This window comes from Oncorhynchus masou, chromosome 19, assembly GCF_036934945.1.
Source record: "Oncorhynchus masou masou isolate Uvic2021 chromosome 19, UVic_Omas_1.1, whole genome shotgun sequence".
NCBI lineage: Eukaryota > Metazoa > Chordata > Actinopteri > Salmoniformes > Salmonidae > Oncorhynchus > Oncorhynchus masou.
Window position 1 is genome coordinate 40,159,144 of NC_088230.1, and position 144,179 is coordinate 40,303,322.

The 144,179-nt window shown below is 44.7% G+C and overlaps 2 protein-coding genes across 3 annotated transcripts; one reads left to right on the plus strand and one right to left on the minus strand.

Moving 5' to 3' along the window:
* Nucleotides 1-38,459: 38,459 nt before the first annotated feature.
* Nucleotides 38,460-56,114, minus strand: LOC135506267 (kinesin-like protein KIF3B). Of its 2 annotated transcripts, XM_064925806.1 has the most exons (5): nucleotides 54,509-56,114; nucleotides 48,162-48,263; nucleotides 42,082-42,204; nucleotides 39,550-39,672; nucleotides 38,460-38,795 (listed from the first exon to the last, which is right to left on the minus strand). In XM_064925806.1, the coding sequence occupies exons 1-5, from the start codon at nucleotides 55,934-55,936 to the stop codon at nucleotides 38,673-38,675; spliced, it is 1,899 nt and encodes a 632-aa protein (XP_064781878.1). In that variant the 5' UTR covers nucleotides 55,937-56,114; the 3' UTR covers nucleotides 38,460-38,672. The 2 variants fall into 2 exon arrangements, with proteins under 2 accessions (XP_064781878.1, XP_064781879.1); XM_064925807.1 differs by lacking the exon at nucleotides 38,460-38,795 and having other exon boundaries at nucleotides 39,564-39,664.
* Nucleotides 56,115-65,777: 9,663 nt separating this feature from the next.
* LOC135506268 (ras-related protein Rab-10) lies at nucleotides 65,778-100,834 on the plus strand. Its single transcript, XM_064925808.1, has 6 exons — nucleotides 65,778-66,435; nucleotides 80,198-80,258; nucleotides 93,735-93,873; nucleotides 94,338-94,427; nucleotides 99,711-99,812; nucleotides 99,915-100,834. Exons 1-6 carry the CDS (start codon nucleotides 66,309-66,311, stop codon nucleotides 99,999-100,001), a joined length of 606 nt encoding a protein of 201 aa, XP_064781880.1. The 5' UTR covers nucleotides 65,778-66,308; the 3' UTR covers nucleotides 100,002-100,834.
* The last annotated feature ends 43,345 nt before the right edge of the window (nucleotides 100,835-144,179 follow it).

A 144,179-nucleotide genomic window follows, 5' to 3' on the forward strand; every position in this document is an offset into this window, starting at 1 on the left:
CCAGCTACATAGCTTGTTCAGTCAGTTGAGCCTGTCCCAGGTAGCTAGTTCAGCCAGTTGAGCACACCTCAACTAGCTAGTTCAGCCAGTTGATCCCTTCCCAGCTAGCTAGTTCAGTCAGTTGAGCCCTTCCCAGCTAGTTAGTTCAGTCAGTTCAGTCAGCTGAGCCCTTCCCAGCTACATAGCTGGTTCAGTCAGATGAGCCCGTCCCATCTAGCTTGTTCAGTCTGTTCAGTCAGATGATCCATTATCAGGTAGCAAGCTCAGTCAGTTGAAACATTCCCAGCTACATAGCTGGTTCAGTCAGTAAAGTCAATTGAGCACATCCCAGGTAGCTAGTTCAGGCTTTTGAATCCTTCGCAGTTTTCTAGTTCAGCCAGTTCAGTCAAATAAGCCCTCCCCTGCTATCTGGTCAAGTCATTTGAGCCCGTCCCAGCTATCTAGTTCAGTCAGTTGATCCCTTCCCAGCTATTGTTTGAATGTTAAATGACGAGATAGAGGCATTGATGCGAGTAACCAGTCTTGTTCAGTACATCACAACACATCCGGGTATCTCAAGCACCTCGGTAAAACACAAGAGTTGCAGTAATGAACATTTACCAACAGATGGCATCACTGTGCCATCTTACATCCATAACATCTTCCATTTAATAAAATAGGACAGGAGGTGTCAATTCACTAAAAAAAAAACCTAATAACAATTTCCTACATGAACAGTTTAGTATTTTTTTCAGGTAACAACAACACATTTTGATATTCTCTTCACTTTTATCTCTGTCTGTCAACAATCCCTGATGGGAAACCTACAGATTAGGTATTTTTGGTGGCTGGGACAGACGCCCGCAGCATGAAAAGACAGGGGGCTTGTCTGCTAGGACTGCGGGTTCCCGCACAGGCGTGCCACCTGAATTTCTAAGGGGAGAATTGAGGGGCGAGGGAGCGGCCGACCTGTGATCCCCTGGCTCCTCGCCCAATGCCTCAGGCCCCATGTGACTTGCTGGGGTTCTGTCTTTTGTCATGCGACCCCTTTGGTCATCAGGGTTCTGAGTAGGTGCTGGCTCAGAAATCCGAAGGTCAACCCTGTTATGACGGTACAGTGATCCATTCACTTCGACCAAGTAGGAGCGTGGTGCCATTTTCTGTACACAGGATCCGAGTCTTCAGAGGCCTGTCCGGTCCCCTGGCAGTGGCTTCATTCGCACCATTTCACCCACCCTGAGCTCAGGTAAGTCTTTTGCTGATTTGTCGTAGATGAACTTGGAGACCTGTCTTCTGTGACGTTGCTTCACCAGCACGTCTGTCACCACACATGGCTCCAGGAGAGTGCTGGCTACTGGCAGAGCTGCTTTTAACCGCCGTGCCATGAGGCGCTGTGCAGGACTGCTATCCATGCCTTCTGTCGGGGTATAGCGCCACTGCAGGATTGCTTTCCAGGCATCTTTGCCCTCTCGCAGAGCCTTTTTGCAGAGGTTCTTTGCGATTTTTACTGCGGACTCCGCCTTCCCATTAGCTTTTGGGTGTCGTGGTGATGAAGTGACATGCTCGAATTCCCACCCTGCAGCAAATTTTCTGAACTCAACTCCGGAGAATTGGGGACCATTGTCTGAAATTACCTGGCTGGGCCTTGCTCAGTTTGATTGTTGTCTCTGCTGAGAGGACGGGGAGGAGGTCAATCTCCCAAAAGTCTGAGTAATGATCGACTACCAGCAGAAAGTCTTTGCCACTGTGCTGGAAGAGATCTAGACTTACTATCTGCCAGGGGCGCATCGGTAGCTCGTGGGACATCATTGTCTCTCTCTGTTGCTCAATGGCATATTAATTGCAGATTGTGCATTTACTGACATAGTCTTTGATTTCACTCTGCATTCCTGGCCAATACAGTGTGTCACGTGCTTGTCTGTAACAGGCCTCACGTCCTATGTAAATTGAGTGCACACGTGCCAACATCTCAGGGCGCAGAGACCGGGGAATAATGACTCTCTGACACTTGAATATTACTCCGTTTTGAACACTGAGCTCCTCTTTGACTGGCCAATATTCTCTGACGGCTAAAGCAGTTTCTTCCCTGCAGTCGGGCCAGCCCATCAGAATCACAGACCTCAATGCCTGGAGTTGCTCGTCCCTGTCTGTGTGCTGTGTGATTTGTATAAGGCGCTGGTCCGTAACATTGAGGTAATCAGCCTGGTTGATGTGTTCAACATTCACTTGCTCTGTTTGTAAGCTGCACACTGCGTGTTGTTCATGCATGGAGCGTGTGTGAGTGCCTGATGCAGTAGCCCTGCTGAGCGTGTCACTCACATACATCTCTGGCCCTGGCTTATACACCACCTTGAGGTTGTAGTTTTGTAGGGCCAGTAGCATGCTCTGCAGTTGTTTTGGGGCATTCAGGAGAGGCTTGCTGAATATAGCAATAAGGGGCTTGTGATCTGTCTCTGCGGTAATATTGTCGCGCCTGTACAGGTAGTTGTGGAAGCGTTGGCATGCAAACACAATGCTGAGGCACTCCTTCTCTATCTGGGCATAGTTCTGCTCTGTTGGGGTGAGTGCCCTAGAGGTGAATGCCACAGGCTGGCCATCCTGCATGAGGCAATAGCCAAGTCCATACTGGCTTGAGTCACTCTGAATCGTGACAGGTTTTGACACATTGTTGTATCGCAGTACAGGTGTCTGGGTGACCAGTTGTTTTATTTCCCTCACCGCTGCGTCATGTTTTGGGAGCCAATGCCAGATGGTGTCCTTGTCCATGAGCCTCCTCAGTGGCTCACACACTTCAGAGAGCCGCGGTAGGAATTTGGCCAGGTAGGTGACGAATCCGACGAAGCGCTGCACTCCCTTCACGTCAGATGGGTGGGGCATTTCCAAGACAGCCTTCACTTTTTCAGGATCCACCTTCAATCCGGTGGAGGACAAGATGTGCCCATGAAAGTGGACCTCTGGCACTTTAAACTGAAGCTTTTTATGCTTAGCCTTAGCTTGACCTGTCTGCATCTGACCATCAGGGCCAGCAGCTTGGCGTCATGGTCACATTCTGCCTCCTCATCACTGTCCCCACAGCCCACTACGAGGATGCCATCTGCTATGGGTTCCACGCCACTGAGCCCCATTAACAGCTCATGCTGTTTCCGCTGATACACCTCTGGAGCCACAGAGACACCAAACGGAAGCTTTAACCACCTCTTCCTGCCCCAGGGTGTCCAAAAGGTGGTCATGTAGCTGCTGGGCTCGTCGAGCTTGCACTGCAGGAAGGCATCTCTGGCATCCACGAGCGTGAAGACTCTGGCCTTTGGGAGCTTGTAAAGAACATCCTCCAACGTGGGCATAATGTAATGTGAACGTCGCAGAGCCCGGTTGAGGTGTTTATGATCAATGCATATCCGTAGGTTGTCTGGTTTCTTGACGATAACCATATTACTTATCCAGTCTATAGGCTCGGTGACGGATATGATGTGGCCATCTGCTTCATATTTGTCAAGCTGAGCCTTCGTAGCTGCTTTCATGGCCACTGGTACATTGCGGGGTGCACACTGGACAGGCTGGATTGCTGCGTCCAACTCAAAGTGGACTTCCCCGGGAACTGACTCGACCGGTGCGTTGAAGACATCATGGTACTTGCTTAGGAGTGTCTCCTTGCTCAGGGGCCCAGCCTGGACTTTATCTATAATGTTAAGATCAGCTGGTATGGTGAAGTTAATAAGTCCAAGGCGCTCGCATGTAGAACCTGACATTAATGGCTGTTGACTAGCCTCAACTATTTCAAACTCAAGGGTGTGAACTGGCCTGAATACAGTTATAGCTTGGTGCTACTCTGTGTGAGTTTGTCTCTGGGCGCGAGCCTCCTTTTGTCTTTAAGGCTCATACGTGTGGCCCCTGAATCTTGCTGGCATTGCTGTGGTTTATTATTAAGTAGCAGAGTGACAAACCACTTTTGTCCTTTTGCCCTCACTGCCCCTATGCACTCGCTAGCATGTACATCCTCTGTGCTGCCGTTCCCTTCATCTGTGTTTGTTTCCATGGAGTGCACTTTGCCCTCCTTTCTCTTGCTTTTCATGCAGACCCTTGCGAAGTGATTAGCTGTACCACAGGATTTGCATATTTTTCCATAGGCTGGGCAGTGTTCTTTTCCTCGTCCATGACAAATGCTACAATATCGGCATGTATTGGGGTTGTCTACTGCAAGGTTAGCTGTAGTATTAGCATTAGCTGTGGCAAAGGGGAATTTCTTTACTGGCTGCCTGAATGTAGCATTGGCATTGTCCATATGTTGCCTTTCTAGCTCCATGGACCTTATCCGTATATCAGTAAGCTCTGCTGCACGGCATGTCTCCACTGCCAAGGCCAGCGTCAGGTCACCCTCTCTCAGCAAACGTCTGCAGGTGCCCTCATCAGTTATGCCAAGCACAATCTTATCTCTGGTCAGTTCATCTCTTAAAGCACCATAGTCACATGTAGCTGCCTTTTCCCTTAACCTAGTGACAAAGCTGTCAATGGACTCCCCGTCCTCCTGTTTGCAACGACCGAAAACATAACGCTCGTAGATGACGTTCTTTGCTGGCGTGAAGTAATGTTCAAGAGCATCAAGAATAGCTATAGCGTTACCTTGCTGAGCTGCTGTTAGGTTCAGGTTGTGTTTGTATACGTGTCGGCATTCAGTTCCCATTATAGTCCTCAAAGTGGCAGCCACTACCTCATCTTCCTAGCGCATAGTCCTCCCATTCACCTCTAAACGTATCCCAGTTCGTGCTCCAATCCCCGCTGAGCTTCATAACAGCGAGAGGGGGAATGTTCGCTGCCATGTCTAACCGGTGCTAACAACACTGAAGCTAACTAGCAAACTCACTCTAGCTAAGGCCAATTCCGGTTGAAATTTTACACAAATAAGCATTTGTTTGGTAAACCAGAGCAGGTGACTCTAATTTGCGGAAAGCATGGTTAGTTATCTGACTCTGACACCATGTTTGAATGTTAAATGATGAGACAGAGGCATTGATGCGAGTAACCAGTCTTTTTCAGTACATCACAACACATCCGGGTATCTCAAGCACCCCGGTAAAACACAAGAGTTGCAGTAATGAACATTTGCCAACAGATGGCATCACTGTGCCATCTTACACCCATAACAGCTATAGTTAGTTAAGCCCTAACCAGTTAGCTAGAATAGTCAATTGAGCCCTCAGCAGGAAGCTTGTTAAGTTAGTTCAGTCAGCTGAGCCCTTCCCAGCTATCTAGTTCAGTCAGTTCAGTCAGTTGAGTCCTTCCCAGCTAGCTAGTTCAGTCAGTTGAGACATTCCATGCTAGCTAGTTCAGACAGTTGAGCACTTCCCAGCCAGCTAGTTCAGTCAGTTTAGTCCTTCCCAGCTAGCTAGTATAGTCAATTCAGTCAGTGGAGCCCAGCTAGCTATTTCAGTCAGTTCAGTCAATTGAATCCTTCCCATCTAGCTAGTTCAGTCAGTTGTGCCCGTCCCAGCTAGCTAGCTCGATCAGTTCACTCAGTTGATCCCTTCCCAGCTAGCTTGTTCAGTCAGTTCAGTCAGTTGTTACTGCCACAGCTAGCTAGTTCAGTCAGATCAGTCAGTGTGGAGCCCAGCTAGCTATTTCAGTCATTTGAATCCTTCCCAGCTTGCTAGTTCAGTCTGTTCAGCCCTTCCCAGCTTGCTAGTTCAGTCAGTTGAGCCCTTCCCAGAAAGCTAGTTCAGTCAGTTTAGTTAGTTAATCCCTAACCAGTGAGCTAGAATAGTCAGTTGAGCCCTCAGCAGGAAGCTTGTTAAGTTAGTTCAGTCCGTTGAGCCCATCCCAGATAGCTAGATCAGTCAGTTCAATCAGTTGATCCTGTCCCAGCTAACTAGTTCATTCAGTTTAGTTTGTTCAGCCCTTCCCAGCTAGCTAGTTCATTCAATTCAGTCAGTTGAATACTTCCCAGCTAGCTAGTTCAGTCATTTGAATCCTTCCCAGCTAGCTAGTTCAGTCATTTGAATCCTTCCCAGCTAGCCAGAACAGTAATTTGAGCCTTTCCCAGCTAGCTAGTTGAGCCCTTCCCAGCCAGCTAGTTTAGCCAGTTGAACTCTTCCCAGCCAGCTAGTTTAGCCAGTTGAACTCTTCCCAGCCATCTAGTTCTGCATGTAGAGCCCTCCCCTGCTAGCTAGTCCGGTCATTTGAGCCCTTCCCAGCTAGTTAGTTCAGTCCGTTGAACCACTCCCAGATAGCTAGTTTAGTCAGTTGAGTCTTTCCCAGCTAGCTAGTTTAGTCAGTTGAGCCCTTCCCAGCTAGTTAGTTTAGTCAGTTGTATCTTACCCAGCTAGCTAGTTTAGTCAGTTGAGCCCTTCATATATAGCTAGTTCAGCTAGTTCAGTCTGTTGCGCCCATCCCAGGTAGCTAGTTCAGTCAGTTCAGTCATTTGAGCCCTTCCCAGGTAGCTAGTTCAGTCAGTTCAGTCAGTTGAGCCCTTCCAAGCTTTCGAGTTCAGTCAATTCAGTCAGTTGAACCTAGCTAGTTAGTTCAGTCAATTCAGTCAGTTGAGCCCTTCCCAGCTAGTTAGTTCAGTCAATTCAGTCAGTTGAACCCAGCTAGCTAGTTCAGTGTGTTCAGTCAGTTGAGTCATTCCCAGCTAGCTCGTTCATTCAGTTGGCTGTACTAATGACACCTTTTGTCATCGTGGGAAAGACTTATTGTTATCTTTTCGTAAAACAACTTGTTGCAGTATAGAGCCAATCTGGATTCCTAGGCGATCCTGAGGGAAATCGATGAGTACCAACAGCTTTACACTATGGAGGACCAACATACTCCATCATGGAAAGATCCGACAACCTCACAAGTTAACTTTATTTTTTTTTATTTTAATTTTACCTTTATTTTACTAGGCAAGTCAGTTAAGAACAAATTCTTATTTTCAATGACGGCCTAGGAACAGTGGGTTAACTGCCTGTTCAGGGGCAGAACGACAGATTTGTACCTTGTCAGCTCGGGGATTCGAACTTGCAACCTTTCGGTTACTAGTCCAACGCTCTAACCACTAGGCTACCCAACAGAAAATAAAAAAAGGTTCATCTACAGACACGGACGATTTACTTACCATTGAGGTAGAGGCTCGTGCTCTGGCTGGAATCCATGCAACAATGGAAAAGCTGTGTGAGGATGTAGCAGGGCTGAGAGGGAGTTTGGAGTTCAACCAGAGTGAAATTCTCAAGCTCCATAGAGAGAACAAGACACTCACAGCCATGGTAAAAATACACGGTTCCAACATGGATTGTCTACTCAGGGAAAACAGGGTGATGAAGGAGACGCTACTAGACATACAGAGTCGTAGCATGAAAATCTATTTTTTTCTGGTATTCCTGAGGACGCATCCAATAATCAGAGAATTCATGCAATCCACCTTGAAACTTCCTATAGAGACTGTGAACAAGATGGCTTTCCACCAAGTACACAGATTTGGAGCTCGGAGCGACAAGACCAAGGGTCCCCGACCGATCATCGCAAAATTTGAACACTACCAACAAAAGGAGCTGATCAAAAGCAGGGGAAGGGAGCTTAAAGGGACCAAATTCAGGCTCAATGACCAATTTCCAAGGGAGATAAACGAACATCGTAAGAGACTGTATCCGGTACAAAGACAACAAAGGGAGAATGGTAGGCGTGCCTTTATCAATGTGGACAAACTCTTTATAGATGGACAGCTATTCCCAGACAGCTCCATAACACCGTGGCTGTACTAAATTATACAGGGACTTCAGGTTACGAAAAAAAAGGTACGGGAACTGTTTAAAATATCTGAACATTATGAAGTGGATATGAACACACACATACTCAACTACATGATTGCTTTCAAATACAGACTTATACATACACCTGATCTCGCTCTCTTCTCTCACTCAATCTTTCATTCTCTTCTCTTCACTCCCTCTCTCTCTGTTGTCGAGTACTGTTTTATAATATGTGTTTATGGTTTGTCTCTGTTTTATGTATTTGTCTACAAGTTTATATATGTTTACAACAAGCAAGGGGAAGATATCAGAATAGGGGCATTGGGGAATAATAACATATTGTACGGAGTACATGTCATGTCTTGTTATGTCTGTTCCTGTCCTTTCTCTTCATTCTCTCTCTCTGCTGGTCTTTTTAGGTTACCTTCTCTGTCTCTCATCCCTCAGCTGTTCTACATTTCCCCTAACTAGCTCATTCTCTCTTTCCCCACCTGTTCTCTCTTCCCCCTCTGATTAGGTCTCTATTTCTTTCTCTGTTCCTGCTACTTTCAGTGTCTGATTCTTGTTTGTGTTTTTTGATGCCAGAAGCAAGCTGTCGTCTCGTTTGCTTCCACCTTGTCCTGTCCTGTCGGAGTCTGCATGGCAGGTGCATCCTGCATTATACTACGTTCTTTTGTTCCATTGACTACGTTGGAAGAGGATTTATGCCATTCCTGTTTTTTATTAAAGAACTCTGTTTTCTGTTAAAACCGCGTTTGGGTCTTCACTCAAGTTCATAACAGAAGAATCAGACCAAGAATGGACCCAGCGGCTCCGGAACCTTTTCACTCCGCCGTCGAGATCCAGGGAGCGATGCTAGGCAGACACGAGGAGGAATTGTCTGCTGCTCAACATGCCGTTGAGACCCTGGCCGTCCAAGTCTCCGACCTCACAAGACGGGTTCACCAACTCCACCTCGATCCACCGCCCACTTCCAGGGTTTCCGAGTCTCCGGAGCCCAGGATCAACAACCCGCCGTGTTACTCTGAGGAGCCCACTGAGTGCCGCTCATTCCTCACTCAGTGTGATGTGGTGTTCTCTCTCCAGCCCAACACTTACTCCAGGAGCGCAGCCCGCATCGCCTACGTCATTTCTCTCCTTACCGGACGGGCGCGTGAGTGGGGCACGGCAGTCTGGGAGGCGAGGGCTGAGTGTATTAACCAGTATCAGGACTTTAAGGAGGAGATGATACGGGTTTTTGACCGTTCTGTTTTTGGCGAGGAGGCTTCCAGGGCCCTGTCTTCCCTATGTCAGGGGAATAGATCCATAACGGATTATTCTATTGAGTTTCGCACTCTCGCTGCCTCTAGTGACTGGAACGAGCCGGCTTTGCTCGCTCGTTTTCTGGAGGGTCTCCACGTCGAGGTTAAGGATGAGATCCTCTCCCGGGAGGTTCCTTCCAGTCTGGACTCCTTAATAGCTCTCGCTATTCGCATAGAGCGACGGTTTGATCTTCGTCGCCGAGCTCGTGGAAAGGAGCTCACGTTCTCCGTTGCTCCCCTCTCCGCATCACTGCCACCCTCCCCGCCGGCTCGGATGCTGAGCCTATGCAGCTGGGGGGTATTCGCATCTCGGCCAAGGAGAGGGAACGGAGAATCACCAATCGCCTCTGTCTCTACTGCGGCTCCGCTGGTCATTTTGTCACCTCATGTCCAGTAAAAGCCAGAGATCATCAGTAAGAGGAGGGCTACTGGTGAGCGCAACTACTCAGGCCTCTCCTTCTGGATCACGCACTACCTTTCCGGTCCATCTCCGCTGGCCCGGTTCATCTGCTTCCTGCAGTGCCTTGATAGACTCTGGGGCGGAGGGCTGTTTTATGGACGAGACCTGGGCTCGGGAACATGACATTCCTCTCAGACAGTTAGGGGAGCCCAGGGCCTTGTTCGCTTTAGATGGTAGTTCTCTCCCCAAGATTCAGCGTGAGACGCTGCCTTTAACCCTCACTGTCTCTGGTAATCATAGCGAAACCATTTCTTTTTAAATTTTTCGTTCACCTTTTACACCTGTTGTTTTGGGTCATCCCTGGCTAGTGCGCCATAACCCTTCTATTAATTGGTCTAGTAATACTATCCTATCCTGGAATGTTTCTTGTCATGTAACCTGTTTAATGTCTGCTATCACTCCTGTTTCCTCTGTCTCTTCTTCACAGGAGGAGCCTGGCGATTTGACAGGGGTGCCGGAGGAGTATCACGATCTGCGCACGGTGTTCAGTCGTTCCAAGGCCACTTCTCTCCCTCCACACCGGTCGTATGACTGTAGTATTGATCTCCTTCCGGGAACTACTCCCCCGGGGTAGATTATACTCTCTGTCGGCTCCCGAACGTAAGGCTCTCGAGGATTATTTGTCGGTTTCGCTCGACGCCGGTACCATAGTCTCCTCCTCCTCCCCGCCGGCGCGGGGTTCTTTTTTGTTCAGAAGAAGGACGGGTCCCTGCGCCCATGCGTGGATTATCGAGGGCTGAATGACATAACAGTTAAGAATCGTTATCCGCTTCCTCTTATGTCTTCAGCCTTCGAGATCCTGCAGGGAGCCAGGTTTTTCACCAAATTGGACCTTCGTAACGCCTACCATCTCGTGCGCATCAGGGAGGGGGACGAGTGGAAGACGGCGTTTAACACTCCGTTAGGGCACTTTGAATACCGGGTTCTTCCTTTCGGCCTCGTTAACGCTCCAGCTGTCTTTCAGGCACTAGTTAACGACGTCCTGAGAGACATGCTGAACATTTTTGTTTTCGTTTACATGGATGATATCCTGATTTTTTCACCGTCTCTCTCGATTCATGTTCAGCACGTGCGACGCGTCCTCCAGCGCCTTTTGGAGAACTGTCTTTATGTGAAGGCTGAGAAGTGCACTTTTCATGCCGCCTCTGTCCCTTTTCTCGGTTCCGTTATTTCCGCTGAGGGCATTAAGATGGATCCCGCTAAGGTCCAGGCTGTCATTGATTGGCCCGTTCCTAAGTCACGCGTCGAGCTGCAGCGCTTTCTGGGCTTCGCTAATTTCTACCGTCGTTTCATCCGTAATTTCGGTCAGGTGGCAGCTTCTCTCACAGCCCTTACTTCTGTTAAGACGTGCTTTAAGTGGTCCGTTTCCGCCCAGGGAGCTTTTGATCTTCTTAAGAATCGTTTACATCCGCACCTATTCTTGTTACACCTGACATCTCTAGACAGTTTGTTGTTGAGGTTGACGCGTCAGAGGTGGGCGTGGGAGCCATTCTTTCTCAGCGCTCTCTCTGACGGCAAGGTCCATCCTTGCGCGTTTTTCTCTCATCGCTTATCGCCGTCAGAACGTAACTATGATGTTGGTAATCGCGAACTGCTCGCCATCCGCTTAGCCCTAGGCGAATGGCGACAGTGGTTGGAGGGGGCGACCGTTCCTTTTGTCGTTTGGACTGACCATAGGAACCTTGAGTACATCCGTTCAGCCAAACGACTTAATGCGCGTCAGGCTCGTTGGGCTCTGTTTTTCGCTCGTTTCGAGTTTGTTATTTCTTATCGTCCGGGCTCAAAAACACCAAACCTGATGCTTTATCTCGTCTCTTCAGTTCTTCTGAGGTCTCCACCGACCCCGATGGGATTCTCCCTGAGGGGCGTGTTGTCGGGTTGACTGTCTGGGGAATTGAGAGGCAGGTAAAGCAAGCACTCGCTCACACTCCGTCGCCGCGAGCTTGCCCTAGGAACCTTCTGTTCGTTCCCGTTCCTACTCGTCCGGCCGTTCTTCAGTGGGCCCACTCTGCCAAGTTAGCCGGCCACCCCGGCGTTCGGGGTACGCTTCGCTTCCATTCGCCAGCGTTTCTGGTGGCCCACTCGGGAACGTGACGCGCGTCGATTTGTCGCCGCTTGTTCGGTCTGCGCGCAGACTAAATCTGGGAACTCTCCTCCTGCCGGCCGTCTCAGACCGCTTCCCATTCCCTCTCGACCGTGGTCTCACATCGCTTTAGATTTTATCACCGGACTGCCTTCATCAGCGGGGAAGACAGTTATTCTTACGGTTGTCGATAGATTCTCTAAGGCGGCTCATTTCATTCCTCTCGATAAGCTCCCTTCTGCTAAGGAGACGGCTCAGATCATTATCGAGAATGTTTTCCGAATTCATGGCCTTCCGTCTGACGTCGTTTCCGACAGAGGCCCGCAGTTCACTTCTCAATTTTGGAGGGAGTTTTGCCGTTTGATTGGGGCTTCCGTCAGTCTCTCGTCCGGCTTTCATCCCCAGTCTAACGGTCAAGCCGAACGGGCCAATCAGACTGTTGGTCGCATTTTACGCAGTCTTTCTTTCGTAACCCTGCGTCTTGGTCAGAACAGCTCCCTGGGCAGAGTACGCCCACAACTCGCTTCCCTCGTCTGCTACCGGTCTATCCCCTTTCAGTGTAGCCTCGGGTACCAGCCTCCGCTGTTCTCTTCTCAGCTCGCCGAGTCCTGCGTCCCCTCCGCTCAGGCTTTTGTCCAGCGTTGCGAGCGCACCTGGAAGGGGGTCAGGTCGGCACTTTGCCGTAATAGGGCGCAGACTGTGAGGGCCGCTAATAAGCGTAGGACCAAGAGTCCTAGATATTGTTGCGGTCAGAGAGTATGGCTCTCCACTCAGAACCTTCCCCTTAAGACAGCTTCTCGCAAGTTGGCCCCGCGGTTCATTGGTCCGTTCCGTATTTCCCAGGTCATTAATCCTGTCGCAGTGCGACTTCTTCTCCCGCGCTATCTTCGTCGCGTTCACCCGGTCTTCCATGTCTCCTGTGTTAAGCCCGTTCTTCGCGCCCCCGCTCGTCCCTCCCCCCATCCTTGTCGAGGGCGCACCCATCTACAGGGTTCGTAAGATTTTGGACATGCGCCCTCGGGGGCCGTGGTCATCAGTACCTAGTGGATTGGGAGGGGTACGGTCCTGAGGAGAGGAGTTGGGTTCCCTCTCGGGACGTGCTGGACCGTTCGCTGATCGATGATTTCCTCCGTTGCCGCCAGGTTTCCTCTCGAGTGCGCCAGGAGGCGCTCGGTGAGTGGGGGGTACTGTCATGTCTTGTTATGTCTGTTCCTGTCCTTTCTCTTCATTCTCTCTCTCTGCTGGTCTTTTTAGGTTACCTTCTCTGTCTCTCATCCCTCAGCTGTTCTACATTTCCCCTAACTAGCTCATTCTCTCTTTCCCCACCTGTTCTCTCTTCCCCCTCTGATTAGGTCTCTATTTCTTTCTCTGTTCCTGCTACTTTCAGTGTCTGATTCTTGTTTGTGTTTTTTGATGCCAGAAGCAAGCTGTCGTCTCGTTTGCTTCCACCTTGTCCTGTCCTGTCGGAGTCTGCATGGCAGGTGCATCCTGCATTATACTACGTTCTTTTGTTCCATTGACTACGTTGGAAGAGGATTTATGCCATTCCTGTTTTTTATTAAAGAACTCTGTTTTCTGTTAAAACCGCGTTTGGGTCTTCACTCAAGTTCATAACAGTACATTTGTACTGTAGTGAAGCCGTCTCTAGAGGCCGTCTCTAGAAGCCGTCTCTAATGCCGTCTCTAATGCAAGGTCTCTTTCATGATCTTATGAAACGTCAATTGCTATGGAAATGCTGGGATGTGTTTTTCAATTATGTTAAAGGTAATTATGATGCAACTATGATGGTGATACGATATGGATTAATTAGGAATATTAAGGCTATATGCACTACATAGACACTCAAACATGCAAATTGGAGGTTATTATTTATTTGGATCACACATTATAGTCTTACTCTTATACAGACATCATACACACTCATTATATCATATCCAATATCATACACATCAACCTACTCAGATTTGTTACACATAATTTGTCTAAATTTTCTAACATCTGTGGCATTGGCTCACAGGCAAACAGGAAAGGGATTTTTTTTTTTTGCTAGAGCCTATTTCTTGAATTCTAAATATCAGACATTTGAAAGCTCTAGTTTTGACCTTCATAATACCTCTGATGGCAGTAACCTAACAAGCACTAATTATGGTCAATTTAGCCTAAGAATAGTATCTAATTATGGTAAGGGGTGAAATAAGTATAGCTAGTTATAATTGTAACGGTTTGGCAGATTATAAGAAAAGATCAGTCTTTACATGAGGAATATAACATATACTGTTTACAGGAAACTCACTCTACATTCTTAGATGAAGTTGCGTGGAACAAGGAATGGGGTGGTGAAATAATTTTCTGTCATGGTCAGAGGAACTCAAAGGGGGTGATGATATTAATTAACAAACATTTCGATCTGAATGCGCAAATAATCAGGAATGATTCACAAGGAAGTTGGATCCTTTCGAACATGAAAGTGGACGAAAATTATATTTGGCTCATTAATCTATATGGTCCAAATCAGGATGATCCACATTTCTTCGAAAACATTTATACCAATTTATTGAACTTACAGGCAACAAATTATCTAATCATTATGGTAGGAGACTATAACACAGTGTTAAGTACCTCAATGGACCGTAAAGGTCCCGTAAACCCTACAAATTATCATCACCGTGCTCTTAAGGAAATCACAAATATTATGGACACATTAGAAATAGTGGATATTTGGAGACTAAAAAAACCCGACCTAGTGAGATATACATGGAGGAGACTTAATCAAGCTAGTCATCTTGACTACTTTCTTGTCTCTCTCTTGCATCAAAGGTTAAAGAAGTTTTAATTGGAGACAGAATGCGATCGGATCATCTAATTGGCATTCACATAACTCATGGATTTTCCACGTGGACGGAGATATTGGAAATGTTATCAAAGTTTACTGGAGGACAACTTATTTTTAACTAAGACAAAATAATTTACAACTGAATTTTCCAGTATAATATAGGTTCAGCAAATCTCCTTATTGCCTGGGATACCTTTAAATGTACCTTCAGGGGTCATTCAATATTCATCCATAATAAAAAAGAAAACAGTTTCTGGCTAAAGAAACAAGACTAACAAGGGAAATCCATGAACTAATAGTACAGGTAGATAGCAAAAAAACAACACTACAGTGATACAAAATAAGTTAGAGGAAAAACAAAAAGAACTTGAGGAACTTATTCCAGAACGATCTAATGTAATCTATTACAAAAATAAAGCAAACTGAAAGGAATATGGAGAAAAATGCACAAAATTCTTCCTGAATCTCCAATACAGGAACACTAACAAAAAATAATTTGCAGAAACTCGTTAACCTCTCTGGGCAACCCGACGCGCTTGCGTCCCACCTTGCCAACAATAAATGCAAATGCGCTACACCAAATGCTAATAGCACTCGTTAAAACTCAAACGTTCATTAAAATTCACATATAGGGTACTCAATTCAAGCTACACTCGTTGTGAATCTAGCCAACGAGTCAGATTTGTAAAATGCTTTTCGGCAAAAGCATGAGTAGCTATTATCTGATAGCAGGCAACACGCCGAAATACCAGAAGGGGACGTAAACAAAGGAATTAGCGTAGCCGGCGCTACACAAAACGCAGAAATAAAATATAAAACATTCATTACCTTTGACGAGATTCTTTGTTGGCACTCCTATATGTCCCATAAACATAACTATTGGGTCTTTTTTTCGATTAAATCGGTCCATATATACCCTAAATATCGATCTATGAAAAGTGTGTGATCCAGGAAAAAACAGCGTTTTAAAACGCAACGTCATTTTTTTAAATTAAAAAAGTTGACGATAAACTTTCACAAAACACTTCGAAATACTTTTGTAATCCAACTTTAGGCATTAGTAAACGTTAATAATCTATCAAATTGATCACGGGGCGATGTGTATTCAATAGCTCCACGTCTTGAACTCATGGTCGAAAATTTCTCCCCCAAAACATCCTGTCGGAGACCGGAAGGAATGGGCTCTCACTCGTTTGACCAAGAAACAAAGCCCAGGCAATTGACAAGACTGGCGACATCGTGTGGAAGCTGTAGGACTTGCAATCTCAGCCCTATGTAATTTGGTTTCCCATAAACAATACATGCAAGTGGCGCATTGATACTTTTTCCAGTTTTCAGTGATCAGTTTTTCTTGCGCTTTTCAATGAAACACAGGCTCTGTTATAGTCACAGCCGTGATTTAACCAGTTTTAGAAACGTCAGAGTGTTTTATATCCACACATACTAATCATATGCATATACTATATTCCTGGCATGAGTAGCAGGACGCTGAAATGTTGCACGATTTTTAACAGAATGTTCAAAAAAGTAGGGGGTAGGCTTAACAGGTTTTAATGCAGACAGAGACATCTATGATCCGTGCGAAAGCCAAATTACAGAGGAATAACTTTTTGAGGCTATTAAATCATTTCAGTCTGGAAAAACCCCAGGGCTTGATGGCAAACTGGTAGAGGTATATCAAGTATTTTTTGATATACTAAAAGCTCCATTGTTAGATTATTTTAACTACTCTTATAGATATGGTAGTCTGTCAGGTACTCAGCAGGAAGGTCTGATTTCTCTATTATTAAAACAAGACCCAGATGTCAAATATAAAGACCCAGTCTATCTAAAAAACTGGAGGCCCCTTAACCTTCAATGTTGTGATGCAAAAATAGTAGTGAAATGCATAGCACTCAGAATTAAAAGGGTTTTACCAGGTATTGTTCATCCTGATCAGACAGGTTTTTTACATGGACGATACATTGGAGATAATATACGACAACTACTAGAAATAATAGAACATCATGGAACATATAAGAAGTCAGGAATGGTATTTATAGGGGATTTTGAAAAGGCATTTGATAAAGTAAGGGAATTCCCCCCTCAAATGGACAAAAATGAATGGGAAACCATTGGCATAGTACAAACCATGTACACGATGGACAATACCACCCAAATCGGCGTTGATTCATGCAAAATGTTTTGCAAATGCCATATGGCAATTGCCAGTTGTAACACTTCAAAAATCCAACAGGTGGCGTGTGCGCTCCACCTTGGTTTTTCATATAGGAAATGGACCCCAAGTCAACATCCAAAAGCCAAATTTGAAAAAATGAATTTTTTGTCAAAAACGTATCACCCCTTAAAAAAGTGCTTTCTGGACCGTTTTTCGAAATTCTTTCGCTTTTTTTGTCAATTACACATGTGTAAGAACTGTATGAATATACTTTTGTCCAATTTTATTATCATTTTTTTTTTTTTTTTACTTGCGCATTATTGCATGTGTTTTCTCCATTTGCAATATGATTTCATAGGAAGTCAGAAGTCAAAAGTCAATAATTGCAAAATTTCATAAAAAACTTCACACACCCCTAAAAAAGTGCTTTCTGGACCGTTTTCGAAATTCTTTAGAATTTTGTGTCAATTACACACGTATAAGAACTGTATCAACATACTTTAGTCATATTTTATTATCATAATTTTTTATTTTTTTTTTTACTTGTGCATAAGGCATATGTTTTGTGGGGGCCAAATGTCATAAGAAATTTGGCATGCTCAAAAATCCTGCAGAAATGCAAAATTGACTGGCCTGATGAACTCGGGATGGCCGGGCAGTGATTGTTGTTCCTTTCAATCACTCGTGGTGTTGATTTCATCATGTCCATTTGTTGATGTTTTCTCACTCTTGCAAAGTCACTGTGCATTTGCAATATGGTTAACTGGGCATTCACCATCCCGAATTTGTCATGCTATAAAAATCGTGCAGGAATGCCAAATTGACTGGCCCGATGAACTCGAGATGGCTGGGCAGTGATTCTGGTACCTCTCCATCGCTCGTTAGGGTTGATTTCAGAATGTCCATTTGTTGATGTTTTCTCACTCTTGCAAAGTCACTGTGCATTTGCAATATGGTTAACTGGGCATTCACCATCACCAATTTGTCATGCTATAAAAATCGTGCAGGAATGCCAAATTGACTGGCCCGATGAACTCGGGATGGCTGGGCAGTGATTCTGGTACCTCTCCATCGCTCGTTAGGGTTGATTTCAGAATGTCACTTTTGGTGATGGTACCTCACCGCTTAACCTCTTGAAACTCCCCATCCCGGATCCGGGATTGTGACTAAGCCTCAGGCTCATTAGCATAACGCAACGTTAACGATTTCTGAAAATCGCAAATAAAATTAAAATAATGCGTTTGCTCTCAAGCTTAGCCTTTTCTTAACAACACTGTCATCTCAGATTTTCAAAATATGCTTTTGAACCATAGAAATTGACTAATTTGTGTAAGAGTATGCAAAGCTAGCATAGCATTTTGTGTAGCATGTAGCACGCAACATTTTCACAAAAGCCAGATAACCAAATAAATAAAATCATTTACCTTTGAAGAGCTTCTGATGTTTTCAATGAGGAGACTCCCAGCCACATACCAAATGCGCAGTGTTTCCTGAAAGCGTCTGTGTGTAGGAGAAATCGTTCTGTTTTCTACATTGCGCCTGGCTACCGAAACGAACCGAAAATGCAGTCACCTACAACGTGAAACTTTTTCCGGATTAACTACATAATATCGACCGAAACATGGCAAACGTTGTTTGGAATCAATCCTCAAGGTGTTTTTTCACATATCTCTTCATTGACATGCAGTTCATGGAAGCTTGCTTCTCTCTCTGTGCCCCATGGAAAAATACTGGCAGGTGACTTTTGCGCACCAATTTCGGCGCAGGACACCGGGCGGACACGTGGTAAATGTGGTCTCTTATGGTCAATCTTCCAACGATCTGCCTACAAATACGTCACAATGCTGCAGACACCTTGGGGAAACGACAGAAAGGGCAGACTCATTCCTCTTGCGTTCACAGCCATATAAGGAGATCATGAAAGACAGAGCCTCAAAAATCCTTGTCATTTCCTGGATGCCAAGTCATCTTGGTTTTGCCTGAAGCTCACGTTCTAGGGCACGCACAGAGAAGATATTTGTATTTCTGGACACGTCAGAGTGTTTTCTTTCGAACAGTAGCAATTATATGCATAGTCGAGCATCTTTTTGTGACAAAATATCTTGTTTAAAACGGGAACGTTTTTCTTCCAAAAATGAAATAGCGCCACCATAAGTGTAAGAGGTTAAACATATTGCAAATGGAAAAGAGTCACCAGCAAGTCACCGTCCATCAGTCAATTTGATATCATTCTGACACCAAACTGATACAAACTGACACCAAACCCACTTTTCCCAACTCGTTTAGGAGCCAAGTATCACGTACTTCAGAGCTGGCCCAAAATTCACAACGCCTTCGGTTCAAACCATAAAAAAAACATAAAACAAGTAGTTACGTTCTAGCTGCGGGTCCATTTCTTGTGTTATGTGTAGGCCTAGATGAGGCGACCCCGAATCCCAAGTTTCGGATCGATAGGTCATTTGGTGTCCGAGTAAAACCCTAATTGGTGCTGAAAATCCACTTTTTTCAATTACTTGCTACGGGGTCCTTGAATGAGCTATCGGACAGAAACGTTGGGTTCTGTCTCTATGGGCCGAGACGGTCACAATGCACCTAGTCTTGTGACTCTGGGACATTTCTAAATGTCGCCATTTTCGTAATGGTCAAAATGAATTGAAGTCATTGCAAATGTACGAGGCTGTTTCTCGGTCCGAGAACCTTCTAGAGCGCCGTAACTCACCACGCACTATCGACCTGAGGTCTAGAACAGGATTCTAAAGTTTCAGAACTCTAGGTCTGACGGTTCTTTAAAAGTTCCAACAAGGTTAACTAATGCAGGGAGTGTTTGTCTCTACGCACCCCAATGGGTCCCTACTTCCAAGCTGTGTGTGTGTGTGATTTAGTTTTCCTTTGAATTTTTATGGGAAAAATGACTGATTTACAGTTCATGGGGGTTGCCTAATCACATATATGAAGTTTTGGAAAGATCTGATTTTTTTAACCCCTCGAAACAGCCCATGAGACACCAATTATGGCACTTCCGGTTGGCACAGGAAGCTATAACTCAACACATATCATCCTTGGGGTATGCTTTTACAGAATCCTGAGTTTTAAGTCTTTACCATAAAAACTAACTGATTTACACAGGGTTGAATGCACTATGTCTATCAAATTGCAGGCAGGTTATGGGTATACACTTTTAGGGCGATTTTAACCACTTCCGGTTGGTCCAGGAAGCTTAGAATCGACACAGGTAGACCTTATAGGGCCCCGATGGACTGGTACCAAAGACAGGTTCATAAGGCATTCATAACCCATTTAGGCTCCAGGTTGAATTTAGGTGAGCAGGCAATGTATTCCTATGGGGAGAGAAGTCAATGCACACTGTTTTTATGTAAACACCTTCTTTTAACTGTGAAGGGTTAATGCCACACGGTCAAGGTTAGGCTTGCACAGATCGGGAGGACCTTAGGAACAGTCCTGTGTTTGAATTGTCCTTATAAACCTAACGGTTCCGCCGCTGTCACCCAAAATCAAATGACGTTCTGGTGCAGGCTTCATTTTGGGCCTATTTTTCTCATGGTCGCTGCGCTCAGACCGAGCGAGCTACGGTCAAGCGGGGTGCCTCGTTGGACTCGGCACAGTCTGGACACTATGGTAATGCCATTTTTTGTGTTGATTTCAGAATGCCATTTTGGTGATGGTCCCTCTCCGCTTAAACATATTGCAAATTAACAAAAGTCAACTAGCAAGTCAGTGTCCATCAGTCAATTAGATGTCATTCTGACACCAAACTGATACCAATTGACACCAAACCCACTTTTTCCAACTCATTTAGAAGCCAACTATCACATATGTCAGAGCAGGCCCATAATTCACAGCGCCTTTAGTTTAAAACATAATAAAAACGTAAAACGCATAGTTACGTTCTAGCTGCGGGTCCAGTTCGGACATTATGTGTAGTCCTATGTGAGGCGACCCCGAATCCCGAGTTTCGGCTCGATAGGTCATTTGGTGTCCGAGTAAAACCCTAATTGGTGCTGAAAATCCACTTTATTCCATGCCTTGCTATGGGGTCCTTGAATGAGCTATCGGACAGAAACGTTGGGGTCCGTGTCTATGGGCCGAGCCGGTTTCAATGCACCTAGTCTTGTGTCTCTGAGACTTTTCTAAATGTCGCCATTTTAGTAATGGTCAAAATGAATTGAAGTCATTGCAAATGTACGAGGCTGTTTCTCGGTCCGAGAACCTTCTAGAGCCACCTAACTCACCACGCACTATCGACCTGAGGTCTAGAACAGGTTTCTAAAGTTTCGGAACTCTAGGTCTGACGGTTCTTTTTTAGCTCGAACAAAGCTAACTATTGGAGGCACTGTCAGTCTCTACACACCCCAATACGTCCCTCCATCCAAGTTGTGTATCTGTGTGATTTAGTTTTCCTTTGAATTTTTATGGGAAAAATGACTGATTTACAGTTCATGGGGGTTGCCTAATCACACATATGAAGTTGTGGACAGATTTGATTTTTTTAACCCTTCCAAACAGCCCCTGAGACACCAATTATGGCACTTCCGGTTGGCACAGGAAGCTATAAGTACACACATGTCTTGATTGACATAGACACTTACAGAATCCTGAGTTTTAAGTCTTTAAGTTGAGAATTGACTGATCTACACAGGGTTGAATGCAGAGTCATTTTCACCTTTGCTGGTGATGTACATCCAAATACCTTTTGGTTGAATTTAACCACTTCCGGTTGCTCCAGGAAGCTTAGAATCGACACAGGTAGACCTCATAGTGGTCTGATGGACTGTCATAGAAGACAGGTTCATAAGGCATTCATAGCCCACATAGGCTTCAGGTTGAATTTAGAGGTGAAGCCAATGTATTCCTATGGGGAGAGTAGTCAATGCAAACTGTTTGATGTAAACACCTTCTTTTAACTGTGAAGGGTTAATGCCACACGGTCAAGGTTAGGCTTGCACAGATCGGGAGGACCTTAGCAACAGTCCTGTGTTTGAATTGTCCCTCTAAACCTAACGGTTCCGCCGCTGTCACCCAAAATCAAATGACGTTCTGGTGCAGGCTTCATATTGGGCCTACTTTTCTCATGGTCGCTGCGCTTAGACCGAGCGAGCTACGGTCAAGCGGGATATCTCGTTGAACTCAGCACGGCCTTGGGATTATGTTTATGCCATTGCCTGCTGTCTGTGTCTTTAAACACCACGCTTTGTCACTCCATCCTTGCTGTGTGTGTGTGTGAGAGATTTTCTTTGACATCTGTTGGGAGAAATGACTGATTTTACAGTTCAGGAGGGTTGCCTAATCACACATAAGAAGTTTTGAAAAGATCTGACCTTTTTAACCCTTGGATACAGCCACTATGACACCATTTAAGGCACTTTCTGTTGGCACAGGAAGCTATAAATAAACTCATATCCTCATTGGGGTATGCCTTTACAGAATCCTGAGTTTTAAGTCTTTACGTTAAGAACTGAGTTATTTACGGAGGGTTTAGTGAGTGTGTGTTATTTCAGAAAATCATAGAAAATCACAGAAATCTCGCAGAGCTCCGCAGCACACTTTAAAAATATTCGTATGAACACCCTGCAACTGGATCTGTAACTGTTGAAAAAAAAAAAAACTATATTTGAACTTCACAAATCTGTCATTGTACGATTTCTCTTAAATGACGATAGATAAATGACAGATTTTTTTGTTATTGACACCGGAGGCTCCTTGACTTTGACGTGAAGTGAAAAAATAATTTCTCTATTTTCATTTTCGACCTTTAATCCCAGAAAAATGGCCATAACTCAAAAACCATTGGGCCTAGACGCCATCTTGTTCGGGGCCAACTGCCCATTATGCCAAACCTATGCTCACCAAGTTTCGGCTTCGAAATATTTTCAGTTTTCGAGATAAGGCCTGTCGTGATTCGTGATGTTTTGTCAAATTGCAGTAATTTGGAAAAAAGTTTGGCGTTTTGGTGACTGAATTTTCTTTTTTTTTTTGGTAGCCAAAAGTGATGTACAAAACGGAGCGATTTCTACTACACAAATAATCTTTCAGGAAAAACTGAACATTTGCTATCTAACTGAGAGTCTCCTCATTGAAAACATCCAAAGACTTCAAAGGTAAATTATTTTATTTGAATGCTTTTCTGTTTTTTGTGAAAATGTTGCCCGCTAAATGCTACGCTAAATGCTACGCTAGCTATCAATACTCTTACACAAATGCTTGTTTAGCTATGGTTGAAAAGCATATTTTGAAAATCTGAGATGACAGTGTTGTTAACAAAAGTCTAAGCTTGAGAGCAAATATATTTATTTAATTTCATTTGCGATTTTCATGAATAGTTAACGTTGCGTTATGCTAATGAGCTTGAGGCTATAAATAGGATCCCGGATCCGGGATTGCTCGTCGCATGAAGTTAATTATGTATACATTTCTATTTGAACCATTAAGTTTTAATACTATTATGTTATGGTATGAAATGTATGGGTTTTTGGTTAAACTAGGACTGAAAATGTAGATAAAACGCTGTACCTTGCGGGTTTAAGGGTGAAGGAGGGTATATCTCTTTAGACAGATAAGAATGTTCTTTGATGTTCCATTAGTGGAAGAGAGTAGGTCTTTTAGACAGATTGGAATGTTTGCTTTATGAGGGGAGTAGGAGACAATCTCCAGACCTGAAGACACTGCGCTATTGTATGGATCGGAGAGAGTGTGAGAACTGATGATGTCATTTTTATCTTCTCTTTAAAATGTAATGTTCTTTGTATTTTGGATCAGTACTCATCAAGAATAAATGCTGAACTTGTTTTTAAGACTGGTCTCTTGCTATTTCATGCAAAATGATAAACTTACAACTTATTATGAAATAGATAGAGTGTGAATTTGGTTTTGGCTACAAAACATATAGGAATTTAGAATTCCTCTAACAGTTACCCAGGCATAGCTGTCTAGATACTGTATGTTACCCAGGCATAGCTGTCTAGATACTGTATGTTATCCAGGCATAGCTGTCTAGATACTGTATGTTATCCAGGCACAGCTGTCTAGATACTGTATGTTATCCAGGCATAGCTGTCTAGATACTGTATGTTATCCAGGCATAGCTGTCTAGATACTGTATGTTACCCAGGCATAGCTGTCTAGATACTGTATGTTACCCATGCATAGCTGTCTATATACTGTATGTTACCCAGGCATAGCTGTCTAGATACTGTATGTTACCCATGCATAGCTGTCTATATACTGTATGTTACCCAGGCATAGCTGTCTAGATACTGTATGTTCCCCAGGCATAGCTGTCTAGATAACTGCAAACTTCCCTTTGATCTACTTACGTGGGTGGAGAGGGATTTGAAGCTGCAGACACCGTTTGGAGCCATGATATCCTCACTAGTCCCACTATCATTAACAAGGGGGTGATAGCAATGTTTGTCTTATGTAAGTTAATTTTGTAAACGCAAGGAAGAGACACCTTCCCTTGCTAGTAGTTGCTAGCTGGCAGCATGGCTAGCTGGCTTTAGTGTGGTTAGCCTTTTTAGCTTCCCCCATTTCCAGGTAAAATAATCTGATTTATAATTAAAAGAAGAAGCCTGGCAAATATTGTTTTACTTGCCGGTGCAACCTAAAGCATTTTAATATGATGCTTGTGTATTAAAGGTGCACTATGCAGAAATCGATCCGCTATTTCCTGGTCGTTAAAAATCAAATAGTTTACCTAATTTTAGTTTGTGACAAAATAAGTAAGTATTGTGGAGAGAAGGCAAAGCGTCAATACAGGGCTACACCGGCTCTGACGCTCGTCTTATGTGGCAGGGCTTGCAAACTATTACAGACTACAAAGGGAAGCACAGCCGCGAGCTGCCCAGTAACACGAGCCTACCAGGCGAGCTAAATCACTTATATGCTCACTTCGAGGCAAGCAACACTGAGGCATGCATGAGAGCATCAGCTGTTCTGGGCGACTGTGTGATCATGCTCTCCTTAGCCGACTTGAGTAAGACCTTTAAACAGGTCAACATTCACAAGGCTGCGGGGCCAGATGGATTACCAGGACGTGTCCTCCGGGCATGTGCTGACCAACTGGCAGGTGTCGTCACTGACATTTTCAACATGTCCCTGATTGAGTCTGTAATACCAACATGTTTCAAGCAGACCACCATTGTCCCTGTGCCCAAGAACACAAAGGCAACCTGCCTAAATGACTACAGACCTGTAGCACTCACGTCTGTAGCTATGAAGTGATTTGAAAGGTTGGTAATGGCTCACATCAACACCATTATCCCAGAAACCTTCGGGGCACTCCAATTTGCATACCGCACAAACAGATCCACAGATGATGCAATCTCTATTGTACTCCACACTGCCCTTTCCCACCTGGACAAAAGGAACACCTATGTGAGAATGCTATTCATTGACTACAGCTCATCACCAAGCTAAGGATCCTGAGACTAAACACCTCCCTCTGCAACTGGATCCTGGACTTCCTGACGGGCCGCACCCAGGTGGTGAGAGTAGGTAGCAACACATCTGCCATGCTGATCCTCAACACTGGAGCTCCCCAGGGGTGCGTGCTCAGTCCCGTCCTGTAGTCCCTGGGGCTGGTTGATGGGGCTGGTTGAGAGCTTCAAGTTCCTTGTTGTCCACATCAACAACAAAAAGGAATGGTCCAAACACACCAAGACAGTCGTGAAGAGGGCACAACAAAGCCTATTCCCCCCTCAGGAGACTGAAAAGATTTGGCATGGGTCCTGAGATCCCCAAAAGGTTCTACAGCTGCAACATCGAGAGCATCCTGACTGGTTGCATCATTGCCTGGTACGGCAATTGTTCGGCCTCTGACCGCAAGGCACTACAGAGGGTAGTGTGAACGGCCCAGTACATCACTGAGGCTACGCTGCTTGCCATCCAGGACCTCTACACCAGGCCGTGTCAGAGGAAGGCCCTAAAAATTGTCAAAGATCCCAGCCACAGACTGTTCGCTCTACTACCACATGGCAAGCGGTACCGGAGTGCCAAGTCTAGGACAAAAAGGCTTCTCAACAGTTTTTACGCCAAGCCATAAGGCTCCTGAACAGGTAATCAAATGGCTACCCGGACTATTTGCATTGTGTTCCCCCCCAACCCCTCTTTTACGCTGCTGCTACTCTCTCATCATATATGCATAGTCACTTTAACCATATCTACATGTACATACTACATACTACCTCAATCAGCCTGACTAACCGGTGTCTGTATGGAGCCTCGCTACTGTATCTGGCCTCGCTGCTGTTATAGCTTTGCTACTGTTATTTTTACTGTTGTTTTCATTTCTTTACTTACCTATTGTTCACCTAATACCTTTTTTGCACTATTGGTTAGAGCCTGTAAGTGAGCATTTCACTGTAAAGTCTACACCTGTCAACACCGGCGCACGTGACAAATAAACTTTGATTTGATTTGAATCATTGTACCATCTAAACCGCTGTGAAATATATTTTCCATAACCATAAATATAGTATTTTCAGCTGTTTGAAGCTGGTGTACACAACCGAAAGTAAAAGACAAAAACAAAACTAAAGAACAGGAAGCAAAGAAATAGCAAACATAGAACAGATCTACAACTTCTTGGATTTGCATTCAATGAGAGAGAATGTGAGTTGTAGATTTGTCAACGTTAGTTTGGTCAGGTTACATATTGCCGCTTTCATTCCCAAAGGAACTAAAAATAGAAAGCCATCATGTTTTAGTCTGGCTGGCTGGTTTGCTGGCTACAGTAGGTTCTACCATGTCACAATAGCCTGTAATCATCACTAGTTACTACCTCTAAGCAAAATACATTTTTTGGGGGTGGATTCTTGTTGGGTTACTGTTTGAACAGTTTCTTAGATTACATTTGGTTAATAATGCAAAATAGGCTACTTTGATGAATAATCTATAGATCAGATCAATGAACCAAGCCGCAACACTGCCACATGGCTGTGGAAGGAATGATACAGCATGGCTACAGGTAGTACCAAAGTATGTGGAATGCCGGAGCATCTGACAAGAAGCCGCCTCTTTTGTGATAAAAAATGACATTGCAACACTCCAAATCTTACATCTGCATAGAGCTTGTAGTTAAATTAAAAGCCGATTTATGGTCATTCGGGAGTCAGTATTTGCCCTACAGCATTTAATGCAACTTGGCCTCAGGCCTCAGCAGAAGGAAAGGCATTGAAGGAAGTTGTCAAGGAAGTGAGTTTGTGTTTATTTCAGGGTGTACCACCCCCACCTACCGTCAACCAATCATGTCAATGCGAAGCTATAGGAGCCTTCAGCATTGTTAAAGCCAAATCATGTTTGCGATCTGGAGGCTTATTAAGAGGATGGAACACAATTGTGGAGCCTCTGGAGGCTTGCGAAGGCCAAATCGAGCTCCGTACCGCATCGCAGTGCGCCTCCCAAATTGATAAATCATAAATCAGATTTTACACTAGTCTGTAATGTTAGGAGTTGTTCTGTATTGGGCCACTAGGTGGCAGCAGATAGGTGCTCTCGAGCGGCTAAGATGTTCTTTACCGTTAGGCCATCAGATTTGCCACCAATGCTCCTTATAGGACACTGCACTCAATACTCCTCTGTAAACTGGTCATCTCTGTATACCTGTAGCAAGACCCACTGCTGGATGTTTATTTATTAAACCTTGTTAGGCCTCGCTCCCCCCTATCTGAGATATCTACTGCAGCCCTCATCCTCCACATACATCGTGTTGTGTTGCTACCATGTTGTGTCATGTATTGCTGCCTTGCTATGTTGTCTTCGGTCTCTCTTTTTATAGTATTGTTTTGTCTCTCTTGTTGTGATGTGTTTTGTTCTATATTTATATAGTATTTTATTGATGTTTTAAATCCCAGGAGGCCTTTTGGTAGGCTATCAATGTAAATAGGAATGTGTTCTTAACTGACTTGTCTAGTTAAATAAAATTCAATATCAACTCTCCTGTAAGGGTGTGTTCATCAGGACACAATGTTAGAATGAGTTATTCTCTATTGGGCCACTGAGGGGCAGCAGCAGCAGAACATTGCCTTTAAACTTCAATCACCTAACACTGATCTTCATCCTGTAAGGCTGTATGTTACTGACCTGGATCAGCTGATTCACCAACCTGACCTGTATCGCATTAGACAGACTGAATCATCTACATGACACACTGATGAGCTAGCCCCCCCACACACACACACTTATACACAAACACCCCTTGACTTTTTCCACATTTTGTAACGTTACAGCCTTATTCTAACATTTATTCAATTGTTTTTCCCCCGCATCAATCTACACACAATACCCCATAATGACAAAGCAAAACTGTTTTTTACACATTTTTGCAAATGTATTAAAAATAAAAAACTTAAATATCACATTTACATTAGTATTCAGACCTTTTACTCAGTACTTTGTTGAAGCACCTTTGGCAGCGATTACAGCCTGGAGTCTTCTTGGGTAAGACCCTACAAGCTTGGCACACCTGTATTTGGGGAGTTCCTCCCATTCTTCTCTGCAGATCCTCTCAAGCTCTGCCAGGTTGGATGGGGAGCGTCGCTGCACACCTATTTTCAGGTCTCTTGAGAGATGTTCGATCGGGTTAAAGTCCGGGCTGTGGCTGGGCCACTCAAGGACAGGCACATGCACCCACGCACACACACACACACACACACTCCATCCATGATGACTGAGTCTGTAGTATCTTTATTTCGTCGGAGCTCAGAACACAAGCACCCTCTCAAATCATGTTACCATGGAAACAGGACTCATTTCCTCGTCAGACAGCATCACTCCTGATTCTTTGTATTCCCCCTCCCTCCCCCAACCCGACACACAGGTAGCAATATTGCACAGAGCTGAGCCAGGAGCTCTAAGGCTTCCTTCAGACAGATTCACCCAGAGTAAATGGACACAACAACAGAGTCTGAGCCATCTATAACGCAGCAGCAAAAGATTAGTCTGCCAAGCTCTATCAGTGATAGATTAGTCTGCCAAGCTCTATCAGTGATAGATTAGTCTGCCAAGCTCTATCAGTGATAGATTAGTCTGCCAAGCTCTATCAGTGATAGATTAGTCTGCCAAGCTCTATCAGTGATAGCTTAGTCTGCCAAGCTCTATCAGATTGATATCAGTGATAGATTAGTCTGCCAAGCTCTATCAGTGATAGAAGCTCTATCAGTGATAGATTAGTCTTAGCTCTATCAGTGATAGATTAGTCTCTCTATCAGTGATAGATTAGCTCTATCAGTGATAGATTAGTCTGCCAAGCTCTATCAGTGATAGATTAGTCTGCCAAGCTCTATCAGTGATAGATTAGTCTTCCTGCCCCGGCTCTTAACCAGTGTGTCTGTAATGATCCTTGGGTTGTTCAACCAATTCGGTGCCTTTTCAGAAAGTGTAACTTTCTGGGCAATAAAAACGTTTTATTTCACCTAATTTGAACATTGTCTAAAAGAGCACATATTCAATTTACATAAAAAAAAGGGTTTTCCCATCGCAAGGGTGAAATCAAATAGCGACTATAGCCTATTAAAGTAACAGGGTTGACAATGTACTCTTAAATAAGCTATAAATCCCCTTGTGTAGAAAACTTTATGAACACCTGCTCTTTCAATGACATTGTCTGACCAGGTGAATCCAGGTGAAAACTGTGATCCCTTATGGATCCCGCTCAACAGTTTCCTGTGTGTATCAAGAATGGTCCACCACCCAAAGACATCCAGCCAACTTGACAGAACTGTGGGAAGCATTGGAGTCAACATGGGCCAGCGTCCCTTCGTCCATGCCCCAACGAATTCAGACTGTTCTGAGGGCAAAACGGGGTGCCACTCAATATTAGGAAGGTGTTCCTAATGTTTTGTACACTCAATGTATATTAACGGGCACTTCATTTAATATAACAAGCTTTGGAAATGCAATATTGGTGCACGATTTCTACTTAAAGGTCTGCAAAAGGCCCTCTTTAGGGAACGACCTGCTTAGCTCTTATTTCTGGTGCTAGACTAAACACCTCCTTCCTGTGTTTAAATCCTCTGATAACGAAACAGCACTCGGACCCCTGATAAATACACAAACCCAATGTGATACATACAGTACAATATTTACATTGTTCTTCTTAAAGTAGATTAATTCAGTTCTTGATTTCGACCAGTTTTGCCAGTAGTTGGTGAGAGCTCTAGGTCACAAACACGCTGTGGCAATCCGAGGGCCAGCAGGGAGCTACAAAAGCAGGAGAAAGACAGCTCCAGAGGCCAAGGTGAGTCAGCACCATGGACAGCTCTCCAGAGCTAGAGAGGCCAAGGTGAGTCAGCACCATGGAGAGCTCTACAGGCACCAACAGGGGCTGGTGATTCATCACCAATAATACCCAGCCCAGGTGCTGCAACCAATCGGCACCTGGAATTGGTCCCACCTGTCCCTCATTGCCCCAAATGGGTATAAGTAGAGGTGCAACCATGCGGGCGGTTGGGCAGACAGTCAGAGCAGGGGCGGAGCCAGAGTGGTGTCCGGGGTGGCACAGGACACCCCTGACATCTGATTGGCCACCCGGGTGCCACCCTAAAAGGTCATTCTCTACTGGCAGTTTGATGCTGATTGACATCTCATTTCACCTCTTGTTGAAAGAAGCATTTATTTTGACGTTCGGCGGCGCATTTTTCAAATCGAGTACGAGGAAGAGAGAATATTACCGTTGGTTGCGAGACACAGAAGAAGAACGACATACAGAAGAAGTAGAGAGAGAATATTTCCACAGCTCCACGAGCTCTTTTCGCGATTGGCGAAAGCATCATATTTGAAGTAAGTTTTAAGGTTTAGCATCGGGTTCAGGTTTCCTGAACAACTTTTATGAAAGTTGAGTCACTGTGTAAGTTAAAGTTAGACCTTTGGCTCCAAAAACAGACAGTTAATCAGATAAGAGAGATCAGTTCCCAATTTAGCAATTTTGATTATAAAAAATGTTTGACATTTTTCTGTGGACATTATGGACATAATTTGGAATTTTTGTCTGCGTTGTCGTGACCGCTCTTTCCGGTGGATTCCTGGGCATAACGCACCAAACTAACGGAGGTATTTGGATATAAAAAATATCTTTATGGAACAAAAGGAACATTTGCTGTCTAACTGGGAGTCTCGTGAGTGAAAACATCCGAAGACCATCAAAGGTAAACAATTAATTTGATTGCTTTTCTGATTTTCGTGACCAAGTTACCTGATGTTAAGTGTACTTACTGTTTTGTCGAGCGATCGATAAACTTACACAAACGCTTGGATTGCTTTCGCTGTAAAGCATAATTTCAAAATCTGAGACGACAGGTGGATTAACAAAAGGCTAAGTGTGTTTCGCTATATTGCACTTGTGATTTCATGAATATGAATATTTTCTAGTAATATTATTTGGCTGTGGCGCTATGCTATTCAGCGTTGCTGATGACAATTATCCGGGATCGGGTATGGGTGGTTCAGAGAGGTTAACTCAGTTAATGCTTCTACACCTGCATTGCTTGCTGTTTGGTGTTTTAGGCTGGGTTTCTGTACAGCACTTTGCGATATCAGCTGATGTAAGAAGGGCTTTATCAATACATTTGATTGATTTGATTGAGTTAGAATTTCATACTTGAACTCAAAACAAACAATTGTTATTATCAATCTGTTAAAGTTACTCAAAAGATTACCACATATTGCAGATAGCCTGTTTGCTTCCGTAAAAGGTGAAAGAAATTATAGCTAGCTAAGTTACTGCAGAGTAGGGCTAGCCATGATCTAACTAGCAACTTAGACTGGTAGTTGATTTGAACAGTTATGATGATGGGGATTTGTAATTAAGATTGGACTAAAATGTGAGTAATTGGATGCTTAGATATAACCATAGACTGTCTTATTGTTGCATAGGGTCAATTAAACATGACAAGAAAGGGAGAGATATCAGACTTCTGTTCCAAAAGGACCCAATGGTCGGCCAGGCCTATACTTTAAACTACACATTTTAGTTAGCAGCTGTTAGTATCTAATCTTGTGGATCCCTTAATTATACATTTCCATAGAGAGATGACACATTATTCAACGTGTATTTCAGACATTTCAAGACCCAGAGAAAAGGGTCCTGTACAGCCGTGTTTGAAAACATTTCCCAGAACTCAGCATGGTACGAGGGAAAAGGGCTTTCATCAGCTCCTGGTATAAAGGACAATTCATGGCTTGAATATTCTGTAAATCAAGATTCCACTTATTGTTTCGCCTGTAGGCATTTTTCTCTGCCCAATACACCTGAATCTGCCTTCACATCACAGTCAGGTTTTTGTAACTGGGAAATGGTGCTGTTTAAAAATGGGTTTAAGCTCCATTCGAAGGCAGAGCATCATATCAATGCTATAAATGCTTGGAATCAGCATCAAAGGGCTATTGACAGCAACTCATCCATGTTTGATGTCATAAATGAAGATGGAAAAAGTGGAGGAAAACTGTACTTAGATTAAAACAATTGCAGATGTTCTCTTATTAACTGCCACTCAAAATATAGCGCAGAGAGGTCATCGAGAGGCTGACGACTCTCACAACAAGGGTTATTTTTTACAATCTTAGAAGAAATAGCAACGCCTGACCCTCTCATAGAGAAAAGGATGAATGTATGTGGCAATGCCGAGATGATACAAAGTGAAATAATAAGAGAAGTAAAAGAAAGGGACGTTTTTAGTATAATTTCAGATGAAACCAAAGATTTAAAGAAAAAATAACAATGTCTTTAGTTGTGAGGTACTATTACAACGGGACCATCCACGACAGCCTTTTACACTTTCAGCTGAAAGCTTAGATGCAACAGGTCTTTCTTATTTATTTTTAATTTCACCTTTATTTAACCAGGTAGGCCAGTTGAGAACAAGTTCTCATTTACAACTGCCACCTGGCCAAGATAGAGCAAAGCAGTGCGACATAAACACCACAGTTACACATGGAATAAACAAACGTACAGTTAATTACACAATAGAAGGTCTCACAAAAATGATAATTGATTGTCTTGAAAAACAAGGTCTGGACTACAGAAATAATCTGGTGGGGCAAGGCTGTGACGGTGCATCCGTCATGAGCGGAAAGCATTCTGGTGTGTCTGCACGGATTAAAAACAGTGCAAGATTTACATTGTATGTGCACTGCAATGCACATTGTTTGAATTTGGTTCTTGTCGATGCTGTAAAAATCAGTGCCTCCTGCAGAAGCTTTATAACTTATTATCTGGCTCGTACATTCATCTCAAGTGGCTTGCAGTTCAGAAAGAGCTGAATCCGCAGCAGCAGCCCGGGGAACTACGGAGACTTACGGATGGAAGGTGGGCCTGCAGATACATGGCATGCCGGAATCTGAGGGACAGGATTCCAGCAGTTCTGAGAGTGCTACAGGATACCACACTTGACAATAGTGGTGATAGATCAGTGGAGGCAAGGGGCCTTCTTTCTCAGATAGATTTACATTTCATAGGGCTTTTTGGTTACCTTTTTGTAAATTCCTTGGTGATGCCAAATGTCTTTCTGACATGCTCCAATCAAGCTCTCTTGACCTAGTAAGGGCTGTGGACCTAGTAGGTGCCCTAACAGACACATTACAGGAAGGGCTGTGGATCAAGTAGGTGCCCTTACAGGGACATTACAGGAAGGGCTGTGGACCTAGTAGGTTCCCTTACAGACACATTACAGGACTACAGAAGGTAGGGTTACTATGGAGAACTATGGAAAGAGGTTGAAGAGATTGCAGAGCTCTGTGAAATAAGTGTGCAAACAGTATGTTAAAGACAGTCTAAAACAAGCTTGTGATTCCACAAATCATTGATGATGAGCACTGTAGGACAGAAACATAGTGACCAAAGTGATTGTGAGAGCTTCCAAAGAGCTGTCTTTTACCAGCTGCTCGAAAGTCTCACAGCTGAGCTGCAGAGGCGTTTTTCAAAGAAGGATTATGAGATAATGCAAAGGGCCCAGTCTCTCAACCCAAAGAGGACAACATTCTTCAATGTGGAACCTCTGTTTGTCTTTGCTCAGACCTTTGAGTCAGATTTAGAGGACCTCATCAAGGTTCATCAAACCAAGCGGCTTCTTGATAGGAGAGAGCAAAGTGGAAGGGACTACTCTCCTTGAGTCAGCTCAGAATTTTCAGTGTTGAGTCAAGCAGGGCACGCTCCCTCAACATGGAAGAGTTTGTGAAACACTTTGCCAGATCTCACCAGAACTGCAGAATTATGCTGTTTTAAATCTACCAGGGATAATTTGGCCCTTAGGTGGTCCCTCTGGTCGTGATTAAAACCTGCACTATGTACTAGCTAGTACACTGACATAAAATGATCCATCCAAAAGGTATCATGACACATTTCATTTGGTCTTGATTAGGACAATTCCAAAATGTTTCTTTATTAGTTAACATCATTTATATGAGCATAAATATGATACAGTAAGTTTGTAGTAATGACCAAAATTAAGTCAATTTCTGCTTGATAACTGGTATGTCAAATTGCAAATATTTTGTTGTTGTAAATGTACTTTTTTGTAAATAAACTGTGCAATTTATGTAACACTGTCACACCCTGACCTTAGTATTCTTTGTTTTCTTTATTATTTTGGCTAGGTCAGGGTGTGACATGGGTGATGTATGTGTTTTTGTACTGTCTAGGGGTTTTGTAGGTTTATGGGGTTGTTTACCATCTAGGTGTTTATGTATGTCTACGGTTGCCTAGATTGGTTCTCAATTAGAGGCAGCTGTTTATCGTTGTCTCTGATTGGGAACCATATTTAGGCAGCCATCTTCTTTGGGTATTTCGTGGGTTATTGTCTCTGTGTTAATTTCCTGAGTCAGCACTATATTTAGCTTCACGTTGTTTTTGTATAGTTTGTTTAGTGGTCTTCGTCTTCATTAAAGTAACATGTATTCACATCACGCTGCGCCTTGGTCTCCTCCATTCAACGAATGTGACAAACACACAAATCTTATTTTATCTCCTTGGTGCTTGAGCTTAATTTTCTTATAGACCCAGATGATATATTCATGAAAACAGAGTGACCCAAGTCTCTCCAGTATGTGAGTACAGTGTGAGAGAGAGAGAGAGAGAGAAATTGAGCTGCAGTTCCGAGGTAGACACACTGACTATTCATATTATAGAATTCTAGTGAAGTAACCCTTATGGACCCTACTATCTGCCACATTGAAGAACTCCGGGTTCAGTGAATTATCACTTCTACCTCTAATCAGCAATCATAGGACTCATTCATGCTCCTTAGATGCCAGGTTAGGGTTAAACACTAATTTACTGATATGTTCTATGGACCCCCTGAAGTAGCCTTGGCCATCCCCTGGCCACCCCATGTATAAAACTCTAGTTCTGCCACTGAGGCAGCGGGTACGTCTAGCCCACGCGGGCGGTTGAGCAGACAGGCAGAGGGTACGACATCTAGTTATTGGAGTGAGTATGATAAGCACCTCGATCCAATGACAAAGGAGATACTAGGCAATGTTTGACTCACCTGTTTCTCTGTCTTCCTGTTCTTTGCCCCAAAGGAAGGGGACCTATTCCCGGGCAGCAAGTTGAGAGCAAGGGGTGAATCTGCGGACTCATCGCTCTCTCTCTCTCTCTCTCTCTCTCGTTTTGTTCATTAACACAGGCTGTCGGAGGAGCCGCCACGCCGGACACAGAGTGACCCACCAGTTACCTGAGAGGCCTTTCAGTTGAACCTTTCCCCCTCACCTCTTAGATAACTACCTTGTTTTGAGCACCACATATCAGTCTCCTGCTGTCTTCATTTATTGTGAGTTTCACTTCTGACTCCCCTGGGCTGCCAAAACGCACAGACAGACAGGCAGAGCTCCTGCAGGAATGAGGAGAGAGAGAATGATGGATGGTTTCTCCTTCATTCCCCCAGGGTAGTCTGGGTAGTGGAGTCCTTGAGGCAGTAGATCTGTTTCTGTCAATCAGGTTTTGGCTCCTCCCATGGCAGTGATCAACCAATCACGAGGCAGCATAGGCAAAGACTGTTGAGTGGTTTCCCACTCCTGAGAGCTGATTGGTCAAGAGAGGAAAGGGGAGGAGTTAGCAGGCTGCTGTAAAGAGTACACCAGAGAGAGAGAGAGAGTCGAGGTAGGTAGGGAGATGCCGGTATTCACTGGGCAGTACTGGGCGTGGCAGTAGAATGGGTTGCCAGGGAAACCGTGGAGGAGGAGGAAGTGATGGCTCGTGGGGCCTGACACCTGGAACAGGAAGATATGACATCACACACAGGGACAGAATATGACATCACACAGGGACAGGATATGGCATCACACAGGGACAGGATATGGAATCACACAGGGACAGGATATGACATATAGCAGGGTCGGTATACCTGCTAATCTCCTTCCCAGACACTTCAGCGCAAATTTTGCTAAGAGCGTGGTGGACCAATACGCTGAACTTGGCCTTCATTAGCCAATGAAGAAGATGAGAAAAAACTCACATCGGCTTAATCTAGCAACCAATCATCTCCTACAAAACAGTCGTGCAGTCGTGTGATTCGCCAAAATTAAATGATGACAAATACTTTACTCAGTAGGTCACTTCCATAGAATTGTATGGTCACGCCCACACTGTACATCACATTCAGGACTTTACCATTATCACGTCACATTGTGCGATGTTACCAAATTAAAATCTTCATATCAACCTGGCTAGATTGTTTCAGTTCTGCTTGCAAGGATACATCAGCCGACGTCAAGGCTGCATCAACTACAGCCGTGTTTGGATCTACATCCAAGATTATTTGTTATTCTGCCACAGCATGTAAACATTCCACAATAATGGTATTATACTCAGTGTCAGCCGTGTTTCTATTGGTCAGTCACCTGGATCGGCTCGTAACACAACCACACTACACAAAAAAGGCAGATCTGACCGAACTAATAGTTAAATCAGCAGACTCATTGGACGAGGAGCCAAGACATAGTTAAATCAGCAGCCTCATTGAACGAGGAGCCAAGACATAGTTAAATCAGCAGACTCACTGGATGAGGAGCCAAGACATAGTTAAATCAGCAGACTCATTGGACGAGGAGCCAAGACATAGTTAAATCAGCAGCCTCATTGAACGAGGAGCCAAGACATAGTTAAATCAGCAGACTCACTGGATGAGGAGCCAAGACATAGTTAAATCAGCAGACTCATTGGACGAGGAGCCAAGACATAGTTAAATCAGCAGCCTCATTGAACGAGGAGCCAAGACATAGTTAAATCAGCAGACTCATTGGACGAGGAGCCAAGACATAGTTAAATCAGCAGACTCATTGGACGAGGAGCCAAGACATAGTTAAATCAGCAGACTCACTGGACGAGGAGCCAAGACATCCCAAAATTTTTTACGACCTAATAATTTGACATCAACGTGTACATTTGGTTTGGGACAACTTTGAATTGTTGATATCCCAGGTGTATATGTGCTGTGCCTGGGGAAGAAGTTATACACCTACTGACATTTACATTTACATTTAAGTCATTTGGCAGACGCTCTTATCCAGAGCGACTTACAAATTGGTGAATTCACCTTATGACATCCAGTGGAACAGCCACTTTACAATAGTGCATCTAAATCATTTAAGGGGGGGGGTGAGAAGGATTACTTTATCCTATCCTAGGTATTCCTTGAAGAGGTGGGGTTTCAGGTGTCTCCGGAAGGTGGTGATTGACTCCGCTGTCCTGGCGTTGTGAGGGAGTTTGTTCCACCATTGGGGGGCCAGAGCAGCGAACAGTTTTGACTGGGCTGAGCGGGAACTGTACTTCCTCAGTGGTAGGGAGGCGAGCAGGCCAGAGGTGGATGAACGCAGTGCCCTTGTTTGGGTGTAGGGCCTGATCAGAGCCTGGAGGTACTACACACACACACATTAATATATACACACACACACACACACACACACATATACACAAACACACCTCACACACACATCAATATACACACACACACGTCAATATACACACACATTAATATACACACACCCACACACACATTAATATACACACACCCACACACACATGAACATACACACACACACACATACTAATATACACACACACACACACACACACACACACACACACACACACACACACACACACACACACACACACACACACACACACACACACACACACACACACACACACACACACACACACACACACATTAATATACACTCACACACCCATTAATATACACACACATTAATACACACACACATTGATACACACACACATTGATACACAACCACACAAACATGAATATACACACATACACCTCACACACACACACACATCAATATACACACACACATTAATACACACACACACACACATTAATACACACACACACACACACACTAATATACACACACACCCACACACACACTGATATACACACACACACACACACACACTAATATACACACACACACACATTAATATACACACACACACATTAATATACACACACACACTCACACACTAATATACACACACACACACACACACACACACACACACATGAATATACACACATGCATATACACACATGCATATACACACACACACACCTCACACACACACATCAATATACTCACACACATCAATATACTCACACACATCAATACACACACACACATTAATATACACACACACACACACATTAATACACACACACATTAATACACACACACACACACACACACACACACACACACACACACACACACACACACACACACACACACACACACACACACACACACACACACACGTACACTAATATACACACACATACACACACACATACTAATATACACACACACACATTAATATACACACACACACTAATATACACACACCTCACACACACACACACATTAATACACACACACACACACACACACACACACACTTATATACACACACACAAATACACACACACACAAATACACACACACACCGGAAAGAGAATATATACTTTTGAACAATAGCTGACTGTAATCACATCATATGTGTGTGCTTGTGTTTGTGTGTGGGGGTGTTTTTGTGTGTGTGTGTGTGTGTGTGTGTGTGTGTGCGTGCGTGTGTTTTTGTGTGTGTTTTTGTGTGCGTGTGTGTTGGACTTACTTGAACTTGAGTTCTCTGGTGAGTTGGTTCTGCGTCTGCTCCAGCTCCTGTCGACTCCTGACGTGCTCATCATTAACATCCTGGATCTCAGCCTTCACACACTGCAGCTTAGCATAGAGCTACAACATAGTAGAACAGACACACTGCAGCTTAGCATAGAGCTACAACACAGTAGAACAGACACACTGCAGCTTAGCATAGAGCTACAACACAGTAGAACAGACACACTGCATCTTAGCATAGAGCTACAACACAGAAGAAGAGACACTGCAGCTTAGCATAGAGCTACAACACAGCAGAACAGACACACTGCAGCTTAGCATAGAGCTACACAGTAGAACAGACACACTGCAGCGTAAAATAGAGCTACAACACAGTAGAACAGAGACACTGCATTTTAGCATAGAGCTACAACAGAAGGAACAGACACACTGCATCTTAGCATAGAGCTACAACACAGAAGAACAGACACACTGCATCTTAGCATAGAGCTACAACACAGCAGAAGAGACACACTGCAGCTTAGCATAGAGCTACAACACAGCAGAACAGACACACTGCAGCTTAGCATAGAACTACACAGTAGAACAGACACACTGCAGCTTAAAATAGAGCTACAACACAGTAGAACAGACACACTGCATTTTAGCATAGAGCTACAACAGAAGGAACAGACACGCTGCAGCTTAGCATAGAGCTACAACAGACGGAACAGACACGCTGCAGCTTAGCATGAGCTGCAACAGACAGAGCAGACACACTTCAGCGTTGCTTAGAGCTACAGCAGATAGATACAGCTACAACAGATAACTTTTTTTGTCACTTCAACAACAATACAATCAATGAGAAACAATACAGTGTTTTAAGTCTCACCTTCTTGAGCTTCTTGGTCTTGGCCTCCACCTCCTGTTGCAGGGAGGAGAATGTTTCTCTGAGTTCTAGAGTCTCTTCATCCTGAACCATCAGCTGCTGCAGAATCTCCCTCTCTCTACGACTCTACAATACAAGCACAACTTTATTAACATCTCCCTCTCTCTACGACTCTACAATACAAGCACAACTTTATTAACATCTCCATCTCCCTCTCTCTACGACTCTACAATACAAGCACAACTTTATTAACATCTCCCTCTCTCTACGACTCTACAATACAAACACAACTTTATTAACATCTCCCTCTCTCTACGACTCTACAATACAAACACAACTTTATTAACATCTCCCTCTCTCTACAATACAAACACAACTTTATTAACATCTCCCTCTTTCTACAACTCTAAAATACAACCACAACTTTATTAGCATCTCCCTCTCACTACAACACAAACACAACTTTAGTAACGTCTCCCTCTCTCTACGACTCTACAATACAAACACAACTTTATTAACATCTCCATCTCTCTACGACTCTACAATACAAGCACAACTTTATTAACATCTCCATCTCTCTACGACTCTACAATACAAACACAACTTTATTAACATCTCCCTCTCTCTACGACTCTACAATACAAACACAACTTTATTAACATCTCCCTCTTTCTACGACTCTACAATACAAACACAACTTTATTAACATCTCCCTCTTTCTACAACTCTAAAATACAACCACAACTTTATTAACATCTCCCTCTCACTACAACACAAACACAACTTTAGTAACGTCTCCCTCTCTCTACGACTCTACAATACAAACACAACTTTATTAACATCTCCCTCTCTCTACGACTCTATAATACAAACACAACTTTATTAACATATCCCTCTCTCTACAACACAAACACAACTTTATTAACATCTCCCTCTTTCTACAACACAAATACAACTTTATTAACATCTCCCTCTCTCTACGACTCTATAATACAAACACAACTTTATTAACATTTCCATCTCTCTACGACTCTACAATACAAACACAACTTTATTAACCTCTTACACTTATGGTGGCGCTATTTCATTTTTGGAAGAAAAACGTTCCCGTTTTAAACAAGATATTTTGTCACAAAAAGATGCTCGACTATGCATATAATTGCTACTGTTCGAAAGAAAACACTCTGACGTGTCCAGAAATACAAATATCTTCTCTGTGCGTGCCCTTTAACGTGAGCTTCAGGCAAAACCAAGATGACTTGGCATCCAGGAAATGACAAGGATTTTTGAGGCTCTGTCTTTCATGATCTCCTTATATGGCTGTGAACGCAAGAGGAATGAGTCTGCCCTTTCTGTCGTTTCCCCAAGGTGTCTGCAGCATTGTGACGTATTTGTAGGCAGATCGTTGGAAGATTGACCATAAGAGACCACATTTACCACGTGTCCGCCCGGTGTCCTGCGCGGAAATTGGTGCGCAAAAGTCACCTGCCAGTATTTTTCCATGGGGCACAGAGAGAGAAGCAAGCTTCCACGAACTGCATGTCAATGAAGAGATATGTGAAAAAACACCTTGAGGATTGATTCCAAACAACGTTTGCCATGTTTCGGTCGATATTATGTAGTTAATCCGGAAAAAGTTTCACGTTGTAGGTGACTGCATTTTCGGTTCGTTTCGGTAGCCAGGCGCAATGTAGAAAACGGAACGATTTCTCCTACACACAGACGCTTTCAGGAAACACTGCGCATTTGGTATGTGGCTGGGAGTCTCCTCATTGAAAACATCAGAAGCTCTTCAAAGGTAAATGATTTTATTTATTTGGTTATCTGGCTTTTGTGAAAATGTTGCGTGCTACATGCTACACAAAATGCTATGCTAGCTTTGCATACTCTTACACAAATTAGTCAATTTCTATGGTTCAAAAGCATATTTTGAAAATCTGAGATGACAGTGTTGTTAAGAAAAGGCTAAGCTTGAGAGCAAACGCATTATTTTAATTTTATTTGCGATTTTCAGAAATCGTTAACGTTGCGTTATGCTAATGAGCCTGAGGCTTAGTCACAATCCCGGATCCGGGATGGGGAGTTTCAAGAGGTTAAATTAACATCTCCCTCTCTCTACAACACAAACGCAACTTAATTAACATCTCCCTCTTTCTACAACACAAATACAACTTTATTAACATCTCCCTCTCTCTACGACTCTACAATACAAACACAACTTTATTAACATCTCCCTTCTACACAGTAGAACAGACACACTGCAGCTTAAAATAGAGCTACAACACAGTAGAACAGACACACTGCATTTTAGCATAGAGCTACAACAGAAGGAACAGACACGCTGCAGCTTAGCATAGAGCTACAACAGACGGAACAGACACGCTGCAGCTTAGCATGAGCTGCAACAGACAGAGCAGACACACTTCAGCGTTGCTTAGAGCTACAGCAGATAGATACAGCTACAACAGATAACTTTTTTTGTCACTTCAACAACAATACAATCAATGAGAAACAATACAGTGTTTTAAGTCTCACCTTCTTGAGCTTCTTGGTCTTGGCCTCCACCTCCTGTTGCAGGGAGGAGAATGTTTCTCTGAGTTCTAGAGTCTCTTCATCCTGAACCATCAGCTGCTGCAGAATCTCCCTCTCTCTACGACTCTACAATACAAGCACAACTTTATTAACATCTCCCTCTCTCTACGACTCTACAATACAAGCACAACTTTATTAACATCTCCCTCTCTCTACGACTCTACAATACAAACACAACTTTATTAACATCTCCCTCTCTCTAGACTCTATAATACAACCACAACTTTATTAACATCTACAACACAAACACAACTTTAGTAACTCCCTCTCTCTACGACTCTACAATACAAGCACAACTTTATTAACATCTCCCTCTCTCTACGACTCTACAATACAAACACAACTTTATTAACATCTCCCTCTCTCTACGACTCTACAATACAAGCACAACTTTATTAACATCTCCCTCTCTCTACGACTCTACAATACAAACACAACTTTATTAACATCTCCCTCTCTCTACGACTCTACAATACAAGCACAACTTTATTAACATCTCCCTCTCTCTACGACTCTATAATACAACCACAACTTTATTAACATCTCCCTCTCACTACAACACAAACACAACTTTAGTAACGTCTCCCTCTCTCTACGACTCTACAATACAAACACAACTTTATTAACATCTCCCTCTCTCTACGACTCTACAATACAAGCACAACTTTATTAACATCTCCCTCTCTCTACGACTCTACAATACAAGCACAACTTTATTAACATCTCCCTCTCTCTACGACTCTACAACACAAACACAACTTTATTAACATCTCCCTCTCTCTACGACTCTACAATACAAGCACAACTTTATTAACATCTCCCTCTCTCTACGACTCTACAATACAAACACAACTTTATTAACATCTCCCTCTTTCTACAACTCTATAATACAAACACAACTTTATTAACATCTCCCTCTCTCTACGACTCTATAATACAACCACAACTTTATTAACATCTCCCTCTTTCTACAACACAAATACAACTTTAGTAACGTCTCTCTCTCTCTACGACTCTACAATACAAACACAACTTTATTAACATCTCCCTCTTTCTACAACTCTATAATACAAACACAACTTTATTAACATCTCCCTCTCTCTACGACTCTATAATACAACCACAACTTTATTAACATCTCCCTCTTTCTACAACACAAATACAACTTTATTAACATCTCCCTCTCTCTACGACTCTATAATACAAACACAACTTTATTAACATTTCCCTCTCTCTACGACTCTACAATACAAACACAACTTTATTAACATCTCCCTCTCTCTACAACACAAACGCAACTTAATTAACATCTCCCTCTTTCTACAACACAAATACAACTTTATTAACATCTCCCTCTCTCTACGACTCTACAATACAAACACAACTTTATTAACATCTCCCTCTCTCTACAACACAAACACAACTTTATTAACATCTCCCTCTTTCTACAACACAAACACAACTTTATTAACATCTCCCTCTCTCTACGACTCTACAATACAAACACAACTTTATTAACATCTCCCTCTCTCTATGACTCTACAATACAAACACAACTTTATTAACATCTCCCTCTCTCTACAACACAAACACAACTTTATTAACATCTCCCTCTTTCTACAACACAAACACAACTTTATTAACATCTCCCTCTCTCTACGACTCTACAATACAAACACAACTTTATTAACATCTCCCTCTCTCTACGACTCTACAATACAAACACAACTTTATTAACATCTCCCTCTTTCTACAACACAAACACAACTTTATTATCATCTCCATCTCTCTACAACTCTACAAAACAAACACAACTTTATTAACATCTCCCTCTCTCTATGACTCTACAATACAAACACAACTTTATTAATATCTCCCTCTCTCTACGACTCTACAATATAAACACAACTTTATTAACATCTACAACACAAACACAACTTTATTAACATCTCCCTCTTTCTACAACACAAACACAACTTTATTAACATCTCCCTCTCTCTAACTCTACAATACAAACACAACTTTATTAACATCTCCCTCTCTCTACGACTCTACAATACAAACACAACTTTATTAACATCTCCCTCTTTCTACAACACAAACACAACTTTATTATCATCTCCATCTCTCTACAACTCTACAAAACAAACACAACTTTATTAACATCTCCCTCTTTCTACAACTCTACAATACAAGCACAACTTTATTAACATCTCCCTCTCTCTACGACTCTACAACACAAACACAACTTTATTAACATCTCCCTCTCTCTACGACTCTACAATACAAGCACAACTTTATTAACATCTCCCTCTCTCTACGACTCTACAATACAAACACAACTTTATTAACATCTCCCTCTTTCTACAACTCTATAATACAAACACAACTTTATTAACATCTCCCTCTCTCTACGACTCTATAATACAACCACAACTTTATTAACATCTCCCTCTCACTACAACACAAACACAACTTTAGTAACGTCTCTCTCTCTCTACGACTCTACAATACAAACACAACTTTATTAACATCTCCCTCTCTCCACAACTCTATAATACAAACACAACTTTATTAATATCTCCCTCTCTACAACACAAACACAACTTTATTAACATCTCCCTCTTTCTACAACACAAATACAACTTTATTAACATCTCCCTCTCTCTACGACTCTATAATACAAACACAACTTTATTAACATTTCCCTCTCTCTACGACTCTACAATACAAACACAACTTTATTAACATCTCCTCTCTCTACAACACAAACGCAACTTAATTAACATCTCCCTCTTTCTACAACACAAATACAACTTTATTAACATCTCCCTCTCTCTACGACTCTACAATACAAACACAACTTTATTAACATCTCCCTCTCTCTACAACACAAACACAACTTTATTAACATCTCCCTCTTTCTACAACACAAACACAACTTTATTAACATCTCCCTCTCTCTACGACTCTACAATACAAACACAACTTTATTAACATCTCCCTCTCTCTATGACTCTACAATACAAACACAACTTTATTAACATCTCCCTCTCTCTACAACACAAACACAACTTTATTAACATCTCCCTCTTTCTACAACACAAACACAACTTTATTAACATCTCCCTCTCTCTACGACTCTACAATACAAACACAACTTTATTAACATCTCCCTCTCTCTACGACTCTACAATACAAACACAACTTTATTAACATCTCCCTCTTTCTACAACACAAACACAACTTTATTATCATCTCCATCTCTCTACAACTCTACAAAACAAACACAACTTTATTAACATCTCCCTCTCTCTATGACTCTACAATACAAACACAACTTTATTAATATCTCCCTCTCTCTACGACTCTACAATATAAACACAACTTTATTAACATCTCCATCTCTCTACAACACAAACACAACTTTATTAACATCTCCTCTTTCTACAACACAAACACAACTTTATTAACATCTCCCTCTCTCACTCTACAATACAAACACAACTTTATTAACATCTCCCTCTCTCTACGACTCTACAATACAAACACAACTTTATTAACATCTCCCTCTTTCTACAACACAAACACAACTTTATTATCATCTCCATCTCTCTACAACTCTACAAAACAAACACAACTTTATTAACATCTCCCTCTCTCTATGACTCTACAATACAAACACAACTTTATTAATATCTCCCTCTCTCTACGACTCTACAATATAAACACAACTTTATTAACATCTCCCTCTTTCTACAACTCTACAATGCAAACACAACTTTATTAACATCTCCCTCTCTCTACAACTCTACAATATAAACAAAACTTTAGTGACATCAATTTGTAAGTCGCTCTGGATAAGAGCGTCTGCTAAATGACTTAAATGTAAATGTAAATCTCCTCTCTATGACTCTATAATACAAACACAATTTTATTAAAATCTCCTTCTCTCAATACACTACAAAGACAAGACAAGTTTTTTTTAGAACACATTCCTTTTTCTGCGACTCTACAAAATAAACAACTTTAACAACATCCCTTTCTCTCTACAACTCAAACAAGTTTATTAACACCTCTGTAACAATCGTTGTTGAAAGGATGGTCGGACCAAGATGCAGCAAGAAACAAGAAAGAGTAACAAACGAAATGTCCTGCTTTGTAGGACTAAAAAGCAACCACACAAAATGAAGATCCCACAAACAACAGGTGGGAAAGGCTGCCTAAATATGATCCCCAATCAGAGACGATGATAGACAGCTATCTCTGATTGGGAACCATACCAGACCAACATAGAAAAGAAAAAACCTGTCTACCCACCCTAGTCACACCCTGACCTAACCAAAATAGAGAAATAAAATGTTCTCTAAGGTCAGGGCGTGACACTACCCCAACAAAGGTGCGGACTCCGGCCGCAAAACCTGACTCTATGGGGGAGGGTCCTGGTGGGCATCTGGCCTCGGTGGCGCCTCGGATCGACAACATGTACCAGAGAGGGAACACTCCCTATATAACACAACATGTACCAGAGGGAACACTCCCTATATAACACACCATGTACCAGAGAGGGAACACTCCCTATATAACACACCATGTACCAGAGGGAACACTCCCTATATAACACACCATGTACCAGAGGGAACACTCCCTATATAACACAACATGTACCAGAGAGGGAACACTCCCTATATAACACAACATGTACCAGAGAGGGAACACTCCCTATATAACATGTACCAGAGAGGGAACAATCCCTATATAACACAACATGCACCAGAGGGAACACTCCCTATATAACACAACATGTACCAGAGGGAACACTCCCTATATAACACAACATGTACCAGAGAGGGAACACTCCCTATATAACACAACATGTACCAGAGGGAACACTCCCTATATAACACAACATGTACCAGAGAGGGAACACTCCCTATATAACACAACATGTACCAGAGAGGGAACACTCCCTATATAACACAACATGTACCAGAGGGAACACTCCCTATATAACACAACATGTACCAGAGAGGGAACACTCCCTATATAACACAACATGTACCAGAGGGAACACTCCCTATATAACACAACATGCACCAGAGAGGGAACACTCCCTATATAACACAACATGTACCAGAGGGAACACTCCCTATATAACACAACATGTACCAGAGGGAACACTCCCTATATAACACAACATGTACCAGAGGGAACACTCCCTATATAACACAACATGTACCAGAGGGAACACTCCCTATATAACACAACATGCACCAGAGAGGGAACACTCCCTATATAACACAACATGTACCAGAGGGAACACTCCCTATATAACACAACATGTACCAGAGGGAACACTCCCTATATAACACAACATGTACCAGAGGGAACACTCCCTATATAACACAACATGTACCAGAGGGAACACTCCCTATATAACATGTACCAGAGAGGAACACTCCCTATATAACACACCATGCACCAGAGAGGGAACACTCCCTATATAACACAACATGTACCAGAGGGAACACTCCCTATATAACACAACATGTACCAGAGAGGGAACACTCCCTATATAACACACCATGTACCAGAGGGAACACTCCCTATATAACACAACATGTACTAGAGGGAACACTCCCTATATAACATGTACCAGAGAGGGAACACTCCCTATATAACACAACATGTACCAGAGAGGGAACACTCCCTATATAACATGTACCAGAGAGGGAACACTCCCTATACAACACAACATTCTTAGTGACATAACCATCAGTAGAGGTGAAAATGTGATGGATATTGCTACTAGGTCTTCACAGCATTTTATTCACAACAAGTCAATATGATGGAAACATCTTTGGTGTGAAAATGCTCATATTGTTTATATACAGATTTTAAAATATTTGCATGAAAATTTGTAGCCATTTGGATGGAAAACCAGCTAATCAGATGAAAACAGTACGGTTGTGTTGATGTTAAATAAAAAGCGTTGTCTTTACTATCATGTCCATAGGAGGTACCTGCTCAGCGATCTCCTGTCTGCGTGTCTCCAGGGTCTTCTGCTGTTTGCTGGTGTGATCCATGATGTTCCTCCCTCCAACCAGCAGCTTGCTCTCCATTGCCTAGCAACCACAAAACACACACACACGCATACACACGCACACACACATCGTCAGCCTCCGACATACACACACACACACACACACACACAAACACACACACACACACACATCGTCAGCCTGCAACACACACACACAAACACACACACACACACACATCGTCAGCCTGCGACACACACACAGCGTCAGCCTCCAACAAACACACACTGTTGTAGTTCAGCCCTGACTATGACATACTGAACCCTAAATACTACATACTGACCCCTAAATACTACATACTGAGCACTACATTCTACATAATGACCCCTACATTCTACATACTGACCCCTAAATATTACATAATGACCCCTACTGACCCCTACATTCAACATACTGACCCCTATACTCAACATACTGACCTCTACATTCCATATACTGACCGCTACATTCAACATACTGACCCCTACATTCAACATACTGACCCCTACATTTTACATTATGACCTCTACATTCAACATACTGACCCCTACATTCAACATACTGACCACTACATTATACACACTGACCACTACATTCAACATACTGACCCCTACATTATACACACTGACCACTACATTATACACACTGACCACTACATTCAACATACTGACCCCTACATTCAACATACTGACCACTACATTATACACACTGACCACTACATTCAACATACTGACCCCTACATTATACACACTGACCACTACATTATACATACTGACCCTACATTCAACATACTGACCCCTACATTATACATACTGACCTCTACATTCAACATACTGACCCCTACATTATACATACTGACCCCTACATTCTACATACTGACCCCTACATTATACATACTGACCCCTACATTCAACATATTGACCCCTACATAATACTCACTGATGTGTGTATAATGAACCCTACATTCAACTATATACTGACCCTACATTATACATATTGACCTCTACATTCAACATACTGACCCCTAGATTCTACACACTGACCCCATACTTCATACTGATCCTTACATATTATATACTGACCCATACATACGAGATTACGACAGCTACATTCTACATACTAACCCCTACATACTACATACTGACCCCTACATACTACATAATGACCCCTACATACTACATACTGACCCCTACATACTACATAATGAACACTACATACTGCCCACTATATACCGACCCTTACATACTACATATTGACCCCTACATAATACATATTGACCCCTAGATTCTACATAATGACCCCTATATTCTACATAATGACCCCTACATTCTACACACGGACCCCTACATACTACATACTGACCCCTACATTCTACATATTGACACCTACATTCTATATACTGACCCCTACATACTACATACTGACCCCTACATTCTACATTCTGACCCCTACTTTCTACATTCTGACCCATACATTCTACATACTGACCCATACATACTGACCCTTACATTCTACATACTGACAACTACATTGTACATACTGACCCCTACATTCTACATACTGACCCCTACATTCTACATACTGACCCCTATATTCTAAATACTGACCCCTACAATCTATATACTGACCCCTACATTCTACATACTGACCCCTAACTACTGACCCCTACATACTACATATTGACACCTACATTCTACATTCTGACCCCTACTTTCTACATTCTGACCCCTACATTCTACATTCTGACCCATACATACTGACCCTTACATTCTACATACTGACAACTACATACATTCTACATTCTATTTACTGACCCCTACATTATACATACTGACCCTTACATTCTACATACTGACAACTACATTGTACATACTGACCCCTACATTCTACATACTGACCCCTATATTCTAAATACTGACCCATACATACTGAACCATATATTCTATATACTGACACCTACATTCTACATACTGACCTCTACATTCTACATTCTGACCCCTACATTCTTCATTCTGACCCGTACATTCTACATACTGACCCATACATACTGAACCATATATTCTATATACTGACACCTACATTCTACATACTGACCTCTACATTCTACATACTGACCCCTACATTCTACATACTGACACCTACATTGTACATACTGACCCCTACAATCTATATACTGACCCCTACATTCTACATACTGACCCCTAACTACTGACCCCTACATACTACATACTGACCCCTACATTCTACACACGGACCCCTACATACTACATACTGACCCCTACATTCTAAATACTGACCCCTACATTCTAAATACTGATCCCTACATTCTAAATACTGACCCCTACATTCTACATACTGACCCCTACATTCCATATACTGACCGCTACATTCTACATACTGACCCCTACATTCTATGTACTGACCCCTACATACTGACCCCTACAATCTATATACTGACCCCTACATTCTACATACTGACCCCTACTTACTGACCCCTACATACTGACCCCTACATTCTACATACTGACCCCTACATTCTACATACTGACCCCTACATTCTACACACGGACCACTACATACTACATACTGACCCCTACATTTTATATACTGACCCCTATGTTCTAAATACTGACCCCTACATTCCATATACTGACCGATACATTCTACATACTGACCCCAACATACTGAACCCTACATTCTACATATTGACCCCTAAATACTATATACTGACCCCTACATTCTACATACTGACCCCTACATTCCATATACTGATCCCTACATTCTACATTCTGACCCCTACATTCTACATACTGACCCCTACATTCTACATACTGACCCCTACATTCCATATACTGACACCTACATTCTACTTACTTACCCCTACAGTCTATATACTGACCCCTACATTCTATAAACTGACCCCTAAGTTCTATATACTGACCCCTACATTCTATATACTGAACCCTATATTCTAAATATTGACCCCTACATACTGACCATTACATTAAAGAAACAGAGAAACAGGGTCACATTCCCCACATAACACACTGCATGTGTGAGTGAGTGAGTGAGTGAGTGAGTGAGTGAGTGAGTGAAGAGAGGTACTGTATAACATACTAATGAAGAGAGAAGAGGTACTGTATAATATACTAATGAAGAGAGAAGAGGTGCTGTATAATATACTAATGAAGAGAGGAGAGGTACTGTATAATTTACTAATGAAGAGAGGAGAGGTACTGTATAATATACTAATGAAGAGAGGAGAGGTGCTGTATAATATTCTAATGAAGAGAGGAGAGGTACTGTATAATATACTAATGAAGAGAGGAGAGGTACTGTATAATATACTAATGAAGAGAGGAGAGGTACTGTATAAATATACTAATAATGAAGAGAAGAGACTGTATAATATACTAATGAAGAGAGGAGAGGTACTGTATAATATACTAATGAGAGAGGAGAGGTACTGTATAATATACTAATGAAGAGAGGAGAGGTACTGTATAATATACTAATGAGGTACTGTATAATATACTAAGAGAGGAGAGGTACTGTATAATATACTAATGAAGAGAGGAGAGTACTGTATAATATACTGTATAATATACTAATGTATAATATACTAAAGAGAGGAGAGGTACTGTATAATATACTAATGAAGAGAGGAGAGGTACTGTATAATATACTAATGAAGAGAGGAGAGGTACTGTATAATACTAATGAAGAGAGGAGAGGTACTGTATAATATACTAATATAATATACTAATGAAGAGAGGAGAGGTACTGTATAATATACTAATGAAGAGAGGAGAGGTACTGTATAATATACTAATGAAGAGAGGAGAGGTACTGTATAATATACTAATGAAGAGAGGAGAGGTACTGTATAATATACTAATGAAGAGAGGAGAGGTACTGTATAATATACTAATGAAGAGAGGAGGTACTGTATAATATACTAATGAAGAGAGGAGAGGTACTGTATAATATACTAATGAAGAGAGGAGAGGTACTGTATAATATACTAATGAAGAGAGGAGAGGTACTGTATAATATACTAATAGGTAATAATACTAATGAGGAGAGGTACTGTATAATATACTAATGAAGAGAGGAGAGGTACTGTATAATATACTAATGAAGAGAGGAGAGGTACTGTATAATATACTAATGAAGAGAGGAGAGGTACTGTATAATATACTAATGAAGAGAGGAGAGACTGTATAATATACTAATATAATATACTAATGAAGAGAGGAGAGGTACTGTATAATATACTAATGAAGAGAGGAGAGGTACTGTATAATATACTAATGAAGAGAGGAGAGGTACTGTATAATATACTAATGAAGAGAGGAGAGGTACTGTATAATATACTAATGAAGAGAGGAGAGGTACTGTATAATATACTAATGAAGAGAGAAGAGGTACTGTATAATATACTAATGAAGTACTGTATAATATACTAATGAAGAGAGGAGAGGTACTGTATAATATACTAATGAGGAGAGGTACTGTATAATATACTAATGAAGAGAGGAGAGGTACTGTATAATATTCTAATGAAGAGAGGAGAGGTACTGTATAATATACTAATGAAGAGAGGAGAGGTACTGTATAATATACTAATGAAGAGAGGAGAGGTACTGTATAATATACTAATGAAGAGAGGAGAGGTACTGTATAATATACTAATGAAGAGAGAAGAGGTACTGTATAATATACTAATGAAGAGTGAGGTATTGTATAATATACTAATGATGAGAGGAGAGGTACTGTATAATATACTAATGAAGCGAGGTACTGTATAATATACTAATGAAGAGGAGAGGTACTGTATAATATACTAATGAAGAGAGAAGAGGTACTGTATAATATACTAATGAAGAGAGGTTGTAAATAACTACTGTAGCTGGAAACGGCTGAATTTTAATGGAATATCTACATAGGCGTACAGAGGCCCATTATCAGCAACCGTCACTCCTGTGTTCCAATGGCACGTTGTGTTAGCTAATCAAAGTTTATCATTTTAAAAGTCTAATTGATCATTAGAAAACCCTTTTACAATTATGTTAGCACAGCTGAAAACTTGTTCTGATTAAAAAAGCAATAAAACTGGCCTTCATTAAACTAGTTGAGTATCTGGAGCATCAGCGTTTGTGAGTTCGATTACAGGCTCAAATTTGCCAGCAACAAAGAACTTTTCTAAAACACATCAATCTATCCTTGTTCTAAGAAAGAAATGCGAGAAATTGCCAAGAAACTGAAGATTTCGTACAACGCTGTGTACCACTCCCTTCACAGAACAGCGCAAACTGGCTCTAACCAGAATAGAAAGAGGAGTGGGAGGCCCCGGTGCACAACTGAGCAAGAGGACAAGCACATTAGAGTGTCTAGTTTGAGAAACAGACACCTCACAAGTCCTCAACTGGCAGCTTCATTAAATAATACCCACAAAACACCAGTCTCAACATCAACCGCAAAGAGGCGACTCCGGGATGCTGGCCTTCTAGGCAGAGTTCCTCTGTCCAGTCTCAACATCAACCGCAAAGAGGCGACTCCGGGATGCTGGCCTTCTAGGCAGAGTTCCTCTGTCCAGTCTCAACGTCAACAGTGAAGAGGAGACTCCGGGATGCTGGCCTTCTAGGCAGAGTTCCTCTGTCCAGTCTCAACATCAACCGCAAAGAGGCGACTCCGGGATGCTGGCCTTCTAGGCAGAGTTCCTCTGTCCAGTGTCCGTGTTCTTTTGCCCCTCTTAACTTTTCATTTTTATTGGCCAGGCTGAGATATGGCTTTTTCTTTGCAACTCAACACACACAGCCACACACACCCAGCTGATTGTGTAGAGCATGATTGCTGTAGAGCATGCTGAGAGATGAGTCTATTACTCTCACATCCCCTCTCCTTCTCTCCTCTCTCTCTCTCTCTCTCTTTCTCTCAATTCAACTCAAAGGGCTTTATTGGCAAAAATATGTTTACATTTACAAAGCAAGGGAAATAATAAACAAAAGTGAAATAGACAATCACATACTAAAGGGTTGGTTGGGGCTGAGGGAAGGGGGTAATGTTTCAGTTCTGCGATATGATAGGCTAAAATCCAGCTGGCAGGAAGGAAGCATCATCCCCCACAGGAAACAGCAGGAAGGGAGGAGGGTGGGGGTAGAGGATGAGGGGAGGAGGGGGAGAGAGGAAGGGGAGAGAGTAGGGGGGAGACGAGCAGGGCAGGAGGGGAGGAGGGAGGGATAAATACTCCTAAAGATTCCTCTCTATATATGTGTGTGTGTATGTACCTTGTACTTGGCAGTCAACTGCTCGGTGCTGTCTCGCTCCTTCCTCAGATCTCCCATCATTATCTCCTTCTCTCCCAGAAGCCTCTGCTTCTCCACAGCCAATAGTGATCCATCTTCTCTGATGGCCTTATTCTCCTCCTCCAGCCTCTTCTTCTGCAGCTTCCTCTCCTTCTCCACCTCCTCTTCTCCCTCCTCATCCCCTTCTCCGTCCCAGCCCTCCTCCCCTTCCTCCTTCCTGTGTTTGCCCCTCCCTTCCCTGTGGCTGAGCTGTGCGCGGAGCCGTGCAATCTCCTTCTGGAACTGTCTGAGCAGGGCGTCTTTAGGGTCTTCGTTAACTCTTGGCTGGTTCTTGATGTTCTTAGCTCTGTCAGCATAGCGGAGAGTGGTGAGGGTCTCCTCGTAGTGTTGGGGGGCGGGTCCTAGTGTAGCCACCATCACCGTCTTGGCGTTCCCTCCCAGAGAGTCCTGTAATAACCGGGTCAGTTTCGAGTCCCGATAGGGAACATGGCCGCTACGCCCGTCTGCCAGGCCTGAGATCACGTTGCCTAGCGCTGACAGAGACAGGTTGATCTTAGCGGCTTCCTTCAGGCGTTCTCCATGGACGCCCGTCTTAGCCTGCCGCTCGCTGCCCGCCAGGTCAACCAGGTTGAGCCGGCCCACCCTGATGTGCTGCCGTCCATCCGGCCCCGTCTGGGAACACTCCACCGTGATGAGGAACAGGGTGTGGGAACGGGAGGAGTGTTCGTTCATATCTGTCGCTCCCACCGAGCGCACCTGGTTCCCTAAGTTCATCAGCTCCTCTATCTCCTTCACGCTCCTACACACGCACGACGTCAGGTCACGCACATACACCCCGCTCTCCGGGCTCTCTCTCAGCTCCAGGGTGTGGGGGGGCTGGGTGTGCACGTTGGGGACATGAGGGGCGTGCACGTTAGGATCCAGTAGATCCCTGATCTCCTCTCGGTAGATCTCCAGGTAAGAGGCTCTGACCAGGTACTGGCGGTCGGCGGCGGAGCGGGAGATCTGGGTGAAGACGTCTTCGAAGGCGTTGGGGATGACGCCCCGCCTCTCTGGCTCTAGCCACGCTCCCTGCATGGTGTAGGTCTTTCCGGTGCCCGTCTGGCCGTAGGCAAAGATGGTTCCATTAAACCCATCCAGGACTGAGTGGATCAGCGGGCGTACTGTCTCATCATACAGGTCACGTTGTCTAGACGATGCGTCATACACAGAGTCGAACGTAAATTTCTTCTGCGGCTCGCCGGGCAGAGCGCGAGGGTTCCGTAAGACCACTTGACCCCGATGTACATCCATCTCTACGATCCCGCCCCTTCCTCCTGGTGTCCCGGTAACACCAGCTGCCTCTTTCCGGTTTAACGGGCGACAGCGAACCACAACCTTCACAGTCTCACTACTCTTTACCTTAGACATCTGAAGTGGCTATCAGGTAACTATTATTAGAGATTTATAGAAATTAACATTTGTTATTATCAGTTGATCTCTTTCTCCTTACTGGACACTGTTCTTGCAAGTATTTACCAGGTAATGATCCAACTGGGAAATTGTAGCTTAGTATATCTCTTGGTGGCCTAGTACTGAATTTAACACAATGGTGCTAAATAAACATATTCATAGGCCTACCATGTGTAGTCAAACAGTAAAATATAGAGTAAGTTAACAGAGTAATACATGAGTCCTATCTGACTGGATGATAACAGCGTCACACTGAACACCAGGCCTCTCTAGTCCTTCCATGCTAATGACAAATTAACTTGTTAACAAATAACATTAAATTTGCCTATTTACCAATAATAATAATAATCATAATCATTATCTATTTTCATCTACAATCTCTCTTTCAGAATCCCCACCAGGCCATCTCATATAGATTATTATGCAATCATTTTGTAGATATTATATTCATTCCAATCCATCCGTGTGTTTCTCACCGTCAACAATATGATTTAATCCGCGTTAACTAGCGGTATTAAACACACTTCACGGTGTGCTCAGTGATCACGACGGTTCCGTTGAGGTCCCGGTGCATTCTGTCCGTTTGTCTGTCTGTCCGTTAACAGGGGTTCATTCGATAATAAAGCCAGCTCCGCCTTCACAAGTCCCGGTCAATCAAAATATTTACCAACGGTTTTTCATCCTGCCTTGGTGCCCGGAGATATACCCCAATGCTCTCGTGTAGCAGAGGAGATATACCCCAATGCTCTCGTGCAGCAGAGGAGATATACCCCAATGCTCTCGTGCAGCAGAGGAGATATACCCCAATGCTCTCGTGCAGCAGAGGAGATATACCCCAATGCTCTCGTGCAGCAGAGGAGATATACCCCAATGCTCTCGTGCAGCAGAGGAGATATACCCCAATGCTCTCGTGCAGCAGAGGAGATGCTGCGGCTCCATTAAAGTACTGAGAGTTTCAGGATGAACAGAGAGGAGATATATACACACACACACACACACACACACACACACACACACACACACACACACACACACACACACACACACACACACACACACACACACACACACACACACATTACCTCATTCAGCCACACCCACTGCAGAACGCAATGACGGGACCATGGGAAATTGAGTTATACACTATTATTAAGTCAAATTTACTTAACATTTACTGATTTGCATACATTATCGCAGAAGCAGCAAAATGCTTATGTTTCCAGATCAAACAGTTCGGTAATAATACCTCGTAATATAAAACAATAAACACATAATTCAAACAAACAATGTCAAGAAATAAATTAAGAAATATCAGGAGCAATTTCAGAACCCTTGACTTTTTACGCATTTTGTTACGTTACAGCCTTATTCTAAAATTGATTAAATAGTTGTTTTCCCTCATCAATCTACACACAATACCCCATAATGACAAAGCAAAAAAATGGTTTTATAAATGTTAGCTAATTTATTAAAAATAAACTGACATATAACATTTACATAAGTATTTAGACCCTTTACTTTGTTGAAGCACCAGCGATTACAGCCTTGAGTCTTCTTGGGTAAGACGCTACAAGCTTGGCACACCTGTATTTGGGGAGTTTCTCCCATTCTTCTCTGCATATCCTCTCACGCTCTGTCAGGTTGAATGGGGAGCGTTGCTGCACAGCTCTCCATAGATGTTTGATCGGGTTCAATTCCGGGCTCTGGCTTGGCCACACAATAGCATTCAGAGACTTGTCCAGAAGCCACTCCTGCATTGTCTTGGCTGTGTGCTTAGGGTCATTGTCCTGTTGGAAGGTGAACCTTCGCCCAGTCTGAGGTCCTGAGCGGTTTGGAGCAGGTTTTCATCAAGGATCTCTGTACTTTGCTCTATTCATCTTTGCCTTGATCTCGACGAGTCTCCTAGTGCCTGCCGCCAAAAAACTCCACAGCATGATGCTGCCACCACCATGCTTCACCGTAGGGACGGTGCCAGTGTCACACCCTGACCATAGTTTGCTTTGTATGTTCTATGTTTTGTTTGGTCAGGGTGTGATCTGAGTGGGCATTCTATGTTGGATGTCTTGTTTGTCTGTTTCTGTGTTTGGGCCTGAAATGGTTCTCAATCAGAGGCAGGTGTTAGTCATTGTCTCTGATTGGGAGCCATATTTAGGTAGCCTGTTTTGTGTTGGGTTTTGTGGGTGATTGTTCCTGTCTTTGTGTTTGTTACACCAGATAGGGCAGTTTTCGGTTTTTCACGTTTTCTTGTTTTTTTTGTATATTGTTCTTTTTTCATCTATATTAAAGATGTATCACAATAATCACGCTGCGTTTTGGTCCGCCTCTCCTTCAACAGAAGAATCCCGTTACAGCCAGGTTTCCTCCACTTGGCATTTAGGCCATAAAGTTCAATCTTGGTTTCATCAGACCAGAGAATCTTGTTTCTCATGGTCTGAGAGTATTTAGGTGCCTCTTGGCAAACTCCAAGCGGAATGTCATGTGCCTCTCAATTTTGAGTCTCATAGCAAAGGGTTTGAATACTAATGTAAATAAGGTATTTCTTGCTTTTAATACATTTGCAAACATTTCTAAAAACCTGTTCACTTTGTCGTTATGGGGTTTTGTGTGTAGATTACTGACAATTGTTTTATTTAATCCACTTTAGTTTAAGGCTGTAACATAACAAAATGTGGAAAAAGTCAAAGGGTCTGAATACTATAGATAATTGTGTACAGACGGTATGGACAGTAGGGTACTAGGGGGTAACTAGCCCCCCTCTGTAATTCACATCAAAACCACAAGATTAAAAAAAAATGTGAAGATATATTCCAATTAAGTAATATCTATATTTATATGTTTAAATATACAAGTAGGAAAGCAGCCTTAAGATAAATAATCCACTTGTTTAGAGAAGTAAATTAGACAATAGCTGTGTTTGAATACCAATACAACATACTGTATACTACATTCTATATACTATTAGTTCATTTAATTAAGTATTAGTACTAGCGCTAGCCCTGTCTACCGGAAGTTGATGCTGTTGCTATGCAACCTCTTGCTAGCTAATTAGCATAACAAATTACTATCTAGACATCTTGCTGTTTGTAATTTCAATCCGGAGTGCCAGAGTTTGCAAGAGTGCGCTCTGGGAGTTCGTAAATTCAGAGCGTTGTCAGATTGTAAGTGAGGATGCGGTTTGGGATGCTGACTGGGCTGGCAGCCGAGCAATGGTTAACATGCTTACATGACTTACTGACGTTGGCCACAGAGAACGAGAGCATATAGTCCTTGTGAGCGGAGAGGGCCAGGCATTGACTTCACAATGTTATCTTCTTTGAAGCGGGCGAAGATGTTTAGCTTATCCGGGAGCGAGGCGTCTGCTATGTGGCTGTCTGTGTCTTATCCGGGAGGGAGGGGTCTGCTATATGGCTGGCTGTGTCTTATCCGGGAGGGCTATGTGGCGCTCTGCTTATATGGCTGTCTGTGTCTTATCCGGGAGGGAGGCGTCTGCTATATGGCTGGCTGTGTCTTATCCGGGAGGGAGGCGTCTGCTATATGGCTGGCTGTGTCTTATCCGGGAGGGAGGCGTCTGCTATATGGCTGGCTGTGTCTTATCCGGGAGGGAGGCGTCTGCTATATGGCTGGCTGTGTCTTATCCGGGAGGGAGGCGTCTGCTATATGGCTGTCTGTGTCTTATCTGGGAGGCGTCTGCTATATGGCTGGCTGTGTCTTATCCGGGAGGGAGGCGTCTGCTATATGGCTGTCTGTGTCTTATCTGGGAGGGAGGCTTCTGCTATGTGGTGGCTGTCTGTGTCTTATGGCTGGCTGTGTCTTATCCGGGAGGGAGGCGTCTGCTATGTGGCTGTCTGTGTCTTATCTGGGAGCGAGGCGTCTGCTATGTGGCTGTCTGTGTCTTATCTGGGAGCGAGGCGTACATTAGCGAGAAAAATACTCAGAAGCGATGGATGGTATGCACATCACCTGAGTCTGACTAGGGCAACACTCATACTTCCTCTTCTCCTGCCTTGGTGTTTTGGTGCAGCCCCCGGGATGAATAGAGCTGCCTTGGGAAGTTCAAACAATGGATCCAGGTCAGGGAAGATGAATTTAAGCTCTGATTTGTGGTGAGTCTCCGCCGATCGAATGTCCAAAATTTATTTTCGGCTCTAGGTAATGATACAAGAAACATTCTGAGTAAATAATGAAATATATAAATCAATAAACTAAAAAAATGACTGCAAAGGTTGGCTAGGAGCTAGAAACAGGGTTACCGTGTCTGTCAGCGCCATCTTGTTCAAACATTATTATCCTGCATCCCTATTGGCCCCAGCCAGCAGCATACCACCCTGCATCTCTATTGGCCCCAGCCAGCAGCATACCACCCTGCATCTCTATTGGCCCCAGCCAGCAGCATACCACCCTGCATCCCTATTGGACCCATTTGCCCCAGCCAGCAGCATACCACCCTGCATTCCTATTGGCCCCAGCCAGCAACATACCACCCTGCATCCCTATTTGCCCCATTGGCCTCAGCCAGCAGCATACCACCCTGCATCCCGATTGGCCCCAGCCAGCAGAATACCACCCGGCATCCCTATTGGCCCCATTGGCCCCAGTCAGCAGCATACCAACCTGCATCCCCATTGGCCCCAACCAGCAGCATACCACCCTGCATCCCTATTGGCCCCAGCCAGCAGCATACCACCCTGCATCCCTATTGGCCCCAGCCAGCAGCATAGCACCCTGCATCCCTATTGGACCCATTGGCCCCAGCCAGCAGCATACCACCCTGCATCTCTATTGGCCCCAGCCAGCAGCATACCACCCTGCATCCCCATTGGCCCCAGCCAGCAGCATACCACCCTGCATCCCGATTGGCCCCAGCCAGCAGAATACCACCCTGCATCCCTATTGGCCCCAGCCAGCAGCATACCAACCTGCATCCCCATTGGCCCCAGCCAGGAGCATACCACCCTGCATCCCTATTGGCCCCATTGTCCCCAGCCAGCAGCATACCACCCTGCATCCCTATTGGCCCCATTGGCCCCAGCCAGCAGCATACCACCCTGCATCCCTATTGGCCCCAGCCAGCAGCATACCACCCTGCATTCCTATTGGCCCCAGCCAGCAGCATACCACCCTGCATCCCTATTGGCCCCAGCTAGCAGCATACCACCCTGCATTCCTATTGGCCCCAGCCAGCAGCATACCAACCTGCATCCCCATTGGCCCCAGCCAGCAGCATACCACCCTGCATCCCTATTGGCCCCATTGGCCCCAGCCAGCAGCATACCACCCTGCATCCCTATTGGCCCCAGCCAGCAGCATACCACCCTGCATTCCTATTGGCCCCAGCCAGCAGCATACCACCCTGCATCCCTATTGGCCCCAGCTAGCAGCATACCATCCTGCATCCCCATTGGCCCCATTGGCTCCAGCCAGCAGCATACCACCCTGCATCCCCATTGGCCCCAGCCAGCAGCATACCACCCTGCATACCCATTGGCCCCAGCCAGCAGCATACCACACTGCATCCCTATTGGCTCCTTTGGCCCCAGCCAGGGGTGGATCCCAAAATAAACGACGTTTACAGGGGTGGATCCCAAAATAATTGACATTTAAAGGGGTTGATCCCAAAATAAATGACATGTACAGGGGTGGATCCCAAAATAAACTACATTTACAAGGGTGGATCCCATAATAAATTCTAAATTGATAAAAACCAATGAAGTTAAGACATTTTATCGATAAAATAATAAGTATCATATTGTTTTTAAATGTGTGCATGTTTTTTCCTGATTTAAAGGCGGTGTGGAAGATCTCAAAACTCTTCAGCTGTAAAGTACACAGGATGCACATATTCTCCATGAAAATCATTTTCAGCAGATGTTATTGGTCACATACACATTTTCAGCAGATGTTATTGGTCACATACACATTTTCAGCAGATGTTATTGCGGTGTAGCAAAATGCTTGTGTTCCTAGCTCCAACGGTGCAGTAATATCTAACAATTCATAACAAGACACACAAATCTAAAAGTAAAATAATGCAATTAAGACATATATAAATATTAGATTGAGAAATGTAGGAGTGGCATTGACTAAAATAGTCTAATAGAATACAGTATATACATATGAAATGAGTAAAGCAGTATGTAAACATTATTAAAGTGACCAGTGATTCCAAGTCGAAGTATACAGGACAGCAGCCTCTAAGTTGCAGGGTTGAGTAACCGGGTGGTAGCTGGCTAGTGATGGCTATTTAACAGTCTGATGGCCTTGAGATAGAAGCTTTTTTTTAGTCTCTTGGTCCCAGCTTTGGTGCACCTGTACTGATTTTGCCTTGTGGATGACAGTGAGGTGAACAGGTCGTGGCTCAGGTGATTGATGTCCTTGATGATCTTTTGGCCTTCCGGTGACATTGTGCATCTGTAAAAGTATGTGAGGGTTTTAGGGGCTAGGCCAAATTTCTTCAGCCTCCTGGGGTTGAAGAGGCACTGTTGTGCCTTCTTCACCACACCGTCTGTGTGGGTGGACCATTTCAGATCGTCAGTGATGTGTACACCGAGGAACTTGAAGCTTTCCACCTTCTCCACTGCGTTCCCATCAATATGGATTGGGGGATGCTCCCTCTGCTAATTCCTGACGTCCACGATCAGCTCCTTTGTTTTGTTGATTTGTTGATTTGTTTTGTTGATGGTGAGGGAAAGGTTATTTTCCTGGCACCACTCTCCCAGGGCCCTCACCTCCTCCCTGTAGGCTGTCTCGTCATTGTTGGTAATCAGGCCTAGTTGGAGACGTGCATGGCCACGCAGTCATGAGTGAACAGGGAGTACAGGAGAGGGCTGAGCACGCACCCTTGTGGGGCCCCAGTGTTGAGGATCAGTGAAGTGGAGGTGATGTTTCCTACCTTCACCACCTGGGGCGGGCTGTCAGGAAGTCCAGGAACCAGTTGCACAGGGTGGGTTTCAGACCCAGGGCCCCGAGCTTAATGATGAGCTTGGAGGGTACTATGGTGTTGTATGCTGAGCTATAGACAATGAACAGCATTCTTACATGCTGACCAGACTTCACGCATGTTAATTTTGTCCCCTCACACCAGATGACTCCTGTCTGAGCCGTTGAATTGCGACTATACTTTGTCCCTGTACTGATGTTTTGCCTGTTTGATTGCCTTACAGATGGAATAACTACACTTTTTGTATTCAACGATATTCCCAGTCACCTTTCCATGGTTAAAAGCAGTGGTTCACGCTTTCAGAAAAGTGGCTATCGAGAGGGGAGGACAGTCTTCCATTTGCCTACTAACGAATTGACACACTACTCGACCACTTATCGGTTTCCGGCACAAAGGAGAGAGGATGGAGGATGGTCTTTTTCACAAACGAGAAAACCCCAATGTCGACTATTGAGATGGAGCTAGGTGATGAACTATGAAGCAACAGTACCACCTGCTGGTTCTTAGTGATCATGCAGAGCCTGCAGTTCACCATCTCACCAGCAGTGGCAGCAGAGGGTCTGGTGGGAGACAAGATCAGAACATGTAGAGGGATGTCCTGTTTTTACTGCGTGTGTCTGTGTGTACATGGCTGAAGGGCTTGAGAGCATATCCTGGTTGATTGATTAATTCCCTTCAGAAACACTGGTTTAGCAGTAGTGTATACATATCTGGATAGGTTGTAGTTAGATACTAGACACACACACACACACACACACTGCTGGTCAGTAAAGGTGATGTACAGTTCACAAAAAATTGAGTATTTTCAAAGGACTCTTTTTTACCGACTTGAGAGTCATGATTCATTTTTCTGAGTGACTCGTTCATTTTAATAGTTTGTTTGACCTGCTAATGCTGTCCGCAATGAGTCCTACAGCAGGATTAATACCAGCTCCTTGGCTCAGCGGATCCAAAGATATCATCCGACCACCTGTCTGTCTGTCAAACGCACACAAGGAAATAGATCATGAGCATAGACAAGAACAATACATGTTTAGAACTAATCATTGATCACATGGTGCAAAAATGAATGCAATGAATTCATTATTGAATGTTATGATGGACACAGTTTTGTGGAACCAAGACATACACAGCCTCTGCTCAACAAACTCCAACCAGTAAAAATGGTTTGGGGGGGCTGCAGTTCGTGAATGACATTGTAGCTTATCACCCTCACGGCAGTCAAGCAATGCTTTCTGTCAAGAGTCATTCACAATCTAGTCCGGTTGCGGCCACAACTAGAACTCAATTCAAATGCATCTAGAAATAATCTTATTTGGATGCCTAGCAATCAACAAATTGAACTTCCCATCACTAGTCAGTAAGTGAAGTCTGAACTTTCCATCACTAGTCAGTAAGTGAAGTCTGAACTTTCCATCACTAGTCAGTAAGTGAAGACTGAACTTTCCATCACTAGTCAGTAAGTGAAGACTGAACTTCCCATCACTAGTCAGTAAGTGAAGACTGAACTTTCCATCACTAGTCAGTAAGTGAAGACTGAACTTCCCATCACTAGTCAGTAAGTGAAGACTGAACTTTCCATCACTAGTCAGTAAGTGAAGACTGAACTTCCCATCACTAGTCAGTAATTGAAGACCCGATGGTGTATTTGATCAAATATAAGTTTCATTGTGCTTAGGTTGTTTCGAGTGAATTGATACGTAGCACACATGACATCCTGGCAACTTTGAGAAAAAACACTTTACATTGGAGTTGTGCCTGTTGTTCACACGCATATCTGCCCTCTCATTGGCTAGAGTGGCCCCACCTGATCTTTCCTCCTCCCATTTATTTTATTTGTTAGAGTGGCTACTTGAGTATCTGGTCAATATAATGGATCTGCTGAAATTAAGTCTACTTCCTGTGGTCAGAGTGATGAGTTGGTCAGGATGGAACAAACCAAAAGAGACAGTTCTGTTTTTTTTATATGGCATTCTTGTGTTGAAACAAGGCACCCCAGACACTGTCAGTTTAGAAGAGGGAAATTACTAAATATTATTGTTATGTTTGATGTGTTAATAATAATAAAAGTCACTACACCCCATGGAAAGTACTGAAACGGTACTAAAGTAGCAGAATTTAGAGTGATTGGTAAACACCCACTACATGAACATGAGAATTTATGACATCATTCAGCTTGACTCATCGCTGGGATCGTCAAACCTCTGGCCAGACACCAACCAGCAAACACACCCCGACCAGCACGGACGGGAACCGGTGGCCATTTTGGATTTTAAAAAAAGTTACATTTCCACCAGTGGAAACAAAGATTTTTTATAAATAACCCAAGATAGATAGACCGGTTGTTTCCAACGGGAGCAAATTAATCATAGTGGGCAGAGCCAATTTTTAAGAAACTTTGGAAAATAATAAAGTCTAGAAAACTCTGTCCACTCTGTGCGTAACAAATGTTAATTTTAGAAACAGAAAACGTTATTGAGATCAAATGTTCCATCGATGAGAAAATGAGCAGAATCTCGGCCAAAATCCATCTCGCCCCATCTTCTCCAACTGCCGGTCACTAGGCTTCCTCTCACCACCATATTTGGTAGAGGGGAAACACTAACCGGATGCTTCACATTCATACATCCGGGAAAATATATGTTTCATTGTTCTATCTGTAGTGGAACGGAGAGTCCGAGCCTGGGATTGTTCCGGAATGGTCATGCAGAAAAACATTTGCCCTTTCTACAAGTCAACCGAAATTACGCCTTTTTACTCCTTGACAATCTGACCAATCGGGTTCAGCTGTATATTTGGAAAGCAGTGATGTGAGCCAATCACCGAGCGAGATTTTGACAGAAGGGGCGGAAAACAGACGTAATGCTAGGGTGTCGCGGTGGTGCCTGCATTTGAAGGCGACGTCACGGCTGTCGTTTGTTTCGGGGTCTAATCATCGACAAAACAAATAATTGTAACAAGATCGTTAATTTACACACTTTTTAACCTACGAAAATTTATAATTCTTCTCGATCGCAAGTCCCGAGGCGGTTGTAATGACGGGGAATGCCAATAATTTTAATGAGCTCGCTGGTAGTTTGAAGAAAGAGTAAGTCGGGGAGGGGAGCCATTTTGTCCCGACAGTGCGAGAGAAAGAGAGTGGAAAAGGGGGAATCACACGGGATACCATTTTTTTTTAGTGGTTTTTAATTCAAATGCAGTAAGAAAACCCGTCTTGGTTACTCTTCGGTTACTGTTGCGACACGCTACCCCTGGTGGTATATAGCTAACTAGCCAACTAGATATCAACATAACTCAAATATTACAGACCGTTCCTCTGCTTGTAACTCAGGCTGGCTCGAGACCTGCGGGAGATAGTTTCTGCTCTGTCCGGCGAACACAACTTGTCTATCGATGGCGAAGAAGACCTACGACCTGCTCTTCAAGCTCCTGCTGATCGGGGACTCGGGCGTGGGGAAGACGTGCGTGCTGTTCCGCTTCTCAGACGACGCCTTCAACACCACCTTCATCTCCACCATAGGTGAGTTACCGGGACAGGGGTGTCAACACTACTGGGGGGACCACAGCTGTATGGATTCTGCGGGGGCAAATTCTCGCTAATAAATCGCCACCAGTAGCTTCGTTGACGTAGATATTTCAACTGTCACGATGACTGACGGTGCCTAAATAGCAGCTAACAAAAAGGCCCATGGCGCAAGTTTGCTGAACTCTCCAAACTAGCTAGTTAGTGTACTAAATGGTTCGTTTTTTAAAAACGTTTTAAAATGACCTGTCAGTCACAAACTAACCAGTTTGTTCTGGTACACTATGCCTGTCTTATTTCTAAATTTCACTTATTTGTTCGCTAACATTAGCTAGCTGACTAGCTGGTTGGGTAACATACATGTACAATGTGTAGACTTAACTTATGTTACCTAGCTATCTGGTGGCCCTCAGTTGTCAACTAACTAGTCTAGTTTCAGAGAAACCAAGTAGTATAACCGGTTATGTATTTTGAAATGCTGGCCTGCCAGGCCACCAGCCTGTGCCAGCTTTCATGTAGAATGGGCCGTTAGCTGGCTAATGATATACATTCGTACACTATATAAACATTTTTAGTCATAGTTGTCAGTCAAGGGGCTTTGATAGCTAGCTTTCACGGATCTCTGTATGTCTTGGTATGTGAGGAAGATTCTAAAAACATCTGCTAAGTTTTACTCTTCTGAAATCATAAACAATTCATGATGATGGCGTCACTGTCTTTTGTGGCTTTTGCTGCCACTGGGAAATTGGGGTGGAAAACGAGCTCCGACTGAGGAAAAATAGGTTTGAAAGGTCAACCAACTCGAAATTTCAAATTGAACTCAGACCTCTTGCTAGCGCTCTGACCTGAAGATCACTGATATCATGATTTGACCTAATATTTTTCAATGTTTCCAGTTGTCTTCAAAGCACCATAAAACTCATGGTAGACCCTTTGCTAGGCCGTATCTGTATGATGCTGGATTCAGTGCTCTCATCTGCATTAAAACCAAATATCAATTTAGGTTGGATGTGATAGCAGCTATGAGAACACTGAACCCAGCTTCACACAGATATGAGCTGGAAAATGGTTTTATGTTCCTTTCAAGACAACTGGTAACCTGTCAGTGATCTTCAGGTTGGAGCGCTAGAAGATGCCAGAGTTCTCAACTTCGAGTACTGAGTTGGATGACCATTCAAAACAATTTTTCCCTGTCGGAGCTCGTTTTTTCTTGAGTTCCCAGGTGGAGGCTGGGTCTAGGATGGCTGTGTCTACACTTGAAACTTATATGCAACTTTTGCTATCAGAATACGAAGAGTGCGTTGACAAGACTGGTCTAGCTGCACAGAGTTCAGATTGTGTTGAGATCTGTCTGACCACTGCAGGAGGTGGTCAGGGGCGTATTGTGAGGTTTCCTCCTCAGTCTGGAGGAATTCAGGCTACTGAAAGCACATACAGGGGGTGACATCATCACTCTGCCCACAAGTCTCCAGAAAACGTGTTTTGGGAGCAAGGTACTAATGTTTTTTTTTTTTTTTTTTACACAAACATGGGAATAAATATATTCCTACCGTGTGAGTAATGTGTTTGTTGGCTAAATGCTAGTTTATTTACCCTGTACAAAAATATAAATGCAACCATTTCAAAGATTTTACTACAAACTACAGTCACCACCAGACTATACCAGACCCAAGACAGACTAGTGACCACCAGACTATACCAGACCCAAGACAGGCTACAGAATACAGTCACCAGCAGACTGTACCAGACCCAAGACAGGCTACAGACTACAGTCACCAGCAGACTGTACCAGACCCAAGACAGACTACAGTCACCACCAGACTGTACCAGACCCAAACCATAACTGTAGTGTGGAGGCCTGCCCTATGTCCTGTAATGGATGGAGACCCATCTGTACTGAAGCGCACCATTCCATCCCATGGAATCTGTTTTTTATCAATATAACAACTCACTGAACATCCCATATTTCATTTCATGCTCTGTAATCATGAGAAAGAACAATATGTCCCCATGAACAGCATCCCCCAACATGTTTATCCAACAAAAGTCAAAGCATGGGCATCTCGGTCCTCACAGCTGACGTCCATTTGGAGAGCATAATCTGGGGAGTTCTTGAGTCATTCATCAGAGTATAAATTCTTAGTTTAATGGTGTTATCTGACACAGGCATTGATGTGAGTTTCTGTGCCTTTGTCTCCCCACACATTGTTTTCACCATATTAATTGCGTCCGGTAATATCAAAGTCCCTGCAATAGTGTGTGGTTTCATTGAGTCATTCACCGTAGGGTTGTTTCATAGTGTAGCTCGTCATTCATTGTAGGAATGATTCAATAGTGTGTGGTTTCATAGTGTAGCTAGTCATTCACCGTAGGAATGTTTCATAGTGTAGCTAGTCATTCACTGTAGGAATGATTCAATAGTGTGGTTTCATAGTGTAGCTCGTCATTCACCATGGGAATGATTCAATAGTGTGTGGTTTCATAGTGTAGCTAGTCATTCACCGTAGGAATGTTTCATAGTGTAGCTAGTCATTCACTGTAGGAATGATTCAATAGTGTGGTTTCATAGTGTAGCTCGTCATTCACCATGGGAATGATTCAATAGTGTGTGGTTTCATAGTGTAGCTAGTCATTCACCGTAGGAATGTTTCATAGTGTAGCTAGTCATTCACTGTAGGAATGATTCAATAGTGTGGTTTCATAGTGTCGCTCGTCATTCACCATGGGAATGATTCAATAGTGTGTGGTTTCATAGTGTAGCTAGTCATTCACCATGGGAATGATTCAATAGTGTGTGGTTTCATAGTGTAGCTCGTCATTCACCATGGGAATGATTCAATAGAGTGTGGTTTCATAGTGTAGCTCGTCATTCACCATGGGAATGTTTCATAGTGTAGCTCATCATTCACCATGGGAATGATTCAATAGTGTGGTTTCATAGTGTAGCTCGTCATTCACCATGGGAATGATTCAATAGTGTGGTTTCATAGTGTAGCTAGTGATTCACCATGGGAATGATTCAATAGTGTGTGGTTCATAGTGTAGCTAGTCATTCACCGTAGGAATGTTTCATAGTGTAGCTAGTCATTCACTGTAGGAATGATTCAATAGTGTAGCTAGTCATTCACCGTAGGAATGTTTCATAGTGTAGCTAGTCATTCACTGTAGGAATGATTCAATAGTGTGGTTTCATAGTGTAGCTCGTCATTCACCATGGGAATGATTCAATAGTGTGTGGTTTCATAGTGTAGCTCGTCATTCACCATGGGAATGATTCAATAGAGTGTGGTTTCATAGTGTAGCTCGTCATTCACCATGGGAATGATTCAATAGAGTGTGGTTTCATAGTGTAGCTCGTCATTCACCATGGGAATGTTTCATAGTGTAGCTCATCATTCACCATGGGAATGATTCAATAGTGTGTGGTTTCATAGTGTAGCTAGTCATTCACCATGGGAATGATTCAAGTACAACGGTCAAGTGCTGCCTTTTCCCATGATCCCATTAGGGTGCTCATTGAATTGTATCTCTTAGATTATAATCATTTGTTTAGATTAATGTTAATCACACTACAATCATTTTGACATAGATGATATTAGAATAGTATATACATTTTATTTTTCTTCGGGGTTTTGGAAATTCTCCCGTGACCTTATTTTCGTATTAGGCGATCCCTAGTTTGTAAACCGCTGTTATTTAGGTTACTATTCAAATGGTAAACCAGACTACAACAATTCAGCCAAAATGTATTTTGTTTAGAAGTACTAACTAGTGATTCCAGGCTATTGTGACATGGAGGAACCTGCTCTATGTAGCCTGCTCTTCTCCATTACCAAAACATGATCTATTTTTAGCCGATATTGGAATTAATACACATGCACTATATTAAACAGGGATAATGTTGTAGGTTACACCAGCAAGTAGAACAATATTTCCAGGGCTTGTGTTTTTATTATATATCTGATTATTTGACATGAAGGTGTGGTAAGCTAAAACGGTTAGCTAGCTTGCTATGTTTTTAGCCACGCTAAAGCCACCTAGCCAGACTGCCAGCTAGCTACTACTAGCAAGGGAAGGTGTGTCTTCCTTGTTTTAACAAAATTAAATGACATAAGATAAACTTTGCAATCACCCCCTTGTTAATGGTAGTGGGACGAGGGAGGATATCATGGCTCCAAAAGGTGTCTGTGGCTCAAATCCCACTCCACCCACAGAGCAACAGAGTGGAGCTTGCAGTAACCTTTACTGGCCACAGAGTTGGGCAGTGTGTACATCCGTATAGCCCAATAGGGGGGTGTGTGCAGTGTAATAGGAGTGTTCCCCCTTCTCTGACGCAGCAGTCATACCTTCAGAGACATGCAGCTTCTTCTCAAAATACACCACCGGAAACCCCCTATTCTCTCTCGCCCTCTCTTTCTCTCTCTCTCTCTCCTCTCTATCCTCTTGCCTCTTTCATCTCTATCCTCTTGCCTCTTTCATCTCTATCCTCTTGCCTCTCATCTCTATCCTCTTGCCTCTCCTCTATCTTCTTGCCTCTTTCATCTCTATCCTCTTGCCTCTTTCATCTCTATCCTCTTGCCTCTCTCATCTCTATCCTCTTGCCTCTCTCATCTCTATCCTCTTGCCTCTCTCATCTCTATCCTCTTGCCTCTCTCATCTCTATCCTCTTGCCTCTCTCATCTCTATCCTCTTGCCTCTCTCATCTCTATCCTCTTGCCTCTCTCATCTCTATCCTCTTGCCTCTCTCATCTCTATCCTCTTGCCTCTCTCATCTCTATCCTCTTGCCTCTCTCATCTCTATCCTCTTGCCTCTCTCATCTCTATCCTCTTGCCTCTCTCATCTCTATCCTCTTGCCTCTCTCATCTCTATCCTCTTGCCTCTCTCATCTCTATCCTCTTGCCTCTCTCATCTCTATCCTCTTGCCTCTCTCATCTCTATCCTCTTGCCTCTCTCATCTCTATCCTCTTGCCTCTCTCATCTCTATCCTCTTGCCTCTCTCATCTCTATCCTCTTGCCTCTCTCATCTCTATCCTCTTGCCTCTCTCATCTCTATCCTCTTGCCTCTCTCATCTCTATCCTCTTTTGCCTCTTTCCTTTCCTCTCTATCCTCTTTTGCCTCTCTCCTTTCCTACTCTCTCCTTTCCTACTCTCCCTTCAACCCTCTTTTTTTTCAACTTGTCCTCCTGTCTTTCTTCTGGCTCCCAAGTGGATCAGCGGTCTAAGGCACTGCATCTCAGTCCTAGAGGCATCACTACAGACCATGGTTCGATTCCAGGCTGTATCACATCTGGACGTAATTGGGAGTCCCATATGGCGGCCCACAATTGGCCCGGCGTCGTTAGGGTTTGGCTGGTGTAGGCCGTCATTAATTGAAAATGTGTTCTTAATTGACTTGCCTAGTTAAATAAATGAACACACCTTTCCTCTGCCTCTCCTTAACCAGAAGCAGTTTGAACCTAGAATCTGTTTTCAGTCAGTAACTCTTGTGTCATAGTACTTATCTAGCAGTCGGTTTTTTAGCGTTCTTCATCATAACTATTGGATTGATAGTGAAAGTTAGGGAGTATCTCCTAGTGTGTATGTGTGCATAAGGGTATCCGTTAGCCAGTAATAGCTGGCTTTTGGAGGTCGAAAATGATTGAAAAGCCGATCAATAAAATTGGCCCTGGTTAATTGTCTGGGAGAAGGGAAAAAAATTCCACTGCAAAATAATGCTTTTTAGCCTATTCATTGATGGAAATACCAGTTGGTGGAAATATTTCACCAGTCATGCATATGTCTATAGGTTCATTTGCATAATTTTGTGGAATTAAATTTAGTTCGTCCCGCACATTGGCTAACCGGGCTATCTGCATTGTGTCCCACCACCTGCCAACCCCTCTTTTACACTACTGCTACTCTGTTCATCATATATGCATAGTCACTTTAACCATATCTACATGTACATACTACCTCAATCAGTCTGACTAACCTGTGTCTGTATGTAGCCTCGCTACTGTATGTAGCCTCGCTACTGTATGTAGCCTGTCTTTTTACTGTTTTATTTATTTAACTATTGTTCATCTTTTTTGCACTATTGTTTAGAGCTTGTAAGTAAGCATTTCACTAAGGTCTACCTACACCTGTTGTATTCGGCGCACGTGACAAATACATTTTGATTTGATTAGTCGTTATGTAGTCTATATCACACATCATACATAGACTGTCTGCTGCTGCACCTCCTCGCTCAGCTCCTGTGGCTGCGCCTCCTCCTCGCTCAGCTCCTGTGGCTGCGCCTCCTCCTCGCTCAGCTCCTGTGGCTGCGCCTCCTCCTCGCTCAGCTCCTGTGGCTGCGCCTCCTCCTCGCTCAGCTCCTGTGGCTGCGCCTCCTCCTCGCTCAGCTCCTGTGGCTGCGCCTCCTCCTCGCTCAGCTCCTGTGGCTGCGCCTCCTCCTCGCTCAGCTCCTGTGGCTGTTTCACTATTGATGTGCATATAGGCAACAGTAGGCAGGCTTTAGCATGTCACACCACTTTGCAATGAGCTGGAGGCAGTTTTACTTCATATTATGAGTCATGTCTTAAGTTGCTTCAAAGTATCAAATCATTTATGTTAGGCCAAAGGCTTCAATTGAAACCAGTATGGTTTCTCTCATGCTCTATTGGTTTTCAAATCAACTTTCTGCCGTTGTCCAGTAGCCGAACTTCAAACCTAGTCATATGCTAGTTGATGATAATCCTAGTCATATTAGCATTAGCAAGCCATGCTAGTTGTTGATAATCCTAGTCATATTAGCATTAGCAAGCCATGCTAGTTGTCGCGTCTTTAGATCTCCTCTCTTTCAACATTTCTAACAGATGTTGCAACAGTCGCATGATACCACTCATGTGCGGTGTCCTTTCGACAAGTGTTTTCCCTCTAATTGCATTATGGAAGGACCAGTCATGCGCAGTTTACTGCCTTGTGCACATTTCTGCACTTATGTGAATAAATAATAGTTGATCAAGATTTTTTAAGCGAAACATTCTGATCTATTGCATTACTCATTGCTTTTTAAAGTTGTTTGTTTTATGTAGCCCGGGCCTACTGGTTGTATGAATTTGAGATCTGTCGTCCGAGTCTCTCTCGACATTAATGCATGTCGTCTTGTCCACTATGTGGTTGTAGTACGGGGCTCGACATTAACGCCTGTCCACTATGGGGTTGTAGTACGGGGCTCGACATTAACGCCTGTCCTCTTCTCCACTATGGGGTTGTAGTACCGGGCTCGACATTAACGCTTGTCGTCTTGTCCACTATGGGGTTGAAGTACGGGGCTCGACATTAACGCCTGTCCTCTTGTCCACTATGGGGTTGTAGTACGGGGCTCGACATTACTGCTCGTCTTAAAACAATCTTGACAGACTTTCTCGTCTTAAGTTGTGCACGACCCCTCTGACCACATACTGACCACAGCCCCTCTGACCACCACCCAATTAACCACATCCTCTCTGTAGATGTCCCAGTGTCTGTGTATTTACTGTTGAGATTGCGTGTGTAGTCGGCGTTACATACACTAAATAATGTGTGTGAAATTAGTTTTACAATGATATGATGGCGCCGGAAGATATGGCTGCCGTTTTATGGGATTCTAACCAATTGTGCTATTGTGTGTGTGTGTTTTTGTAACTTATACATTGTACATAATTTTTCTGCTGCCGCGTCTTTTGACTGAAAAGAGATTCTGGAAATCAGCACAGCGATTACTCACCTCGTACTAGATCAAGATGTTTTATTTAACGAGTCAGACGTGAAGGATTTACTTCACACTCAACAAGGCCCAAATTCCCGTCATTCGCATGAAGAAGAGATGGCGATATCGGGGAAGTAGGTCGGGGTGCCTTGTAAGGATCCGACGGCATGTGAGTAATCCCCCTCTACCATCAGAACTATTAGCCAACGTGCTTAACTCACCCATTAACAAGTCCCAATACAGCAAATGAAAGATCAAATCAAATCAAATTTTACTTGTCACATACACATGGTTTGCAGATGTTAATGCGAGTGTAGCGAAATGCTTGTGCTTCTAGTTCCGACAATGCAGTAATAACCAACAAGAAATCTAACTAACAATTCCTAAACTACTGTCTTATACACAGTGTAAGGGGATAAAGCATATGTACATAAGGATATATGAATGAGTGATGGTACAGAGCAGCATAGGCAAGATACAGTAGATGGTATCGAGTACAGTATATACATTTGAGATGAGTATGTAAACAAAGTGGCATAGTTAAAGTGGCTAGTGATACATGTATTACATAAGGATGTAGTCGATGATATAGAGTACAGTATATACGTATGCATATGAGATGAATAATGTAGGGTAAGTAACATTATATAAGGTAGCATTGTTTAAAGTGGCTAGTGATATATTTACATTTCCCATCAATTCCCATTATTAAAGTGGCTGGAGTTGAGTCAGTGTCAGTGTGTAGGCAGCAGCCACTCAATGTTAGTGGTGGCTGTTTAACAGTCTGATGGCCTTGAGATAGAAGCTGTTTTTCAGTCTCTCGGTCCCAGCTTTGATGCACCTGTACTGACCTCGCCTTCTGGATGATAGCGGGGTGAACAGGCAGTGGCTCGGGTGGTTGATGTCCTTGATGATCTTTATGGCCTTCCTGTAACATCGGGTGGTGTAGGTGTCCTGGAGGGCAGGTAGTTTGCCCCCGGTGATGCGTTGTGAAGACCTCACTACCCTGTGGAGAGCCTTACGGTTGAGGGCGGAGCAGTTGCCGTACCAGGCGGTGATACAGCCCGCCAGGATGCTCTCGATTGTGCATCTGTAGAAGTTTGTGTGCTTTTGGTGACAAGCCGAATTTCTTCAGCCTCCTGAGGTTGAAGAGGCGCTGCTGCGCCTTCTTCACGATGCTGTCTGTGTGAGTGGACCAATTCAGTTTGTCTGTGACGTGTATGCAGAGGAACTTAAAACTTGCTACTCTCTCCACTACTGTTCCATCGATGTGGATAGTGGGGTGTTCCTCTGCTGTTTCCTGAAGTCCACAATCATCTCCTTAGTTTTGTTGACGTTGAGTGTGGGGTTATTTTCCTGACACCACACTCCGAGGGCCCTCACCTCCTCCCTGTGGCCGTCTCGTCGTTGTTGGTAATCAAGCCTACCACTGTTGTGTCGTCCGCAAACTTGATGATTGAGTTGGAGGCGTGCGTGGCCACGCAGTCGTGGGTGAACAGGGAGTACAGGAGAGGGCTCAGAACGCACCCTTGTGGGGCCCCAGTGTTGAGGATCAGCGGGGAGGAGATGTTGTTACCTACCCTCACCACCTGGGGGCGGCCCGTCAGGAAGTCCAGTTGCACAGGGCGGGGGTCGAGACCCAGGGTCTCGAGCTTGATGACGAGCTTGGAGGGTACTATGGTGTTGAATGCCGAGCTGTAGTCGATGAACAGCATTCTCACATAGGTATTCCTCTTGTCCAGATGGGTTAGGGCAGTGTGCAGTGGGGTTGAGATTGCATCGTCTGTGGACCTATTTGGGCGGTAAGCAAATTGGAGTGGGTCTAGGGTGTCAGGTAGGGTGGAGGTGATATGGTCCTTGACTAGTCTCTCAAAGCACTTCATGATGACGGAAGTAAGTGCTATGGGGCGGTAGTCGTTTAGCTCAGTTACCTTAGCTTTCTTGGGAACAGGAACAATGGTGGCCCTCTTGAAGCATGTGGGAACAGCAGACTGGTATAGGGATTGATTGAATATGTCCGTAAACACACCAGCCAGCTGGTCTGCGCATGCTCTGAGGGCGCGGCTGGGGATGCCGTCTGGGCCTGCAGCCTTGCGAGGGTTAACACGTTTAAATGTTTTACTCACCTCGGCTGCAGTGAAGGAGAGACCGCATGTTTCCTTTGCAGGCCGTGTCAGTGGCACTGTATTGTCCTCAAAGCGGGCGAAAAAGTTATTTAGTCTGCCTGGGAGCAAGACATCCTGGTCCGTGACTGGGCTGGATTTCTTCCTGTAGTCCGTGATTGACTGTAGACCCTGCCACATGCCTCTAGTGTCTGAGCCGTTGAATTGAGATTCTACTTTGTCTCTGTACTGACGCTTAGCTTGTTTGATACCCTTGCGGAGGGAATAGCTGCACTGTTTGTATTCGGTCATGTTACCAGACACCTTGCCCTGATTAAAAGCGCTTTTGTGGTTCGGCTGGGGCCGCTTTTACATATTTCAGTTTCACGCGAATGCTGCCATCAATCAATGCTGCCACGGTTTCTGGTTAGGGAATGTTTTAATCGTTGCTATGGGAACGACATCTTCAACGCACGTTCTAATGAACTCGCACACCGAATCAGCGTATTCTTCAATGTTGTTATCTGACGTAATACGAAACATGTCCCAGTCCACGTGATGGAAGCAGTCTTGGAGTGTGGAGTCAGCTTGGTCGGACCAGCGTTGGACAGACCTCAGTGTGGGAGCTTCTTGTTTCAGTTTCTGTCTGTAGGCAGGGATCAGCAAAATGGAGTCGTGGTCAGCTTTTCCGAAAGGGGGGCGGGGCAGGGCCTTATATGCGTCGCGGAAGTTAGAGTAACAGTGATCCAAGGTTTTTCCACCCCTGGTTGCGCAATCGATATGCTGATAAAATTTAAGCAGTCTTGTTTTCAGATTAGCCTTGTTAAAATCCCCAGCTTCAATGAATGCAGCCTCCGGATAAATGGTTTCCAGTTTGCAAAGAGTTAAATAAAGTTCGTTCAGAGCCATCGATGTGTCTGCTTGGGGGGGATATATACGGCTGTGATTATAATCGAAGAGAATTCTCTTGGTAGATAATGCGGTCTACATTTGATTGTGAGGAATTCTAAATCAGGTGAACAGAAGGATTTGAGTTCCTGTATGTTTCTTTCATCGCACCATGTCTCGTTAGCCATAAGGCATACGCCCCCACCCCTCTTCTTACCAGAAAGATGTTTGTTTCTGTCGGTGCGATGCGCGGAGAAACCCGTTGGCTGCACCGCTTCGGATAGCGTCTCTCCAGTGAGCCATGTTTCCGTGAAGCACAGAACGTTAGTCTGATGTCCCTCTGGAATGCTACCCTTGCTCGGATTTCATCAACCTTGTTGTCAAGAGACTGGACATTGGCAAGAAGAATGCTAGGGAGTGGTGCACGGTGTGCCCGTCTCCAGAGTCTGACCAGAAGACCGCCTCGTTTCCCTCTTTTTCGGAGTCGTTTTATTGGGTTGCTGCATGCGATCCATTCCGTTGTCCTGTTTGTAAGGCAGAACACAGGATCCGCGTCGCGAAAAACATTCTTGGTCGTACTGATGGTGAGTTGACGCTGATCTTATATTCAGAAGTTCCTCTCGACTCTATGTAATGAAACCTAAGATGCCCTGGGGTACTAATGTAAGAAATAACACGTGAAAAAAACAAAAAACTGCATAGTTTCCTAGGAACGCGAAGCGAGGCGGCCATCTCGCTGTTAATCTACCCATGGTGTCCGATTTCAAAAATGATTTATAGCGAAAGCACAACATATGATTGTTAGCTCATAGCCAACTCAAAACACAGCCATTTTCACACAAAGCAGAGATATAGATAAAATGAATCACTAACCTTTGATCTTCATCCGATGACACTCATAGGACATCATGTTACACAATACATGTATGTTTTGTTTGATAATGTTCATATTTATATCCAAAAATCTCAGTTTACATTTGCGCCTTACGTGCAGTGATGTTTTGATTCCAAAACATCCGGTGATTTTTTTCCCAGAAATACTCAAAATAAACATTGATAAAAAATGCAAGTGTTATTCACAGAATTAAAGATAGACTGATCCTCTATGCAACCGCTGTGCCAGATAAAAAAATGTAAAACTTTACGGAAAAAGCATAATCTGAGAACGGCGCTCGGCACTCCGCCATCCACCATCAACATTAGTTCGATAAAAATAACACTAAATATTCGCTTACCTTTTGATGATCTTCATCAGAAGGCACTCCCAGGAATCCCAGTTCGACAATAAATTACTGATTTGTTCCATAAAGCCCATTTAGCCACTTGTTAGCGTGTTCAGCCCAGTAATCCATCTTCATGAGGCGTGACCATTTCCTCCATGACAACAACACAAAATGTTCCGTTACAGGTCGTAGAAACAAGTCAAAACATGTCTGCAATCAATCTTTAGGATGTTAACATATATCATCAATAAGGTTCCAACCGGAGAATTTCATTGTCTGAAGAAAAGCATTGGAACGGGAGCAAGCTGTCGGGATTGCGCGTCATGAGACCGAGTCTCTCTGCCAGACCACTCACTCAGATAGCTCCTATGAGCCCTCCTTTGTAATAGAATCCTCAAAACAGGTTCTAAAGACGGTGACATCTAGTGTAAGCCCGAGGAAGTGCAATCACATCCATAACTATCGGATTTAAATAGGCACTGTTTTGAAATTCAACTTCTCACTTCCTGTTTGGATTTCTTCTCAGGGTTTTGACTACCATATGAGTTCTGTTTTACTCACAGACATCATTCAAACAATTTTAGAAACTTCAGTGTTTTCTATCCAATAATAATATGCATATATTAGCATCTGGGACAGAGGAGGCCTTTCAGTTTGGGCACGCAATTCATCCAAAAGTGAAAATGCTGCACCCTACCTTAAGAGTAACAGGTAGTTAAACCTTTTTATCTTATTCATATTTTTATACGCTGTTGTTGGTTAGGGGCTTGTAAGTAAGCATTTCACTGTAAGTTCTACACTTGTTTTCGGCGCATGTTACTAATAAAATTTGATACCTGTTGTATTCGGTGCTTGTGACAATTTGAATGGACCACTATCAGGCACCTGTCTCATTCCAATGGTGTTCGATGGGCTTGAGTTCAGAGCTCTGTGCTGGCCAGTCAAGTTCTTTCACAACGATCTCGCCAAACCATTTCAATTTTTCGTGCCTTTTCACACCGCTTGATATAGAGGTCCTGGGTGGCAAAGAGATCGGCCCCAGTGATATACGGTCCGCACAACCCTCAAGCTCAATTTGATCAAAGGCGGTGCTATTGTCAGTGGTACAGCTGTTTAACCTTTTCAGTATTTGACGGCCCAAAGGCAGTGTTTCGCCGCCTTCACGACTGTGTGTGTATTTGGACCATTTAAGTCTTGTCATTTGGACACCGAGGAACTTGAAGATCTCCATATACTCCACTGCCGCCGCTTCAACATTGATGGGGCGTGCTGTCACTTCCTGGTTTCTGAAATTAAAATATTTTCTGCTCTTTGAAGCTGATGTACAAAACCCAAACTAAACAAATTGTAGAAACATTGAATGGATCTAACCCTTATTAGGCTTGCTTTAAATTAGAATGAAAGATCTACCCTGAGTGTAAAACAATAAAATAAAAACATTAAGAAAAGCTTCCTAATTTTGAGTTGCATCCCATTTTTCCCTCAACAGCCTCAATTTTTCAGGGCATGGACTGCAAGGTGTCGAAAGCGTTCCACAGGGATGCTGGCCCATGTTGACTCCAATACTTCCCAGAGTTGTCTCAAGTTGGCTGGATGTCCTTTGGGTGATGGACCATTTTTTTTCTCCTTTTATTTAACCAGGTAGGCCAGTTGAGAAGAAGTTCTCATTTACAACTGTGACCTGGCCAAGGCAAAGCAGTGCGTCAAAAACAACAGTTACACATTGTGAAGGTGTAAGCTATATTACATGGATTTATTCGACTTTCTAATGTGTTTCTCTGTAGTGGTCACTACTCTAAAGGAGGTCTGTATTGATGTGTTTCTTTGTGTTTTCCAGGAATAGACTTCAAGATCAAAACTGTTGAACTCCAGGGAAAGAAGATCAAACTACAGATATGGTGAGTGGAGGAGGTGTTTGTACATGGTCAAATGGTTTGTTTCTACTGTCCCGGACATGGTGTCTACTGGCCCGGACAGAATTTCTACTGGCCCGGACATGGTGTCGTTTTTAAAGACATTGGGTGATGCAGGGCCTATTCATGGGTTGTACGTTTCGTCACTATTGGTTTGAACTTTTGTTTTAAGACTAATGCCCGACTGAGCGTTCTACTCAATGCATCGTCAATAATTGCTGAAGATTTGGTTTATAGTGCAGTACTGTGACTTGGAAAACACGATGACATTTAAAAAAAGAGGCAAATAATTAGTAGGAGACCCTTTGCCATCTTTGTGATGTCACCATATTTACTTTGGATGTAGTATAACTTAAGCTAGCTAAGATTGAGGGGACACCATCCCATTTTAGCTATTTTTGTCTTTAAAGTAAATTTGATGACATAAGTGGCAAAGTTGTTTCCTACTAATTATTTGGTGACTTTAGCAATGTCATCGTATTTTCAAGCCACTATAGTGTGAAGTTGATGAAACAGTCATTAGCTCCTGTTCTAGAGGTCGGCCGATTTATGATTTTTCAATGCCGATACCGATTATTGGAGGAACAAAAAAAAGCCGATACTGATTAATCAGCCAATTTTATTTTTTAATTTAATTTATTTGTAATAATGACAATTACAACAATACTGAATGAACACTAATTTTAACTTAATATAATACATCAAAATCAATTTGGCCTCAAATAAATAATGAAACATGTTCTATCTGGTTTAAATAATGCAAACAAAGTGTTGGAGAAGAAAGTAAAAGTGCAATATGTGCCATGTAAGAAAGCCAAAGTTTCAGTTCCTTGCTCAGAACATGAGAACATATGAAAGCTGGTGGTCCCTTTTAACATGAGTCTTCAATATTCCCAGGTAAGAAGTTTTAGGTTGTAGTTATTATAGGAATTATAGGACTATTTCTCTCCACACCATTTGTATTTCATATACTTTTGACTATTGGATGTTCTTACACTGGCAATACTAATGTGCCTATAACAGTATAGCTTCCGTCCCTCTCCTCGTCCCTACCTGGGCTCGAACTAGGAACACAACGACAACAGCCATCCTCGAAGCATCGTTACCCATCGCTCCACAAAAGCCGCAGCCTTTTCAGAGCAAGGGGAACAACTACTCCAAGTCTCGGAGCGAGTGATGTCATCGATTGAAACTCTATTAGCGCGCACCCCGCTAACTAGCTAGCCATTTCACATCGGTCACACCAGCCTAATCTTGGGAGTTGATAGGCTTGAAGTCATAAACAGCTCAATGCTTGAAGCATTGCGAAGAGCTGCTGGCAAAACGCACGAAAGTGCTGTTTTAATGAATGCCTACGAGCCTGCTGGTGCCTACCATCGCTCAGTCAGACTGCTCTATCAAATCATAGACTTAATTATAACATAACACACAAATACGAGCCATTGGTCATTAATATGGTCGAATCCGGAAACTATAATTTCGAAAACAAATCGTTTATTCTCAGTGAAATACGGAACCGTTCCGTATTTTATCTAATGGGTGGCATCCCTAAGTCTAAATATTGCTGTTACATTGTACAACCTTCAATGTTATGTCATAATTGCGTAAAATTCTGGAAAATTAGTTCGCAACGAGCCAGGCGGTCCACACTGTTGCATATACCCTGACTCTGTGTGCAATGAACACTAGAGAAGTGACACAATTTCACCTGGTTAATATTGCCTGCTAACCTGGATTTCTTTTTGCTAAATATGCAGGTTTAAAAATACACAGCCCAAAAAAATAAAGGGAACACGCTCCCGATGAGGTGATCTCCTCCCAGACCTGGATTAAAGCATCCGCCAACTCCTGGACAGTCTGTGGTGTAACGTGGCGTTGGTGGATGGAGCGAGACATGATGCCCCAGATGTGCTCAATTGGATTCAGGTCTGGGGAACGGGCGGGCCAGTCCATAGCATCAATGCCTTCCTCTTAAAGGAACTGCTGACACACTCCAGCCACATGAGGTCTAGCATTGTCTTGCATTAGGAGGAACCCAGGGCCAACCGCACCAGCATATGGTCTCACAAGGGGTCTGAGGCTCTCATCTCGGTACCTAATGGCAGTCAGGCTACCTCTGGAGAGCACATGGAGGGCTGTGCGGCCCCCCAAAGAAATGCCAACCCACACCATGACTGACCCACCGCCAAACCGGTCATGCCGGAGGATGTTGCAGGCAGCAGAATGTTCTCCACGGCGTCTCCAGGTTCTGTCACGTCTGTCACATGTGCTCAGTGTGAACCTGCTTTCATCTGTGAAGAGCACAGGGTGCCAGTGGCGAATTTGACAATCTTGGTGTTCTCTGGCAAATGCCAAACGTCCTGCACGGTGTTGGGCTGTAAGCACAACCCCCACCTGTGGACGTCGGGTCCTCATACCACCCTCGTGGAGTCTGTTTCTGACCGTTTGAGCAGACACATGCACATTTGTGGCCTGCTGGAGGTCATTTTGCAGGGCTCTGGCAGTGCTCCTCCTTGCACAAAGGCGGAGGTAGCGGTCCTGCTGCTGGGTTGTTGCCCTCCTACGGCCTCCTCCACATCTCCTGATGTACTGGCCTGTCTCCTGGTAGCGCCTCCATGCTCTGGACACTACGCTGACGGACAAAGCAAACCTTCTTGCCACAGCTCACATTGATGTGCCATCCTGGATGAGCTGCACTACCTGAGCCACTTGTGTGGGTTGTAGACTCCATCTCATGCTACCACTAGAGTGAAAGCACTGCCAGCATTCAAAAGTGACCAAAACATCAGCCAGGAAGCATAGGAACTGATAAGTGGTCTAGTCACCACCTGCAGAACCACTCCTTTTTTGGTCTTGCTAAATGCCTATGATTTCCACCTGTTGTCTATTCCATTTGCTCAACAGCATGTGAAATGTATTGTCAATCAGTGTTGCTTCCAAAGTGGACAGTTTGATTTCACAGAAGTGTGATTGACTTGGAGTTACGTTGTGTTGTTTAAGTGTTCCCTTTATTTTTTTGAGCAGTGTATATACTTCTGTGTATTGATTTTAACCTCTTACATCTATGGGGGCGCTATTTCATTTTTGGATGAAAAACGTTCCCGTTTTAAACAAGATATTTTGTCACAAAAAGATGCTCGACTATGCATATAATTGATAGCTTTCGAAAGAAAACACTCTGACGTGTCCAGAAATACCAAGATATTCTCTGTGCGTGCCCTAGAACGTGAGCTTCAGGCAAAACCAAGATGAGATGGCATCCAGGAAATGACAAGGATTTTTGAGGCTCTGTTTTCCATTGTCTCCTTATATGGCTGTGAATGCGAGAGGAATGAGTCAACCCTTTCTGTCGTTTCCCCAAGGTGTCTGCAGCATTGTGACGTATTTGTAGGCAGATCATTGGAAGATTGACCATAAGAGACCACATTTACCAGGTGTCCGCCCGGTGTCCTGCGCCGAAATTGGTGCGCAAAAGTCACCTGCCAGTATTTTTCCATGCGATACAGAGAGGAAAGCAAGCTTCCACGAACTGCATATCAATGAAGAGATATGTGAAAAAACACCTTGAGGATTGATTCCAAACAACGTTTGCCATGTTTCGGTCGATATTATGTAGTTAATCCGGAAAAAGTTTTACGTTGTAGGTGACTGAATTTTCGGTTCGTTTCGGTAGCCAGACGCAATGTAGAAAACGGAACGATTTCTCCTACACACAGACGCTTTCAGGAAAAACTGCGCATTTGGTATGTAACTGAGAGTCTCCTCATTGAAAACATCAGAAGCTCTTCAAAGGTAAATTATTTTATTTATTTGGTTATCTGGTTTTTGTGAAAATGTTGCGTGCTAAATGCTACTCAAAATGCTATGTTAGCTTTGCATACTCTTACACAAATTAGTCAATTTCTATGGTTCAAAAGCATATTTTGAAAATCTGAGATGACAGTGTTGTTAAGAAAAGGCTAAGCTTGAGAGCAGACGCATTATTTTCATTTTATTTGCGATTTTCAGAAATCGTTAACGTTGCGTTATGCTAATGAGCCTGAGGCTTTAGTCACAAACCCGGATCCGGGATGGGGAGTTTCAAGAAGTTATTAAGGCATTGATGTTTATGGTTAGGTACAGTCGTGCAACGAATGCGCTTTTGTTAAATCATCCCCGGTTTGGCGAAGTTGGCTTTTCTTTTTAGACAGATAGTCTTCGCACAGTTCGCAACGAGCCAGGCGGCCCAAACTGTTGTACGAGAAGTGACACAATTTCCCTAGTTAAAATAAATTCATGTTGCAGGCAATATTAACTAAATATGCAGGTTTAAAAATAAATGCTTGTGTATAGATTAAGAAAGGCATTAATGTTCATGGTTAGGTATACGTTCTTTCTTGCGAATTCGCTCCGCATCGATTATGTGCAACGCAGGACACTAGATAGACAAGTAATATCATCCAGGTGTAGTTAACGGAATTTCAGCCCTAAGAAGTTAATTATTTGACAACAGCCAGTGAAAGTGCAGGGCGCCAAATTCAAACAAATCTCATAATTAAAATTTCTCAAACATACAAGTATTTTACAGCATTTTAAAGATTAACTTGTTGTTAATTCCACCAGTGTCTGATTTCAAAAAGGCTTTACGACGAAAGCATATAATGCGATTTATGTTAGCCAAGTCACAGAGAAACACAGCCATTTTCCAGCCAAAGAGAGGAGTCACAAAAAGCAGAAAGAGAATTTATCACTAACCTGATCACTGATCCTCATCAGATTACACTCATAGGACTTCATGTTACACATTACATGTATGTTTTGTTCGATAAAGTTGATATATCTAAAAATCTGTTTACATTGGTGTGTTATGTCCTGTAATGTTTTGCAGAGAGCCACATCAATTTACAGAAATACTCATCATAAATGTTGATGGAATTAAAGATCTACTTCTCCTTAATGCAACTTCTGTGTCAGAGTTCAAAAAAGCTTTATGGAAAAAGCACACCATGCAATAATCTTGAGTACAGTGCTCAGGCACCAAAACAAGCCATACAGATACCCACCATGTTGTGGAGTCAACAGAAGTCAGAAACGGCATTATAAATATTCACTTACTTTTGATCTTCATCAGAATGCACTCCCAGGAATCCCAGTTCCACAATAATTGTTTGTTTTGTTCAATAAAGTCCATTTGTCCAAATACCTCCCTTTTTGTTGTCACGTTTAGTTCACAAATCCAAATTCACGAGGCGCAGGCACGCAGACAGTCAAAGTTCCTTTACAGTTCGTAGAAACATGTCAAACGATGTATAGAATCAATCTTTAGGATGTTTTTATCAGTAATCTTCAATAATATTCCAACCGGACATTTCCTTTGTCTTTAGAAATGAAAAGGAATGCAGCTCACTCTCACGGCCGCACGCATGACTTCGCTCATGGCATTCTGCCAGACCCCTTAGTCAAACAGCTCTTATTCGCTCCCCCTTCACAGTAGAATCCTGAAACAAGGTTCTAAAGACTGTTGAAATCTAGTGGAAGCCTTTGGAAGTGCAATTGGACCAAATTTTACACTGTATATTGGATAGGCAAAGACTTAAACCTACCAACCTCAGATTTCCCACCTCCTGGTTGGATTTCTTTTCAGGTTTTTGCCTGCCATGAGTTATGTTATACTCACAGACATCATTCAAACAGTTTTTGAAACTTGAGTGTTTTCTATCCAACGCTTCTGGGCCTGAGTAGCAGGCAGTTTACTCTGGGCACCTTTTCATCAAAGCTACTCAATACTGCCCCCCAGCCATAAAAAGTTAACTAGAGATTTTGATTTTTTTTTTATAAGATAAGTTTAATGCTAGCCAGTAACTTACCTTGGCTTCTTACTGCATTCGCATAACGGGCAGGCTCCTCGTGGAGTGCAATGTAAGGCAGGTGGTTCGAGCGTTGGACTAGTTAACCGTAAGTTTGCAAGATTGAATCCCCGAGCAGACAAGTTAAAAATCTTTCGTTCTGCCCCCGAACAAGGCAGTTAACCCACTGTTCCTAGGCAGTCATTGAAAATAAGAATGCGTTCTTAACTGACTTGCCTAGTTAAACAAAGGTGTAAAAAATCATCCACATCGATTTTCCGATTGTTATGAAAACTTGAAATCGGCCCTAATTAATCGACCATTCCTATTAATCGGTCGACCTCTATACTGTTGTCTGTAGACCGAGTCATTAGCCCCTGTTCTACTGCACAGCCAACGGAAGCTTTGTAACATGACGACCAGGACTGTCCCCCCCCAAAAAAATATTTTACAAATTAAATAAATGTTGTCACCCGAGAGTCGTCCTGTTCTTTCGACCAATCGATTGGTCTAAATGTTACAACTTATTTTTCCATACTTAGACACCCTTTGTGTTTGAATAAATCAACAACAGGGCACTGAGCTTTTCTGATGCTTTCAGCACACTGTTTGATTAAATAATTAAGACACAAATGGATGAAGAGCCTGATGGTCACACTGTGTTTAAAACAATGACAGCACAGTGCCTGTGTGACTGGCGCACGTTGTCCCTCTCTCCTCCCTACTACAGAGAAGGCACCAGAGCATTGTTCACCACGCTGTCCATGGTGTAGCTGCAACATCATTTCAGCCATTCAGTTCCTTGTTTCTGACTGCAAAGTTCTGTTACTGAAATCCCTCATTTTTTCGGAAAAACATTCCCTCAACTCTCGCTCTCTTTATGTGAAACGTGTGAGTGTCGGTATCAATAAATTGGTTCTAACAAACTCTGAACACAGTAACACATGACAGCAAAATGGATGTGGAGGATGTGAAAAATAAACTGGGAACAGGGAATGTTGACTGGTTGTTCAGGGGGGGACAGGGGAAGTGAGATCTGTGGAAGACATTTGACTTAGTTGTGAGATCCAGACAAAGGAGGACCAAGAGTTGCATGAGTATTATTATGCCAAACAGTCAGATTACATTATTTGTTTTGACCATGTGGAACGGTGTAAACGACACTAAATAATTCTAAAAATAAATATATATAGTCTTTATTGGAGCAGACTAAAAACAGTTGCATGCGTTTGTGAATGGCAGATTATTTATTCTTTAGGATAATTATTCAAAGCTCCCTTTGTTATTTAAAAAAATGTTTGATTGCATTGTCTCATGAACGAATGAAATATTTGAATTATCCAGTAGCCTATATATTGAAATATAGGCCTAAGTAACAGTATCAAGACTGAACAGGACACGCTCTTGGTGGTTATACAAGGGTGTTATACAAAGCCTACTAATGATAATGACATTACATATTGTTATAATGGTGATAATAATACGAACAAGGAGATGAATAGAAAGGAGGGTACAGGAGCGAGAACTGCATATTGTGTGGGACAAACAGGTGCGGTTAGATATCATTTTTCTCTCTGTTTGGAACCGTGTAAACAACACTGAATAAATTCTAATTTCTAAAGAAATTAAATGGCAAAACCTTAATTACAGCAAAGAAAATATTAAAAACAGCCGCATCGGTGAAATAGCTTTATCTGCCATGTTGCATGAGGCTTGGTGCTCACAGAATCAGTAGGCTATTGATCACTCAAACGGGTAATAGAATCTCTTACTTTTGTAGATATACAGTGCATACGCCCTGACCTTTCCTTTTGTTACTTTACAGCCTTATTCTAAAATGGATTAAACTGTCCCGTCCCCCCCTCAATCTACACACAATACCCCATAATGACAGAGCAAAAACAGGTTGTTTAGATATTTTTACAAATATCTTAGAAAATAAAAAACATCACATTTACGTAAGTATTAAGACCCTTTCCTCAGTACTTTGTTGAAACATCGTTGGCAGCTATTTCAGCCTTGAGTCTTCTTGAGTATGACTGTACAAGGTTGGCAAACCTGTATTTGAGGAGTTTCTCCCATTCTTCTCTGCAGATATTCTCAAGCTCTGTCAGGTTAGATGTGGAGCGTCGCTGCACAGCTATTTTCAGGTCTCCAGAGATTTTCGATCAGGTTCAAGTCTGTGCTCTCAGGGACATTGAGACTTGTCATGTGCCTTTTACTGAGTGGCTTCTGTCTGGACACTGCCATAAAGGCCTGCTTGGTGGATTGCTGCAGAGATGGTTGTCCTTCTGGAAGGTTCTCCCATCTCCACAAAGGAACTCTGGAGCTCTGTCAGAGTGACCATCGGGTTCTTGGTCACTTCCCTGACCAAGGCCCTTCTCCCCCTATTGTTCAGTTTGGCCTGGCGGTCAGCTCTAGGAAGAGTCTTGGTGGTTCCAAACTTGTTCCATTTAAGAATGATGACCACTGTGTTCTTGGACCTTCAATACTGCAGAAATATTTTGTTACCCTTCCCCAGATCTGTGCCTCTACACAATCCTGTCTCTGAGCTTTACGGAAAATTCTTTCAACCTCATGGCTTGGTTTTTGCTTTGATATGCACTGTCAACTGTGGGACCTTATGTTGACAGGTGTGCAAATCATGTCTAATCGAGTCCACATGTGGACTCCAATCAAGTTGAAAAACATTAAGGATGACCAATGTTAACAGGATGCAACTGAGCTCAATTTCGAGTTAAGTAAATAAGCTATTTCTGTTCATTTTTTAAAATTAATTTATTGATTTAAAATTCACCGGGTTTCATTTAGTTTATTGAGGGGAAAATGTATTCAATCCATTTCAGAATACGGTGTCAGGATACTTTCTGAATACACTGCACAGTCGTGGCCAAAAGTTGAATGACACAAATATTAATTTTCAAAGTCTGCTGCCTCAGTTTGTATGATGTTAATTTGCATATACTCCAGAATGTTATGAAGAGTGATCAGATGAATTCATTGCAAATTAACTGAATCCCCCAAACATTTCCACTGCATTTTAGCCCTGCCACAAACGAACCAGCTGACATGTCAGTGATTCTCTTAACACAGGGGTGAGTGTTGACAAGGCTGGAGATCACACTGTCATGCTGATTGAGTTCTAGTAACAGACTGGAAGCTTCAAAGGGAGAGTGGTGCTTGGAATCATTGTTCTTCCTCTGTCAACCATGGTTACCTGCAAGGAAACACGTGCCGTCATCATTGCTTTGCACAAAGGGCTTCACAGGCAAGGATATTGCTGCCAGTAAGATTGCAACTAAATCAGCCATTTATCAGATCATCAAGAACTTCAAGGAGAGCTGTTCAATTGTTGTGAAGAAGGCTTCAGGGCGCCCAAGAAAGTCCAGCTAGCGCCAGGACCGTCTCCTAAAGTTGATTCAGCTGCGGGATCGGGGCACAACCAGTACAGAGCTTGCTCAGGAATGGCAGCAGGCAGGTGTGAGTGCATCTACACGCACAATGAGGCAAAGACTTTTGGAGGATGGCCTGGTGTCAAGAAGGGCAGCAAAGAAGCCACTTCTCTCCAGGCAAAACATCAGGGACAGACTGATATTCTGCAAAAGGTACAGGGATTGGACTGCTGAGGACTGGGGTAAAGTCATTTTCTCTGAATCCCCTTTCCAATTGTTTGGGGCATCCGGAAAAAAGCTTGTCCGGAGAAGACGAGGTGAGCGCTACCATCAGTCCTGTGTCATGTCAACAGTTAAGCATCCTGAGACAATTCATGTGTGGGGTTGCTTCTCAGCCAAGGGCGTAGGCTCACTCACAATTTTGCCTAAGAACACAGCCATGAATAAGGAATGGTACCAACACATCCTCCGAGAGCAACTTCTCCCAACCATCCAGGAACAGTTTGGTGACGAACAATGTATTTTCCAGCATGATGGAGCACCTTGCCTTAAGGCAAAAGTGATAACTAAGTGGCTCGGGAGAAAAAACATCAATATTTTGTGTCCATGGCGGGGAAACTCCCCAGACCTTAATCCCATTAAGAACTTGTGGTCAATCCTCAACACACACATCCTGACAAATCAAATCAAATCAAATCAAATTTATTTATATAGCCCTTCGTACATCAGCTGATATCTCAAAGTGCTGTACAGAAACCCAGCCTAAAACCCCAAACAGCAAGCAATGCAGGTGTAGAAGCACGGTGGCTAGGAAAAACTCCCTAGAAAAGCCAAAACCTAGGAAGAAACCTAGAGAGGAACCAGGCTATGTGGGGTGGCCAGTCCTCTTCTGGCTGTGCCGGGTAGAGATTATAACAGAACATGGCCAAGATGTTCAAATGTTCATAAATGACCAGCATGGTCGAATAATAATAAGGCAGAACAGTTGAAACTGGAGCAGCAGCACGGCCAGGTGGACTGGGGACAGCAAGGAGTCATCATGTCAAGTAGTCCTGGGGCATGGTCCTAGGGCTCAGGTCAGTTGAAACTGGAGCAGCAGCACGGCCAGGTGGACTGGGGACAGCAAGGAGTCATCATGTCAGGTAGTCCTGGGGCATGGTCCTAGGGCTCAGGTCCTCCGAGAGAGAGAAGGAGAGAATTAGAGAACGCACACTTAGATTCACACAGGACACCGAATTGGACAGGAGAAGTACTCCAGATATAACAAACTGACCCCAGCCCCCCGACACATAAACTACTGCAGCATAAATACTGGAGGCTGAGACAGGAGGGGTCAGGAGACACTGTGGCCCCACCCGAGGACACCTTCGGACAGGGCCAAACAGGAAGGATATAACCCCACCCACTTTGCCAAAGCACAGCCCCCACACCACTGGAGGGATATCTTCAACCACCAACTTACCATCCTGAGACAAAGCTGAGTATAGCCCGCAAAGATCTCCGCCACGGCACAACCCAAGGGGGGCGCCAACCCAGACAGGATGACCACATCAGTGAATCAACCCACTCAGGTGACGCACCCCCTCCAGGGACGGCATGAGAGAGCCCCAGCAAGCCAGTGACTCAGCCCCTGTAATAGGGTTAGAGGCAGAGAATCCCAGTGGAAAGAGGGGAACCGGCCAGGCAGAGACAGCAAGGGTGGTTCGTTGCTCCAGAGCCTTTCCGTTCACCTTCCCACTCCTGGGCCAGACTACACTCAATCATATGACCCACTGAAGAGATGAGTCTTCAGTAAAGACTTAAAGGTTGAGACCGAGTTTGCGTCTCTGACATGGGTAGGCAGACCGTTCCATAAAAATGGAGCTCTATAGGAGAAAGCCCTGCCTCCAGCTGTTTGCTTAGAAATTCTAGGGACAATTAGGAGGCCTGTGTCTTGTGACCGTAGCGTACGTGTAGGTATGTACGGCAGGACCAAATCAGAGAGATAGGTAGGAGCAAACTCCAAGCATTGATTATGCAAGAATGGGCTGCCATCAGTCAGGATGTGGCCCAGAAGTTGATTGACAGCATGCCAGGGCGGATTGCAGAGGTCTTAAAAAAGAAGGGTCAACACTGCAAATATTGACTCTGTCAACTTTATGTAATTGTCAATAAAAGCCTTTGACACTTATGAAATTCTTTCTTCTTGTACTTCAGTATTCCATAGTAACATCTGACAAAATTATCTAAAGACACTGAAGTAGCAAACATTGTGGAAATTCATTTGTGTCATTCTCAACTTTTGTCCACGACTGTATATAATATATACAGTTTGAAGTCGGAAGTTTAAATGCATTTAGGCTGGAGTCAATACAACTTGTTTTTTTTAACCACTCCACAAATTTCTTGTTAACACACTATAGTTTTGGCAAATCGGTTAGGACATCTTCTTTGTGTATGACACAAGTAATTTTTCCAACAATTGTTTACAGACAGATTATTTCACTTATAATTCACTATTACAATTCCAGTGGTTTAGACGTTTAGACACTAAGCTGACTGTGCCTTTAACCTCATGGAACTCTAGGGGCAGTATTTCATTTTTGGATAAAAAAACGTTCCCGTTTTAAACAAGATATTTTGTCACAAGAAGATGCTGGACTATGCATATAATTGACAGCTTTGGAAAGAAAACACTGACGTTTCCAAAACTGCAAAGATATTATCTGTGAGTGCCACAGAACTGATGCTACAGGCGAAACCAAGATGAAACTTCAAACAGGAAATGAGCTAAATTTTTGAAGCGCTGTTTTCCAATGTCTCCTTATATGGCTGTGAATGCACCCTGAACGAGCCTACAATTTCTGCCGTTTCCCCAAGGTGTCTGCAGCATTGTGACGAATTTGTAGGCATATCATTGGAAGATTGACCATAAGAGACCACATTTACCAGGTGTCCGCCCGGTGTCCTGCGTCGAAATTGGTGCGTAAACCTCAAAATTAGTTTACGGCAGGGTAGCCTAGTGGTTAGAGCGTTGGACTAGTAACCGGAAGGTTGCAAGTTCAAACCCCCGAGCCGACAAGGTACAAATCTGTCGTTCTGCCCCTGAACAGGCAGTTAACCCACTGTTCCTAGGCCGTTATTGAAATTAAGAATTTGTTCTTAACTGACTTGCCTGGTAAAATAAAGGTAAAGTAAAAAAAAAAAAAAAATTACATTCACTAGTTCCAAAAACATCCAGTGATTTTGCATAGCCACATCAATTCAACGAATACTCATCATAAATGTGGATGGTAATACAAGTTATACACATGGAATTATAGATATACCTCTCCTTAATGCAAGCGCTGTGTAATTTTTTTATAAATATATATTTTTAAACGTTCCGGAATAAGCAAACCATGCAATAATCTGAGACGGCGCTCAGAGGTAAAAGTCATAATAGCCGCAATGATGGCGTCAACATAAACAAGAAATGACATGATAAATATTCCCTTACCTTGGATCTGCACTCCAGGAGTCCCAGGTCCACAATAAATGTTTGTTTTGTTCGATAATGTCTGTTAATTATGTCCAAATACCTGCTTTTGTTAGCGCGTTTGGTATACATATCCAAACGCTCATTCTGGTCAGCGTTATGTCGGACAAAAACTTCAAAAAGTTATATTACAGATTGAAGAAACATTTCAAACTAAGTACAGAATCAATGATTTGGATATTTTTAACATATAGCTTCAATAAAGTTCCAACCGGAGTATTCCTTTGTCTTCATGATCAATGGAATGCAAGTGGATACCATGAGGAATGCATGTGGTCAGAAAATGGCTGACAGCCAGACACCTGTTCATTCTGTTCTTATTCAGTCCCAAAACAAAGTAGAAGTCTCATTCAAATTTCTATAGATGGTTGACATCTTGTGGAACCACTAGGCAGAGCAACATTAATATCTCAAGGGGATTTCATTGGGAACTGTGGCGAATACATACAAAGCTCAGATTTCTCACTTCCTGCCTTGCTTTCTCCTCAGGATTTCTGCCATATGAGTTCTGTTATACACAGACATCATTCAAACAGTTTTAGAAACTTAAGTGTTTTCTATCCAATACTACTAATAATATGCATATATTAGCAACTGAGACTGAGGAGCAGGCTGTTTTACTTTGGGCAACTTATTCATCCAAGCTACTCAATACTGCCCCCCAGCCATAAGAAGTTAACAGAGACACAGCTGGTCAGGAGAGGTTTATATATAATGTGTTTAACAGGGACACCGCTGGTCAGGAGCGGTTCCACACCATCACCACGTCCTACTACCGAGGCGCCATGGGCATCATGCTGGTCTATGACATCACCAACGCCAAGAGCTTCGAGAACATCAGCAAGTGGCTCCGCAACATCGACGAGGTACACATACATACACACATGGACATTATACACACCAATGTTTGAGACCACCTAAAGAGAGACTGGAGAAAATGGCGACAGTCACGACCCAGACCGGGAGGGGGAAATGCCAGTCCAATTCAAGACCATTATTGTAATTTTGTCAAATCACCACCATAATAAGAGTTAAAAATGGCCAGTATTTTTTTGTTCATATTTCAGAACATATGGATTCTATATAGACATTGATTAATGAGAACCTACACACTGAGGGAAAACAGAGCCACTCTACAAATTATTACTAACCCAAACACAGTGGGGAACAATGGGCCTTCTAAGCCTTCAGAGAAGGGCTAAAGTTAAATTATATTTATATAAATTTATATTTATTTAGTACATCTTTTCTTAACTGCATTGTTGATTAAGGGCCTGTAAGTAAGCATTTCACGGTAAGGGTTCGAGTTAGTCTGTAATATGTTTTTCAGCATGCCAATGAGGACGTGGAGAGAATGCTGCTAGGCAACAAGTGTGACATGGAGGACAAGCGGGTGGTACCAAAAGCCAAGGGAGAGCAGGTGAGACGCAACCCACACAGCAGGGTTTCCGTTAAGAAAATGGAAATATAGACCGGCAGCATCTACATTTTTCTGACATTTGTCCCTACTGGGCACTTTGAAGATATTAGAATAACGGTCCACATTTCAAATCAATTTTTTTTATATAGCCCTTCGTACATCAGCTGATATCTCAACGTGCTGTACAGAAACCCAGCCAAAAACCCCAAACAGCAAGCAATGCAGGTGTAGATGCACGGTGGCTAGGAAAAACTCCCTAGAAAGGCCAAAACCTTGGAAGAAACCTAGAGAGGAACCAGGCTATGTGTGGTGGCCAGTCCTCTTCTGGCTGTGCCGGGTGGAGGTTATAACAGAACATGGCCAAGATGTTCAAATGCTCATAAATGACCAGCTTGGCCAAATAATAATAATCACAGGCAGAACAGTTGAAACTGGAGCAGCAGCAAGGAGTCATCATGTCAGGTAGTCCTAAGGCATGGTCCTAGGGCTCAGGTCCTCCGAGAGAGAGAATTTGAGAGAGCAAACTTAAATTCACACGGGATACGACAGGAGAAGTACTCCAGGTATAACAAACTGACCCGAGCCCCCCCGATACATAAACTACTGCAGCATAAATACTGGAGGCTGAGACAGGAGGGGTCAGGAAACACTGTGGCCCCATCTGAGGACACCCCCGGAGAGGGCCAAACAAGAAGTATATAACCCCACCCACTTTTCCAAAGCACAGCCCCCACACCACTAGAGGGATATCTTCAACCACCAACTTACCATCCTGAGACAAGGCCGAGTATAGCCCACAAAGATCTCCGCCACGGCACAACCCAAGGGGGGGTGCCAACCCAGACAGGAAGATCACATCAGTGACTCAACCCACTCAAGTGACGCACCCCTCCTAGGCCCCTGTAATAGGGTTAGAGGCAGAGAATCCCAGTGGAAAGAGGGGAACCGGTCAGGCAAGGACAACAACGGCGGTTCGTTGCTCCAGAGACTTTCCGTTCACCTTCACACTCCTGGGCCAGACTACACTCAAAGTAAAGACTTAAAGGTTGAGACCGAGTTTGCGTCTCTCACATGTGTAGGCAGACCATTCCATAAAAATGGAGCTCTATAGGAGAAAGCCCTGCCTCCAGCTGTTTGCTTAGAAATTCTAGGGACAATTAGGACGCCTGTATCTTGTGAACGTAGCGTACGTGTAGGTATGTACGGCAGGACCAAATCAGAGATGTGTAGGAGCAAGCCCATGTAATGCTTTAGGTTAGCAGTAAAACCTTAATCAGCCCTTGCCTTGACAGGAAGCCAGTGTAGGGAGGCTAGCACTGGATTAATATGATCAAATATTTTGGTTCTAGTCAGGATTCTAGCAGCCGTATTTAGCACTAACTGAAGTTTATTTAGTGCTTTGTCCGGGTAGCCGGAAAGTAGAGCATTGCAGTAGTCTGACCTAGAAGTGACAAAAGCATGGATTTATTTTTCTGCATCATTTTCGACAAAGTTTCTGATTTTTGCAATGTTTCGTAGATGGTAAAAAGCTGTCCTTGAAACAGTCTTGATATATTCTTCAAAAGAGAGATCGGGGTCCAGAGTAATGCCAAGGTCCTTCACAGTTTTTTATTTGAGACAACTGTACAACCATTAAGATTGATTGTCAGATTCAACAGAAGATCTCTTTGTTTCTTGGGACCTAGAACAAGCATCTCTGTTTTGTCAGAGTTTAAAAGTAGAAAGTTTGCAGCCATCCACTTCCTCATGTCTGAAACACATGCTTCTAGTGAGGGCAATTTTGGGGCTTCACAATGTTTCATTGAAATGTACAGCTTGTGTGTCATCCGCATAACAGTGAAAGTTAACATTATGTTTTCGAATGACATCCCCAAGAGGTAAAATATATATATATATATATAGTGAAAACAATAGTGGTCCTAATATGGAACCTTGAGGAACACTGAAATTTACAGTTGATTTGTCAGAGGACAAACCATTCACAGAGACAAACTGATATCTTTCCGACAGATAAGATCTAAACCAGGCCAGAACTTGTCCGTGTAGACCAATTTGGGTTTCCAATCTCTCCAAAAGAAAGTGGTGATCGATAGTATCAAAAGCAGCACTAAGGTCTAGGAGCACAAGGACAGATGCAGAGCCTCGGTCCGATACCATTAAAAGGTCATTTACCACCTTCACAAGTGCAGTCTCAGTGCTATGATGGGGTCTAAAACCAGACTGAAGCGTTTCGTATACATTGTTTGTCTTCAGGAAGGCAGTGAGTTGCTGCGCAACAGCCTTTTCTAAAAAATTTGAGAGGAATGGAAGTTTCGATATAGGGAGATTTATTTATTTTTATTTTTTTTATTTTTTTTGGGGGGGGGGTCAAGGATTTTTCTGGGTCGGCTTTTTCGAGAGACTTTATTTCTGCCACTTTTAGTGAGTTTGGTACACATCCGGTGGATAGAGAGACCAAGCACAGGAAGCAGCTCTTTCAGTAGTTTGGTTGGAATAGGATCCAGTATGTAGCTTGAAGGATTATTTTCATCATTGTGTCAAGAGATATAGTACTAAAACACTTGAGCGTCTCTCTTGATCCTCGGTCCTGGCAGAGTTGTGCAGATTCAGGACAACCAAGCTTTGAAGGAATACACAGATTTAAAGAGGAGTCTGTAATTTGTTTTCTAATAATTGTGATCTTTTCCTCAAAGAAGTCCATGAATTTATCACTGCTGAAGTGAAAGCCATCCTCTCTTGGGGAATGCTGCTTTTTAGTTAGCTTTGCGACAGTATCAAAATGGAATCTCGGATTGTTCTTATTTTCCTCAATTAAGTTGGAAAAATAGGATTATCGAGCAGCAGTAAGGGCTCTTCGGTACTGCACGGTACTGTCTTTCCAAGCTAGTCGGAAGACTTCCAGTTTGGTGTGGCGCCATTTCCGTTCCAATTTTCTGGAAGCTTGCTTCAGAACTCGGGTATTTTCTGTGTACCAGGGAGCTAGTTTCTTATGAGAAATGTTTTTAGGGGTGCAACTGCATCTAGGGTATTGCGCAAGGTTAAATTGAGTTCCTCAGTTAGGTGGTTAACTGATTTTTGTCCTCTGTCGTCCTTGGGTCGACAGAGGGAGTCTAGAAGGATATCAAGGAATCTTTGTGTTGTCTGTGAATTTATAGCACGACTTTTGATGTTCCTTGGTTGTGGTCTGAGCAGCAAACGTTAAAAAATTTACCTTCAGTCAACAATACGAGTAATGAACAGCTACATCACTAGCCTATGTATAGGCAGTGAGTTTCAAGTTAGGGGAAGCAAATTTTCAAAATAATGCACATTTATAATAAAGCATTCCAGGCATCACATTTGCACACTAGACTACTATTCATAGTCATCTTGTTTATGTTGTCCACATAATAGACCAATAAGAAGGGGAGACACTATGATGTAGTCCATATAATAGACCAATGAGAAGGGGAGACGCTAATATGATGTTGTCCATATAATAGACCAATGAGAAGGGGAGACACTAATATGATGTGGTCCATATAATAAACCAATGACAAGGGGACACACTATTATGTAGTCCATATAATAGACCAATGGGAAGGGGAGACACTAATCTAATATGACGTTCATCTATACGTTTAAGCGTCATTGATTTAACAGTGATGGCGTGAATATGACTGGTTTCAGGAAACCAGGCGTATGTCGTGCGTCACTACTTCACAAGAGAGACATTTGAACGTTAACGTTAACTTGAACCTAGTTGGTTTAGCCACAGAAAAAGTCAGGAACCTTCCCGCTAGCCATGATTGGCTGAGATAATGAGTGGGCTGGACATGCCGATAGATGAGTTCTGATTGGTCTGCTAGGTAGCTGCCTTCTGTCTATAATATGAGCTGCTCAGTATCTGTAGGTAATCCTTTTTAACGCAGCTGTTTGAAAGACATCACGTAGTAGAATTGAAAAGGTGTTGGTCCTCCAGAAAGTGGAGAACGGGTTTTGAGATCAGTGGAATTTGAGTATGATAACTAAGGAGATGGAGAAAATTCTGGCATTTGATTTGCAAATATGCAGACCGAGTTGAAAAAAGATCACACAGAAGGCTGTGGTATAAAACACCTGTCCGGATTACATATTCAATCTCAGTCAACCGTGACAGAGAGGGAGAAGCATCCATTAATATGGGTAAGAGTCTAGCTAGCTACATTTTCAGATATTACGCATTTCAATATTTTATCAAAGTAGTTTTCATTTCAAGTTAGTGTACTGTTAGCTAGCTATTTAATGTTAGCTGGCTGGCTAGCTAGCTCATGTTACATGTATGATGTAATATCCGTTCACCTACTCTGCGTCTCACAAACCAAAAATCTCAGATTTGGACTCATCAGACCAAAAGACAGATTTCCACTGATCTGCTCGTGTTTCTTGGCCCAATCAAGTCTCATTGGTGTCCTTTAGTTGTGGTTTCTTTGCAGCAATTTGACCATGAAGGCCTGATTCACACAGTCTCCTCTGAACAGTTGATGTTGAGATGTCTGTTACCTGAACTCTTATGCATTTATTTGGGCTGCAATTTCTGAGGCTGGTAACTCTAATGAACTTATCCTCTGCAACAGAGGTAACCTTGGGTCTTCCTTCCCTGTGACAATCCTCACGAGAGCCAGTTTAAGCATAGCGCTTGGTTTTGCCAACTGCATTCGAAGAATCTTTCAAAGTTCTTGAAATTTTCCAGATTGACTGACCTTCATGTCTTATTAAAGTAATGATGGACTGTCATTTCTCTTTGGCAAGAACAGCTCAAATAAGCATACTATGGAGTTGGTCTTTGACCAAATAGGGCTATCTTCTGTATACCCCACCTCCCTTGACACAACACAACTGGAAAAACACATTAAGAAGGAAATATATTCCACAAAATAACTTTTAACAAGTCACACCAGTTATTTGAAATACATTCCAGGTGACGACCTCAAGTTTGTTTGGTTACTACATGATTCCAAATGTTATTTCATAGTTTTGATGTCTTCACTATTATTCTACAATGTAAAACCCTGGAATGAGTAGGTGTCAACTTTTGACCGGTACGGTGTATACACATGCATACATACAGCGTGGATTACACTAGCTTGAGCTTGTGCAACACAAGAACACACACACACAGTTAAAGGTTGTAAGGAAACCTGATTCCTGTCTCACAGGAGACTTGCCTTATTTTGGGACCAACCCTCTAATATTTTCATTTCATCTCTCGCCCTCCTATCTCTCTCTCGCCCCTCTCTCACCCCTCCTATCTCTCTCTCGCAGATTGCCAGAGAACATGGTATTAGGTTTTTTGAGACGAGTGCCAAGGCCAACATCAGCATCGAGAAGGCTTTCCTCACGCTAGCAGAAGACATCCTCAGGAAGGTGTGTGTAATAATGGTGAAGATGGAATGTTTCTATGCATAGTGTGTGTGTGTGTGTGTATATATGTGTGTGTATATATATATATATGTGTGTGTGTTGCAGACGCCCGTCAAAGAGCCCAACAGTGAAAACGTGGACATCAGTGGTGGGAGTGGAGTCACAGGATGGAAGAGCAAGTGCTGCAGTTAGAACAACCCTGTCTGTCCCTCACACACACACTAACGCACGGAAGCACACACTCTCTAACCGCTAACTCAGTCTCTCTAACACTCGTCCCCTCTATCTGTTTTCTCTATCTCCATCTGTTCTCACTGACAATAAACCACTTCAGTCTTCTGTTCCCACCCCCATGGTCTTCCCCCCTCTCATGGTCTGATGTCATCTTTCCGAAAATCAGTTTTGGTAATAAGAGATCATGTTTCCTGTTTATTTTAAAGGTTGCAAAACGCGAGTCAAAAAGTCAGTCACCTTTTTAATCTTTTCTTTGCCTGAGTCCACCGGGTCCCCTCACCGTCGGTCAGGAAAATAAATAAAATAAAAAAATAAAAAGACAAATGTAGGACTAACATTTTGTACACTAGTGGGTTTCTGAGACGTGTTGGGTCATTTTGAGTTTTGTAACTGAGGGTTTATTTTGTCCTGTGCCTTATATGGAAGACGGGGGCGGAGCCACATCCACCCAATAAAATTTGTTTAATCTTCTTGCTCCTCCCATAGTGAGGCCCAGCAAAGGTTTGAATTTCTGCTCCAACCAGAGAACAGCTTGTTAGGATGTCTGCTCCAACCAGAGAACAGCTTGTTAGGATGTCTGCTTAACGATGGGGGATTGTTTTACATTTGGATTTATTTTCCTTTATTTGGGGTTTAATTTTTCATGCATGCAGATGTGTTTGGGTTGGAAGCATTTGTAATACGTTGTTTCTGTAATGTTGGAACACTCGGTTGTATGGAAGGAGATTGAACGTTCTCAAGAAAATTCAAACAGTTTTGCAGATCCATTAAAAATAAGCTTGTTTAAGTTACTGGACTCGCTGGTGTGTTTCTGTTCATTACCGTGCTCCTTAGTGTGTCTGACAGAGCATGTTAGCTTGGTGCTACCGGCCTGTTCATTGGGTTCAACATTGTGTTTTACTGTGGATGAAGTGAAGGGAATTGTAAACACAGTGATCACGTTGGTTCCACCAGGCTAAAGGAGAATCCCAATTGGTTTTGCTTCCCTGTCCTCTGCTTGCCCTCTGCTTGCCCTCTGCTTGCCCTCTGTTGTCCTCTGCTTGCCCTCTGTTGTCCTCTGCTTGCCCTCTGTTGCCCTCTGTTGCCCTCTGCTTGTCCTCTGCTTGTCCTCTGCTTGTCCTCTGCTTGTCCTCTGCTTGTCCTCTGCTTGTCCTCTGCTTGTCCTCTGCTTGCCCTCTGCTTGCGTCTTTGGGGGGGAAACAAGTGAAAGGTAATCAAGGAGAGGAAACATTGAAACAAATGCCCTTGTATGAAATGACTCCTCCACTCTTGGGGGCAATGCAAATAGTCTAGGTGGTCACTTGATTAGATGTTCAGGGGTCTTATGACCTGGGGTTAGAAGCTGTTTTGAAGCCTCTTGGACCTAGACTTGGTGCTCCGGTACCGCTTGCCGTGCGGTAGCAGAGAAAACAGTCTATGACTAGGGTGGATGGAGTCCATGACAATTCTTAGGGCCTTCCTCTGACACCGCCTGGTATAGGTCCTGGATGGCCGGAAGCTTTGCCCAGGTGATATACAGGGCCGTATGCACTTCCCTCTGTAGAGCCTTGTGGTCGGAGGCCGAGCAGTTGCCAAACCAGGCAGTGATGCAATTCACATAGGAATGTGTTGTAGATTGTCATTCTCATTGAAAGGAAGTCCATGAAGTGGAAGATCTGTTCTGTGTGCATTTTCTATTTCAATTTGCATCTTATACTTTCGGTTTTGAACACCAGATTCAAACAGCTGAAAATACAATATTTTTGGTTATAGAAAATATATTTCACAGCTGTTTAGATGGTACAATGATTATCTACACTATACTTGTTTTGTCACAAACTGAATTTTAGCAACCAGGAAATGGCAGACAATTGTTTTTATAAATAACCCAAGATCGATCAGCATGACATTACCAATAGGAGCAAATAAATCATAGTGCAGAACAAGCAAGGAGGTGGGCGGAGCCAAGCACGTGGTAATGAGATCCTATTGGCACTTCCTAGGATTGACATTTTTTCAGTACGGGAACGCCTACTCTGAAGGTACTAGCCAATCTTGGGGGTTGGGCTCATAACATGGTTCAGCTCATCTCTGCGAAAGAAGGCTAAAAAGGTGGAGATTAAAAGCTGGACTCCTGAATTCCTCCAGGACTGTTTTGAGTCCACTGACTGGATGACGGACAGCACCAATGACCTGGAAGAGGCAGCGGATACAGTCTCTTGAGTACATCCGTTTCTCTGAGGATCTCGTTATTCCCAAAAAGAAAATGAACATCATCCTCAATAATAAACCGTGGGTAACTCTGGAATTAAAAGAGCTCCTATACCAGAAAAAACGAGGAGTCTCAAAAAGCAAGGAGTGCAAGGCAAATTAAAAAACCTTTCACCTCTGGTAACAGCTTGTAGACTTGTTTACGTGCTGCTGTGTGGTTTGTTGCTACCTGCTAACTTTATGGTTTTTACTTTTTAATTACCATTTTTTATTTTTCCCTCGCTTTAGTTTTTAGTAGTATAAATCCCCTCACACAGTCCCCGCAGCCGGACAACTTTCTCAAAGCTTCTGGAAGGAAATGCTGAAGGAATGCTCAACCGGTGTCGCTCATATAGCCGGCAGAAACTTTCAACCGGTTTTCCCCATTAAGCAGCGAGTCGCAGTCAGATGCCGAGCCTTCTCTTGTCTCTACTCCTCCCGTTACGAGGTCTTATACATCAAACGACTTCATTCGTTAGACACAAAACGAATCATCCAGCGATCATACACTGTTTACCAGGGGGCAGGGCTGCGGACGTTAAGGCTAATCTGAAGATAGTGCTGGCTCAAGTTAAAATTGGTGAGTGCAAAGAGTATAGGGATATTGTTATCCACTTTGGCACCAACAATGTTAGGATGAAACCATCAGAGGTCACCAAGAGGTCACATAGCTTCAGCCTGTAAATCAGTTAGAAAGATGTCGGCATCGAGTAATTGTCTCTGGCCCCCTCCCAGCTAGGTCGGAGTGATGAGCTCTACAACAGTCTCAACTCAATCTCTGGTTGAAAACTGTATCCTGTATTCCGCCCTGCCCCTCCGAAAGATAACATTTGTCGATAATTGGCCCTCTTTCTGGGACTCGCCAGAAAACCTGGCCTGTTGAGGAGTGACGGACTCCATCCCAGCTGGAGGAATGCTCTCATCTTATCTATGAACAAGACAGGGCTCTAACTCCACAACGAGATAGGGTGCAGGCCAGGCAGTAGGATGTTAGCCAGCCACTTTAATATTCACAGGGAAAAGTCCACAGACCCACTCCAAAAGGCTTTCGGAGCCTTCGTTGACTCAGTGGGTTTTGTCCAACATGTCTCTGGACCTACTCACTGCCACAGTTTTTCCAACTTAATTGAGGAGAATAAAAACAATCCAAAATGTATTTTTGATACTGTCGCAAAGCTAACTAAGAAGCAGCATTCCCCAACAGAGGATGGCTTTCACTTCAGCAGTAATAAATTCATTAACTTCTTTGAGGAAAAGATCATGATCATTAGAAATCAAATTAAAGACTCCTCTTTAAATTAGCGTTTTCCTTCAAAGCTCAGTTGTCCTGAGTCTGCACAACTCTGACAGGACCTAGGATCAAGAGAGACACTGACGTTTTTTAATACTATATCTCTTGGCACATTGATGAAAATAATCATGGCCTCTAAACCTTCAAGCTACATACTGGACCCTATTCCAAATAAACTACTGAAAGAGCTGCTTCCTGTGCTTGGCCCTCCTATGTTGAACATAATAAATGGCTCTCTAGCCACCGGATGTGTACCAAACTCACTAAAAGTGGCAGTAATAAAGCCTCTCTTGAAAAAGCCAAAAATATTTAAAAAACTATACATCGGCCTATATCGAATCTTCTGTTCCTCTCAAAATTTTTAGAAAAGGCTGTTGCGCAGCAACTCACTGCCTTCCTGAAGACAAACAATATATACGAAATGCTTCAGTCTGGTTTTAGACCCCATCATAGCACTGAGACTGCACTTGTGAAGGTGGTAAATTACCTTTTAATGGTGTCAGACCGAGGCTCTGCATCTGTCCTCGTTGCTCCTAGACCTTAGTGCTGCTTTTGATACCATCGATCACCACATTCTTTTGGAGAGATTGGAAACCCAAATTGGTCTACACAGTCAAGTTCTGGCCTGGTTTAGATCTTATCTGTCGGAAAGATATCAGTTTGTCTCTGTGAATGCTTTGTCCTCTGCCAAATCAACTGTAAGTTTCAGTGTTCCTCAAGGTTCTGTTTTAGGACCACTTGTTTTCACTATGTATTTTACCTCTTGGTGATGTCAATCAGAAAACATAATGTTAACTTTCATTGCTATGCAGATGACACAAAGCTGTGCATTTCAATGAAACATGGTGAAGCCCCAAAATTGACCTCGCTAGAAGCCTGTGTTTCAGACATGAGGAAGTGGATGGCTGCAAACTTTCTACTTTTAAACTCGGACAAAACTGAGATGGTTTTGTCCCATCTTCTGTTGAATCTGACAATGAATCTTGATGGTTGTAGAGTCTCAAATAAAACTGTGAAGGACCTCAGCGATATTCTGGACCCTGATCTCTCTTTTGACGAACATATCAAGACTATTTCAAGGACTGCATTTTTCCATCTTCGTAACATAAAAATCACTTGTAAGCACGTGTAGGTACACTACTATTCAAAAGTTTGGGATCACTTAGAAATCTCCTTATTTTCTAAAGAAAATCATTTTTTTGTCCATTAAAGTAACATCAAATTGATCAGAAATAAAGTGTAGACATTGTTAATGTTGTAAATGACTATTGTAGCTGGAAACGGCAGAATATGGAATAACTACATAGGAGTACAGAGGCCCATTATTAGCAACCATCACTCCTGTGTTCCAATGGCACTTTGTGTTAGCTAATCCAAGTTTATAATTTTAAAAGGCTAATTTATCATTAGAAAACCCTTTTACAATTATGTTAGCACAGCTGAAGACTGTTGTGCTGATTAAAAAGCAATAAAACTGGCCTTCTTTAGACTTGTTGAGTATCTGGAGCATCAGCATTTGTGGCTTTGATTACAGGCTCAAAATGGCTAGAAACAAAGACCTTCTGAAACTCATCAGTCTATTCTTGTTCTGAGAAATGAAGGCTATTCCATGCGAGAAATTGCCAGGAAACATAGGATCTCATGCAACGTTGTGTACTACTCCCTTCACAGAACAGTGCAAACTGGCTCCAACCAGAATAGAAGGAGTGGGAGGCCCCGGTGCACAACTGAGCAATAGGACAAGTACATTAGAGTGTTTAGTTTGAGAAACAGACACCTCACAAGTCATCAACTGGCAGCTTCATTAAATAGTACCCACAAAACACCAGTCTCAACGTCAACAGTGAAGAGGCGACTTCGGGATGCTGGCCTTCTAGGCAGAGTTGCAAAGAAAAAAACATATCTCTGTCCAGTGTCTGTGTTCTTCTGCCCATCTTAATCTTTTATTTTTATTGGCCAGTCTGAGATATGGCTTTTTCTTTGCAACTCTGCCTAGAAGGCCAGCATCCCGGAGTCGCCTCTTCACTTTTGACGTTGAGACTGGTGTTTTGTGGGTACTATTTAATGAAGCTGCCAGTTGAGGACTTGTGAGGTGTCTGTTTCTCAAACTAAACACTCTAATATACTTGTCCTATTGCTCAGTTGTGCACCGAGAGACTGGTGTTGTTGTTATTTTAATGGGCAAAAAATGTGCTTTTCTTTCACAACAAGAACATTTCTAAGTTCGCCCAAACTTTTGAACGGTAGTGTACCTACACGTGCGCTACGGTCTCAAGGTGCAGGCCTCCTTACTCTCCCTAGAATTTCTAAGCAAACAGCTGGAGGCAGGCCTCCTAACTGTCCCGAGAATTTCTAAGCAAACAGCTGGAGGCAGGGCTTTCTCCTACAGAGCTCCTTTTTTAATGGAATGGTCTGCCTATCCATGTGAGAGACGTAGACTCGGTCTCGACCATTAAGTCTTTAATGAAGACTCATCTCTTCAGTGGGGCATATGATTGAGTTTAGTCTGGCCCAGGAGTGTGAAGGTGAACGGAAAGGCTCTGGGGCAATGAACCGCCCTTGCTGTCTGCCTGCCCGGTTCCCCTCTTTCCACTGGGATTCTCTGCTTCTAACTCTATTATGGGGGCTGAGTCACTGGCTTGCTGGTGCTCTTGCATCCCGTCCCTAGGAGGGGTGCGTCACTTGAGTGGGTTGTTGCCCTGTATTCCGCCCTGCAGGGTGGTATGCTGCCCTGTAGCCCTGACGTCTGTATTCCGCCCTGCAGTGTGGTATGCTGCCCTGTAGCCCTGACATCTGTATTCCGCCCTGCAGGGTGGTATGCTGCCCTGTAGCCCTGACGTCTGTATTCCGCCCTGCAGTGTGGTATGCTACCCTGTAGCCCTGACATCTGTATTCCGTCCCTGCATGGGACATCTGGTCCTGCAGGGTGGTATGCTGCCCTGTAGCCCTGACGTCTGTATTCCGCCCTGCAGTGTGGTATGCTACCCTGTAGCCCTGACATCTGTATTCCGTCCTACATGGTGGCATGCTGCCCTGACATCTGTATTCCGTCCTGCAGGGTGGTATGTTGCCCTGTAGCCCTGACATCTGTATTCCGCCCTGCAGGGTGGTATGCTACCCTGTAGCCCTGACATCTTTATTCCGCCCTGCAGGGTGGTATGTGGCCCCCTGACATCCAGGGTGGTATTCCCTGACATCTGTATTCCCCTGCAGGGGTGTAGCCCTTATATCTGTATTGTCCCAGTGTGGTAGCCCTGACATCTGTATTCCGTCCTGCAGGGTGTATGTTGCCCTGACATATTGCCCTGTAGCCCTGACATCTGTATTCAGTCCTGCAGGGTGTTATGTGGCCCTGACATCTGTATTCCGTCCTGCAGGGTGTTATGTGGCCCTGACATCCGTATTCCGCCCTGCAGGGTGGTATGCTGCCCTGTAGCCCTGACATCTGTATTCCGCCCTGCAGGGTGGTATGCTACCCTGTAGCCCTGACATCTTTATTCCGTCCTACAGGGTGGTATGCTGCCCTGACATCTGTATTCCGTCCTGCAGGGTGGTATGCTGCCCTGACATCTGTATTCCGTCCTGCAGGGTGGTATGCTGCCCTGACATCTGTATTCCGTCCTGCAGGGTGGTATGCTGCCCTGACATCTGTATTCTGCCCTGCAGGGTGGTATGCTGCCCTGACATCTGTATTCTGCCCTGCAGGGTGGTAAGCTGCCCTGTAGCTCTGACATCTGTATTCCGCCCTGCAGGGTGGTAAGGTTCCCATGACATCTGTATTCCGCCCTGCATGGTGGTATGCTGCCCTGACATCTGTATTCCGCCCTGCAGGGTGGTATGCTGCCCTGACAACTGTATTCCGCCCTGCAGGGTGGTATGCTGCCATGACATCTGTATTCGGTCCTGCAGAGTGGCATGCTGCCCTTGACATCTGTATTCTGTCCTGCAGTGTTGTATGTTGCCCTGTAGCCCTGACATCTGTATTCCGTCTTGCAGGGTGGTATGCTGCCCTGACATCTGTATTCGGTCCTGCAGAGTGGCATGCTGCCCTTGACATCTGTATTCTGTCCTGCAGTGTTGTATGTTGCCCTGTAGCCCTGACATTTGTTTTCCGCCCTGTAGGGTGGCATGCTGCCCTGACATCTATATTCCGTCCTGCAGGGTGGTATGTTGCCCTAACATCTGTATTCCGTCCTGCAGGGTGGTATGCTGCCCTGTAGCCCTGACATCTGTATTCCGCCCTGCAGGGTGGTATGCTGCCCTGTAGCCCTGACGTCTGTATTCCGCCCTGCAGAGTGGCATGCTGCCCTGACATCTGTATTCCGTCCTGCAGGGTGGTATGCTGCCCTGTAGCCCTGACATCTGTATTCCGTCCTGCAGGGTGGTATGTTGCCCTGTAGCCCTGACATCTGTATTCCGTCCTGCAGGGTGGTATGCTGCCCTGACATCTGTATTCCACCCTGCAGGGTGGTATGCTACCCTGACATCTGTATTCCATCCTGCATGGTGGTATGCTGCCCTGACAACTGTATTCCGCCCTGCAGGGTGGTATGCTGCCCTGACATCTGTATTCCGCCCTGCAGGGTGGTATGCTGCCCTGACATCTGTATTCCGCCCTGCAGGGTGGTATGCTGCCCTGACATCTGTATTCCGGCCTGCAGCGTGGTATGCTGCCCTGACATCTGTTTTCCGGCCTGCAGGGTGGTATGCTGCCCTGACATCTGTATTCCGCCCTGCAGGGTGGTATGCTGCCCTGACATCTGTATTCCGCCCTGCAGGGTGGTATGCTGCCCTGACATCTGTATTCTGTCCTGCAGGGTGGTATGCTGCCCTGACATCTGTATTCTGCCCTGCAGGGTAGTATGCTGCCCTGACATCTGTATTCCGCCCTGCAGGGTGGTATGCTGCCCTGACATCTGTATTCCGCCCTGCAGGGTGGTATGCTGCCCTGACATCTGTATTCTGTCCTGCAGGGTGGTATGCTGCCCTGACATCTGTATTCTGCCCTGCAGGGTAGTATGCTGCCCTGACATCTGTATTCCGCCCTGCAGGGTGGTATGCTGCCCTGACATCTGTATTCCGTTCTGCAGCGTGGTATGCTGCCCTGACATCTGTATTCCGCCCTGCAGGGTGGTATGCTGCCCTGACATCTGTATTCCGTTCTGCAGCGTGGTATGCTGCCCTGACATCTGTATTCCGCCCTGCAGGGTGGTATGCTGCCCTGACATCTGTTTTCCGTTCTGCAGCGTGGTATGCTGCCCTGACATCTGTATTCCGCCCTGCAGGGTGGTATGCTGCCCTGACATCTGTATTCCGGCCTGCAGCGTGGTATGCTGCCCTGACATCTGTTTTCCGGCCTGCAGGGTGGTATGCTGCCCTGACATCTGTATTCCGCCCTGCAGGGTGGTATGCTGCCCTGACATCTGTATTCCGCCCTGCAAGGTGGTATGCTGCCCTGACATCTGTATTCTGTCCTGCAGGGTGGTATGTTGCCCTGACATCTGTATTCCGTCCTGCAGGGTGTTATGTGGCCCTGACATCTGTATTCTGTCCTGCAGGGTGGCATGCTGCCCTGACATCTGTATTCCGTCCTGCAGGGTGTTATGTGGCCCTGACATCCGTATTCCGCACTGCAGGGTGGTATGCTGCCCTGTAGCACTGACATCTGTATTCCGTCCTGCAGGGTGGTATACTGCCCTGTAGCCCTGACATCTGTATTCCGTCCTACAGGGTGGTATGCTGCCCTGACATCTGTATTCCGCCCTGCAGGGTGGTATGCTGCCCAAACATCTGTATTCCGCCCTGCAGGGTGGTATGCTGCCCTGTAGCCCTGACATCTGTATTCCGCCCTGCAGTGTGGTATGCTGCCCTGACATCTGTATTCCGCCCTGCAGGGTTGTATGCTGCCCTGACATCTGTTTTCCGGCCTGCAGGGTTGTATGCTGCCCTGACATCTGTATTCCGCCCTGCAGGGTGGTATGCTGCCCTGTAGCCCTGACATCTGTATTCCGCCCTGCAGTGTGGTATGCTGCCCTGACATCTGTATTCCACCCTGCAGGGTGGTATGCTTCCCTGACATCTGTATTCCATCCTGCATGGTGGTATGCTGCCCTGACAACTGTATTCCGCCCTGCAGGGTGGTATGCTGCCCTGACATCTGTATTCCGCCCTGCAGGGTGGTATGCTGCCCTGACATCTGTATTCCGCCCTGCAGGGTGGTATGCTGCCCTGACATCTGTATTCCGGCCTGCAGCGTGGTATGCTGCCCTGACATCTGTTTTCCGGCCTGCAGGGTGGTATGCTGCCCTGACATCTGTATTCCGCCCTGCAGGGTGGTATGCTGCCCTGACATCTGTATTCCGCCCTGCAGGGTGGTATGCTGCCCTGACATCTGTATTCTGTCCTGCAGGGTGGTATGCTGCCCTGACATCTGTATTCTGCCCTGCAGGGTAGTATGCTGCCCTGACATCTGTATTCCGCCCTGCAGGGTGGTATGCTGCCCTGACATCTGTATTCCGCCCTGCAGGGTGGTATGCTGCCCTGACATCTGTATTCTGCCCTGCAGGGTAGTATGCTGCCCTGACATCTGTATTCCGCCCTGCAGGGTGGTATGCTGCCCTGACATCTGTATTCCGCCCTGCAGGGTGGTATGCTGCCCTGACATCTGTATTCTGTCCTGCAGGGTGGTATGCTGCCCTGACATCTGTATTCTGCCCTGCAGGGTAGTATGCTGCCCTGACATCTGTATTCCGCCCTGCAGGGTGGTATGCTGCCCTGACATCTGTTTTCCGTTCTGCAGCGTGGTATGCTGCCCTGACATCTGTATTTTGCCCTGCAGGGTGGTATGCTGCCCTGACATCTGTATTCCGTTCTGCAGCGTGGTATGCTGCCCTGACATCTGTATTCCGCCCTGCAGGGTGGTATGCTGCCCTGACATCTGTTTTCCGTTCTGCAGCGTGGTATGCTGCCCTGACATCTGTATTCCGCCCTGCAGGGTGGTATGCTGCCCTGACATCTGTATTCCGGCCTGCAGCGTGGTATGCTGCCCTGACATCTGTATTCCGCCCTGCAAGGTGGTATGCTGCCCTGACATCTGTATTCCGCCCTGCAGCGTGGTATGCTGCCCTGACATCTGTATTCCGCCCTGCAGGGTGGTATGCTGCCCTGACATCTGTATTCTGTCCTGCAGGGTGGTATGTTGCCCTGACATCTGTATTCCGTCCTGCAGGGTGTTATGTGGCCCTGACATCTGTATTCTGTCCTGCAGGGTGGCATGCTGCCCTGACATCTGTATTCCGTCCTGCAGGGTGTTATGTGGCCCTGACATCCGTATTCCGCACTGCAGGGTGGTATGCTGCCCTGTAGCACTGACATCTGTATTCCGTCCTGCAGGGTGGTATACTGCCCTGTAGCCCTGACATCTGTATTCCGTCCTACAGGGTGGTATGCTGCCCTGACATCTGTATTCCGCCCTGCAGGGTGGTATGCTGCCCAAACATCTGTATTCCGCCCTGCAGGGTGGTATGCTGCCCTGTAGCCCTGACATCTGTATTCCGCCCTGCAGTGTGGTATGCTGCCCTGACATCTGTATTCCACCCTGCAGGGCTGTATGCTGCCCTGACATCTGTATTCCACTCTGCAGGGTTGTATGCTGCCCTGTAGCCCTTACAACTGTATTCCGTCCTGCAGTGTGGTATGCTGCCCTGACATCTGTATTCCACTCTGCTGGGTGGTATGCTGCCCTGTAGCCCTGACATCTGTATTCCGCTCTGCAGGCTGGTATGCTTCCCTGACATCTGTATTCCGCTCTGCAGGGTGACATGCTGCCCTGTAGCCCTGACATCTGTATTCCGCCCTGCAGGGTGGTATGCTGCCCTGACATCTGTTTTCCCGCCCTGCAGGGTGGTAGGCTGCCCTGTAGCCCTGAAATCTGTATTCCGCCCTGCAGGGTGGTATGCTGCCCTGACATCTGTTTTCCCGCCCTGCAGGGTGGTATGCTGCCCTGACATCTGTTTTCCCGCCCTGCAGGGTGGTATGCTGCCCTGACATCTGTTTTCCCACCCTGCAGGGTGGTAGGCTGCCCTGTAGCCCTGAAATCTGTATTCCGCCCTGCAGGGTGGTATGCTGCACTGACATCTGTATTCTGTCCTTCAGGGTGGTATGCTGCCCTGACATCTGTATTCCGTCCTGCAGGGTGGTATGCTGCACTGACATCTGTATTCTGTCCTGCAGGGTGGTATGCTGCCCTGACATCTGTATTCCGCCCTGCAGGGTGGTATGCTGCACTGACATCTGTATTCTGTCCTGCAGGGTGGTATGCTGCCCTGACATCTGTATTCCGTCCTGCAGGGTGGTATGCTGCACTGACATCTGTATTCTGCCCTGCAGGGTGGTATGCTGCCCTGACATCTGTATTCCGGCCTGCAGGGTGGTATGCTGCCCTGACATCTGTATTCCGTCCTGCAGGGTGGTATGCTGCCCTGACATCTGTATTCCACCCTGCAGGGTGGTATGCTACCCTGACATCTGTATTCCATCCTGCAGGGTGGTATGCTGCCCTGACATCTGTATTCCGTCCTGCAGGGTGGTATGCTGCCCTGACATCTGTGTTCCATCCTGCAGGGTGTTATGCTGCACTGACATCTGTATTCCCCCTGCAGGGTGGTATGCTGCCCTGACATCTGTATTCCGCCCTGCAGGGTTGTATGCTGCCCTGACATCTGTATTCCGCCCTGCAGGGTTGTATGCTGCCCTGACATCTGTTTTCCGGCCTGCAGGGTTGTATGCTGCCCTGACATCTGTTTTCCGACCTGCAGCGTGGTAAGCTGCCCTGACATCTGTATTCCGTCCTGCAGGTTGGTATGCTGCCCTGACATCTGTATTCCACCCTGCAGGGTGGTATGCTACCCTGACATCTGTATTCCATCCTGCAGGGTGGTATGCTGCCCTGACATCTGTATTCCGTCCTGCAGGGTGGTATGCTGCACTGACATCTGTATTCCGCCCTGCAGGGTGGTAGGCTGCCCTGTAGCCCTGAAATCTGTATTCCGCCCTGCAGGGTGGTATGCTGCACTGACATCTGTATTCTGTCCTGCAGGGTGGTATGCTGCCCTGACATCTGTATTCCGTCCTGCAGGGTGGTATGCTGCACTGACATCTGTATTCCGTCCTGCAGGGTGGTATGCTGCCCTGACATCTGTATTCCGTCCTGCAGGGTGGTATGCTGCCCTGACATCTGTATTCCGTCCTGCAGGGTGGTATGCTGCACTGACATCTGTATTCCGCCCTGCAGGGTGGTATGCTACCCTGACATCTGTATTCTGTCCTGCAGGGTGGTATGCTGCACTGACATCTGTATTCTGCCCTGCAGGGTGGTATGCTGCCCTGACATCTGTATTCCGGCCTGCAGGGTGGTATGCTGCACTGACATCTGTATTCTGCCCTGCAGGGTGGTATGCTGCCCTGACATCTGTATTCCACCCTGCAGGGTGGTATGCTGCCCTGACATCTGTATTCCATCCTGCAGGGTGGTATGCTGCCCTGACATCTGTATTCCGTCCTGCAGGTTGGTATGCTGCCCTGACATCTGTATTCCACCCTGCAGGGTGGTATGCTACCCTGACATCTGTATTCCATCCTGCAGGTGGTATGCTGCCCTGACATCTGTATTCCGTCCTGCAGGGTGGTATGCTGCCCTGACATCTGTGTTCCGTCCTGCAGGGTGGTATGCTGCACTGACATCTGTATTCCCCCTGCAGGGTGGTATGCTGCCCTGACATCTGTATTCCGCCCTGCAGGGTTGTATGCTGCCCTGACATCTGTATTCCGCCCTGCAGGGTTGTATGCTGCCCTGACATCTGTTTTCCGGCCTGCAGGGTTGTATGCTGCCCTGACATCTGTTTTCCGACCTGCAGCGTGGTAAGCTGCCCTGTAGCTCTGACATCTGTATTCCGCCCTGCAGGGTGGTATGCTGCCCTGACATCTGTATTCAGTCCTGCAGGGTGGTATGCTACCCTGACATCTGTATTCCATCCTGCAGGGTGGTATGCTGCCCTGACATCTGTATTCCGTCCTGCAGGGTGGTAAGCTGCCCTGTAGCTCTGACATCTGTATTCCGCCCTGCAGGGTGGTATGCTGCACTGACATCTGTATTCCATCCTGCAGGGTGGTATGCTGCACTGACATCTGTATTCTGTCCTGCAGGGTGGTATGCTGCCCTGACATCTGTATTCCGTCCTGCAGGGTGGTATGCTGCCCTGACATCTGTATTCCGTCCTGCTGGGAAGAGTTGATGTAAGAGTTGAATACCCCTGGCCTATACCATTCCCGCTGAATCAGTCTGCTGCCAACATCATTATTAGGATATAAAAGGTGATTTGAGCAGTGTGGGTGCCGCATGCTCTTCTTCATAGGGTGTCGTACTCATAAAAGATTTCCAGGTCTGTAAATGTGTAAAGTGATTAAAGCACGTCGCTACTTGTGTAAGACATTTTCTAAATAAAAGATTAATCGTTTTTAATGCGTGGATGCTTTTCTCCTTTCAGAAAACCACAGCTGATTCGAAGGGGTTGTGGTGGAATTCAAAACGATTCCGTTCTTCCAGCCGCGAGGATACTCTTGTGCATCCTCTGTAGAAGTAGGTAATAGAGGAGTGGAGCCTGCTGATGAATTGACACGCTCCTCGACCAGTTTCCAGATCAAGGAGGAGAGAAGACCGAAGAGGAGAGGGGGGGTTGTATGATACCCAGTTTTTTATCCTTTGCCAGAAGTGAACCCGTACACACTCCTTCATGCTGTCTTACATCAGCTGGCGGCACTCTTATGCAAAGCTTATCCCTCAGTACAGGCTCAATCGTGTCCTAGTAGGAAGACTACTGTTAACACTGAGGTTGTGTGTCCTAGTAGGAAGACCACTGTTAACACTGAGGTGGTGTGTCCTAGTAGGAAGACCACTGTTAACACTGAGGTGGTGTGTCCTAGTAGGAAGACCACTGTTAACACTGAGGTGGTGTGTCCTAGTAGGAAGACCACTGTTAACACTGAGGAGGTGTGTCCTAGTAGGAAGACCACTGTTAACACTGAGGTGGTGTGTCCTAGTAGGAAGACCACTGTTAACACTGAGGTGGTGTGTCCTAGTAGGAAGACCACTGTTAACACTGAGGTGGTGTGTCCTAGTAGGAAGACCACTGTTAACACTGAGGTGGTGTGTCCTAGTAGGAAGACCACTGTTAACACTGAGGAGGTGTGTCCTAGTAGGAAGACCACTGTTAACACTGAGGTGGTGTGTCCTAGTAGGAAGACCACTGTTAACACTGAGGTGGTGTGTCCTAGTAGGAAGACTACTGTTAACACTGAGGAGGTGTGTCCTAGTAGGAAGACCACTGTTAACACTGAGGAGGTGTGTCCCAGTAGGAAGACCACTGTTAACACTGAGGTGGTGTGTCCCAGTAGGAAGACCACTGAGGTGGTGTGTCCTAGTAGGAAGACCACTGAGATGGTGTGTCCTAGTAGGAAGACCACTGTTAACACTGAGGTGGTGTGTCCCAGTAGGAAGACCACTGAGGTGGTGTGTCCTAGTAGGAAGACCACTGTTAACACTGAGGTGGTGTGTCCTAGTAGGAAGACCACTGTTAACACTGAGGTGGTGTGTCCCAGTAGGAAGACTACTGTTAACACTGAGGAGGTGTGTCCTATAGGAAGACCACTGTTAACACTGAGGTGGTGTGTCCCAGTAGGAAGACTACTGTTAACACTGAGGTGGTGTTTCCCAGTAGGAAGACCACTGTTAACACTGAGGAGGTGTGTCCTAGTAGGAAGACCACTGTTAACACTGAGGAGGTGTGTCCTAGTAGGAAGACCACTGTTAACACTGAGGTGGTGTGTCCTAGTAGGAAGACCACTGTTAACACTGAGGAGGTGGTGTGTCCTAGTAGGAAGACCACTGTTAACACTGAGGTGGTGTGTCCTAGTAGGAAGACCACTGTTAACACTGAGGTGGTGTGTCCTAGTAGGAAGACCACTGTTAACACTGAGGTGGTGTGTCCTAGTAGGAAGACCACTGTTAACACTGAGGTGGTGTGTCCTAGTAGGAAGACCACTGTTAACACTGAGGAGGTGTGTCCTAGTAGGAAGACCACTGTTAACACTGAGGTGGTGTTTCCTATAGGAAGACCACTGTTAACACTGAGGAGGTGTGTCCTATAGGAAGACCACTGTTAACACTGAGGAGGTGTGTCCTAGTAGGAAGACCACTGTTAACACTGAGGTGGTGTCTTAGTAGGAAGACCACTGTTAACACTGAGGTGGTGTGTCCTAGTAGGAAGACCACTGTTAACACTGAGGTGGTGTGTCCCAGTAGGAAGACCACTGTTAACACTGAGGAGGTGTGTCCTAGTAGGAAGACCACTGTTAACACTGAGGTGGTGTGTCCTATAGGAAGACTACTGTTAACACTGAGGTGGTGTGTCCTAGTAGGAAGACCACTGTTAACACTGAGGTGGTGTGTCCCAGTAGGAAGACTACTGTTAACACTGAGGTGGTGTGTCCTAGTAGGAAGACCACTGTTAACACTGAGGAGGTGTCTTAGTAGGAAGACCACTGTTAACACTGAGGTGGTGTGTCCTAGTAGGAAGACCACTGTTAACACTGAGGTGGTGTCTTAGTAGGAAGACCACTGTTAACACTGAGGAGGTGTGTCCTAGTAGGAAGACCACTGTTAACACTGAGGAGGTGTGTCCTAGTAGGAAGACCACTGTTAACACTGAGGTGGTGTGTCCTAGTAGGAAGACCACTGTTAACACTGAGGTGGTGTGTCCTAGTAGGAAGACCACTGTTAACACTGAGGTGGTGTGTCCTAGTAGGAAGACTACTGTTAACACTGAGGAGGTGTGTCCTAGTAGGAAGACCACTGTTAACACTGAGGAGGTGTGTCCCAGTAGGAAGACCACTGTTAACACTGAGGTGGTGTGTCCCAGTAGGAAGACCACTGAGGTGGTGTGTCCTAGTAGGAAGACCACTGTTAACACTGAGGTGGTGTGTCCTAGTAGGAAGACCACTGTTAACACTGAGGAGGTGTGTCCTAGTAGGAAGACCACTGTTAACACTGAGGTGGTGTGTCCTATAGGAAGACCACTGTTAACACTGAGGAGGTGTGTCCTAGTAGGAAGACCACTGTTAACACTGAGGTGGTGTTTCCTATAGGAAGACCACTGTTAACACTGAGGAGGTGTGTCCTATAGGAAGACCACTGTTAGACCACTGTTAACACTGAGGAGGTGTGTCCTAGTAGGAAGACCACTGTTAACACTGAGGTGGTGTCTTAGTAGGAAGACCACTGTTAACACTGAGGTGGTGTGTCCTAGTAGGAAGACTACTGTTAACACTGAGGTGGTGTCTTAGAAGGAAGACCACTGTTAACACTGAGGAGGTGTGTCCTAGTAGGAAGACCACTGTTAACACTGAGGTGGTGTCTTAGTAGGAAGACCACTGTTAACACTGAGGTGGTGTGTCCTAGTAGGAAGACCACTGTTAACACTGAGGTGGTGTCTTAGTAGGAAGACCACTGTTAACACTGAGGAGGTGTGTCCCAGTAGGAAGACCACTGTTAACACTGAGGAGGTGTGTCCTAGTAGGAAGACCACTGTTAACACTGAGGTGGTGTGTCCCAGTAGGAAGACCACTGTTAACACTGAGGAGGTGTGTCCTAGTAGGATGACCACTGTTAACACTGAGGTGGTGTGTCCTATAGGAAGACTACGTTTAACACTGAGGAGGTGTGTCCTAGTAGGAAGATGTTGGGAAAATTATGATTAAATGGCTGAACAAATAATTTTAAATGGAACTGTAACTAAGTAAAACTTATACACTGTTTTATTATATCTGATTAACAATATGAGTTCATAAGGGATTATGAGACACGGACAAGGAGTAATTAAAGTTAATGAACACCATTCCAACTAGGCAGAAACTAATGGTTTGTGGATTAAGTAAACAGATAAGGTAGTTAACCTGTGGTTGAACCAATGAAACTGAGCTCTGGGGTTTTTAGATAAGGAAGTGAGTGCATTCCTAGGTTTTCTGTTAATTAGAACTGTCAGCTAAGTGGTGATCAATAATGTTGGGGTGTCAAAAGTTAAATCTGTTATGTTGTGTGACCTGTGAGTGTGTTAGTAAGTTAGAATGAACTATTAACCTCACTTTGTCCCGGTCGAGAGGAGGGGATTCTGTTAAGCAATGAAATAACGTCATGTTATTGTATATAAACTGTTGTTCGTGGTTAAGTGGCATCGCGCTCCGGGAATAAATTCTGTTACCTATTATTGAAATGGCTGGTCTCCGTCTATTTTATGCAAACAAGAATCTTGCAAATTCTCATAAAATAGATTAAGGGTTTTCAATTAATGAAAACACATTGGCATAATTAAATTAAGGTAACAGAAGACCACTGAGGTTGTGTGTCCTAGTAGGAAGACCACTGTTAACAGTGTCAGCTACCGGCATCTGAGATAGAACAGTCTGAAGAAACCTTGTTATGTCCTGTACTCGTGCTCCTATGGTAGAACAGTCTGAAGCAGCCTTGTTATGTCCTGTACTCGTGCTCCTGTGGTAGAACAGTCTGAAGCAGCCTTGTTACGTCCTGTACTCGTGTTCCTGTGGTAGAACAGTCTGAAGCAGCCTTGTTATGTCCTGTCCTCGTGTTCCTGTGGCTCCTGTGGTAGAACAGTCTGAAGCAGCCTTGTTATGTCCTGTCCTCGTGTTCCTGTGGTAGAACAGTCTGAAGCAGCCTTGTTATGTCCTGTACTCGTGTTCCTGTGGTAGAACAGTCTGAAGCAGCCTTGTTATGTCCTGTACTCGTGTTCCTGTGGTAGAACAGTCTGAAGCAGCCTTGTTATGTCCTGTACTCGTGTTCCTGTGGTAGAACAGTCTGAAGCAGCCTTGTTATGTCCTGTACTCGTGTTCCTGTGGTAGAACAGTCTGAAGCAGCCTTGTTATGTCCTGTACTCGTGCTCCTGGGAAGCACAGGGTTTTTGCCTTTGGGACCGCGATGTTTCTCACCATAGAGCTGCCTATGATGACAGCTGGTGATGTTGAATGGGTGCTGTGCATCATTGAAAGTCAGCGCGGTCCACATTGTCTTGGAACAAAGCGAAGTAAACACAGCTCCTGCATCACTGGAAACTTTCAATAGCGACCTCCCTTTGAGACCGCCGAGCCAGCTAGGCTAGCTGGGCTTTCTCATCTCTCCACATTTTGCGGAATATGGAGGGATCCCGGGACAGAGAGCAGCGTTTACAGAAACTAAGCCCAACAGACCTGCAGGATTCAAAATCAAATAAAAGTATATAAAAACACTGTCAGCTTTACAAAAACAACAAATCGAGGTCTCTCGATCAGCTTTTGGCATTCAACACTGTGTGTGAATGGTGTCTGTGTGAATCGTGTGTGTATACAGTATGTGAATGGTGTGTTTGTGAATGGTATCTCTGTGTGTAAATGGTTTCTGTTTGAGAGAGAGGCCAGCAGAGGGAGCTGTTTGTATATGATCTATAATTGAGTGAATCGTGTCTGTGGGTGTGAATCTTGTCTGGGTGTGAATCTTGTCTGGGTGTGAATCGTGTCTGTGTGTGAATCATGTGTGTATAATGTATGTGAATGGTGTCTCTATATGTGAATGGTGTTTGTGTGTGTGAATGGTGTCTGTATATGTGAATCGTGTGTTTGTGAATAGTTGCTGTTTGAGAGAGTGGCCAGCAGAGGGAGCTGTTTGTGTATGAACTATTATTGAGTCCCATGTCCATCACTTCTCTCCTCTATTGTCTCTATCCTCCTCTATTATACCCCTCCCTCCTCCTCCTTTCCCTGCAACCTCTTCTTCCAATGAATGCTACTTTGAGATTGGCTAGAGTGCAATCAATACATCTCTGTAGTAGAGTTAAAAGAAACCGTGAAGTCAGAAACAGGTCTGTAGTAGAAGTCAGGAGAAACATGAAGTCAGGAGAAACAGGACTGTAGTAGAAGTCAGGAGAAACATGAAGTCAAGAGAAACAGGACTGTAGTAGAAGTCAGGAGAAACATGAAGTCAAGAGAAACAGGACTGTAGTAGAAGTCAGGAGAAACAGGACTGTAGTAGAAGTCAGGAGAAACAGGGAGAAACAGGAGAAAGGACTGTAGTTGAAGTCAGGAGAAGTCAGAGAAATCAAGAGAAACAGGACTGGTTGGAATCAGTTCAGGAGAACAGAATCAGGGGAAAAAAGTGGAAAAGAACAAGAGAAACAGGATTTTCCAAGAAAACAGATTATTTGATAACAGAAACATGAAGTCAGGGGAAACAGGTTTTTTACATTGCAGGAATCAAAAAATGGAAAAGAACAACATTTTCCAAAAACAGATTATTTGATAACAGTTTTTTTTACATTGCAGGATGTTTTTCTTCTAGTCCCACAAAAAAGCGCAACAAAGTGCCCATGCAAACCCCTCTCTGTCACTCAGAAATGTATTCCAGCATCTGAGCCGTCTGCTTACAAGCTGACTATCTGAGCCAGTGAGTGTTTAGGCTACCTGCCCCTCCCCTCCGAAGCCTTGGTTGCTGTACTCACGTTCCCATAGTCTACTGTACTGATGTTACCATAGGTTACTGTACTGCCGTTACCATAGGTTACTGTACTGAAATGACCATAAGTTACTGTACTGAAATTACCATAGGCTACTGTACTGAAATTACCATAGGCTACTGTACTGAAATTACCATAGGCTACTGTACTGACATTATCATAGGTTACTGTACTGACATTACCATAGGCTACTGTACTGACATTACCATAGGCTACTGTACTGACATTACCATAGGCTACTGTACTGAAATTACCATAGGCTACTGTACTGAAATTACCATAGGCTACTGTACTGATGTTAATAACATAGGCAACTACTGACGTCCCTCTGTCTACCCAAGGACGCCAGAGGACAAAAATCAGTTAACCACCTAACTGAGGAACTCAATTTAACCTTGCACAATACCCTAGATGCAGTTGCACCCCTAAAAACTAAAAACATTTGTCATAAGAAACTAGCTCCCTGGTACACAGAAAATACCCGAGCTCTGAAGCAAGCTTCCAGAAAATTGGAACGGAAATGGCGCCACACCAAACTGGAAGTCTTCCGACTAGCTTGGAAAGACAGTACCGTGCAGAACCGAAGAGCCCTTACTGCTGCTCGATCATTCTACTTTTCTAACTTAATTGAGGAAAATAAGAACAATCCGAAATTCCTTTTTGATACTGTCGCAAAGCTAACTAAAAAGCAGCATTCCCCAAGAGAAGATAGCTTTCACTTCAGCAGGGATAAATTCATGAACTACTTTGAGGAAAAATCACAATTATTAGAAAGCAAATTACGGACACCTCTTTAAATCTGTGTATTCCTTCAAAGCTCAGTTGTCCTGAGTCTGCACAACTCTGCCAGGACCTAGGATCAAGAGAGACGCTCAAGTGTTTTAGTACTATATCTCTTGACACAATGATGAAAATAATCATGGCCTCTAAACCTTCAAGCTGCATACTGGACCCTATATTCTAACTAAACTACTGAAAGAGCTGCTTCCTGTGCTTGGCCCTCCTATGTTGAACATAATAAACAGCTCTCTATCCACCGGATGTGTACCAAACTCACTAAAAGTGGCAGTAATAAAGCCTCTCTTGAAAAAGCCAAACCTTGACCCAGAAAATATAAATATATTTTTAGAAAAGGCTGTTGCGCAGCAACTCACTGCCTTCCTGAAGACAAACAATGTATATGAAATGCTTCAGTCTGGTTTTAGACCCCATCATAGCACTGAGACGGCACTTGTGAAGGTGGTAAATGACATTTTAATGTCATCGGACCGAGGCTCTGCATCTGTCCTCGTGCTCCTAGACCTTAGTGCTGCTTTTGATACCATCGATCACCACATACTTTTGGAGAGATTTGAAACCCAAATTAGTCTACACGGACAAGTTCTGGCCTGGTTTAGATCTTATCTGTCGGAAAGATATCAGTTTGTCTCTGTGAATGGTTTGTCCTCTGACAAATCAACTGTAAATTTCAGTGTTCCTCAAGGTTCCGTTATAGGACCACTATTGTTTTCACTATATATTTTACCTCTTGGGGATGTCATTTTAAAACATAATGTTAACTTTCACTGTTTGCGGATGACACACAGCTGTACATTTCAATGAAATATGGTGAAGCCCCAAAATTGCCCTCGCTAGAAGCATGTGTTTCAGACATAAGGAAGTGGATGGCTGCAAACGTTCTAGTTTTAAACTCGGACGAAACAGAGATGCTTGTCCTAGGTCCCAAGAAACAAAGAGATCTTCTGTTGAATCTGACAATTAATCTTAAAGATTGTACAGTCGTCTCAAATAAAACTGTGAAGGACCTCGGCGTTACTCTGGACCCTGATCTCTCTTTTGAAGAACATATCAAGACTGTTTCAAGGACAGTTTTTTTTCCATCTACGTATCATTGCAAAAATCATTAACTTTCTGTCCAAAAATGATGCAGAAAAATTCATCCATGCTTTTGTCACACCAAGGTTAGACTACTGCAATGCTCTACTTTCCGGCTATCCGGATGAAGCACTAAATAAACTTCAGTTAGTGCTAAATACGGCTGCGAGAATCCTGACTAGAACCAAAAAATGTGATCATATTACTTCAGTGCTAGCCTCCCTACACTGGCTTCCTGTCAAGGCAAGGTCTGATTTCAAGGTTTTACTGCTAAACCTACAAAGCATTACATGTGCTTGCTCCTACCTATCTCTCTGATTTGGTCCTGTCGTACATACCTACATGTACGCTATGGTCACAAGACACAGGCCTCCTAATTGTCCCTAGAATTTCTAAGCAAACAGCTGGAGGCAGGGCGTTCTCCTATAGAGCTACATTTTTATGGAATGGTCTGCCTCCACATGTGAGAGATGCAATCTCGGTCTCAACCTTTAAGTCTTTACTGAAAACTCATCTCTTTAGTGGGTCATATGATTGAGTATAGTCTGGCCCAGGAGTGTGAAGATGAACGGAAAGACTCTGGAGCAACGAACCACCCTTGCTGTCTCTGCCTGGCCGGTTCCCCTCTTTCCACTGGGATCCTCTGCCTCTAACCCTAATACAGGGGCTAAGTCACTGGCTTACTAGGGCTCTTTCATACCGTCCCTAGGAGGGGTGCTGATGTGATCTTCCTGTCTGGGTTGGCCTCCCCCTTGGGTTGTGCCGGGGCGGAGATCTTTGTAGTATTTACTCGGGCTTGTCTCAGGATGGTAAGTTGGTGGCTGAAGATATCCCTCTAGTGGTGTGGGGGCTGTTCGTTGGCAAAGTGGGTGGGGTTATATCCTTACTGTTTGGCCCTGTTCGGGGGTGTCATCGGATGGGGCCACAATGTCTCCTGACCCCTCCTGTCTCAGCCTCCAGTATTTATGCTGCAGTAGTTTATGTGTCGGGGGGCTAGGGTCAGTTCGTTATATCTGGAGTACTTCTCCTGTCCTATCCTGTGTGAATTTAAGTATGCTCTCTCTAATTCTCTCTTTCTCTCTTCCTTTCTCTCTCTCGGAGGACCTGAGCCCTAGGACCATGCCTCAGGACTACCGGGCATGATGACTCCTTGCTTTCCCCAGTCCACCTGTCCGTGCTGCTGCTCCAGTTTCAACTGTTCTGCCTGTGATTATTATTATTTGACCATGCTGGTCATTTATGAACATTTGAACATCTTGGCACCTCTATTGTGATTATTGTTATTTGACCATGCTGGTCATTTATGAACATTTGAACATCTTGGCATCTCTATTGAAACCAGTATTTATGTTGACCCACCAGATCCTTCAGACTATATTGAAACCACTATGTTTGTATGTATGTAAAGTGCCTTGCGAAAGTATTTGGCCCCCTTGAACTTTGCGACCTTTTGCCACATTTCAGGCTTCAAACATAAAGATATAAAACTGTATTTTCTGTGAAGAATCAACAACAAGTGGGACACAATCATGAAGTGGAACGACATTTATTGGATATTTCAAACTTTTTTAACAAATCAAAAACTGAAAAATTGGGCGTGCAAAATTATTCAGCCCCTTTACTTTCAGTGCAGCAAACTCTCTCCAGAAGTTCAGTGAGGATCTCTGAATGATCCAATGTTGACCTAAATGACTAATGATGATAAATACAATCCACCTGTGTGTAATCAAGTCTCCGTATAAATGCACCTGCACTGTGATAGTCTCAGAGGTCCGTTAAAAGCGCAGAGAGCATCATGAAGAACAAGGAACACACCAGGCAGGTCCGAGATACTGTTGTGAAGAAGTTTAAAGCCGGAATTGGATACAAAAAGATTTCCCAATCTTTAAACATCCCAAGGAGCACTGTGCAAGCGATAATATTGAAATGGAAGGAGTATCAGACCACTGCAAATCTACCAAGACCTGGCCGTCCCTCTAAACTTTCAGCTCATACAAGGAGAAGACTGATCAGAGATGCAGCCAAGAGGCCCATGATCACTCTGGATGAACTGCAGAGATCTACAGCTGAGGTGGGAGACTCTGTCCATAGGACAACAATCAGTCGTATATTGCACAAATCTGGCCTTTATGGAAGAGTGGCAAGAAGAAAGCCATTTCTTAAAGATATCCATAAAAAGTGTTGTTTAAAGTTTGCCACAAGCCACCTGGGAGACACACCAAACATGTGGAAGAATGTGCTCTGGTCAGATGAAACCAAAATTGAATTTTTTGGCAACAATGCAAAATGTTATGTTTGGCGTAAAAGCAACACAGCTCATCACCCTGAACACACCATCTCCACTGTCAAACAGGGTGGTGGCAGCATCATGGTTTGGGCCTGCTTTTCTTCAGCAGGGACAGGGAAGATGGTTAAAATTGATGGGAAGATGGATGGAGCCAAATACAGGACCATTCTGGAAGAAAACCTGATGGAGTCTGCAAAAGACCTGAGACTGGGACGGAGATTTGTCTTCCAACAAGACAATGATCCAAAACATAAAGCAAAATCTACAATGGAATGGTTCAAAAATAAACATATCCAGGTGTTAGAATGGCCAAGTCAAAGTCCAGACCTGAATCCAATCGAGAATCTGTGGAAAGAACTGAAAACTGCTGTTCACAAATGCTCTCCATCCAACCTCACTGAGCTCGAGCTGTTTTGCAAGGAGGAATGGGAAAATATTTCAGTCTCTCGATGTGCAAAACTGATAGAGACATACCCCAAGCGACTTACAGCTGTAATCGCAGCAAAAGGTGGCGCTACAAAGTATTAACTTAAGGGGGCTGAATAATTTTGCACACCTAATTTTTCAGTTTTTGTTTTGTTAAAAAAGTTTGAAATATCCAATAAATGTCGTTCCACTTCATGATTGTGTCCCACTTGTTGTTGATTCTTCACAAAAAAATACAGTTTTATATCTTTATGTTTGAAGCCTGATATGTGGCAAAAGGTCGCAAAGTTCAAGGGGGCCAAATACTTTCGCAAGGCACTGTGTGTGTGTGTGTGCGTGCATGCGTGCGTGGGTGCGTGGGTGCGTGCGTGGGTGCGTGCGTGGGTGCGTGCGTGCGTGCGTGCGTGGGTGAGAGAAGATTGCAGGTTCCTGGGCCCCCATCCTGTTCTTCCTCGATGCTGTAAAGGAGACTCATCCCCTTCCTGTTCTAGCACCGCCCCCAGCCCGCCGATCCCACCCTGCTTCCCCCGGACACACCTCTCATGCTACTCCTCTGGAACAACAGACAGGAACACACACACACACACACACACACAACCCCCCCCTATCTCTCATGCTACTCCTCTGGAACACCAGACACGTACACTCCCCAACCCCAGCTCTCTCTCTCTAGTTGTTCCGTATCTTCTCAAGACTCATTTGTCCACTGTTATCCTTGTTCCTGGACTGACCCCTCACTCTCCAGCCCTGAGCCTATCTCTGCTCTCCTGCCCGACAGCCTGGCCAATCCCCAACCAGCGCAGGCTACCTGGGCGGAGCCATGGAGCTGTAACTCCTCATCCTGGCTGAGACATCCGCCCCCGATCTGTCTGTGCTCTCATTGGAGGAGGTGTCTGCCAGTCTGAGGATCAAAGCAGCTGGTTCAACCAATCAGAAGGCACACACGCCTTTCAGAGGCGGCGGTGGGCGTGTTCCAGAGAGAGCGTGTTGACGGGAGCCTCCTGGTGTGGCTTGATGAGGAGACCCTGTCACATGACTTCCACCTCAGCTGCACGTCACCAAGATCACCCAGTTTATACAGGGCTGTAGGCCCAAGATATAACACAAACACAAAGCTGCCTGTCTTTACTATGTGCCTGTTCACCATAGAGCCATCCTAAATGCGCCTTCTGATTGGTTGAACCAGCTGCTTTGAGCCTTCTGATTGGTTAGAGGAGAGATATTGACTTGGAGGGTGAACAGTGAAAAGCAGCAGACAGCCCAGAGACAGACAGGTCTTAACAACCCAGTGTTGCTCTCATTTCCTCTGTCTGAACTCTTCCTCCATTGTTATGGATCTGTAACCAAGGAGACAGAGGGTGTTCTGCTGTAACTACAGACTGTAGTTTACTAACCAATGGCTGCTAAAGCCGGTCCCCATGGTAACCACTGGCTGCTACAGGTGGTTGCTGTTGTGATTTGCTATGGTAAGGGCTGCTGTATGGTATTGGTCTCTTTATTGTTAGTGATATTGATTTATTAAAGGTGTTCCATGAAGCCACCAATTGATAATTTATTGTTTATAATGAAAACCTGAAATAGCTGATGACATGTTGCATAGAACACATTTAACCAGAGAATATACTGTATATAAGCCACAGACAGACAGTTAGTTCTAATATGGTCTAAAGTTAAGGATGTCAGAAATCATTACATTGAGAATTAAATAACCTCTCAGTGGAGGCCAGGCTGAGTCATCAAGTAAATTACCTCAGACGCACACACAAACATGTTTAGTGCCAGCATTCTTCCCTGACTTCACTGGTAGCCACAGTCTGATACAGATAAACATACAGGCTGCATTCACATGGTGACGTGAATATACAGAACAAAGGTAGCCCAGAAGCTGTAAGGCTCGCCAAAAGGGTTGAAGGAGAGATGAGGTGGGCAGGGTTACTTGTGGAACTTCCTAGTTGGGTCCTTGGCATGGTCCAATAGCAGCTGACAGGGTGAGAACTGATTACAATAAACATCCTCATGTCATCTTCCTTAACAGTAACACTGAGACAACACAGTTAGTCAGTTCCCTAGACAACACACGTAGTCAGTCACCTAGACAACACAGTTAGTTAGTCACCTAGACAACACAGTCAGTCTCCTAGAAAACAGTTAGTCAGTCACCTAGACAACACAGTTCATCAGTCACCTAGACAACAGTTAGTCACCTAGATAACACAGTTAGTCAGTCACCTAGACAACACAGTTCATCAGTCACCTAGACAACAGTTAGTCACCTAGATAACACAGTTAGTCAGTCACCTAGACAACACAGTTAGCCAGTCACCTAGACAACACAGTTAGTCAGTCACCTAGACAACACAGTTAGTCAGTCACCTAGACAACACAGTTAGTCAGTCACCTAGACAACACAGTTAGTCAGTCACCTAGACAACACAGTTAGTCAGTCACCTAGACAACACAGTTAGTCAGTCACCTAGACAACACAGTTAGTTAGTCACCGAGACAACACAGTCAGTTTCCTAGAAAACACAGTTAGTCAGTCACCTAGAAAACACAGTTAGTCAGTCACCTAGAAAACACAGTTAGTCAGTCACCTAGACAACACAGTTAGTCAGTCACCTAGACAACACAGTTAGTCAGTCACCTAGACAACACAGTTAGTTAGTCACCGAGACAACACAGTCAGTTTCCTAGAAAACACAGTTAGTCAGTCACCTAGAAAACACAGTTAGTCAGTCACCTAGAAAACACAGTTAGTCAGTCACGTAGACAACACAGTTAGTCAGTCACCTAGACAACACAGTTAGTCAGTCACCTAGACAACACAGTTTGTTAGTCACCTAGACAGCACAGATAGTCAGTCACCTAGACAGCACAGATAGTCAGTCACCTAGACAACACAGTTAGCCAGTCACCTAGACAACACAGCTAGCCAGTCACCTAGACAACACAGCTAGTCAATCACCTAGACAACACAGTTTGTTAGTCACCTAGACAACACAGTTAGTTAGTCACCTAGACAGCACAGATAGTCAGTCACCTAGACAACACAGTTAATCAGTCATCTCGACAACACGGTTAGTCAGTCACCTAGACAACACAGTTAGTCAGTCACCTAGGCAACAGAGTTACAGTCCCCTAGACAGAAGAGTCAGTCTATCACCTACACAACACAGTTACAGTCAGTCTTAGACAACACAGCGACAGTCAGTCACCAAGACAACATATTTACAATCATCTAGACAAAAGAGATAGTCAGGCACCTAGACAGCACAGTTACAGCCAGTCACCTTCTAGGCAGAGTTTCTCTGTCCAGTGCCTGTGTTCTTTTGCCCATCTTAATCTTTTCTTTTTATTGGCCAGTCTCAGATATGGCCTTTTCTTTGCAACTCTGCCTAGAAGGCCAGCATCCCAGAGTTGCCTCTTCACTGATGACGTTGAGATTGAATCTATATGTTTATATAATCACCAATGGTTGTAAAGATTGGAAGAGATCAGTCTTTATTAGAGATCTCTTATAAATAGATACTCTGCTTTTTTGACACCACACTCCACAAAGCAAGTTCTACCGGCTCTAGTTTAGTCTAATCTTGATTATTGTCCAGTCATATGGTCAAGTGCTGCAAGGAAAGACCTAGTTAAGCTGGATTGTAATCAGGGGCTGATATAAATTCTATACATGACAGCCTCTCTTGACTAAGAGATGAGGAGAGACTGACTACATCACCTCTTTTATTTATAAGAAACATTCCTGTGTTGAAAATGTCAAATGGTTTGCCTAGTCAACTCACACACAGCACTGATACACACACTTACCCTAACATACAAGCGAAAGGGGTCTTTTCACAGTTCAGTATTATATAGAGCCGTTATTGCATGAAACTCCCTTCTATCTCATATTGCTCAAATGAACAATGAACCTGGTTTAAAAAGGCAGATAAAGGAACACCTCACGGCACAACACCTCTCCCCTATTTGACCTAGATAGTTTGTGTGCATGTATTGATACGTAGGATTTGTGTGCCGCTTTTAAATGTATGCAGTTCTGTCCTTGAGCTGCTCTTGTCTATTAATGTTCTGTATTATGTCATGTTTTATGTAGACACCAGGAAGAGTAGCTGCTGCTTTTGCAACAGCTACTGGGGATCCTTATAAATCACCAAATACCAAGTACCTTGAAGATAGTAACCTCGTGGAGAACCAGGCTTCCCTCGGCGTGACAACAAGGTGATTTTGGAGGTATGAGAGACTAGATGATAACAGATGAGTCAGATTAAACACTGACTGTCATACTGTCACATAATGTTACTCATCCTGCACTTCTGTGTCTGTGTGTCTCCTAGTAGCAGTAACCCCAGCAGTACCACTTGTTTAAGACATCTCATTTCCCCAGTAAAACCCTCATTTGGTTGTGTGTGTGTACTGTCTGGGCATGTGTGCGCGCGCGCGTGTGTGTGTGTGTGTGTGTGTGTGTGTGTGTGTGTGTGTGTGTGTGTGTGTGTGTGTGTGTGTGTGTGTGTGTGTGTGTGTGTGTGTGTGTGTGTGTGTGTGTGTGTGTGTGTGTGTGTGTGTGTGTGTGCTCCAGGGTTTGTTAATGCAGCCTAGTTGTCACAGGGAACAGGCAGGGAAATATAACCAATGTTTTACTGTTGAGGCAAAACGGAGCTCAATGTAAATAGCAGCAGGTTTTGTTCTGAAGCTTCAAACCGTTTCCACTCTGCGAGACGTGGAGACAGGGAGAGACAACGCGGGAGCCTCCCTGCCTGTCTGCCGCTCTGCGCAACTTTGATCAGACTGCAGCCTTTTATATGGGGTGACTGGAGGATGCTTCGCTGCTGTCACCACAAATATACCTCACACTAAACATCACACACACACACTCCTCGAAGCACGAGGGGGCAAAGGAAGGAGGGAGGAGGAAGGGAGGGAGACTCTCATCTTGTCCTAAGGGGCTCAGGCGGGAGACACCTGCTGAAAGTTCATGTTGGGTCAGGATCTGGCGTATGCAACTAGAGGACATGTCCCCATCCTGCCTGGTGTAAATGGTAAAGGCTGGTGGCTGTAGTTTAATGGTGTACCAATTGAACGCCACAGGGAATCTGAACGTATCTATGACATAAACAATGCAGGCTGTTCTGGAGTGTGTACATACACTGTGTATGAGCAGGATAACTGAGCTTAATGGATCTGTGTCTGTCAGGACAACACACTGCTGACACACTACACTCTGACTACACCCTGACTACACTCTAACCACACCCTGACTACACTCTAACCACACACTAACTACACTCTAACCACACACTAACTACACTCAAATTACACTCAAATGACATACCAACTACACTCAAACTACACACAAACGTCACTCTAACCACCCTCTAACTACACTCTAACCACACACTAACTACCTACTAACTGCACTATACACATTACACACTCACTATACACATTACACACACTGCTGACACACACTATACACACAAACACTATACACACAAACACTATATACACTACACACACTACACACACACACTATACACACTACACACACACACTATACACACTACACACACACTATACACACTATACACACTATACACACACTATACACACTATACACACACACACACACTGTACACACACTGTACACACACTGTACACACACTGTACACACACTGTACACACACTATACAAACTATACACACACTACACACACACTACACACACACGCGCTATACATACACACAAACAAGCAAGCAAGGACACACACACTGGTACCTCACTTATAGGTAGATTGCAGAGTGTGAGTGGTGCGAGTGAATTATGGGTAATTGGCTGTCCAGAGCAGCTGTGTGTATCCAGAGTTCATTATGTTCTCATAACGTTCTGTTAGTTCTGTGGAGGCTGATCTCCTGTCAGGGTTGTGAATGTTATCGATCAGACTGAGACGCTGCAAGCAGACAGCAGACTGGACACACAGACACCTTAACCACTAGATACATGGACACCCCTCATTAAAGGATGGTAGTATAACTCTGTCTTTCACACACACACACACACACACACCGGAGGGAAGACGGTGGAGGGCAAACTGAATAGGGCGGAGGGAATAGGGTCTAGGGCGGAGGAAGTATGATCGAGGGAGATGGGCGGAGGGAGGAATGGAGGAGGGAGATGGGAGGAGGGCAATAGGAGTAGAGTCTAGGGCGGAGGAAATAGGGTCAAGGAAGATTGGGAGATGGTAGGGAGGAGGGCAATGGGAGTAGGGTCTAGGGCGGAGGGAATAGGAAATAGGGCAGAGGGAGGAGAGCGGAGGGAGATGACAGGAGGGTTGAGGGAGATGGGTGGAGGGAGGAGGGAGATGACAGGAGGGTGGAGGGAGGAGGGCAGAGGGAGGAGGGTGGAAGTAGATGACAGGAGGGTTGAGAGAGATGGGTGGAGGGAGGAGGGAATAGGGCAGAGGGAGGAGGGAGATGGGAGGAGGTAAATGGGAGGAGGGAGATGGGTGGAGGGAGGAGGGAAGAAGGCAGAGGGAGGAGGGAGATGACAGGAGAGTTGAGGGAGATGGATGGAGGGCGGAGAGAGATGGATGGAGGGCGGAGGGAGATGACAGGAGGGTTGAGGGAGATGGATGGAGGGTGGAGGGAGATGACAGGAGAGTTGAGGGAGATGGGTGGAGGTAGGAGGGCGATGACAGGAGGGTTGAGGGAGATGGTTGGAGGGTGTGTGTGTGTGTGTGTGTGTGTGTGTGTGTGTGTGTGTGTGTGTGTGTGTGTGTGTGTGTGTGTGTGTGTGTGTGTGTGTGTGAGAGACGTGTGTGTGTGTGTAGGTGACGTGTTCATGACATGATGACCAGACCGGACACGTCGCGTGCGCGAGCGTTGCAAAATAAATGTAGTAATCCATGTTCAATTATTGCAATAATCAATTATTGCATGTGTGTGTGTAGGAGACGTGTGTGTGTGTGTGTAGGAGACGTGTGTGTGTGTGTGTAGGAGACGTGTGTGTAGGAGACGTGTGTGTGTGTGTGTAGGAGACGTGTGTGTGTGTGTGTAGGAGACGTGTGTGTGTGTGTGTAGGAGACGTGTGTGTGTGTGTGTAGGAGACGTGTGTGTGTGTAGGAGACGTGTGTGTGTGTAGGAGACGTGTGTGTGTGTAGGAGACGTGTGTGTGTGTAGGAGACGTGTGTGTGTGTGTGTGTAGGAGATGTGTGTGTGTGTAGGAGATGTGTGTGTGTGTGTGTGAAGGAGACGCGTGTATGTGTGTAAGATGTGTGTGTGTGTGTGTAAGATGTGTGTGTGTGTGTGTAAGATGTGTGTGTGTGTGTGTAAGATGTGTGTGTGTGTGTGTAGGAGACGTGTGTGTGTGTGTAGGAGACGTGTGTGTGTGTGTGTAGGAGACGTGTGTGTGTGTGTAGGAGACGTGTGTGTGTGTGTAGGAGACGTGTGTGTGTGTGTAGGAGACGTGTGTGTGTGTGTGTAGGAGACGTGTGTGTGTGTGTGTGTAGGAGACGTGTGTGTGTGTGTGTAGGAGACGTGTGTGTGTGTGTGTAGGAGACGTGTGTGTGTGTGTGTGTAGGAGACGTGTGTGTGTGTGTGTGTGTAGGAGACGTGTGTGTGTGTGTGTGTAGGAGACGTGTGTGTGTGTGTGTGTAGGAGACGTGTGTGTGTGTAGGAGACGTGTGTGTGTGTGTGTAGGAGACGTGTGTGTGTGTAGGAGACGTGTGTGTGTGTGTGTAGGAGACGTGTGTGTGTGTGTGTAGGAGCCGTGTGTGTGTGTGTGTAGGAGACGTGTGTGTGTAGGAGACGTGTGTGTGTGTGTAGGAGACGTGTGTGTGTGTGTGTAGGAGACGTGTGTGTGTGTGTGTAGGAGACGTGTGTGTGTGTGTAGGAGACGTGTGTGTGTGTGTAGGAGACGTGTGTGTGTGTGTAGGAGACGTGTGTGTGTGTAGGAGACGTGTGTGTGTGTAGGAGACGTGTGTGTGTGTAGGAGACGTGTGTGTGTGTAGGAGACGTGTGTGTGTGTGGGAGACGTGTGTGTGTGTGGGAGATGTGTGTGTAAGATGTGTGTGTGTGTAGGAGACGTGTGTGTATGTAAGATGTGTGTGTGTGTAGGAGATGTGTGTGTAAGAGACGTGTGTGTGTGTGTAGGAGACGTGTGTGTGTGTAGGAGACGTGTGTGTATGTAAGATGTGTGTGTGTGTAGGAGATGTGTGTGTAAGAGACGTGTGTGAAGGAGACGTGTGTGTGTGTGTAAGGTTTGTGTGTGTGTAGGAGACGTGTGTGTGTGTGTGTGTGTAGGAGACGTGTGTGTGTGTGTGTGTGTGTGTAGGAGACGTGTGTGTGTGTGTGTGTGTAGGAGACGTGTGTGTGTGTGTGTGTAGGAGACGTGTGTGTGTGTGTGTGTGTGTGTAGGAGAAAGTGTGTGTGTGTGTGTGTGTAGGAGAGGAGAAGGAGATGTGTGTGTGTGTGTGTGTGTATGTAGGAGACGTGTGTGTGTGTGTAGGAGACGTGTGTGTGTGTGTAGGAGACGTGTGTGTGTGTGTGTAGGAGACGTGTGTGTGTGTGTGTGTGTAGGAGACGTGTGTGTGTGTAGGAGACGTGTGTGTGTGTAGGAGACGTGTGTGTGTGTAGGAGACGTGTGTGTGTGTAGGAGACGTGTGTGTGTGTGTGGGAGACGTGTGTGTGTGTGTGGGAGACGTGTGTGTGTGTGTGTAGGAGACGTGTGTGTGTGTGTGTAGGAGACGTGTGTGTGTGTGTGTGTAGGAGACGTGTGTGTGTGTGTGTGTAGGAGACGTGTGTGTGTGTGTGTAGGAGACGTGTGTGTGTGTGTGTAGGAGACGTGTGTGTGTGTGTGTAGGAGACGTGTGTGTGTGTGTAGGAGACGTGTGTGTGTGTGTGTAGGAGATGTGTGTGTGTGTGTGTGTGTGTGTGTAGGAGACGTGTGTGTGTTTAGGAGATGTGTGTGTGTGTGTGTTTAGGAGACGTGTGTGTGTGTGTGTGTGTGTAGGAGACGTGTGTGTGTGTGTGTGTAGGAGACGTGTGTGTGTGTGTGTAGGAGACGTGTGTGTGTGTAGGAGACGTGTGTGTGTGTAGGAGACGTGTGTGTGTGTAGGAGACGTGTGTGTGTGTGTAGGAGACGTGTGTGTGTGTGTAGGAGACGTGTGTGTGTGTGTAGGAGATGTGTGTGTGTGTAGGAGATGTGTGTGTGTGTAGGAGATGTGTGTGTGTGTAGGAGATGTGTGTGTGTGTAGGAGATGTGTGTGCGTGTGTGTGTAGGAGATGTGTGTGTGTGGTAGACGTGTGTGTGTGAAGGAGACGCGTGTATGTGTGTAGGAGATGTGTGTGTGTAGGAGTTGTGTGTCTGTAGGAGATGTGTGTGTGTAGGAGATGTGTGTGTGTAGGAGATGTGTGTGTGTGTAGGAGATGTGTGTGTGTGTAGGAGATGTGTGTGTGTGTAGGAGATGTGTGTGTGTAGGAGATGTGTGTCTGTGAAGGAGACGTGTGTCTGTGAAGGAGACGTGTGTGTGTGTAGGAGACGTGTGTGTGTGTAGGAGACGTGTGTGTGTGTGTGTAGGAGACGTGTGTGTGTGTAGGAGACGTGTGTGTGTGTGTAGGAGACGTGTGTGTGTAGGAGACGTGTGTGTGTGTAGGAGACGTGTGTGTGTGTAGGAGACGTGTGTGTGTGTAGGAGACGTGTGTGTGTGTAGGAGACGTGTGTGTGTGTGTGTGTGTAGGAGACGTGTGTGTGTAGGAGACGTGTGTGTGTGTAGGAGACGTGTGTGTGTGTAGGAGACGTGTGTGTGTGTAGGAGATGTGTGTGTGTGAAGGAGACGTGTGTATGTGTGAAGGAGACGCGTGTATGTGTGTAGGAGACGTGTGTGTGTGTAGGAGACGTGTGTGTGTGTAGGAGACGTGTGTGTGTGTAGGAGACGTGTGTGTGTGTAGGAGACGTGTGTGTGTGTAGGAGACGTGTGTGTGTGTAGGAGATGTGTGTCTGTAGGAGATGTGTGTCTGTAGGAGACGTGTGTGTGTGTAGGAGACGTGTGTCTGTGAAGGAGACGTGTGTCTGTGAAGGAGACGTGTGTGTGTAGGAGACGTGTGTGTGTAGGAGACGTGTGTGTGTAGGAGACGTGTGTGTGTAGGAGAGGTGTGTGTGTGTGTAGGAGACGTGTGTGTGTAGGAGACGTGTGTGTGTAGGAGACGTGTGTGTGTAGGAGACGTGTGTGTGTGTAGGAGACGTGTGTGTGTAGGAGAGGAGATGTGTGTGTGTGTAGGAGACGTGTGTGTGTAGGAGACGTGTGTGTGTAGGAGACGTGTGTGTGTAGGAGACGTGTGTGTGTGTGTAGGAGACGTGTGTGTGTAGGAGACGTGTGTGTGTGTAGGGAGACGTGTGTGTGTGTAGGAGACGTGTGTGTGTGTAGGAGAGGAGACGTGTGTGTGTAGGAGACGTGTGTGTGTAGGAGACGTGTGTGTGTGTAGGAGACGTGTGTGTGTAGGAGACGTGTGTGTGTGTGTGTGTAGGAGACGTGTGTGTGTGTGTGTGTGTGTGTAGGAGACGTGTGTGTGTGTGTGTAGGAGACGTGTGTGTGTGGAGACGTGTGTGTGTGTGTAGGAGACGTGTGTGTGTGTAGGAGACGTGTGTGTGTGTGTAGGAGACGTAGGAGACGTGTGTGTGTAGGAGTGTAGGAGACGTGTGTGTGTGTGTAGGAGACGTGTGTGTGTGTGTGAGAGACGTGTGTGTGTGTAAGACGTGTGTGTGTGTAGGAGAGTGTAGGAGATGTGTGTGTGTGTAGGAGATGTGTGTGTGTAGGAGATGTGTGTGTGTGTGTGTAAGTGTGTGTGTGTAGGAGACGTGTGTGTGTGTGTGTGAAGAGAGAGACGTGTGTGTGTGTGTGTGTGTGTGTAGGAGATTTGTGTGTGTGTGTGGAGGTTTGTGTGTGTGTAGGAGACGTGTGTGTGTAGGCGACGTGTGTGTGTGTAGGAGACGTGTGTGTATGTAAGATGTGTGTGTGTGTAGGAGGTTTGTGTGTGTGTAAGAGGAGACGTGTGTGTGTAGGAGACGTGTGTGTGTGTGTAGGAGACGTGTGTGTGTGTAGGAGATGTGTGTGTGTGTAGGAGAGGAGATGTGTGTGTGTGTGGAGACGTGTGTGTGTAGTGAGACGTGTGTGTGTGTGAGATGTGTGTGTGTGTAGAGTGTGTGTGTGTGTGTGTAGGAGAGGAGACGTGTGTGTGTGTGTGTAGGAGACGTGTGTGTGTGTAGGGACGTGTGTGTGTGTAGGAGACGTGTGTGTGTGAAGGAGACGTGTGTGTGTGTAGGAGACGTGTGTGTGTGTAGGAGACGTGTGTGTGTGTAGGAGATGTGTGTGTGTGTGTGTGTAGGAGACGTGTGTGTGTGTGTAGGAGACGTGTGTGTGTGTGTAGGAGACGTGTGTGTGTGTGTGTAGGAGACGTGTGTGTGTGTAGGAGACGTGTGTGTGTGTGTGTGTGTGTGAGACGTGTGTGTGTGTGAGAAGATGTGTGTGTGTAGGAGACGTGTGTGTGTGTAGGAGACGTGTGTGTGTGTGTAGGAGACGTGTGTGTGTGTAGGAGACGTGTGTGTGTAGGAGACGTGTGTGTGTGTGTGTAGGAGACGTGTGTGTGTGTAGGAGACGTGTGTGTGTAGGAGACGTGTGTGTGTAGGAGACGTGTGTGTGTAGGAGACGTGTGTGTGTAGGAGACATGTGTGTGTGTGTGTGTGTAGGAGACGTGTGTGTGTAGGAGACGTGTGTGTGTGTGTGTGTGTGTGAGGAGACGTGTGTGTGTAGGAGACGTGTGTGTGTGTGTGTGTGTAGGAGACGTGTGTGTGTGTGTGTGTAGGAGATGTGTGTGTGTGTGTGTGTGTGTGTAGGAGACGTGTGTGTGTGTAGGAGACGTGTGTGTGTGTAGGAGACGTGTGTGTGTGTGTGTAGGAGACGTGTGTGTGTAGGAGATGTGTGTGTGTAGGAGACGTGTGTGTGTGTAGGAGACGTGTGTGTGTGTAGGAGACGTGTGTGTATGTAAGAGTGTGTGTGTGTAGGAGACGTGTGTGTGTGTGTGTGTAGAGACGTGTGTGTGTGTGTGTGTGTGTGTGTAGGAGACGTGTGTGTGTGTAGGAGACGTGTGTGTGTGTGTAGGTTTGTGTGTGTGGAGACGTGTGTGTGTGTGTGTGTGTAGGAGACGTGTGTGTGTGTGTGTAGGAGACGTGTGTGTGTGTGTGTAGGAGACGTGTGTGTGTAGGAGACGTGTGTGTGTGTAGGAGATGTGTGTGTGTGTGTAGGAGATGTGTGTGTGTGTAGGAGATGTGTGTGTGTGTGTGTAGGAGATGTGTGTGTGTGTGTAGGAGACGTGTGTGTAGGAGACGTGTGTGTGTGTGTAGGAGTGTGTGTGTGTGTAGGAGACGTGTGTGTGTGTAGGAGACGTGTGTGTGTAGGAGACGTGTGTGTGTGTGTAGTGTGAGGAGGAGTGTGTGTGTGTGTAGGAGACGTGTGTGTGTGTGTGTAGGAGACGTGTGTGTGTATGTAGGAGATGTGTGTGTGTGTAGGAGATTTGTGTGTGTGTGTGTAGGAGATGTGTGTGTGTGTGTGTAGGAGACGTGTGTGTGTGTAGGAGACGTGTGTGTATGTAGGAGACGTGTGTGTGTGTGTAGGAGACGTGTGTGTGTGTGTGTGTGTAAGATGTGTGTGTGTGTGTGTGTGTGTAAGATGTGTGTGTGTAGGAGATGTGTGTGTGTGTGTGTAGGAGACGTGTGTGTGTGTGGAGACGTGTGTGTGTGAAGGAGACGTGTGTGTGAAGGAGATGTGTGTGTGTGTGTAGGAGATGTGTGTGTGTGTGTGTGTAGGAGACGTGTGTGTGTAGGAGACGTGTGTGTGTAGGAGACGTGTGTGTGTAGGAGAGACGTGTGTGTGTGTGTAGGAGACGTGTGTGTGTGTAGGAGACGTGTGTGTGTAGGAGACGTGTGTGTGTAGGAGACGTGTGTGTGTGTAGGAGACGTGTGTGTGTGTGTAGGAGACGTGTGTGTGTAGTGTAGGAGACGTGTGTGTGTGTGTGTGTGTGTAGGAGACGTGTGTGTGTGTAGGAGACGTGTGTGTGTGTAGGAGACGTGTGTGTGTGTAGGAGACGTGTGTGTGTGTAGGAGACGTGTGTGTGTAGGAGACGTGTGTGTGTAGGAGACGTGTGTGTGTAGGAGACGTGTGTGTGTAGGAGACGTGTGTGTGTAGGAGACGTGTGTGTGTGTGTGTGAGACGTGTGTGTGTGTGTAGGAGACGTGTGTGTGTGTGTGTAGGAGACGTGTGTGTGTGTGTAGGAGACGTGTGTGTGTGTGTAGGAGACGTGTGTGTGTGTAGGAGACGTGTGTGTATGTAAGATGTGTGTGTGTGTAGGAGATGTGTGTGTAAGATGTGTGTGTGTAGGAGACGTGTGTGTGTGTGTAGGAGACGTGTGTGTGTGAAGGAGACGTGTGTGTGTGAAGGAGACGTGTGTGTGTGTGTGTAGGAGACGTGTGTGTGTGTGTAGGAGATTTGTGTGTGTGTGTGTAAGGTTTGTGTGTGTGTAGGAGACGTGTGTGTGTACGTGTGTGTGTGTAGGGCGACGTGTGTGTGTGTAGGAGACGTGTGTGTATGTAAGATGTGTGTGTGTGTAGGAGATGTGTGTGTGTGTGTGTGTAAGATGTGTGTGTGTGTGTGTAAGATGTGTGTGTGTAGGAGACGTGTGTGTGTGTGTAGGAGACGTGTGTGTGTGTGTAGGAGACGTGTGTGTGTGTGTAGGAGACGTGTGTGTGTGTGTAGGAGACGTGTGTGTGTGTGTAGGAGACGTGTGTGTGTAGGAGACGTGTGTGTGTGTGTAGGAGATGTGTGTGTGTGTGTAGGAGATGTGTGTGTGTGTAGGAGATGTGTGTGTGTGTGTGTAGGAGATGTGTGTGTGTGTGTAGGAGATGTGTGTGTGTGTGTGTAGGAGACGTGTGTGTGTGTGTGTAGGAGACGTGTGTGTGTGTGTGTAGGAGACGTGTGTGTGTGAAGGAGACGTGTGTGTGTGTGTGTAGGAGACGTGTGTGTGTGTGTGTGTAGGAGATTTGTGTGTGTGTGTGTAAGGTTTGTGTGTGTGTAGGAGACGTGTGTGTGTAGGCGACGTGTGTGTGTGTAGGAGACGTGTGTGTATGTAAGATGTGTGTGTGTGTAGGAGATGTGTGTGTGTGTGTGTGTGTAAGATGTGTGTGTGTGTGTGTAAGATGTGTGTGTGTAGGAGACGTGTGTGTGTGTGTAGGAGACGTGTGTGTGTGTAGGAGACGTGTGTCTGTGAAGGAGACGTGTGTGTGTAGGAGACGTGTGTGTGTAGGAGACGTGTGTGTGTGTAGGAGATTTGTGTGTGTGTGTGTAGGAGACGTGTGTGTGTAGGCGACGTGTGTGTGTGTAGGAGACGTGTGTGTATGTAAGATGTGTGTGTGTGTAGGAGATGTGTGTGTGTGTGTGTAAGATGTGTGTGTGTGTGTGTAAGATGTGTGTGTGTAGGAGACGTGTGTGTGTGTGTAGGAGACGTGTGTGTGTGTAGGAGACGTGTGTCTGTGAAGGAGACGTGTGTGTGTAGGAGACGTGTGTGTGTAGGAGACGTGTGTGTGTAGGAGACGTGTGTGTGTGTAGGAGACGTGTGTGTGTGTAGGAGACGTGTGTGTGTAGGAGACGTGTGTCTGTAGGAGACGTGTGTGTGTGTAGGAGACGTGTGTGTGTGTAGGAGACGTGTGTGTGTGTAGGAGACGTGTGTGTGTGTGTAGGAGACGTGTGTGTGTAGGAGACGTGTGTGTGTGTAGGAGACGTGTGTGTGTGTGTGTGTGTGTAGGAGACGTGTGTGTGTAGGAGACGTGTGTGTGTAGGAGACGTGTGTGTGTAGGAGACGTGTGTGTGTGTGTGTGTGTGTGTAGGAGATGTGTGTGTGTGTGTGTAAGGTGTGTGTGTGTGTAGGAGACGTGTGTGTGTGTGTAGGAGACGTGTGTGTGTGTGTAGGAGACGTGTGTGTGTGTAGGAGACGTGTGTGTATGTAAGATGTGTGTGTGTGTAGGAGATGTGTGTGTAAGATGTGTGTGTGTAGGAGACGTGTGTGTGTGTGTAGGAGACGTGTGTGTGTGAAGGAGACGTGTGTGTGTGAAGGAGACGTGTGTGTGTGTGTGTAGGAGACGTGTGTGTGTGTGTAGGAGATTTGTGTGTGTGTGTGTAAGGTTTGTGTGTGTGTAGGAGACGTGTGTGTGTAGGCGACGTGTGTGTGTGTAGGAGACGTGTGTGTATGTAAGATGTGTGTGTGTGTAGGAGATGTGTGTGTGTGTGTGTGTAAGATGTGTGTGTGTGTTTGTAAGATGTGTGTGTGTAGGAGACGTGTGTGTGTGTGTAGGAGACGTGTGTGTGTGTGTAGGAGACGTGTGTGTGTGTGTAGGAGACGTGTGTGTGTGTGTAGGAGACGTGTGTGTGTGTGTAGGAGACGTGTGTGTGGAGACGTGTGTGTGTGTGTAGGAGATGTGTGTGTGTGTGTAGGAGATGTGTGTGTGTGTAGGAGATGTGTGTGTGTGTGTGTAGGAGATGTGTGTGTGTGTGTAGGAGATGTGTGTGTGTGTGTGTAGGAGACGTGTGTGTGTGTGTGTAGGAGACGTGTGTGTGTGTGTGTAGGAGACGTGTGTGTGTATGTAGGAGACGTGTGTGTGTATGTAGGAGACGTGTGTGTGTATGTAGGAGACGTGTGTGTGTATGTAGGAGACGTGTGTGTGTATGTAGGAGACGTGTGTGTGTATGTAGGAGATGTGTGTGTGTGTAGGAGATGTGTGTGTGTGTTTAGGAGAAGTGTGTGTGTGTAGGAGATGTGTGTGTAGGAGACGTGTGTGTGTGTAGGAGACGTGTGTGTGTGTGTATGAGACGTGTGTATGTAAGATGTGTGTGTGTGTAGGAGATGTGTGTGTGTGTGTGTGTGTGTAGGAGATGTGTGTGTGTGTGTGTGTGTAAGATGTGTGTGTGTAGGAGACGTGTGTGTGTGTGTAGGAGAAGTGTGTGTGTGTAGGAGAAGTGTGTGTGTGTGTAGGAGAAGTGTGTGTGTGTAGGAGAAGTGTGTGTGTGTAGGAGAAGTGTGTGTGTGTAGGAGAAGTGTGTGTATGTAGGAGACGTGTGTGTATGTAGGAGACGTGTGTGTGTATGTAGGAGACGTGTGTGTGTATGTAGGAGACGTGTGTGTGTGTAGGAGATGTGTGTGTGTGTAGGAGATGTGTGTGTAGGAGACGTGTGTGTGTGTAGGAGACGTGTGTGTGTGTGTGTGAGACGTGTGTGTATGAGACGTGTGTATGTAGAGACGTGTGTGTGTGTGTGTGTGTGTGTAGGAGATGTGTGTGTGTGTGTGTGTGTGTGTGTAGGAGAGTGTGTGTGTGTGTGTGTGTGTGTAAGATGTGTGTGTGTAGGAGACGTGTGTGTGTGTAGGAGACGTGTGTGTGTGTAGGAGACGTGTGTATGTAAGATGTGTGTGTGTGTAGGAGATGTGTGTGTGTGTGTAAGATGTGTGTGTGTAGGAGACGTGTGTGTGTGTGTGTAGGAGACGTGTGTGTGTGTGTGTAGGAGACGTGTGTGTATGTAAGATGTGTTTGTGTGTGTAAGATGTGTGTGTGTGTGTAGGAGACGTGTGTGTGTGTGTGTAGGAGACGTGTGTGTGTGTGTGTAGGAGACGTGTGTGTATGTAAGATGTGTTTGTGTGTGTAAGATGTGTGTGTGTGTGTAGGAGACGTGTGTGTGTGTCAAAGATGTCAGTCTGACAGGCTGTGTTGTGTCAGTCTATGTGGTGTCGAAGCCAGACATTAACAGCTCCTGTCATTCTGCTGACAACATTTCCCATGGTGCTGCTGGCGTTTGTCAACAACCCTGTCACTGCCACGACAGCCCCGACCCAGGAGCTCCACGGAGAGGGTGTGTGTGTGCTTCTTAGACTGAAGAACCAAAATGAGCTGTCACTCCAATTCCCAGGATGCCTTGCTGTTTAACATAGCTCTAGTGTGTGGGCCGGTAACACACACATACACATTTACTAGTACAAACACACACTGTGAGATAATTAAGCAGAGCATTGGCTCCCCCTGACGCGGAGCAGAGCTCATCTACATTTTGGCCTCCGGCACCCGGTTAGGAGCTACGCCTGGCGGAGGGAGAGATGGATGAGGGAGAGCGGGAGGTAGGATGGAGGGATGAGGGAGGGAGGGAGAGAGAGAGAAATAGAGAGAAAGAAAGAGAGCGAGAGAGAGAGAGGGTAATGAGCCAATTAGCCAGCTGGATGGATGAGTGACTGACAGCCTTCTGACACACTACTACCTGAGCTACACACACGCACACACGCACACACACACTGTACCTCTTGTTTCTCTGTTTGTTTCTTTTGTTCTGTGTCTCCATTGCGATGCCCTCAGTAAGTTGGGTATTAAGGGATGCTATGAGCAGCAGACCTGTTGTCCAATCACATTGCCAGCAACGCTCAACTCGCCACCAATGATGACACCTGCTGTGCTGTTGTCCCTCCCTTCCTCAATCTCTGTCTCAATCCCTCACACCATTCTTTCCTCCCTTGTCCCTCCATGCATTTATCAAATCAAATGTATTTCTATAGCCCTTCGTACATCAGCTGATATCTCAAAGTGCTGTACAGAAACCCAGCCTAAAACCCCAAACAGCAAGCAATGCAGGTGTTGAAGCACATTGGCTAGGAAAAACTCCCTAGAAAGGCCAAAACCTAGGAAGAAGCCTAGAGAGGAACAAGGCTATGAGGGGTGGCCAGTCCTCTTCTGGCTGTGCCGGGTGGAGATTATAACAGAACATGGCCAAGATGTTCAAATGTTCATAAATGACCAGCATGGTCAAATAATAGGTCTGGGACAGGTAGCACGTCCGGTGAACAGGTCAGGATTCCATAGCCGCAGGCAGAACAGTTGAAACTGGAGCAGCAGCACGGCCAGGTGGACTGGGGACAGCAAGGAGTCATCATGCCAGGTAGTCCTGAGGAATGGTCCTTGGGCTCAGGTCCTCCGAGAGAGAGAAATAAAGAGAGAATTAGAGAGAGCATACTTAAATTCACACAGGACACCGAATAAGACAGGAGAAGTACTCCAGATATAACAAACTAACAAACTAGCCCCCCGACACATAAACTACTGCAGTATAAATACTGAAGGCTGAGACAGGAGGGGTCAGGAGACACCCTGGCCCCATCTGATGATACCCCCAGACAGGGCCAAACAGGCAGGATATAACCCCACCCACTTTGCCAAAGCACAGCCCCCACACCACTAGAGGGATATCTTCAACCACCAACTTACCATCCTGAGACAAGGCCGAGTATAGCCCACAAAGATCTCCGCCACGGCACAACCCAAGGGGGGGCGCCTACCCAGACAGGAAGCTCACATTAGTGACTCAACCCACTCAAGTGACGCACCCCTCCTAGGGACGGCATGAAAAAGCACCAGTAAGCCAGTGACTGCCTGTAATAGGGTTAGAGGCAGAGCATCCCAGTGGAGTCAGCTTGATGTGGAGTTTGTCAGCTTGGTGTGTAGTTAGTCAGCTTTGTGTTGAGTTAGTCAGCTTGATGTTGAGCTAGTCAGCTTGATGTTGAGTTAGTCAGCTTGGTGTGGAGTTAGTCAGCTTGGTGTGGAGTTAGTCAGGTTGATGTGGAGTTAGTCAGCTTGGTGTGGAGTTAGTCAGCTTGGTGTGGAGTTAGTCAGCTTGGTGTGGAGTTAGTCAGCTTGGTGTGGAGTTAGTCAGCTTGGTGTGGAGTTAGTCAGCTTGGTGTGGAGTTAGTCAGCTTGGTGTGGAGTTAGTCAGCTTGGTGTGGAGTTAGTCAGCTTGGTGTGGAGTTAGTCAGCTTGGTGTGGAGTTAGTCAGCTTGGTGTTGAGTTAGCTTGGTGTGGAGTTAGTCAGCTTGGTGTGGAGTTAGTCAGAATGATGTGGAGTTAGTCAGCTTGGTGTTGAGTTAGTCAGCTTGGTGCGGAGTTAGTCAGCTTGGTGTGGAGTTAGTCAGCTTGGTGTGGAGTTAGTCAGCTTGGTGTGGAGTTAGTCAGCTTGGTGTGGAGTTAGTCAGCTTGGTGTGGAGTTAGTCAGCTTGGTGTGGAGTTAGTCAGCTTGGTGTGGAGTTAGTCAGCTTGGTGTGGAGTTAGTCAGCTTGGTGTGGAGTTAATCAGCTTGGTGTTGAGTTAGTCAGCTTGGTGTTGTGTACTTAGTAGGAATGGACATTTGAAATTATTTCACTATTCAAATAATGTCATACATTTGCAGACTTGCCTGCATGACTCAGTAGAGGATCTGCTTGTTGTTTCAGCACAGATAGGTGAGGGAAGGGCGTGGGAGGCGCAGGGGCCATTGTGTCTGACACTGAGAGAGAGATAGACTGACACTG

What these genes read in the sequence shown, in the direction of transcription:
- LOC135506267 (XM_064925806.1), bottom strand. Translation starts at nt 55,936, where the DNA reads ATGTCTAAGGTAAAGAGTAGTGAGACTGTGAAGGTTGTGGTTCGCTGT. An exon ending in AGTTGACTGCCAAGTACAAG is followed by an intron (nt 48,264 to 54,508) that starts GTACATACACAC and finishes TGTGGTTGCTAG; the next exon opens with GCAATGGAGAGCAAGCTGCT. An exon ending in GACAGGAGATCGCTGAGCAG is followed by an intron (nt 42,205 to 48,161) that starts GTACCTCCTATG and finishes CTTGTATTGTAG; the next exon opens with AGTCGTAGAGAGAGGGAGAT.
- LOC135506268 (XM_064925808.1), top strand. Translation starts at nt 66,309, where the DNA reads ATGGCGAAGAAGACCTACGACCTGCTCTTCAAGCTCCTGCTGATCGGG. An exon ending in CACCTTCATCTCCACCATAG is followed by an intron (nt 66,436 to 80,197) that starts GTGAGTTACCGG and finishes TGTGTTTTCCAG; the next exon opens with GAATAGACTTCAAGATCAAA. An exon ending in CAGAAGACATCCTCAGGAAG is followed by an intron (nt 99,813 to 99,914) that starts GTGTGTGTAATA and finishes TGTGTGTTGCAG; the next exon opens with ACGCCCGTCAAAGAGCCCAA.